Source organism: Microtus oregoni, unplaced genomic scaffold, assembly GCF_018167655.1.
Source record: "Microtus oregoni isolate MIOR12 unplaced genomic scaffold, Mior012 000000F_ref0000247, whole genome shotgun sequence".
In the NCBI taxonomy this organism is placed as follows: Eukaryota; Metazoa; Chordata; class Mammalia; order Rodentia; family Cricetidae; genus Microtus; species Microtus oregoni.
Genome location: NW_024543059.1, coordinates 81,735,469 through 81,875,945, shown reverse-complemented (window position 1 = coordinate 81,875,945; position 140,477 = coordinate 81,735,469). Strand labels below are relative to the sequence as shown.

The 140,477-nt window shown below is 45.5% G+C and overlaps 1 protein-coding gene across 1 annotated transcript; it reads left to right on the top strand.

Annotated features, from left to right (window-relative positions):
- Positions 1-20,986: 20,986 nt before the first annotated feature.
- On the top strand, positions 20,987-91,023 carry Alg14 (ALG14 UDP-N-acetylglucosaminyltransferase subunit). The gene is made up of 4 exons (XM_041660262.1): positions 20,987-21,260; positions 28,253-28,401; positions 46,308-46,439; positions 90,537-91,023. The coding sequence occupies exons 1-4, from the start codon at positions 21,125-21,127 to the stop codon at positions 90,765-90,767; spliced, it is 648 nt and encodes a 215-aa protein (XP_041516196.1). The 5' UTR covers positions 20,987-21,124; the 3' UTR covers positions 90,768-91,023.
- Positions 91,024-140,477: the final 49,454 nt, after the last annotated feature.

Here is a 140,477-nt window from a genome sequence, read left to right as displayed (position 1 = left end):
AAGGGGAAAGATGAGAGGGAGTATGGGGTGCAGTTAGTAATAAAAATGAGTAACTGCTTTAGAATTTTTAGTATATCAAGACTTTTTCTGATAGATATTATGAGTATTTAAAAGTACTTTCAGAGGCTGGAGAGATGGCTCAGCAGTTAAGAGCACTGCCTGCTCTTCCAGAGGTCCTAAGTTCATTTCCGAGCAACCGTATGGTGGCTCACAACCAGCTGTCATGAGGTCTGGCGCCCTCTTCTGGCCTGCAGGCATACAAGCAGACAGAATACTGTATACTAAATAAATAAATAAAGACTTTAAAAATGTACTTTCACGCCTTTAATCCCAGCACTCGGGAGGCAGAGGCAGGCGGATCTCTGTGAGTTCGAGACCAACCTGGTCTACAAGAGCTAGTTCCAGGACAGGCTCCAAAACCACAGAGAAACCCTGTCTCGAAAAACCAAAAAAAAAAAAAAAAATGTACTTTCAACTGTGTTTTAGGAAGAAACTATTTGAAGATATTAAGAAAAGTTATCCCTATGGGGGTGACATTCTGGATAACTTTTGGGTTCTTTTTGCTTACATTATGTGTTTTTCTCCCTGGATACATGTATATTGCTTTTGTTTACAGTTTAATTCTAATAAAATTAATATACATGTATATATGAAAATCTTAAAGCTTCTTAAAGCTTCCAGTAAAAGCCATGGCTGCCCACCTCTCACCGATCTTCAGCCATTCTTCAAACCCTGCTGTGAGTTTCCTATTTTCTAATACTATTCCCCTGCAGCTTCTTGATTTTCAGTTCTAGACATCATCAATTGACATCTCGTCACAGTATTGGAGGATCTAGCACCTTCCCACAAACACCATTGCCACCACATCCCCCAACACCTGCCCTGCCCTTGCTCCTAAATTAGCCTCATCACAATTGATAAACAGTAATTAAGATTTACGTAATCCTGACCTGGTGAAGGGAAGATATTGCCAAATCAAGTAGCGTGCGTGTTAACATGTCTTCAATGCTCCCCCTCTGGAGCCAATAGCTGGCCTTGCTTTTTTTTTTTTTTTTTTTTGCTTTGTAGAACGTACATCTAACTTAAATGCTATCCACATGTTTTAACATTTCCATCAAATACCCATTGGTAATGTCTTCCAAAACCCAAACATGTCACTTTGACTCGACTCTCATTTTGCTGAGGCACTGACTCAGTGGTGTCTTCGAAGGGATACTCGGGAAACAACACAGTCAGAATAACACTGTCTTTTTCCTGTTCTCCCAGGGATGTTGAAACAGCTGGTGCCTCCACAGTTCCTATGCCTCTTTGACTTTTTCTTCCTAGACTTTCCCATTATGCTTGAAAGTCTGAAACATCCCAATAAAGTATTTTATTTACAATGGGTCTTTTTCTCATTGATTACATTGAACAGTAGGGGTTTCCATCTGACCTACAATTTTTCATTTCCTTGAAGTTCTTGGTCGTAGTAGTGAATTCTGGGTAGTAGTTGCATGTCTATTTTATTCCCTAAATGTATTGCTCTCTCATCTGATTCTGAATCCAGCACTCAAAAAGCTGGGTGTGCTGGCACACCTGCAACCTCAGAAATGAGGGGAGGCAGGTGGATCCCAGAGGGCCACTGGCCATCTATTTTAGCAAAATGGCAAGCTCCTGCTTCAGTAAGAGACTGTGTCTCAAAACAAAGTGAGGCAGAGAGCAGTAGAGGAAAGACACCCAGCTTGACCTGACTTCTGATTCCATTTGCATGTGCATAGGTGAGCACACCTACACACAGAGATAGTAAACACATACACACACTCACACACAGTGGTCTACTTGACCCACGTTCAGCTCTTGGACCCCGAGCCCTTGGACTTTTCCTATCAAAATATGGATGGCTCCTAGAAACCAAGACTATCTACACTTTCTTACTTTGATATTTACCTCACAATTTTGCAATCACCCTTTAACTCAGTTCATTTCCTCCTAATCCAGGTGATGACCTAACTCACTGCATCTTTCCTGTTCCCAAGACGTATCTGATATCAACGCCACCGTACAATAGCCATTAAGAATTCTGTTGAGCTTCAGGCCTACATTCCTAGTATGCTGCTGTGTTTTCCCAGATCCACCACGGTAAAATATAAAATACATTGCCTCTCTTCTCCATATTCTTCATTCTTCCACCCACATGCTACTCAGGTCCAACGCTGGTTAACTTCCAGGACCAGATGAGATGGAATGCATTCAGGGTGGCATGGTGGACCAGATGAGACGGGTGCATTCAGGGTGGCATGGTGGACCAGATGAGACAGGGTACATTCAGGGAGGCATGGTAGTACACCATACTATTCATTCTCTAGCTTTCTCTGCCTCTGGTCATCCAACTAACTCAGAAACTTCCACTGTTGGGGGTCCAGGGAGAGAAAGATGGCTGAGTGATTCATGGCACCTGCTGTCAAGCCTGACAACCTCGGTTCGATTCCTGGGACACCCGTGGTAAAAGGAGAGAAATGAGTCCTGCAATTATCCTCTCACTAACGTGTGCTAGTTTCAAATTCACTATATAGTTGAGGATGACCATTAAATTCTGATCTACTTGGCTCCACTACCGAGTGCTGGGATTATAGGCAGGTACAACTATACCTGGTTTATGCGGTGCTGGGGATTGAACTCAGGGCTGGCTTGCATGAAATGCCTCATTCTTGCTCGGACCTTCCTCAACACCATACCCTCCTATTCATCACAGTTCTCAACTCAGCCTACCCAAATCCAACTACCAGTCACTCCAATAAACCTCTGTCTCCATGGCTTCCTTTATGCTCTCTCCTTTAAAAAGGTCAGTAAGTTTACAAGTTGTTTTGCACACACGCATTTTATTTTTAAGAGGAAACTACTATCAGAGAGATATTTTTCAGTCTGTGACAACATAGCTAGGATCTTATGAAAATTGGCCTCTGAGACAATGCCAGTTTTTACATTTCTTACTAGCAAGCAGCGTGACTTTGAGTATGCTATGTTGACATCAGTTACTTTATCTGAAAAATAGTGATAATAGCTTGAATAATTATTAAACTAGATTCCATGAGGCTGAGACCTAACTTGAGTTTACTGTGAGTGGAATCATTTTCGGAAAGGAAGCCAGGTCTGGTAGCGCAGCCTCCCACCTGCTTGGGAGACTAAAACAGATGAATCACAAGGTCCAGGCTGTGCTACAGAATGAGTTCAAGAGCGCTCGGGCCACATCTGGAGATCCACTCTGAAAATAAAAAGCGAGTTTGGGATGTAGCCCAGCTAGAGGGCATTTGCCCAGCGTGTGTGAGATCTTAGGTTCAAGTTCATTACCGTGAAAGAGAAAGTGTAAAAGCAAGCTGTATTCAGTAAATATTGCCAAATCAAAGTAATACTACCGGGTTTGCGATCACTCAGTGTAAGTCCTGTGAGACTCATTGTTTTGTCTGTTCATTAGTTATGCGCCCAGCCAACCAGCCAACGTGTTTTAAATACCAACTTCTACTAGGTTGGGCTAGTTGAGCAATAGTGCCTGCACTCACAGAGTTCCAGGTTAGCAGAGGAGACGAGAACGTAGACAAAATGGCCAACATGGATTAAATGGCCAGAATGTGTACGGAAAAAGAGCCCGGAGAGACGGGGCTGGAGAGATGGCTCAGAGGTTACAAGGCTTGCTGAGCAAGCATAAGGACTTGAGTTTGGATCCCCAGCACCCGTGGAACCGCAAAGATGGGCGTGGCAGACGGCTCTGAAGGCCGAGAGAAGGGATTCCCAGAGCAAGCTGGCTAGTTAGAACTAATCTTATCAACAAACCGAGTGTAATTCCTAAGTTTGCCTCAACGAATAAGGTATACATTGGAGCACTCCGGACACCAACTTCAGGATGACAAACCCACGTCCACAAGTAACCTACCACACACATGAAAAAAACAATAAGGAAAAAAATCACAAAAGAGTTTGTGTTGAACCTGAAAGGATGACCAGAGCATCGCTAAGGGAGAACAGTGTGCTCAAAATTATGATACTAGAATAATGCATGTGACTCTTATCTAATCTCACAGGAACTGAATAGTGACTGTTTATCCTGAGTACCTATACTGAATCAGGCAACACTAAAGCTTCATAGTACCCTATTTTATAAATAAAAAGGTTTTTAAAAAATCATATGACTTACAGAAACCAAGAGTTTCCAGAGACTAAGCAGTGGGTGGGAAAGGCGCTGGTCTTCCTGTGTAACCTTTTCTAGGAAACAGATAGCCAGTTCCAATAGGAGAGACGGGTTGGAACTTGGAATTTTAGCCTAAAGTCCAGGCCGATGTGAAGGAAGGAGTCTCCAGAAAGAGAAGGAACATGTAAATTCAAAGGAGCAGGGAGGGAGCTGGAATGTGCCCCCAAGAACCCCAAGAACCAGAAATATACAATATACACTTACAGAAACAGCAGCAGAAACTGAAGCCACTAAGGCCGTGAAAGATTATGAAAAATAAATTATGCCACACTAAATTATGTAGACTCTGCTTGGGACATGGGGAGACGGGCGGAGGATTTCAAGCAGCAGAATGAGGAGATCAAAGACTGAGAAAAAGGAGGCAATGCAACCTGCTATGAGGCAGAACTTGCGTGACTGAGACAAAGACTGTCAGTCAGACCCATTGACGTGGTCATGGCATTAGGAAAGAGAACCCTTTGGGCTAAAGTCTCCTTATCGGCATGTGACTACAATGTTCAGATCTGTGATAGCGACTGAAGAATTTAGGTCAGCATCTGTGTTGTATTTCAGATCTAGTGGACACTCAAAAAGCAATGGAGGTTATACTAACCTGTTATTGCTATTACTGCTGCGCTATAAATATATTGAAACCCAACTTTGGTCTTCTTGAAGGAAGGACATATTCACTAGACTTACTGGTGTTGTTTTACTGAGGCTGTTTAAAAAGTAAAAAATAAAATAAAAGGGGCTCTTTGATTTGTTCAGACATTGTAGATAAATCTGTATCAAACAACAGAGTTTCAGGACTACAAAGTAGGTATCAGCAATGTCATGATGGTTAGGGTTCAGTTTACCAAACACATCTATCCGATCATATGTCTCACACTGTATTAAAGGCATGAACCACCATGCTTGGCCTCTCGTTTACTAAGTTGGACACCTAAGACCCAAAATACAATACAAATTAATGTGCACAGTTGCCAATAAAACTTTATTTACAATAACAGGTGGCAAGCCTTCTGACCTGCCCTCTGTTTCTCAAATTGTAGTCAGGGAAAGCTATTTCTAAATGTCACTCCTCTGTTTAAATACTAAATGATTTCCCATTAATGCCCTCAGGATAAAGGTCAAATTTCTTAACTGGATTAACAAATTATCTCCATTAGCCTCCTTTCTAACCACTCCTGCGTTCTAACTCATTTTTCATCAATATCTATCTACTTTAAAACCCAACAGTTCCGAGTTTTCTCTTCCTTCTACACAACTGTAAACAATGCTTTGGGAGCCTCAGATTCTGTGCTCAGCAGCCACACTCCCCACGGCTTGCCCTCAGCCCCCAGCTCAGTGGATGCCGCTCACCTATGTTACAGGTCCCACGTTAGACATGGCTTCTCCCAGGAAGCCTTCAGTGACTGCCCTCAAGCTCTCAAAGTGCTGAGGTTGCTGGCTCGTGGGATGAATCTCCTATTAATCAGAATCTCTGGGAGATGACTGTGAACTCCCAAGCACTCAGAAAACAACTGGTGAACACAGAGGTGTGTGTGTGTTTGTTTAACCAAAGAGTAAGGAAGAAAGAGAACAGTGTGACGAAGGTGAAGGTAGAAGGGGTTCCCTAAGTGGTAGACAACAAACTGGGATTTCTAGGTCTTTCTTTTGAAGTCACTGGTAGAGCAGGTTCTGCTTGCTGTCATGGTTCCCACAGAGGCTTAGGACGCATACATCCCAGGGTTTCCCAACACTGCGACCAGTACAAAGCAAATTTGGCCATTTCCCTCTGAGTGACCTTGGCTTGCATTGCTAACCAGCACTCACATTTCATTATCATGTGGTAGGCACAGTCTGTGCTCCAAGGCTTCCTTTAGTCTTCCTTCAACCCTCCCACCAACACCACAGAGACTCTCTTTGTTACTCGCCCTTTGCACTGACAAAGCTAATGTAGGAAGAAGCAACACGCAGAGGAACAGAGCAAGCGGTGGAAGTGGGACGTGAAGGAAGAGAAGCCTGACCGTCCCCAGGGCTCACTGCTACCACTCAGCTCTTTGCAGGAACCAGGACCACGTCCATTTCCACCTCTCTGGATGTAGGTCTTCTATGCCTCTGCTGCAAGTCTCATCCTGAATTTTATGGACAATGCGGTTGCATCCAGCCTAGTGATCACATTTGTTCCACAAAGCATTGGCTAAGTACTGTTCAGGGGTCATAACAGGCAAGTTTCACAGACCTACATTTACCAAAAAAAAAAAAAAAAAAAAAAAAAAGTTATCTCTGCTTTGCAGATGAGGAAATGCAGGCACAAAGAGACAAAGAAGCACAGGGATATTCTCCAATGGTACCCACCTGGAATTGCAGCACTCAAGAAACTGAGGCAGGAGGATCGCAAGTTCGAGGCCTATATATCAAGGCCCTATCTCAGAATCAAAGAAAAATTCATTTAAATGTGACCCAGTCCATACGCGTAGGTACAAAGAATACAGGTGACAGGGAGAAGCAGCCCACAGTCCTCCTCAAACGGGTGGAAGTGTGTTGAAGCTGAACAACTCAGGCTTCAAGAATCCTTGATAGGAGATAAGGGAATACAGACTTATTGCTGCCAAATAAACTATCATAAACTTAGTGACTTCAACATCCATTTATCAGCTAGCAATTCCATGAGTCAGTACTGGCCTGGACTTGGAGATTTCTCCTGGGTTCATATGGACTTAACTCTGTATTGACAGCAGGGAGCTCACTGGGGACTTGACGATCCAAGATGGTCTTTCGGGTGATTGGAACCAGTTCACATTGATGTTCGGAGCCCTTCTCTGGAGAGTCAATGCTTGCTTTTATTATTCTGAATAGATTTGGAACAAAGAATCCACTCTGAACTGGGCAACTTACGCTGCCAGCTCATCTGGTTGCTGCTGCTGGTGTCGGCTGGGCGTCTTTCTCCATGTCCCCTCTCATCCTAGAAAGGCTCACCCAGGTTTCTTTCCATGATGACAGGAGAAGGAGAACGACGTCTCTGAAGGCCTAGCCCAGAATCTCCAGATTATTTTTGCTGCATTGCCCAGCCTCCTGGCAACTTAGATGCAAGGAGGCAGAAACCTGAATTCCACTTTTTGATAGGAAGAAAAACCAGATGAACAACAATGTCAAAAGCAAAGTCTGTTTCTCTGGCCTTCTTCATTTGTAAATAAAGGTAAATTACTAACCCTCTAAAACTGTCCGCTGCCCTTTTCCCAGGAAGAGAATATTTAAAGTGTCACGTTTCTTTTGGAGGAGTGGTTGCCTGAGACTTTGGGGTCCCCAGAGATCACACTCCCCTCCCACCCAACGACCACAGCGGCACAGTGGAGAATCAAGAGGATCCACACAGAGTGTGGAAACCAACAAAGACTAGGCCAGAAATACCTTAATGCCAGGTATAAGGAAAAGCCCTACCCAAGTAGGGATGGTTAACAAGTGGGTGAGTTTGAATAGAGGGAAAGCTACGGTCAGCAACAGTCAATCTTATCAAGGGCAGGCTGGCTCACCTGAACTCGTGGCTACCTGCTATCCAAAATTCCTAACAGAGGACACATTGACTCTAATTCTGAAACTTCATGCAACTTTTTTTCTCAAAGGGCAAAGAAAGGATGGAAAGCCAGGTAAGAATGATGGGTGGCGTTGGGGAGAGCGGGGGAGGGGAGGCATAATCAAAACACTGTGTGTGCAATTCTCAAAGAATGATAAAAAGGGTTAAGGTGGGGCTTTTTGTTTCCTTAGATTCCTTTTGTTTTTACTTTTGGTGTTTTGTTTTTGTTTTGTTTCTGTTTTTGTTGCAAAGAAAGCAGGATCTCTTTTTCTTCTATGAAAAGCCCCAAAGGTCTTTTAAGGAGGGAGAAAAGCTCTCCTCCAGCAGAGCAAAAATGCCCAAAGAAAAGAAGGTCAAGGGAAGGAAGTGGCCCTGGCCCTCAGCGTCATGTAGAAGCGGGAAGCCAAAAGGTGGCGGCTAGTCCTCTCTGAGGAAGGGACTAAGAACTTCTGCATTGGATGGGACATCCAGCTCAAAAGAGACCTCATTTGCTTTATCAGATGGTCCGGCTACTCAGCCTGCGTCACCAAGGCCACCTCTATAAGTGCCTCAAAGTACCTCCTGCCAATAATCACCCAGGCCCTGGACCTGCAATCAGCTACCCAGCTGTTTAACCTTGCCCATGAGGACAGGCTGGAGACAAAGCAGAAGAAGCAGAGGAGGCTGGCAATGGAGACATCCCAACCAAGAGACCACCTGCCCTTCGAGCAGGACAGTCACTACCTTGCTGAAGATCAAGAAGGCTCACCTCTTGGTGCTTGCCCGCGACATAGACCCCACTGAGCAGTGGATGTCCCTGCTTGCTCTGTGTCTCAAGATGACAGTACTTCGCTGCAACATTAAGAGGAAGGCTGGGCTGGGGTGGCTGGTGCATAGGAAGGAATGCACCACCGTGGTCTTCACACAGGTTAACTCAGAAGACAAGGGTTCTCTGGCTAAGTGGATGGAAGCTCTCTGGACCAGTAACAATGACAGATACCAGGAGATCTGCTGCCACTGGGGTGGGGTGGGGGGCACAATGTCCTGAGTCCTAAATCTGTGCCAAGCAGGAATAAAGCAGAGGCCAAAGAACATACTTCTGAACTGGGTTGAGTGTCCACTGTTAAGTTTTCTGTTCATAAAGATAAATAAAAAATTACCCTTAGAAAAGGAAAATATTTTTTTTTTTGTTTTTTTTCGAGACAGGGTTTCTCTGTGGTTTTGGAGCCTGTCCTGGAACTAACTCTTGTAGACCAGGCTGGTCTCGAACTCACAGAGATCCACCTGCTTCTGCCTCAAGTGCTGGGATTAAAGGCGTGCGCCACCACCGCCCGGCCCGAAAAATATTTTTTTTTAAAAACAGGAAAATATATTTTGTAGAGAAATAAGTAGGTTTTGTTTTTACAGAAAGCAAATGCTTCTTATTGCAATGTCTACCTCTGTTATAGGTAGAGCAGGACTGAGCCACCGTTTGGAGATTGGCCTTTTAACCTTATTTATAGGGTTTGGCTGAATGCTCTCTCAGTCTGAGTGATGATGTCGGAAGCAGGATGATATGAAACGCGTTAAAGATGAAACCTTTGGTGGAAAATGGCTGTAGAAAAAAGATGAGTTCCCCACACTGAAAAGTTTAGAAAGAAGAAATAAAAGCCTGGAGAGAAAGCTTACGGGGAAGGACAGGGAATGCCTGTGAGCCCTTCATCGGGAGGGTTTTTCTCTTGAGTGGAGTTATTAGCTCCTTTAGAAAGAACCCTGAGGGCTGGGGAGGGAGGGGTGCCTGCCTATACTCTCATTCCTTATGAGGTTGAGGCAGAGGATGGTGATGTCACCAGACTGGCACACACAGTGAGACACTATATCAATCAATCAACCAGTCCCTGGAGAACTGGATGACTCCATCTGATCCACATCTGATACACAACTCTGTGCTCAGCTTCCATCCCATGACATAGGCTGACTGCATAAAAATAGACTTGGGAGTAGAAAAACACTCTATCCCAGGGAGAAACGCCGTGGGTAAAGACTGCGGTGCCATTTTTAAGTGGTTAGGCTGGTGGAGGTTACAGAAGTCAATGAGCCAGGCTGACTAAGGGAGGGCATTATTGATTTTTGTCTTTATTTTTTAATGAGAGAGATTTGAGAGTGTTCTACTGGGAAAGAGTAAGAAGACAGTTGACAGTCACTGGGTCAAGATGAGGGAGAGGAAGGGAGGACCGCATTGGTGGAGGAAAGAGAATGGCGTCTTCCAAGCTTTTAGTTCAAAGACGGGGTCCATTAGCAGACAGGCGCCAGATATTACAAACTGTTAAACTGCTTTCTGAGGCTCATTTCTCTCAGGTTCAACTTTCTCGAGGTAAACACAGACAGTAAAGAGTCCACCTGAGTCCTGGGGTAGAGGAAGAGACAATCTTCAGGGCAGGAAAATGTGAAGTCATCTAAGTTTTATATATTTTTAAATGTTAGTAAAGCCCGTTTTTATTAAAAATGAGAAGGGATTCAAAATGAACAGAGCATCTGATGTTGATAAATGATGAACAGCATATTTAATATGTCATGGTTACACTAAGAATAACTCTAGAGGATAAGGGGCTGAAAAGTCAAAGACTGGAGTTCAGATCCCAGCACCCATATGTTACAAGTTCCACATGTCTGTAACTCCAGTAAGAGGCAGAGGCAGAGCAGCCCCACAGGGACTTGTTCACTCTCAGCCTGGCCAAAAACTGTGAGCTCCAGGTTCAGGAATAAGGATAAGCAAGATGAAGAGGGTGTCCAGCACCTTCTTCCAGCCTGCACATATGTGCACACACTTGTGCACACCATGCACATACAGACACCACACACACACAATTAAAAAGTAATAAAACCAATTTAGTCATGTTGCTCAGTACATGCATTGATTGCTTATAAAAAAAACTTCCAAGAGAAAATAACACTGACCTTTAAGCAGCACCTCTGAAAATTCTGGTTTTCTGATCCCTTTTGCTTTTCTGTATTAAGTACTGTATTAGTAAGGATTCTCTAGAGTCGCAGAACTTATGGAATGAATCTCTCTCTCTCTCTCTCTCTCTCTCTCTCTCTCTGTGTGTGTGTGTGTGTGTGTGTGTGTGTGTATAAATATTAGATGGATGGATAGATAGAGATAGATAGATAGATAGATAAATGATAGCCTGCTGCCCAGCTAATCCACCAGTTAGCCAAGAATCTGGTAGATGCTCAGTCCCACAAGGATAAGAATAGAAAGCCTAAGAACCCAGTAGTCGCTCAACCCCATGAGACTGGGTGTCTCAGCTAGTCTTCTATGTATCCTGGAATCCCGAGAAGTAGGCTCCAATGCCAGTGAAGGAAGGGATGTGCTAGCTAGGTGAGGGCAAGCAGGCAAAGATGGAAGCTCCCTTCTTCTATGTCCTTCTATAGGTTTCCAAAAGAAGGTATGGCCCAGATTAAAGATCTGTCTTCCTGAATCAAAGGTATGTGTCTCCCTACCTCAAAGGTCTGGACCAGAGGTGGATTTGCCCACCTGAAACCAAACAAAAATAATCTCTCCCAGGTGTGCCCTCCATTTCTGGACTGTAGCTCATTCCAGACACAGTCAAATTGACCACTAAAAAGAACCATCACAAGTACCTTCCCCAGCTATCAGTATACTCTGAAGCCGCTAGATTGCCACAACACAAACACAGGAAATCAAGGTACCACCTGTATGCATCACCATGGTAAAGTCTCCATTTCCTCACTTAGAAAATGGAGTAACAATATGGCTCACATTCATTAGACGGCGGCAGGAGGTCATTGAGGTGCCATGTGGATTGCATACACACAGATTTAACAGGAAGTTTACTGTGCTTTTTCTTTGCATTAAAGTTAAGGGATAATAATTAGTCAAATAGGGTTAAAGACAGAATTTGTATTCCTATCAATGACAAAAAGCTCTGAGGTGCAGAAAGCAATTCTTTAGAAGAAAAAGGGGATGTCACCTGGGCGATGGTGGCACACACCTTTAACCCCAACACTCGGGAGGCAGAGGCAGGTGGATCTCTATGAGTTCAAGGCAAGCATGATCTACAGAGTGAGTTCCAGGATGATCAGGGCTACACAGAGAAACCCTGTCTCAAAAAAACAAAAAAAAGAGGGGGGGATGTTGGGGACAGTATATATAAAAGGGGGAAAAAAGACTCAGGGGAAATGCCAGGAGGGGTTTTGAGGAGAATGGAGGATTGGGAAGGTAAGAAAATTAACAAAGATAAGGGGTGCTTAATGAAGAAAACCTTTTTAACCTTACCGATCAAAACCTATAAAGCCAACGACCTTGAAACTTCAAGTCACTGTGATTATCATTTTAAAAAATGTCATGGTTTATTTCCCAGGAGAGTCTAGGAATGTACTTGTGTGTTGTGTAGTTGTTTTTCTGACCGATGGTGGTGGTGGCGTTTTTAAAGTAGGCTCTTATGTAGTCCAGGGTAGTCTTGAACCCTGATCTTTCTGATTCCACCTGTGTTGAGATTATAGGTTAGTGCCACCATACCTCTGCTGTACGCTTTCATTGTTTTAAGACAGAGTCTCACTCTATAGCACTATAGATTCTCCAACTCAGGATGGTCCTCTTACCTTAGCCTCCTGAGGGCCAGGATACATACGCTACTATATGCCAGGCTTGAGAAAGTAATTCTTTGCTGAAATGTTAAAAGCATGCCTTTTTTTTGTATTTAAAACCTTTTATTAGGGTGAGGATATAGTTCAGTTAATCAAATGGTTACCTAGCATGCACAAGGTCCTGAGCCTGATCCCACCATTCAGCTGTAATCCCAACACTTGGTAGGTGGAGGCAAGAAGGTAAGAAATTCAAGGTCATTCTCAGTTATGTAGTAAGAGTGAGGCCAACCTGGGCTACGTGAGACCCTGTCTCAAAAAACAAAAACAACCTATTCTCTTCCTTTTTCTATCCTATAAGTGAAAAGTCAGGTATCGTATGTTAAAAAAAAAACCATATTTCTATCTTGCTTTGTTTATAGCACAGTAAGTAGCTCATGTAAGTGACAATAGTTTTTCGATTATTTTATGTGTACATTTGTCTGTGTGAGGGTGGTGGATACCCTGGAACTGGAGTTAAAGACAGTTCTAAGCTGCCATGTGGGTGCTGGGAATTGAACCTGGGTCCTTTGGAAGAGCATCCAGGGCTATTAACTGTTGAGCCATCTCTCCAGACCCCAAGTTACAAAAGTTTTAATGATACCATGGGTGACTTTAAAAATAAAGAATAAAGAATTAGACTGATGAGGATTTAATCCAGATTTTATGGACTTTGTAACCCAGAGAAAATGACATGACCTTTCTGTAACTCCATGTCCTCATTTGTAAAAGGGGGGGGGGTCCTAATAGTATCTATCTCATACTATTTTTTACGAGAATTAAATTAGATAATTTATGTTCTGCTCGGCATACAAGAAACACGCACAAACAATGATTATGATACTCATAATAAAGTATTATATAGTTGCTTCGTCGTCAAGGGTTAACCCTCGAGGACTCTTAGAGTGGTGGCTTCACGCAGGTACATAGGAATGATTCAAGCAGATGCTAGTGTGGATAACTAGAAAACGTCTCATCTACAGGAGTCCCTGGATTGCCCTGGGACAGTATTGATCACTAACCTGAAGACCTTTAGTGTAGGATGTACAACCACCAGTCCTGGTGGTCACATGGCCCAGTTCCGTCTCCGGCCCAGCCAGAGGGCATCTCTCTTTATCCTCCTACCTTGTCGTAGAAGGCAAAATGTTGACCAAGGTGGTCTCCGTGGTTCTTACAGGAAATCTTCAGCCTTCTTGCCCATACTCATCAGTCTTTACGAGAACCGATAGATTCTCTGGTGGCAAGGGATCTAGCTGCCCAGGTTTCTACTAGTCTCCACACGCTGGCAGCCCATGGATTGGTGGCTCTTCTCTAGGAGACTCTGCCAAGAGGTTGGTGCTCCACATAATCAGGCTTATTGTTAAGTCACCCCTTGAGTGTCAACTGCTACTGCATTATCCCTATATCCCTAGCGTGTTGCCTTGGGGACACCACATAATAGGGGCTGAGAGATTGGGACTAAAAATGGGAGCCTGCTTATATTCCCAACTACTTCGATTCCAGAAGCCTGTCTTTCGGGGTTCCTGACTCTTCCCCATCATTCACACCCACCTAGGATGTGCCGAAGACACTTCTCTTGCTCCCTTTTCTGTTCCCTAGTAAAACTCTGGTTCCTCTGAAGTTCTTACCACTCTGTTGGATGTATTTTTTATGTATTTATTTATTAAAGATTTCTGTCTCTTCCCCGCCACCGCCTCCCATTTCCCCCCCCTCCCCCAATCAAGTCCCCCTCCCTTGTCAGCTCAAAGAGCAATCAGGGTTCCCTGCCCTGTGGGAAGTCCAAGGACCACCCACCTCCATTCAGGTCTAGTAAGGTGAGCATCCAAACTGCCTAGGCTCCCACAAAGCCAGTACGTGCAGTAGGATCAAAAACCCATTGCCATTGTTCTTGGGTTCTCAGTAGCCCTCATTGTCCGCTATGTTCAGTGAGTCCGGTTTTATCCCAGGCTTTTTCAGATCTGTTGGATGTATTGACAATACATGCCTATTAGATTTATTTAAGCAGACTTTAATAAAAAGACCAAAGCCAGGCAATAGCGGGAAAAAGTCTTTGATCATAGTGCTCAGGAGGCAGAATCAGGCAGATCTCTGAGTTCGAGTCCAGTCTGGTATACAGAGTGAGTTCCAAGACAGCCAGAGCTACACAGAGCCCCTGTCCTGAAACCACAAAGGAAGGAAGGAAGGAAGGAAGGAAGGAAGGAAGGAAGGAAGGCCATTAGTAAAAGCATGAATGGGGTAGGGAAAACCCAAGGAGGAGTGTGTGCAGTATCAAGGGGGATTGACAGTGGACCTGGGCCGAATGGAACAACAGTGGAGAGCTAGAACTTAGAAGAGCTACACACAGGAAAAACCATGAAAAAGAGGAGAGATCTTAAGTTCAAGGACATAGCCTTCCCTCCAGGGGCTAGACTCCAGCAGCTAGGTGCCTATTGGTCACATCCAACCAGTACCAGAGCAAGGAAGCCTGCTGATTCTAGCCCCCAGGTTTCGGATAACAAGACACAAGAGGTCTGGGGATGCAGGAAGAAATTCAGCTTGTACCTAAAGCTCTTCTGAGGCCTTCAACTCTCTTTTCAGATTTGAGCTCCTGGCTGATTTTCCTCTTCTTCACTCAGTGACTTCAGTATGGGGGATGCTACTGATCATTTTCATTCATGCTCACTGTCATACCCTAAACACCCCCAGGAAATACTGCCTCTGCTTTCCACTGTGACTACTACTTGGATACTTCGCGACAAGGCTTACATAGTTCAACCTAATCCTTTCCTTTTTGTTTCTGAGACAGGATCTAATACATCCTGAGCAGGCCTAGTACTTGCTATGTAGTGATTACAGGCATGCACCAAACCCAGTGTTATGTGGCACTAGGGATTAAAGCCAGGGCTTCATGCGGTCATACATCTTGTACAGCAGGTATGTGATAAGAACACAGCCCCAGCCCAACCCTCCAACCTTCTAATCCACTGCTCTTCCCACCCCTTCACTCTGCACCCCCTCCTGCACCTCCGCCCTTCTGTCTTCACTCCCCACTCTGTCCGAAGAAAATCCCCCAGTCTCTGTGGGTTGTGCCCACCTGTCAAAACTGACTCTGCTTAGAGGCAATTAGCCGCCTTTTCCTGTGGGAAGGAAACTATGAAAAATATGTTGACTGTTTTCTCTCATGTTTGTTATCACAGCTTTAACAGGCGTTTTGTTTGTGAGACAAGGTCTTTTAAGCCCTGAGCTGAGCCTCCTGCTTCCTCCTCTCCGCTGCTGTAATCACAGGCCTACCCCACCAGCCCTGGCTTCCACAGCAATTTTAATTGCTTTGGTCCTGGTGAGGGTGCCAGTTACTCAAGATTGCTACCCTGTACCTTCTCTCACTCAGTAACACACACACGCAGCACACACATTTGCAAGGACACACATACACACACGTGCACACACACACGCATGCGCAGCACACACATTTGCAAGCACATACATACACACACGTGCACACACACATGCACAGCACACACACACATGCACAGCACACACATTTGCAAGCACACACATACACACACGTACACACACACGCAGCACACACATTTGCAAGCACACACATACACACACGTGCACACACACACACGCATGCGCAGCACACACATTTGCATGCATGCACACACACATACACATGTGCACCAATGTGCACACACATACACACACGTGCACACACACATGCACAGCACACACTTTTGCAAGCACATACATACACACACGTGCACACACACATGCACAGCACACACATTTGCAAGCACACACATACACACACGTACACACACACACACGCAGCACACACATTTGTAAGCACACACATACACACACGTGCACACACACACATGCACAGCACACACATTTGCATGCATGCACACACACATACACATGTGCACCAATGTGCACACACATACACACACACGGCTTCATGCTCTCATCCACTCATCACCAGGTCGACAAACTTCCACGTACCTGCATCTCCACCCCAGCACTCCAACGGCTTAATGGAGTAAGGCTCACTCTTCTAAAAGCCCACCTTCTTGACTTAAGTTCTAAATTCAAACCCATTTCATCTTCTGCAGAACTACTTCCCTCCTGTTGCCACACTCCTTTCTCTCCTGCACTGAAATACTTTAACAGCAAATATCCCGAATTCTCATTTTAAGACAAATTTCCTCGGGACAAAGGGCGCTGTTCTGGGCTAAGGGCTTACCTAATATTCCCAAGGCCCCATCTTTGATCCTCACAGTGTGTCAACCACAGAGGAAAATTACATTTCCTCAGCTCCAAATTCTCTGTCGTCTTTTATCCAAGATGATCATTTCCCATTAAGGAAAAATTGGAAACGCCTAATGAGAAATCTGATTTCAGCCAGTAGTGGTGGTAGCACACACCTTTAATCCCAGCACTCCGGAGGCAGAGGCAGGTGGATCCCTGTGAGTCCGAGGTCAGCCTGGTCTACAGAGCGAGTTCCAGGACAGCCAAGGCTATTACACAGTGAAAACCTGTCTTGAAAAACCAAGTAAACAAATAAATAAGTAAATAAATGTGTGTGTGTGTGTGTGTGTGTGAGAGAGAGAGAGAGAGAGAGAGAGAGAGAGAGAGAGAGAGATCTGATTTTCTTCATTTTTTTGGTCTCTTTCCTGCTCATTCTCAACTGCTTTCTGGCACATACTATGCTATGGAACAAGGCTATTGTTTAGATTCCCAGTGACTGACCTGTCCCAAGTACTGGACATATTCAGTATATTTGTATATTCAGGCGTATTTCTAGCTAGCTCTTATATCTTAAATTAAGCCATTTCTATTATTTTATATTTTACCACGAGGCTTGTGGTTTGTTACCTCTTGCTTCTTGGATGGCTACATGGCATCTGCCTGACCCTGCCTTCTTTCTCCTTGCATTCAGTTTAGTTTTCCCACCTTCCCTGCCATCGGCCAAGGGAGCTTCTTTATTAACCAACGGTAATAAAACATATTCATATCATCACGCATCCTACATCATGTGTTAGTTACTTGTCCTGCTGCTGAGACAAGACAAAACAATGGAAGAAAGGGTTTGTTCTGGCTCACAGTTTCAGGGGCTCTTCTAGCCCAAATCAGGGAAGCCACAGTGGTGGAAACATGAGGCAACCTCATCTGCGGTCCCACAGCCAAGAGTGATGGACGCTGGCACCCAGATCCTTCTCTCCTTATTCAGTCCAGGATCCCAGCCCATGGAATGGTGTGGCTCACAGTTATGGTGGGTCTTCCTGGTCTAGATTAGGATAGGCATACCCAAGGACTGTCTCCTCGTCATTCTAGACAAGTAATATAAGCTATCTCGCACATCAAACATCGTCTCTATTGATTATCACCATAACTGGTAGCCCCCAAATGCTTCCCTGTCCGTGTCTCCCAGCTACAGCCAAACTGATTTTTTTTTTTCTACAGTTACAGGGATGATAGGAATGAGGGGACAAGAGGGCATGGTAATGGGAAGTATAACTGTATCCTTTCCATAGTAAGTCTTCCTTAACATGGAGCGTGGGGCCTGGAGCCGTGTAACGAGTACATGCCTGACCACAGCAGTGCATCTGTCTGTTCACAAACCCACGTCTTCATAGCAACCCAGACACCACAACTGCTTATGACAACAACCCCTCTCCTTTAGCTTCCAGGTCACACCCACCCTTCATACACCAGACATGAACCATAGCAGGATTTTATGTCCCCCTCCATTCCTAGCTCCAGCAGCTGTGGGAGCTATTTCATTTTATGGATGGGTAATATAAATATGGCTCACCCTAGTGAAAGAAAGCCTCCCGTGAGGGATTCTGGAAAGACATATTTCTCTTAACACAGACCAGATGACAACAGAAGAACTTCTTAAGACTGTGGAAAACTGCCCCGTGTCGAGTGATTTCTGGATCACTAATAGCCCCTTTTTTGTTTGCTTGTCTGAAAGGAGGTCTCTCACTCTGGAGCTCTGGTTGGCCTGGACATCATCACGTTGTTGGGACTGGCTTCACAGAGATCCACCCTCCTCTGCCTCCTGAGCGCTGAGGTTTCAGGCATGCCCCACCATGCCTGGCCACTGATACCTTCTTTTCAATGTGAAGCCAATCTTAGGTTGAAGCCACTTTGGAGAACAGCAGAGAAGGCGGTGGAAGAACACAACACTGTAACACTCTTGAGCCACTCTTTTCTGCGGTGTGTGTTCGCGTGTGTATGTATTTGCGAGTGCCCCTGTGTGAACGTGAGGAGGTCAGAGGTCGACAGGGTCTTCCTCAATTGCTTCTCTGCCTTAGTTTGATGTTTAAGGATCTGTTTTTATGAGTATGGGTGTTTTGCCTGAATTATTTCTGGGCACCATGTGTGTGCCTGCAGAGATTGGAAGAGGGAGTCAGGTCCCCTAAACCAGAGCGGCAGATGCTGATGAGTCACCAATGGGGTGCTGGATGTTGAACCTGGGTCCTCTGACAGAGCAGCCAGTGCTCTTAACCGCTGAGCTATCCCTTCAGTCCCTTTTTTTTTTTTTTTTTTTTTGAGACAGGTTCTTCCACTGACCCTGGAGTTCACTGATTGGTTCAAGTCCACAGATCCTCCACCATGCCTGGCTTTTCTGCACTGGGGATCGAAACTTGGGTCCTCATGATTACTCAGCTTACACTTTACTACTGAGCCATCTCCCAGCACTGAGTGGTGTTGCCCTGCTCACCTGAGGCCCTGCCTCTGGCTCCCTATGACGTCTAAATCTGCAGCCTTCTTACTGCATCCAAATTTGACAGACACCGACCTCTAAGTCAACAGCTATGGATGTTCATCACATAAGCAACTTCAGGCAAATTAACTTTTGTGTAATCTATTTCTCCATCTGTAATGCAAAGAAGAACATCAGCTTAGGACCTGGTTGTAAAGAATGAGGTCAAGAGGGATTGACGAAAGTTTCCACAGGCAGAATGATGTGAGGTCGCCAGTCAAATAAAGCTACAGTTCAGGAACTCTCCAGAGCCTGGCTGCTGATCAGGAACCAACACACCTGATTTTATGAGAGGCTCTCAGGAGCTGTCCTGGAACTCATCATCCAGTATCACTTCCAAAAGCATCCGAGGTGCCAGGCAAAAGAGATCACCAACCAAACCTGAGTTTACCACAGAAGTATATGATGTAGCATTCTTTTGTTTATGTTATGCCATTATTTCACAAAATATAGATAACAATTACAAGTAAAGTCTATTTCTCATAGAATTGCACATAGTATTCTACATGTCAAGATTACAAGGTTACAAGATTACAAGGTTACAAGATTACAAGGTTACCATTCTAGGAGACAGAAGCAGAAACAATCCAACAAAACAATTATACTAAACTCAACACATTTGGTTCCAAAATGTACATTTTATTACAAAAGCAACTTTATTATTTAGAAAATAGGATGTCATATATATTCCTTTGTAGCACTGTAACTAATTTTATTTAAAGCATTAACCTTATATATTTAAAAAAACTCAGTAATTTAAGTAAGAACTTGTTTGATTTTTCTTGTAATTTGCAGTCAGAAATCTTTTTTTTTTTTTTTTTTTTGAGACAGGGTTTCTCTGTATAGCTTTGACTGTCCTGGAACTCCATCTGCAGACCAGGCTGGCCTCCAACTCACAGAGATCCGCCTGCCTTTGCCTCCCGAATGCTGTGATAAAACATGTGCATCACCACCATGAGGCCAGAGCCAGAACTCTAACACATATTGAGTCTAAATGCTATAAGCAAATGACAACAATAGAGATTCTGCATTTAAGTTTTGAATTTTTCTTTTCTTTACAGAGGGGCTCATGCAACTCAGGCTGGTCTCAAACTCATTTATGTAGCTGGGGATGACTTTGAACACTTGATCCTCCTGTCTCTATCTCCCAACTGTAGAATTATGCCTTCCTTCCTCCTCTTGCTCTCTGAAGTCAAGAAAGCTTCCACTCCTCTCAGGAATATGACATAGCTTGAAGAGATCATGACTCTGGTCATAGTTTGAGATCTGTGAAATTGTCTAGAAAAAGTAAAAACATGAACATTGGGAAAGGGTGGATTTGAACGTTCTTCCCCTAAGGGTATATGTCTCTGACAGGCACGCATCTTGAGTTCTGCCCGTCTGTGGAGTCCAAGCGTCTAGTAAGAAGGGAGGAAAAAAACGAAAGAAGTAATGATATATGCCGTGGCAAAAACTGGCAGAGCCAGTTACTAACCCGGACCTTCGTGGTCGTGGCCCTTCTGGTGTACAGGTAGCCTGACCTGGTCACTGGAGGAAATCAAACTTGTCCAGCAATTAACTTCCCATTTTCACACAGGCCCGCACAACTGCAGCAGTCTTTTTTTTTTTCTTCGAAACAGCGTTCTTCTGTGTTGCTTTGGAGCCTGTCCTGGAACTCGATTAGGCTGGACTCGAACTCAAAGATCTGTCTTCCAGTGCCTCTGCGCCACTACCGCCCGGCTTTGCAGCACAGTCTTCCAAGAAGCAAGAGTCTGGCTATGGCGTTTAGCTCCGCCCATCACAGACAAGCCCCGCCCACCGCGACGCCAGCGACACGTGGCTCGGCGTTTTCCAATCAGAACTGCACTTCTGAACTTTGACCGCCCAACTCATCAAACTCTGCCCAGCGCCGACAAGCTCCGCCCACAAAGAGATGTGCTTCGCTTTCGGCGTTTTTATTTTCCGGACGTACTGGCAAATTTTGACCCCCGGCGCCGGAACTACTACGCATGCGTCGTCCCTTTGAATGGTGAGCTTTCTGATTCTCGCTGCCGCCGCGGGAGCAGTGGCAATCTTGCTGGTCGTGAGACTAAGTGTCGTGCTTCAGCCCGGTCATGTCACTCCGCGAGAGTCTGTCGGACTCCTGATAGTTGCTGGATCCGGTAAGTGGCGGGCGGTGGCGGGCGTTCTTGTGTCCGGAACTACAAACCCCAGAGTGCATCGCGAGTCTCTTCGCCCTTCTTAGCGCCTTCACGAGCGCTGCATCCTGAGATTTGTAGTTTTTCTACGTTTCAGGAACCGGTCATCCCAGACAGGGAAAAAGGCTGGGTAGGTGACGCCGCTCAGCCGCCTTGTCATTAAGACAAGTAATTTACACTTGTCTGTAATTAAGCCTCTCTGCAGTGTACAGCTTTCTAACAAATAATTAGCGACAGAGTACGCTGAAGCCTCTTGTTGCTGATATACGTTGCCCTCTTTGCTGCTGTGCGTTATTAATCTAGGTCTTTTGTGTTTAGTTTAAAAAACGTGAACTTTACATGTTAAACGAGGGGGAGTTGTCACACATAAATGTGCTAAGTCCTTGAGGATAAACATGTGGACATTCCATTCGACAATACCTTCAGAGTGAAATTTTTTTATTTTTAAAAATTGAAATTAAATTTAAATTAATCTGAAATTTAAACAGAATTTAAACCTAGAATTTTAGATGAACTGTTTTAACGGGTGTATAGTCAAACATGACTTCACACAGCCAAAGTGATACCCAATCCTATACAACAGTGCTATCTGGACTACATATGGAATAGTCTGTTGCTCCAGGGGCAGGAAAACAAAATTAAATCAAGCCTAATATAAAATGAGACACAGTAAATTCGAGGTGTTTAAGCCTGCCTCTGCAACTGGACTTACAGTTTTACTTTAAACTTTTAAAAATAGAACCCTTTAATAAAAAGTTACATAAACTAGTAATGAAGTTGTATATTATCATTATAAAGTGTCATGTACTGTATATTAATAGTATATGTTGTGCTTTTTTTATATGATAGGCAGCACAGTAAATCTGTTTATATAGCACTACAAACATACATTACCTTGGGCTACTGTGCTATGATGGTTGTCATAGGCAATAAGGATTGTTAAGTTCTCTTTTAATCTCATGTGACCACTGCCAAGTATACTATTATTGACTAAAACATCATTATGCGATGAATAACTCCATACAAAAATAGTATTTAAGGTATAAGCAAATGTACCAAACTTACATACAATTATAATTTCTTACTTATTTACTTAACACATTAGGAGTCGTGGGAAAGACCAGACACTCAACTGAGCTCTGAGATAAATATAATGAAACAAGTAGTAGAATAAAACAAAACAAGTTATCACTTGCCACAGAGTCATGTCTGTGTGCCAGGCACTAGGAGAAGGACAGAGATACAGCAGGGAATGCACTAGAACAGCAAACAGAAGATGAAGCAGAATGAGTAGTTCCCACACAGAAGACAAAAGTCTCTATTAGTTATAGAACAAATACAAGTTATTTCAAGTGAGATGCAAAGCCACTGCGGGGTGGGGGGCATTTGAGCAGAAGTAAAATATTTATCAATTATTTTTCTTAGTAGGAACACATTGAATGTAGTGTTGAAAATAGACTCGAGAAGTAAAGGAAGAGGAAGTGGGGATATGATCTATGTAAAGCTGTATTCATAATTTATGTGAGAGTGGCTTCGAGCGAGATGGAAGCAAAGAAGGTGGTAAGAAGGGATTGGAGGGGCAGGAGAGTGGCTCAGCAGTTAAGAGGACTTGTTCTTGCAGAGGACCAGAGTTTGAGTCCCAGCCCTCCCCCTGCGGTGGCTCACAACCATCTGTAGCTCCAGTTCCCAGGATCTTGTAGGGATTCGGTGAAGTCCTGTGTGAATGTGTATAGTGATGCAGCCCCGCCATACTGTGGTGGTTTGTGTGACTGTATGGTGATGCAGCCCCGCCATACTGTGGTGGTTTGTGTGACTGTGAATTGGTGATGTAGCCATACCATACTGTGGTAGTTTGTGTGAATGTGTATCGTGATGTAGATACGCCATACTGTGGTAGTTTGAAAATGGCTCCATAGGCCCCTAAGGATTGGCACTATTGGGAGATGTGGCCTTGTTGGAACAGGGGTGGGGTTTTTGGAGGAAGTATATCCCTGACAAGCCAGGTTGAGTGGCTCTTCTTGCCTGTGGATCTAGATATAAAATGCTCAGCTACCTCTCCAGTACCATGTCTGCCTGCGTGCCTCTGTGCTCCCACCATGACAATAATGGACTAAACCTCTGAACTATAAACCAGCCCCAATTAAATGGTTTTCTTTATGAGTTGATATGGTCATGGTATCTCTTCACAGCAATAATACCATAACTAACCCCTGTATCAAGGATCTCAGTGTCTCAGCCTCATGGTAGTGGCCAAGCCTAGGTGAGGTTCAGAGCGATTACATAGCCTTTCTCTGGTCCCAGTGGGAATGTTGATAGAGTATGCAGAAAATATCCACTTTAGCGCGCCCCACCCCACCCCCAATGTGTGCAGCCTGAAAACTACTCGGCTTATAGAGACTGCTACTACGGAGCTAATCGTGCCTCCTTGTCTAGCTGTATATGATAAACCTGTCTCCGTCTGTATCACTATGTAATAACCCTTCCTTTCCGTTCAGTGTATAAAGTAAACACTGTGAGCTTCGGGGTCCTGCAGCTTCTTCTTCAGAGAGCCCGACCACCCCATTTTAGCTTTGCTGTTTGTGGAGCTGCACGCCTGTCCTTTCCTCATTCCCTTACTACCCAGTTAGGTCACTCCCAGAAGCTGTGCAGAGCGTGACAGGATCCTGTACTCTCTTCTGACTGCCATGGTCACCAGGTAGTCAGATGATGCAGAGATAAACATGAGAACAAACCTTCATACATATTAAATACATCTCTAAAAGTTAGAAAATGAAGTGATCAGATGCTTGGTACATATTAAAGTATAGATAATAGTATTTCATCAGTTCATATTTGTGAAGTATTTTTCCTTCGGCCTGATAAGCCTCTCTGCCGACGCAATAATCCAAATTAATCCAAATCAGATCTAATTAGGAAAAGCCTAGGTTTAATGGGTGCCAACATTCCCGGGTCGCCCTCCCCCCTCGGGAAAATCCGGAGGCAGGGAAAGGAGAACCAGAACGACCACGTGTTCGTTCTCTGGGGGGCAGTTTAAGTAGCCTATAAAAGTGGTCTTGACTCTCCCTTGGGAGGGGTCACTGTTTAGTGGGCTTTCTTGGAGGTGGAGTTTGGACTGAGGCCACTCGCAGGAAAGGGAGCTTGAAATGGGGCTTTCCACCCAACATTCCAAAATGGGTGCCAGGAGCTGGGATGTAGCCCCTCAACTAAACATGCCAGACTCTTTGGACAAAGGGGTGCCCGGGAGTTGAGGTGACACTTCCAACCAAACAATATTGATCTTTAATATGTATCTTTTTTAGATTTATTTTTATTTATGTTTATATATTTGCATGTTTGTGTAGATGCCCATCTACTAAAAGAATTTTATTCCCCCATTTTAAAACAATACTTATTTTTATTTATGTGCGTGTATGAGTTTGTGTGTGTATGTGTGTGTGTGTGTGTGCGCGCATGTGTATGCTTGCAGAGACCAGAAGAGGTTGTTGGATACCCTGGAGCTGGAGTTATGATATGATTTTGGGCTGCTTAATGTAGGTGCTGGAAATTAAACTGGGGTCCTCTGGAAGAGCAGCAAGTGCTCTTAACCACTGAGTCATCTTTTTGGCCCCCTCTCCTAATATAATAAGAGAGTAACACCCTCAGTAACAAAGTCAGTTTCACTATAAAGTTAATGACTTTATTAAGTAACAGAGCCACTTCACTTGGTAACCAGGTTAAAATTTCCCTGAGCGTTGCCTTTAAGTAACAGAAGGGAGGCTACTCCAGGAAGTCTTCCAAAGCTCCCATTTCATTGTAGATTTTAGGTTTTACCATTAACTGTTCCGTCTGTGGGAAAAAAAAAAAAAAAAAAAAAAAAAAAAACTACCTGGCAAGCCCCAGCACTTTTTCAAGGCCCAAGATGGAAATACTAAAATGAGTATAAAGCAGGCGTGTCAGTCACTGCCCCGGGGCAGAAGACACGCAGCAGGTCATAAAGTTAACATGTGATCCTAATTCCTGATGTGCACACGGCAGCTACACCACACTCCTTTCTAATTCATTTTTCTACAACCGGGAAAACTCAAATTTCCCGATGCGGAAAAACACATATCTTGTGTGCTTATCTTTCTGTGTTTTCGTCTTATTAAAAACTCATTCTTAGAAAAGCAATGGGGATGGGGACAAAGGAGCTTTCTAAGTAAGAGGCGTAGCATAACCAAAGGCAGGGAGGATGTAACAGGATGAGCGTGGCAAATCCTAAAGGGATCGGCATGGCTCAGCGGCAGAGCTTGTGAAGTCAAGCCGGGACAGTTACATCTGATAGGGAATTTGATTGCACAGCTTAAATGGTTTGTGGCAGATGCTCTTCTACTGTAATCATGATAGTTCTTGTGAAAGAAGTTACAGGGGACACTGCCATTGGCTCTCTTTCCCTATCAGTGGGTTTTGTATCCTCAGATCCAAAAGACTTGAAAAAGAATGCATTTATAATGAACATGTGCAAACTTTCCACCATTCCTTCCAAAACACAGTGTACCATTTAGGTAGTGTTTGCATTATATTAAGTAAGTAATCAAGGAATGTTTTTAAATAGATAGGAGAAAATGTATAAGTTAAGTGTATAGGTAAAAATGACAGACTTTATTTGTAAAGAACTTGAGCATTTGAAGATTTGCGGTTCTGTGGGGGACCCAGAATCCTGTGCCCTACAGTTACTGAGGGGATGACTGTCATTGATTTCCTAATAAAAGACTTCTGTTTTTTTTTTAAATTAATGTGTATTTGTGTGTGTGATCAGTGGCCTGGGCGGCTAGAAGAGGGTGTCATATCTCCTCTGGAATTATAGGCAGTTGTGAGTCACTCCGTGTGGTTCCTGGGAGCTGAATTCCAATCTGCTGCAAGAACAGGGAGAACCCTTAACTGCTGAACCATTTCTCCAGCCCACACTGTAATTGATTTTTAAAGTCATGATTTTTGTAAATAAAGTGTCAGTATTTTTTTAGATAGCAGAATTTAAGAAACTGAATATAGACACCGTTGGTGGAAGTGGTCACGGGTTGAAGACCTCAGTGTGCTGAGGCCTCTGCTGGGACCTGAGGTTAGAGGCCAGCAGTGCTCCTCCGGGAACCTTACACCCTATGTCAGAGTATGGAGTCAGCTCTCCACACAGAAGCCTCCTTGTCTTGTCTTGGTCTTGCTTGCCTGACCTGACTCCACCTTTACTCTTCTTCCCAGTGTTCCTGCTGCCCCATGAAAACAGCTCAGATCTTACTCTCTCATGCTGTAATGATTCTGCTCCTGCCTGTCTGTTGTTTCTATGTTTCAAGTCTTCTTAACTTTTTTTCCAGGGTCCTTCTTGTTTTGAGGGAATTGATTTGTTTTATTATTCATAGCCCTTTGTAGCTTTCTTCCTGCCTTGTGTTCTCTTTATGTGTATATATGTGTGTATCTTGCCTTTTTCCTGCCAGCTTTCTTGATTTCCTGAAAACTCAGAAAATTAAGAAAGTGTCTTATATGTGCATACACCATCCTTTTTTTTTTTAAATGATAGTATTAATTTTTTTTTTTTTTTTTGGTTTTTTGAGACAAGGTTTCACTGTAGCTTTGGAGCCTGTCCTGGAACTAGCTCTTGTAGACCAGGCTGGCCTCGAATTCACAGAAATCCACCTGCCTCTGCCTCCCGAGTGCTGGGATTAAAGGTGTGTGCCACCACCATCTGGCTTGTAACATGAGGGCCTGCTAGTTGGGGTTTCTGTCCTGTCCAGTTCCCACAGCCGGTAAGTCCCAAAGAAAATCACACAAGAGAGTCTATATTAATGATAAACTGATTGGCCCATCAGCTCAGACTTCGTATTAGCTCTGATAACTTATATTAACCCATTATTTTTATCTATGTTAGCCACATGGCTTAGTACCTTTTTCAGTGGGGCAGATCGCATCTTGCTTCTGCAGTGTCTGGACGGGACTGCGGGAGAGCTTCCTTCCTCCCAGAATACTCCTGTTCTTATTGCCCCACCTCTACTTCCTGTCTGGTTGTCCCGCCTATACTTCCTGCCTGGCTACTGGCCAATCACCGTTTATTTAAAGCATAATTGACAGAATATAGACAAGTCTCCTGCACCACTGGCTAGATAGTATCAATTTTTAAAATGCATTTATTGTCTTCTGTATAAAAATAGTACTTATTCAAGGGCGTAGATTGTATTTCTATGTTCATGTTCACATGTCCTTTGGGAAAAATGCAGTTACATTAGTTCCACACCCCCGAAAAGCATGACACTGATATAATGTGGTGGAATGTTTCCATGTATCCGTGGTAGGTTCCTTTCTTAAATTAAGATTTATTTTGAATTATGTGAATGTATATGTCTATGTAAGGAGTATGTGCATGTGTGTACAGTGACCATGGAAGCATCAGGTGTCCTGAAGCTGGAGTTGCCCAAAGTGGGTGCTCAGGACTGAACTTGGATCCTCTATAAGAGAAGTACAAGCTCTTACGCACTGAGCCATCTCTCAAACCCATATTACGTTTCTTCTCCCCACTTTTTCCCCTTAGATTTATGAGTGACTTGCCTGTACGTGTGTATGTGTCTGTGTGTGTCTCTGTGTGTGTCTGGTGCCAGTGGAGGGCTGCTGAAGAGGGTGTCAGGTCCCCTGGAACTGGAGTGAGGGATGGGCACGAGACACAAGAGCATCAAGTGCTCTTGACCACTTAGCTTCCTCTCCAATAATCCCTCCCATAGGGCATGTTTTTTTTTTTCTGTTTTGTTTTGTTTTTTTTTTCGAAGACAGGATTTCTCTGTGTAGCTTTGGAGCCTGTCCTGGAACTCACTTTGTAGACCGTAGTGACTAGATCTCTGTGAACTCACAGAGATCTGTCTGCCTCTGCCTCCCGAGTGCTGGGGTTAAAGGCGTGCGCCACTACTGCCTGGCCCTACGGTGTTTCTTAATCTTAGGCCATATTACATTTGTTCTAGGTGGACATACCACTGAGATCCTGAGGCTGGTTGGAAGCTTGTCCAATGCTTACTCCCCCAGGGATTACGTCATTGCCGACTCTGATACCATGAGTGCCCAGAAAATTGATTCTTTTGAAGATGCTCGAAAGAGAGACTCTGCTACTGAGGTGCGTGATTATTTCTATCTATAAGTTGCAAGTTGTCCATCAAGTTCAGTTGTCTCTGGAGAGAATTCCCTGGTATTTCAATGCCCTGCCCACAATAGGCAATAAAATGTGACTGGTGGAGAAATATGTATCCTTTACTACCAAGAGGTAAAAATTTCTTTAAAATAAATATTTTTAAATATTTTTATAGTTTATTTAACTTTTATTTTATGTGTAAAACAAATCTTCAAATTAAAAGTAGCTCTTACTCTCATACACTATTACTTTAGAGTTATTGAATTTCAATTGTGAAAATTATTTTGTTCTATAGTTACATATATAAAGTATTCAGGATTATACTTAACGGGTCTTCATTAAAGTTCTTTATTAATGCGTTATTTTATATCTGTGATCACTTTGTCTTCAAATCACATTGGTATTCACCTTTAGAATCATTTCTCTATCCCCTAGTCGATGATTTTATTTTAGCATTTTAATCAGTGATGCTGAAAAAAAGTGAAGCAAAATGAAAAATAAAGGTGGAATCACATCTTTATCGACGCAAAGGGGTGTAGAGTGGGAAGCTGGGGTCCCAGCAGGTAGGCCAGTTGTCAGCCTTCTTATCTCTTTATAGAAGGGAGACTTTTACGTTGCATTACCATTCTGTCTGAAGCAAATTTAGAGTCAGGTTCTGTAGCATGAATAATAAAAACCCCGAGACAGATATTGGGGTTCAACCTGAAGATCAGAGAAACAAAGCAGCCAGGCCACTAGCAAGCTCTTACCTCCATGAAATCTTCAGACTGAGAAAAAAGTGAGGTCCTGTCTCATCCCGCCTTATACTCCTCTCTAGTGCTGGGATTAAAGGTGTGCACCACCACCATCTGACCTCTGTGGCTAACTGGTGTGGCTGCGGGGATTAAAGGTGTGTGCCACCACTGCCTGGCCTGTACCACTGACTCATGTGGTTGTTTTCTGTTCTTTGGGCAAGCTTTATTTATTAAAATAAAAATGAAATACCACTACAAGGTTCTAACTGGAATCCGGATTTTGATGTGTGGCCTGTGCCTCCCTGCCCTGCCCCTAACTAGTTCATATAAACAACACGTCCTCCCTGGAGGAATTTTCCTCGCCCCTTTTCCTGATAGAACTTTACCAAGCTCAATCTCCTCGTTCTCACGAACACTCCTGTGGCTAGAGGCCTTGGACTCTCTCTTTATAGTTGCATTTTTCAGTCTTAAGTGAGTTGGAAAATGTGTTCCATTTTGACACACCCGCAGTAATTGCACTGTGTGGTTGTGCATGGTTGTGCAGCCTTTCCCATAACCCCACAAGCCCTTCAGTAATCAGAGGGCATCGATTCACAGTCGGTCTGGTGAGAAGCCCAAACCTACCCCCCTAATACAGGCTTGCTCTTGGACAAGTAAAGAACCTCCCAGAAACCCAAAGACACACCACTGCTTTCTGATCCTTAGAATTATCTAAGTTATACTGGAATATTCTCTGGTTTATAACTTATTCTTATGTACAATTTTTATGGTGCTGGACATGGAGAGTCTATAATCCTATCACTTGGGAACTGAGGCAGGTGAATTGCTGTGAGTACAAGGCTAACCTGGTGTATCTAGAAAGTTCAAGCCAACCTGGACTGTTGCAAAGTGAAACCCCGATTCAAAAGAAAAAAAATGAAGAAACTAAATAAATAAAAATTTAAATAATAAAGTTCAGTGAATTTTTAAATGTTTTTGTCAGTTTGTAGAAAAGTCTCATTACCAAGCTAGTTATGATAGTTATGATAGATAAATATGCAGCATACTTTGAGTTTTGACATTTTAAATTATAACTATGAATTAATTGATAGAGGAAACTCCTTCAGGTTTCTCTTTATTCATCTTATTTAGAGTGGAAGAAATAATTATTATTTTTTGTTGTGTGTATGCTTGTGTGTATGGGGATGTGTGTGCCTTAGGAGTTCAGTGCTGGGGACTGAGCCCACTTAGCCACCGAGCCATCTCTCCAATTCCCAGCTATTTTTTTAATTAAATTTTAGATGCTTAGTCTACTGTGTTTATAACACGAAAGTAAAGAGCAGTGGATCTTCCCGGTTTATCGTAAGGCTGGACTAGTCAACTTCAGTTTGGGGCACTTAGTTACCGTTTTGAGAAATGCTTTTCCTTGACCAACAGCAGCCTTGACTAACTGAAGCAGCGAGCTCAGACCCCCTTACCCCCCCAGAAAGGAATGTTTGCTTGTGAGATCATGTGCGTGAAAAAAATGTCCCGCCAGGGGGCGGTGGTGCACACCTTATCCCCACAGTCGGCAGGCGGACCTCTGAGTTCGAGGCCAGTCTGGTCTACAGAGCGAGTTGCGGGACAGCCAGGGCTACACACAGAGGAACCAAAGAGAAAAAAAATGTCCCCAGACTTCTAAAGAACAAGTCGTCCTCTCTGGGTTTAGTTCTGAGGAGTAACTAAAGAGACAGGGAGGGGGAGGGAAATGGGAGGCTGTGGCAGGGAAGAGACAGAAATCTCTAATTAATTAATTAATTAAAAAAAGAGACAGACATCACTAACGACAGTGGGTCGGAGAAGCGGTTCCTGAGACTGCAGGGAGTGATTCCTACTGGAGCCGGTTTCAGCTGGACCATACACACACACACACACACACACACACACACACACACCGCCCCAGCCAAGCCTGGAAGGAAAGAAGGAGGCCCTGGAAGGAAAGGAGGCTCTGGTCCTACCACCGGCTTCAGTTCATCCTTTTATTTCCTCTGAATGGGAACCTTTGTTTTCCTAAGGGCCCCCCTTGACAAGCAGCCTTTCTCCTGGTACCTTCTGTCAGGTCCCGAGTTGGCCCCTTCAGATCATATGACTGAAGGGAAAAGCTCTGTGTCACTGAAACAAAATACTTTTTAAATGCCCACGAAATAGGCAAAGTCCTTGAAAACGGATTTGACAGGCTTAAAAAATGGAGCCAACTTTCTTTACTTTGAGTTTTCCCTCTGGTCCTTGATTAGCCTTTGCGTGTTTTCCCAGGAAAGGGTGGGGTGTTGTGTTTTTTTGGTTCATTCATTTTGAAAATGGTGAGTGCTGATTCTAGACACAAAACTGCAATGAAGAGCGAAGCAATGCTTTATTGACTGGATCCTAGAATCAGCTCTGTCTGTTTCTCTTTGCTCTCCCGGTCTTTGCATATTTTATTCCTTTTTTGTTTGTTCCTTCCTTTGAAATGTTTAGACAGCAAGGGTTGAACGTAAATCTGGGCATTCGTCATCACCATGGCAGCCTGCTCTAGAGGTAGCAGTGGGTACTGGGGTCCTACCAGTGCTGATTTCTTCCTATACGTGTGTGCATGTGACCAAGGATTAACACATATACGTGGAATCACATAGACCATGTTGAGGGCTTTTAGGAGTGGGTGGAGGGCTAGTTTATAAGTCAGAAACTGCGTATTATATTGCTTTTCCCCACTTAACTCTACACATGGCTGGTTTTCCCTGTTGGCACACATATGCTTGTACTTTGTACTGATTGCCTAGTAATCTGTAGTATTGGTGTTCCATTCCCCCAGCTGTGCACGCGCATGCACACGCACACACGCACGCGCACACACAACCGCGCACGCAGGTTCTCTATGTAGCCTTAACTGTCCCGGAACTCTCTCTGTAGACTAGGCTGGCATCAAACATGGAGCTCCATCTGCCTCTGCCTCCCTAGTGCCACCACTGTCTGACTGTAGTGAGCGTTTTAATTGATACATATTCTGCCAGAATTCTTAAGCCTGTCCAAATATTCTGTGCTAATTATAGTGATTAGAAAAAAGCTAAGTCGAACACAGTGGTGGCAAGAAATGGCCTGTGGACCCCTCCCTCCCACTGCCTTCTGTCAGATTGTGGAAACCCCACAGGGATTATGAAAGAGCACGTGGGGGCGGAGGGCAAGGCAGAGGATATTCCAAACGCTGTTGTTCTGTTCTCCGTGAAAACTGTGTCTCTGTTCATGACTTTGGGTAATCTACTTCAGCCGAGATGCAGAGAAAGCTCTGAGGTGCAAATCTCGCCCTTGCTGCGGTTACTCTGGGCTCCAGTCAGCTCCGTATCAAGTTCATGTCTGTGGCTGTCTATACTTAGTTTCCTAAAGCACTTCGTTGCCCCAGTCATTCACTAGCCTAACGTTTTCAGTGGTTTTCTTAGTATAGAAAAGTATAATTGGAACCAAAAGCCGATGTCCATCAGAGGCCCCGTTTAAAAGCAAAAGCAGGGTAAAAATATCTGCCGTTAGTCATACCGCTGTTTGGTTTTGTGCCTTTCACCGAAAATGAAATAATAAGTACCGAGAAGCAAAACAAAACCTTGTATTATATAAATGATTGTATCTAGCAACAACAAAAAGCTACAAAGCTTATCGAGTAGTTCCGGTTTTAAAGGGCTTTAGACGGAGGCTGAACAACACAAGAACTCTGGCTGTTTCACTTGCCGGCTTTAACTGGAGAGAGAAGCAGTGAAAAGAGGCGCTGGGAAGGGGCTTTTAGTAAGAGGAAACAACACAGGCACAAGAGTGAACTCTTATCAAGATATATCAAATATTATATAAACTGATATTTTTAGCTAGACCCTTCCCAATTTAATACAATAGCAGTCAAATTCTTTTGGGGGGGGGTATAGGGGGTTCACGATAGGTTTTCTCTGTGTAACAGTCCTTGCTGTCCTGGAACTCACTTTGCAGACCAGGCTGGCCTTAAACTTACTGACATCTGCCTGCCTCTGCCTCTCAAGTGCTAGGATTAAAGGTGTGTGCCATCACTGCCCGGCTGCTGTCAAAATTCTTGTGGTGTGTGTGTGTGTGTTTTGAGACAAATTCTCTTTATTATGCACCTCTGGCTGTCTTATGACTAGGCTGACCTTGAACTCACAGAGATCCCCCGAGTCTGCCACCTCACCTGGCAAAACTCTTATTTGATAGGTATTGTTATGGTTGGTTCGGATCCATCAGTTATCAGAATCATGCCAAGATCACTCTTGCTGTCATGGAACAGACACAGCTGCTGTTGAGAGGACTGTCATACCAGACTCAGTGGCTAGGAGAACTGTACAGTTCATCAGAAAGTGAACAGCGCAGTGGAGGTTACACCGGGATGCGCAGAAAAATGAGATCAGTTGCTTATTGGGCCTTGAAGATGAGGACTCTGAGGAGAGGAGGGTTTCAGACACAGGGCACATCGAAAAAGCTGTGGGGGGGGGGAGGATTTCTAGATGCCGGTCCAGTGCAGATGGACAGAATAAGTGGAGGGACCCTGGAGGGGAGATGGAAGGTTGTGTAGGGGACAGACAACATTGCAGCCACTTGCTCTGTCAGGAAGATGGGAAGTCTCTGGAAGCTTCTGCTCAGATGTGTGGTAGGGTGCAATGCGTGCATTACAGATTCTCAGTGTTGTCCTGCACAGCACAGGCAAAGCCAGGGGCCGGGAGCCCTTGCAGCCTTCCAGAGAGAACCGCACTGTCTCGCACTAGTCAGGGTTCGAGAGGGGGAAGCAGTTGGACTCCGTATAAGTTCTTGTAAAAATAAGATTTATTTTTTTATGTGTCTGAATGTTTTATAGATGTATGTGTATCTGCACCACATACATGCCTAGTGCCCATGGAGGTCAAAACCTGAACCAGATCCCCTGGAACTGGAGTTCCCAATGCCTGTGAACCACCATGTGGGTGCGGAGCAGTGAACTCAAGTCCTCTGCAAGAGCCTTCTCTCCAGTTCCTGTATCATTTTTCTGGAAGTCAAGTTAAGATAATTTCCTGGCAGCTTTGATAGGAATTTGCGGAGGAGAAAGTCAAGCATGACTTGGGAACTGTTAATCTGGGCAGTTGTAAGAACACTGCCGTTGGCCTGGAGAGAGGATGGCTCAGTGGGTGAGAGGACTGACTGCTTTTGCAGAGGACCCAGATTCAGTTCCCAGCATCCACACGGTGTCTTAAAACTATCTGTTAACTCCCAAGTCCAGGGGATACTTTCCCCACTCTGACCCTTACGGACACTAGGCATGAACATGACCCACATACACAGATTCAGGCAAAACATCAATATACATAAAACAAAATGAGTCATTTGCCGCGCACCGCACCCCCATGCCTGCGCTCTGTGCACTGTTACCGAGTTCACGAGCTTCGGGCAAGGGGCTGGAGGTTAAAATACACAGACACACACAGACAGAGAGACAGCCATACGGGTCATCCTTGAATTCCCCAAGAATGCCCCCTTTATTGTGTTCAGATTATATAGAGATAGCCACGCCCCAGCCAAACCCACCAGAAACCACTCTCCTGCCATCAGGAACTCCTGAAGGTCTTGTGCTCAGAGCAGCTGTAGGCCCTCAGATCAGGGGATTACAAGAAATTCAGGATCTGGGGTCTCACTGCTCCCAACAGTCTTGAAAAAAAAAAACCGTATATATGTCTCTGTGTGTGATGTGTGTGTGCATACATGTGTTGGGTGGGGGGGTGCGTGCGTGTATGTGCATGAGGTGTGTGTGCGGATGCAGATATGTGTGATGCATGCACGAGTGTGCTGTGTGTGCACACATGTGTGTGATGTGGTATGTGTGTGTGTGGGTGTGCATGCGCGCGTGCATAGTGCTGCCTTTTCACCACACTCTGGGAAGTCTAAGAGGAGCTTTCCTGGCTCCCAGCGTCTTTAGAGTGCCACCCAGACTTAGCCAGCAGCCGCCACTGAAGCTGTAAGGCAGGAACACCCTGGACTTCAGAGGTGTTTGCAGGTACTTCTTGCGTTCAGGCAGAGCTTTCCCAAACCCTATACATTTGCTTGCTCTCTCCTTCTTACTCCCCTGGCCTCTGCTCACCTTTTTAACCCCTGTTCTAGTCCATCAACCCATTCGTTCCTTTTGTTTTCCTCTCCAAAAGGTCCTACCCGCTTGAAAACTGGTCCTGGCAGTTTTATTATACGTTTCCTCGGCAGACAAGCCTGCTGTGTTTGATGTCATTCCCCATCAGGCCACCAAGTGGCAGCACACTACAGAACATTGAGCTGTTGACCCTGCACTACCAGGAGACTTTCAGAATAGCCCGAGATACACACAAATTAGACAGGGGAGTCTTCCCCATACTTCCTTTTTAGTGAACATCGTGCACCTCTGTTAGATAGGATTGTCTTTCCTTCCTTTCTAAATTGACCTTTCTTGAGTTAGAAAACACGTTTCATAGCTGCGGAGTCACATTTCCACCTGCAGATGTTTTTATTCCAGAATGTCTTCACGGGATCGGGACCATACATGTTCAGGGGCATTGCTTGTGTAGGATGCACCAGGGCTTGCATTTGGTCCCTAGTAGCGTGGAAAAACCACGCTTTGAACCCAAACATATTGCCTTAGTACTATTACGTTTATTTCAATTTGTTTCAGGTGTTCTTTGTCTGAGGCAGTAGAACAATTCACTTGAAGCTTTACCTTCCCCCACAAAATATTTCTTGTGTGTGTTTGGGGGGATATGCATGCATGGGTGTGTGTGTGTGTGTGTGTAAACTTGTGAGTGAGTCAGTGCAAGAGGGCAGGTGTCCAACTCTGTTGCTGTCTGCCTTATTCTTCTGAGAGCGGTTTTCTCCTTGAACTTGGAGTTCATTTGTTTTTTCCAGCTAAACTTGCAGCCAGCAAGCTCCAGCAATCCTTCTGTCTCCATCTACACCATTGGGTACAGGTGCATGTGTTATCACAACCAGTCCTTACACAGGTTATAGCCAGCACTCTTCTCTCCTCCCCTCCTCTCCTCTCCTTTCCTCCCCTCCCCTCCTCTTCTCTTCTCTCTATTTTATGTATTTCTTTATTTATTGTTTTTTCAAGACAGTGTAACTTTGGAGCATGTCCTGGAACTAGCTCTGTAGACCAGGCTGACCTCACAGAGATCTGCCTGCCTCTGCCTCCCGAGTACTGGGATTAAAGGTGAGCCACCATTACCCGGCTTTTAGGGGGAGGGCTCAGCAGGCTGCCTTAATCACCTCTAACCCCGAAATATGTCCTGAAAACTATAAAGTGGCTGCTGATGGAGCAGGTTTGTGAGGACTGTAAGGAAAGCAGGTGCCTCTGCCGGGGAAACTCTCAGTGCAGTGGGAGAGAAAAGTGTCCCAGTGGAAGCTGCTAATGGGGGTGGGGGTGGCTCTGTCCATAGAGCGCCGCTGTGTAAGGCTTAGGACCTGCATTTGGATCCCCAGCACACGCATGAAAAGCCGGACCGTGCAGCACACACCCGCAATCCTGTGCTAGGTGTGGAGCTCGCTGGTCAGCCGCCTGGTCAAATTGGCGAGCTTCGGGTTCAGTGCACGCACGCACGCACGCATGCGCGCACACGCTAATGAGAGCACCGCTGTGTAGCGGCAGTGCATGAAAGATGATGTCCGTCAGTGGCCCCTGAGACCTGCGCTGCCACACAGCCTGGGTGAGGCCTTCATAGTGAGCAGCTGTGCTCGCAGGCACCCCGAGTTAGCAGGCAGAGGCCGAGCCTTTGTTCTGAGCTGTGAAGGTGTTAGCCTTCATGCTACCCTGACAAATGGAGGGTGGCATGAAATACTACCTTGGAAACAGGCTGCAGAAGAACGAATACCTTCCCTGTCCCTGTCCCCTCATACTTACCACTTAGGTCTCCTTTCTGCACCCATTCCCAGAGAACCCCATTTATATCCTCCAGGTGAGGAATTCAAGATTAATTTTGAAGAAACTGCTTTGCCCCACAGAACGAAACTACAAGTTCTAATAACACATGGGTCCTGTTTGTCTTTTACCCTTCGATGCTCAAAGCGGCCCAGGCAGTGGCTAGTGCCACCTCGTTCATTGGCACAAGCTAGGCATTCCGTCTGCCTCAGCTGTTGACAACAGGGCCACATAAATCTTTGTTATGGGAGAATGATTTGTGTATTACAGAATGCTCACCAGCAACCTTGGCCTTTCCACCAGACACCAGGGAGAGGCACCCCCCAGCCCGCGCACACCCACTAGTGGTGACAGCTCTAATGTCTCCAGTCCTTGTTCAGTGGCCTGAGGAGGGGTCTTCCCTCCATTCTACTCGAAAATCACTGATTTGAGCCGATATCCACCGACTATCAGGCATACAAGGAGTGCCCGTCACGGAAGAACCCAAACCGGCCATCAGCAGAAGGGATTTTGAGAAAAGGAGGGGCTGGGAAGCTTAAGTGGTGTGGCTAAGTTACACTGTAAGTGTAACTGTAGCTATTGTTAGAGAGATGATGGGATACCATGCTGCTGAGAACAAAGTCCAAAGTTTTGAAAACTCAGAAACACTCTGATCAATTAAAATTTTTATTGCAAGCATGGATATTAAATCTACAAAACACGAGGCAGTCATGTTGAAGATTCTGCCATAAACTCTAGTTAACATGGAAAACCAAGGAGTGAGCGCTAGGTGGTTAAAATAGAATACTGAAGGATATTCCCAGAAAAGGCAAGGAAACGGGAGGAAAGTTCCAAACAAAAGGATGGCCTAGGAGAGGTTCCCAGACTTAGAAAGACAGGACCTTCAATGTAAAAGGACTGTAACAAGTCCAGGCAGACCAGAGTCACAGCAAGGTAAGTCATCTGAGGATTCAGAACCAGTGACAAAGAGAGGATTCCAGAGGACAAAACAAGACCAACCGGGAAAGGAGTCAGCACAGATCCGTGTGTGTACACGTGCGTGTGTGCACGTGTGTGTGTGTGTGCGCACGTGTGTACATATGTGTGCTTGGGTATTTTATTAATGACTACATTCTTTCTGTTGCATTCTTTTTTTCTCTGCGTTGTTTGGTCTGGATGTAACTCTGTCGAAGCTTGGTGGTTGCAGGATTCTCAGTGGGTTCCTCTAAAGCAGACTTGGAAGCTTCTGCATACACCACCTCCCCGGTCCACAAGGCGGGGTGCTGCCTTCGTAGATGACTGGGACTGCCCCATCTCCTTGAGCCTTTGACTTTCAGGCATTTGGTGTCTGCTCCCAGCAGTATCCAAGCAGTTCTAAAAAAGAAAATTGTAAACAGTGGGAGTGTAATTATGGGTTTCGCTCCGGGTGTGAGCTTTCCACCGCTGCTGGTTCGGTGCAGTTCTGTTGCTGCTGCCGTCCTCCTCCTCCTCCTCCTCCTCCTCCTCCTCCTCCTCCTCCTCGTCCTCCTCCTCCTTGTCCTCCTCCTCCTCGTCCTCCTCCTTCGGTTTTAGTTTTTTGAGTCAGGGTTTCTCTGTGTAATAACCCTGGCTGTCCTGGAACTCTCTCTGTAGACCAAGCTGGCCTCGAACTCAGAGAGATTTAACTGCTTCTGCCTCTCGACTGTTGAGATTAAAGGTGTGCGCCACCACCGCCCGGCTGCTCTTCTTTTCTTATAGTGTAACTAATGTGTGTACGCACTTCTCCTCATTCTAAAGAGTATTAGCTACATCCAGTTCTATGTAAAAGTAAACTACCTCAACCCAGAAACAGTCAAATGCCTGCACTCAGAGTAAAGTAAGGTGAAATGAGCAAAATATCTGAGCAAGAAACTGTGTGTTTCCTACCAAATGTTATCTACCACCGCGCCCGGCCTTATAATTTCTTTTTTTGTTGCAATAAATCAATATGTAGGTTACTGGGGGACTCCCTGTCTCCTTCCTTTGAACACTTGGATGCTCTTCCCATGGATATAGGCCCAGGAAATGCTTCTGAATCCTGGTAATCACCGCCACATGTGGGATTGCATAATTCTCAGAGCTCCAAGAGCAAAGCTGGGTGGTTATTCGCTTTGGGTTTAGGCAGGACAGACTGGGGAACTGTATGGGTCGGCAGGGAAGCGAGCGCGCAGTGTGTTCCCATGGCCTGCAGGTGCCCGATCAGTGCTCACTCCTCAGTAGCTGACTGTGTAGCTGAGGGAGAAGAGCTTCTTGCCCCAGACTAAGTCCTGCTGATGGCAAGTTCTATCTGCTTGGGCTAATAAACCTCTCTAGGCCTCTGTCTTTTTCCATGATGAGCAGGCCTAGCTAAGATCGGGGATCCTCAGCGAGCCACCAAGAGCCCACAGCAGGCTCTCAGTGAGGCACAGTTGACTCTAAATGAGGCCACCACTCCAGGTGTGCCAGTGTCTGCCCAGATTCCAGGTTCTGAATCTTGACCTTTTCCATCACCAGCTGTTTTACGCCCCCACCTGCTGGTCAGTCCATTGCCCTTGTTCCAGAAACAGAACATTTCAACCTAAAAAGTGAATGTGTTTTGTATTTATTTTATATTGTGTGTGTGTGTGTGTGTGTGTGGATGTGTGGTTGTGTTAGGATGTGTGTGGGTGTGGAAGTCACAGGACAACTTGCAGGAGATGGTTCTCCTTCACTGTGTGGGGCCTAGGGATTAAACTGAGGTCATCAAGCTTGACACACAGTTCCTTTACCTTCTGAGCCGTCTTGGCAGCCCAAAACTACCTATTTTCTAGCACTGATAGAGATTGTGTTTGGAGAATTTCACCGGTTCACAAGATTGTGTTCAAAACCAGACTACAGCTGGCCCTCATGGCAAGGGTCTTGAGTCTCAGCTACTTGGAAAGCTGAGGTAGGCAGGTCAAGCTGTCTGTACAACAGAGCAAGTTCAAGGCCAGCCTGAGCTGTCTATGAGACTCTGTCTCCAAAGAAGTAAAAAGGGGCTGGGGAAATTGTCCGATGGGCACAGCTTCCTGCTCTGCAGGCATTGGGATCTGAACTTGAATCCTCAGCCCCTACTTGAAAAGCTGAGTTTGTAACTCCAGCCCTGGGGGCAGGGGCGGGGCAGGTGCGTCCTGAAAGCTTGCTGGCTGGCCAGGCTAGCCAAAACTGTGAGTGTCTGGTTAGGTTAGAGACTTTCTTAAGGCAATAAAAGCAGAGAGTGATCCTTGAAGGCGCTGTCTGCTCTGGCTTCAGAGTAGGCGTGTACACCCGCGACATGCGCGCGCGCGCGCACACACACACACACACACACACACACACACACACACACGGTTCAGGAAACTGCTGAGGATAAAACTCAATGATGTGGGGGCTGGAGAGATGGCTCAGAGGTTAAGAGCGTTGCCTGCTCTTCCAAAGGTCCTGAGTTCAATTCCCAGCAACCACATGGTGGCTCACAACCATCTGTAATGAGGTCCGGTGCCCTCTTCTGGCCTTCAGACATACACACAGAATATTGTATACATAATAAATAAATAAATATTTAAAAAAAAAAAAGGAAAAACTCAATGATGTGGTCCTTGCCTGGCCTGCATGAAGTTTTCCGTAATAAGTAAACAAGCAGACCAGGGTGAGTACAGGTATGCCCTCAGCTGGTTTTCCTGCCTGCATTCTCTCCTTGGGGGCGTGACAATACCATTGTTCCAGCTAGAAGCCCAAGAGTAGCCCCAGGCTGCCCATGGCCACGCCTCTCCTCACCATTTGCCCTCTGCATTCCTCCCCCTTGACTGACGGCATCATTGCCCTGGTACGTATGGACTGTCTCCTGGCTTTTTCTCCTCTAGTCCTTCCCAGGGCTGTTTTTCCTCCTGGTTGTCAGATGGTATTTGTTGAATGAAGATCTGATCAGAGACCCTTTGAACAACAGCCAGTGTCTCAAGTCTGCACTCACTAACCCGGCTTTAAAAGCCTCACCTCCCTCTAACCCCATGCCTCCTGCCTTCTATCTTGTTCCTTCTGTGTCAAAATAGAGCTCCCACATACTCCACGTTCTCCCAGACCTCTGATGTGAACATGCCCCGACCCTGCATCAAGACCCTTCCTACTTTTCCTACATGTCCTAGATCTGTATCCGTAGTGATTCAAATCGCGTATCTCCTGCAGGAAACCAGAGTTCTGAAACATAGTTAATTGTTCCTTCCTTGGCGACTAACAGGAAAATTATGTCTCACACTGCACTGGTCTTTTGGTTTGCACTTATTTCCGTGCCTTTCCCTTTGGGACTGTCGTGAGTTCCCTCTCAATGTCTTATCTATCCTGGTTCTTTGTCGCCTGGTAGGTGCTTATTGAGTATTCAGTGAATGAGGGAATAAATCTATGCTTGTAATAAGTACAGTTCCCAAGTCCAGGTCATAAACAGTTGCTTCTGTAACAAAGACAATAAGAGGAATTTGTCAACTTACAAAACAGAAAACAAAGCAAAACTGATCTTGCCTCTGGCAGGACTCTGCGCAGCTGCCCAGGGATATCACTAATGATGGACAGTAAAGTCTCTGGGCCCTGTGTTTGGCAGTTGCTCATGCTGCCTGAAGCCTGTTGTTAATGAAGCCAGTACCTGGCTTCGTAGTCTGTACGGTTGTCTGAGGAGAGGGTCGGTCTCTCACAGCCTGTGGACCGAGAGAGGAAACCTCTGTTTCCCAGAAGCCAGGGCTGACATTTGCCCCATGGTCACCCGCTGGGTCATGTTCCTAACCATAGGAGCCAGGAGTGGCCACTCTTTTGTGCGGGAAATTATGGTCGTTTTGATTTGGGGAGGATGGGTTAAACCATCCGACATACATTAGAAATAATACTTGGTGATGCGTAAGCTATTCCAAGTTTAGTGGGGGTTTTGGTTGGAGATAAATGAGATGAGTGAATACCACCAAAACCAGCGGGAAGAGTGAGTTATCCAAAGGAAGACTGGATATTGTCCAAAGAAGGAGCCCGAAAGACAACTGTTCAGCGTAGAAGGCTTCAGAGTCTTTGAGTCATAATCCAGGTTATTTCTGAAAAAATAAATTTTCCCCCTAGACAGGAAGGGGCTTCTTGAGGGAAGGTGGAGCCCTAGCCTCGTTTGTCTCTTTCTATTCAGCCTGGATAGGCTGGGTGTGTTGGTGCCTGAAATCCCAGGGCTTGGATGTATAGGCAGCCCAATCGCTTCAAGTTCAAGGCTCGCCTTGTCTGCCCAGCAAGTGCCAGGCCAGCCAGACTGCATATGTGAACCAATAGTCAGCCCACCTGTGAAGCGAGGTCGTGGAGGCTAGCCGAAGAGCCCCATTGAGAGCCGTGCACTCTTGTGTCGTGGGGAGAGATTTAGGTCTCCACGGACTGGTTTGCTAGACTGGGCAGGGGGCTCCCAACACCACAGCTTTCTCATTTCCGTCTCTGTTGACACATCGTCAGTTCCCACAGATAGACAGCGTCAGGCATTTGAGGGACAAGACCCTCAAAAGTGTTCTGTGGTGAACCATGCTTATCTTCATTTTAAAATGATGGGTTTAGCCGTCATGGGGTGTGTGTGTGTGTGTGTGTGTGTGAGAGAGAGAGAGAGAGAGAGAGAGAGAGAGAGAGAGAGAGGAAGAGAGATTTATATATAGAGAGAGATGAATAAAATTTGGCCATTTTAGTGTTCATCTTGTTTCCAAGATTTTGCAATACTGTGGCATCCATTAAATAATAAGTGTGTTATACGTTTCACTGTGTGGTAACAAGAAGAAATGACCTCATAGCCATGCGGTCTGCTCTGTTGTGGTTTATGATGACATCTGGATTCTTTGGTGGAATTATCTTCCATCTAAATCACTGTAAACTTCTGTTCGGTTTTCACGAATCCGAAGCCAGATCTGTTTGTGGTTTTCAGCAGTGACGTAATCCTGGGACACACTGTGACTCTTAGAAGCTGTCATATACCATCAGGATTTAACTCAGCGTTTCACACAATTTCAGACAGGCTAGAAGCCTGAAACAAAAATCCACTTCTCCATTGGAGATTTTACACCTCAGTGTTTCCTGGCCGCCTTGCCACTCACATTTCCTCCTGTGTCAGGGGAGGCCCTGGAGAGCTCCGCCCCTCAGTCAGGAAGCTCAAATACAATGTTTCCCTGATGTTCGCTTTTTTTCCCCCCTGTGTGATAGAGAAAGAGGGAACGAATCTCCTTGGCCAAGATTGTAAAAGTGAGTGGATTCTATTTCAAAGCGTGTCCATATTTGGGATGTACACAGTGAACTGGACAGAAGAAATGAGGCCACTCCATCTTCCTTTCTCAGGTCCCTTCAGCCCTGTCCACTGCCAGGCAGGAGCACTACTAAAATTCCAGCAGTTTCTTGAAGGAACCGGGGGCCTGAGAGCCACAAAGAAGAAGGAAGATTTCAAGGTCCTATGTCCTCATTCTGCGTTTCCCCCCAAAGCCTTAGGGGTCTGAGAGTGGGACATGCCATACCACCGATGACAGTGGTAGGGGGTGGGTACACTCCACCTGCAGTGCACAGCTGGCACGGAGGACAAAGAGACAGGAAGAGCCTAGTTCTTACAGAGCCGAAGAGAAGGCGGGATTTGTGGGCTCGTGTCAGTATATAAATTTAAAGTGAGTTGAAAAATGATGTCGCCAGTGATGGTGGTGTAGGCTTTTGATCCCAGTACTTGGGAGGCAGAGGCAGGGGATCTCTGAGTTCAAGGTCAGCCTGGTCTACATAGTGAGTTCCAGGATAGCAAGAGCTACACAGAGAAACCCCGTCTCAAAAAGAAAGAGAGAGAGAGAGAGGAGGAGGAGGAGGAAAGAAAGAAAGAGAGAAAGAAAGAAAGAAAGAGAAAAAAGGAAACTGAACAGGACAGGTATTTGTAGTACATTGGAACAACAGGAGGCAGAGAGTAACTGCACATGAAGGTGGTATAGTTTCTAAGGTACTAGGAACGTGTTAAGGCACAGAGATCCAGGAAACACCCATCAAAAGACTGCTACGCACCTATCAGCACACGTGGAAAGCCTGGGTCCAGGTCCTCTCACTGTTGCCTGGGGAAATGTAGATCCCTGTAGTCTGAAGGTGAGGCCTTTGGATTTGTCTCTCTTTAGCCCTAAGATATGAGGAGCCCGAGTCTTTGCCTCACCGTCTTGAGCATAGAGCACAGACTGAACGAACATCTGGCAACCGTAATGATAGCCTTCTGTATATGTTGTCGAATGCTGTCCTCTGGGTACAGCGTGGCCACTGTCCTGAACTGTCAGCGTCGGGATTACCCACAGGAGGTCTGCACAGGACTGGGTCTGTTAGCATCAGGTCCCGGAGGGGAGGAGAGCTTTCGAGGCAGCACACTCTCAGTATGCGGTTCCCCTTCCCCCGGGTCATGGAGGAAGGTGGGGAGAGGGTTTCATCCGTGATGTGTTGCCCATGGCATGGTAGAGAGCCTCTCTCCTGGGCTACTACTGGTTCACCAAACTAAACGTGGGTGGAATAGTTTCTTCAGCCTATCATTGGCACTCTGTCTGGGGCCGAAAACGTCTCCCCAGGAAAAGCTCATGCAATAATGTGGCAAACGTTTGCCAAGTACTTAAACTATAGGAGATACCAGACTAGGCCCTAGCATTACCGCAGTGGAAAAAAGAAAATCCTCTCAAGTTGCATTCTGGTGAGAGAGTCAGAAAACCAAGTGCATAAATCACCAAGTGAAGTTGGGGTACTAATAATTCGTGTGAAGACAATAAACCAGAGTCTTGGGGGGGGGGGGAGGTTACTGTCTGTCCTTTGAACAGATAAGAAAACAGAGCTGAGAGACTGTCTGGGGACAGGGCTGGCGGGGTGATGCGGAGCAGAAAGGGGCTTCCAGAAGGAAGTTTGATCCTGAGAGAGCAGACATTGAGCTAGCAAGGAGGAGTTGGAGACAAACCAGCACCAGATTATATAGGAGCCTGGGAACGACCGCAAGGAGCTTGGACTTTCTCTCACGTGCAGGAAGCCTGTGGATGGTTACAGACAGGAAAAGGAAAGGAAGGGATCTGCTTCGCATTATCAAAGGATGAGTCGTGGTGAGTCTACAGAGAATAAATCATAGCAAGATAAAAGCAGGAAGGAGAACAGCTCAAAGGCAGCTGGCAGTAGCAGCCAAGGTGAGCGATGGCGATGATTGCAGCCGTGGAGTAGCAGAGACGTTTGGAGTCTGCAGATGGCTGCGGGAATACGGAATGAGGTTTCCGGAAACGCACACGGGGCTACCCCCTCCCTCCATGCTTCCCTGCCAATCCCAACATAAATCTTCATTTCTCTGCAGGCAACTCACGATAGGCTCCACTGTTCATGCTTTTTATTTCTGTCCAGAGAAGGAATCTGAGCGCTGGGTTATTACTTGATTTATTATTCGTTTTTCAATTAATAATTCTACCAGTGAGGCAAGGGCACGAGTTCCCTTCTTGGCTTGTTGGCTACTGCCCCTGCGCATGGATTCTGCCTTCTAAGAATGAGGGTCTTATTTAAGAACTGTGTGCACTACTGGGCTCCACACCACCGACCTGCACTGTCGGTGAACTACGTTGGCGGTTTAGTACTGCGGCCTCACCCCCCAGGCCAAAGACAACTGAAGACTTTAAATCTGCTCATGATTTAGAGGTGTGCGCATATGTATGCTTGTGCTTGTGGGCGCCAGAGGGCAACTTTACAATCTTTTCTCTGCTGCACTTTACATGGGTTCTGGGAATGGACTTAGATCACCAAGGCTTGCATTAGCCACCGTCCACTGCCCAAAAGTTGGATCAAGGTATTCACACAGGGAATGTCTATCTGATTCTCTACACCCTCAACAACACTGGGTGCCTATAATTACTGTTTACTAGTACTTGAAGAATTACTCTTTCCCTGTTAACTGCCTCTTCATGTTTGCTGGCTTTGTAGTTCTTCTATTTGAAACTATCTGGCCATCTTCTTTGACTATCTTGATATGCGATTGTTTCACCCATTGATTTATCAGGTCTCTTTATATATATTAATGTGTTACACTCTGCCTGTAATATATTTTATGGAAAATCTCTCCCAACACAGTGCCAAAACTGACTTTGCATTTTAATTGCATTTAGGAACCTCTTTGTCATAATCCAGTAGTGTGAGGTTAGATGAAGCATGAAATAGAGTTTGCAACTCTTACGTCTAAAGCAGTTAAGATGGAAATTAAAAATGAGTAAGAACACAGATGCTCACTCTGTCGACCCGAGTATTAGCTATTTGTTCATCTCGGTCTCTGCTGTCTCCTCTAGTGCACCCCGTACCGCCTTCACCGCATTCCAAGAAGCCGGGAGGTTCGGCAGGCCTGGCTCTCCTCAGTGTTCACCACCTTATACTCCATGTGGTTTTCCTTTCTCCTGGTTTGCCGAATAAAGCCAGATTTGGTATGTAAGCCTGTCCCTCGGGACAGAGAAAGTTTACCTCTCTTACAGCTTGTCCACTGATAATGAGATCGATTGTTTTATTCAACAGCTACTATTTCTAAGTGAGTCAGGGCTTTTTAGCGGTACGTAAAATGTATTGTTTATATGCGCTTCGCTGAAAGACTTGAGAAGTTGCCTTCCTAGCTACAGTTTGAAGTCAGAGTTTGTCCTGTCCTTTCTTTTATAACGGTAAATACCATCAGTGTCTTTAACTAACGCTTGTGGTAGCTCACTGTGGTTCCTAACCATCACCATGTGCGAGTCAGCCACCAAATAGTTGATTCTTTTTCAATAGCCTTCTTGGTATTTGTTAAGACTTTGACCAAATATGGTATGTGGCAGTCAGAATTTCATATATATTCAAGTTTTCACAGGAAAAGAGGACAGGAAATAGAAAGACAAACGCTAAATACATCCCTGGATCACCGCATTCCCTGTGTCTGTAGAAGTCTGGCAGGCTCTTGCAGTCTTTGTGGTAAAGTTGCAGGATTCATTGCAAACATGCAGCGGTAGATAGTACGGACCAAGGGATGTGTATCACAGGCTCTTAAATTATGCTCATCCTGTGGACGGCGGATCCATTAACTGCTGTAGCCGAAAAGGAAACTCTTTACTTCATTCCCAGATATAGGAGTCCTGGAAGGAGAGATTATTCTCAGGAATAATCGAGCCAAAGTGTGTGGTTTAGAAGGTTCTCTATTTGTTACCCTTCATCAGCTAGATTATATTTCAAACCCTCATTGTGGAGGACAGTTTAAAACCTTTTATTTTTTTACATGAATAGTTCTCTATGAGTTTTTTTAAATAGTATTTACATACCATAGAATGCACAGCTCTTAAGTGTATAGTTTAACCACGTCCCTAAAAAGACGTAGAAACTTTTCATGATCTCAGAGTGTTTTTCCCTGACCTCTTTCCAAACCAAGCCCCCAAGAAATCACTGTTTTCTGATTTATACCACCCTTGATTAGTTTTATACACACTTATCGTTTTTTAAAGCTTATTTTTATTTTATGTATATGAATGTTTGCCTGCGTGTATGTTTGTATATCACGTGTATGCCTGGTGCCCTTGGAAGCCACAAGATTCATCAAATTCCAGGAACTGAAGTTACAGAGGATTGTGAGCTGCTGTGTGAATGCTGGGAATTGAACCCAGATCCTCTGGAAGAGCAGCCAGTACCCTTAACCACTGAGCCATCTTCCCAGCCTCCTCAGATTTTTGTCCAAATAAGTTTAATTCACAGTTTACAACTACATTGTTTAGCATGTAGGAGTCAAATATCTTTCTTAAAGATTATCGTTGGCCTCAAATGCTTGATATGATTGAAGAGGGAAAAGTTCATTTTATTTCACTTACGTTGAGATGTATTAAGTGGTCTTTATTTGATATTTACATAAACCACACTACAGTGCTTTTCAGCCAGTTAAAAGCAGCCTTCTCAGATAACAGGGAATTCTAATTAAGTTGGCTTAGTCAAGAACAGTATAGACACCTGCTTCCTTGCCTTTAATCGTTGCCTCTAACAGGCTAGTGGGTAAAATTGAAACGGCGAGTCACGCTTTGTTCTGACAGCAAAGAGAATTTTTCCCATTGTGAAAACATACTCGTATAACCAATTATGTAAATCTAAGTATAAAGCCCATCTTCAGAGCTGGGGAGGTGGTCCTGTGGCTAGAGCACTGCCTGCTTTCCAGAGGACCCGAGTTGTTTCCTCTGCCCACGAGGTGGCTCGCAGCCATCTGTAACGCCAGATCCAGGCATAGGAAGCCGCTCTCCTCGGACTTCTTCAGGCCCCAGCATGCACACAGTGAGTGCACAGGCAAAACACCCGTGTGCATACAATGAAATTAAATTGAGTAGACTTCAAGGTGGCATTCCTTAACTTTGTGAAAAGTTGAACATTACTAATTAGATCCAATCCTATCTTTATTTTATGTGTACGGGTCTTCTGTCTGCACACCAGAAGGGTGCATCCAGATGCCTTGGGACTGCAGTTCCAGCTGGCTGGGAACCACCCAAGTATGTGCTGGGAATTGAACTCAGGACTTCTGGAAGAGTAGCTAGTGCTCTTACCCACTGAGCTATCTCTCCAGCCCTCAGTCATATCTTTAAAAGGGAGGAAATAGTGACAATATTTAGTAAACCGAAATTGCTATTTTTTTTAAAAAAAAAAGATCATATTAGGCTGTGCATGATCCTGCATACCTTTAGTCCCAGCACTTGGAAGAGGCAGGAGGATCTCTGTGAGTTCAAAACCAGCTGGTCTATATATCAAGTTCTAGGACATCCAGGAATATAGAGAGAGACCCTGTTTCAAAAAAACAATAAACAAAAAGATCATATTCACTTTGCTATAATCTAGTTTTACTTAAATCAGGACTGGCTTCCAACAAAAATTTTCTGTTACTTTTCATAATCTGGATTCTGGTTCATGAGTTTGATCCTGGTTCATATTGGAAGCCACGAGACATTTGTTTTATATTAAATAGGGCGTGGCTATCACTGGTTAGCAGTCCCTTTAATATAAACTGTTAAATCTGCCCCTTCTCCCTCTTAGTTCCAGCGAAGATTACTTTTGTTCCAGGGATGTCCTTTTGGGGATTCTCTAATATGTCGCCAGTGTATCCTTTCTTTAGCTGATGCCCGTATCTTTGGCATTTGTGGAAGAAAGTCCTGGTGTGTCTTCCTCCCAAACAGATTGCAGATTTGGTCTGGTCTTCTGCTTGCTCACGTCTTCCACAGCGTGGCACCGAGTGCACTTTGGAACAAAACTCTCCACGCCTTTCTCAGTGTTGCCCACTTATAATTCATTCCTCCATTCCCTGGCCAGTGTGAGCGCAGCGACATCAGAACTCAGAAGGAAATGATAAAAAGATGGGTAATGTCTGCTGTGGATGCAAAAGAGCTCAGCAACTCCCTGGCCTGGGCTTTGTTTGGTATTGCAGAGCTGGGGACCGAGCCCAGCTCCTCAGGAATGTAGGCGTGTGCTGTAGAACCAGCCCTAGGTTTCTGATACTCTAGTGCTATGCCTTGTGAGTGGTAGGACGCTTGGTCCTAGGCCCATTTGCCTCTTTATGGCATTCACTTCCCTTCAAGGCCTTATTCACCTTAAAATAAAAAAAAGGAGTGGGCCAGCTATCCCCTCCACGTCTTTCTCAGTTAGTCTAAAGTTTCACCGTGCTATAAAAATGCTTGTAAAAAGTGTGTGTGAGATATTCTCATGTTTGTGAGGAATAAGAGAGGAAGGGGGTGGAATACATGGAAACGCTTCTTCTATTTTTAAATGACTGAGTTTTAAGAGTCACATCAATTCTGAACGTTGATTGATAGCTACTTTGATCTGGTTAGCTTCACCCGATGAGCCTGCACTTAAGGAAATCCCCCTTTAAAGAGAACAAAGCTAGAGCCCCCCCTCCACTGAAAGAAAAGGACAATACAAAGATCTCGCCTATATTTATCCGCAGGCCACCGAGTGTGTAAGTCTCTCCCCAGTTAGGCATTGGAGTACCCGCAGGACTGACTAGAAATGCCTGGTGTTCCCATGGGACCAAAGTCGAGTTTTATAAAATCCTAGTGACTAGAGAGGAGAGCTAGCTGTACGGTGGCTGTAACGGCACTGCGTCAGATGGTCACTCATTTATTGTGACGCTAGAACCTGCACTAACATCAGGAACCATTAAAGTCACGTTGAGTGTGTCCTGACAGTTCTCAGAACAAAGCCAGCGAGGTCGGTGTAGAGAGATCCTGCCGCCCACACGCTAGCAGAGTGCATTTGCTTACCAAGAGGCTTGCTAAGCTAACAGCTCCACCACCGTGCCTGCATTCCCAGCTACTGATGGCTGCAAACGTCCTAGATTGTCAATACAATAAATTATACTAAACTTGTAATTCTCTGTTATTTAATGCCTGTAGTTAGCAAGTTTTCACGTGGAGTGTGTTGCCAGACCCTAAAGTTAACTGCAAGGCAGACGATTTTCTCTCGCTCTGTGTAGGAATCGGAGTTGAAATGTATACGCTATGTCAGTGAACTGGACATTTTTACAAACTGAGAAGTGGACATCTATGCTATTTCACGGGTGCCTTTGCTCTGTCCTTTGGATTTGACTTCTTAAATTATAGCAAAGATAATGTGTTTGTTGCTACAATTTAAGAACTTCATTTGTAATCAGTTTTGGAAGATTTTCCTAGGTATATATTTTGGAATAGTTTGAACAGTAGCCAGGTGGTCACCAAGTAAACTGTATGGCTTCAGAGGCTGGAAAGATGGCTCAGCAGTTAAGAGCATTGGTTTCTCTTCTCGAGGATGTGAGTTCCATCCCCAGCACCTACATGATGGCTCACGAGCGTCTGTAGCTCCTCCCCTGGCCTCCTCAGACATGCAAGTGGTACACAGAGATCTGCAAGCCAAACACTCAGACACATAAAACCACATTTAAAAAAGTTTTAAATGATATGACTTCAGCAGTGGTCCTCAACCTCCCTAACACTGTGACCCTTTAATGCAGTTCTCCATGTTGCTGTGACCCTTAACCATAAAATTATTTTTGTTGCTGCTTCATAACTGTAGTTTTGATACTGTTATGCATCATGGTGTAAATATCTGTGTTTTCACAGTCTGAGTGACTCCTGTAAAAGGGTCATTCCGCCCTCAAGAGGGTTGAGACCCACGGGTTGAGAATTGTTGGCTTCAGGGAATACTCACTCTTAGAAAGGAGAGCATGACCTGGGTGGTAGTAGAGCACGCCCTTAAGCCCGGTGCTCAGGAGGCAGAGGCAGGTGGATCTCTGTGAGTTCGAGGCCAGCCTGGTCTACAGAGCTAGTCCAGGACAGCCAGGGCTATGCATAGAAACCCTGTCTCGAAGGGGTGGGAGAGAGAGAAGAAAAAAAAAAAAAGGGTGGCCAGAGCCTTTGATTGCTGGAGTTGTTGAGACAGGTGAGTGCTTTTCTGCGTTCCTGGAACTGCACACCTGCGCCCGTACGTCCATCTGCTGGTCCATTCAGCTCTCTGTCTTCACTTCGTCATCTGCAACATAGAAACAGACCGCCGTGCCGGTGCAGAGTAGTGCAGGATAATAGAGCGTTCTAACCGCGTTGAAAGGGCAATTCCCTCTGGGTCATAATCGCTAGCCTGTATTGACCGCGTATATGTGCTCCACCCGAGCACTTTGTATTGCTGCTCAGTGGTGTCGTTGCTAGTTATGTTTGGTGGGTGCAGGAACCCCAAGCTATGAAGTCACATGCCACCAGTTTGCACCATTAAGAAGTTACTGGAACCCAGATCTTTCCGATTCTCACTGAATGTCAGGGCTTACTGATGGAGGGGCTGGGGAACTGCTCAGCTGGTGAAGGGTCTGCTGCAGCCGGGCGAGGACCTGGGCTTGGATCCCCAGAACTCACATAAAAGCCAGGTACAATTGTCTAAAACCCCAGCACTGGATCAGGATAAACGGGGAGGCAGCATTGGGCAGATTGCTTTGACCTCTGACCTCCACATGCACACGTGAGGATGTACACACACACACAAGAGAATTATTACGGAAGGATTATTACAGATTTCTACAAGTGAAAATTGTTTTGGAAAATGAAACAAACTGAAAATTTCCAGTTTCTAATTATAAAAGCAATTCTGAGAGGTACTATTCTAACTCTCTTCTGTACATTTGGGGGAGGAGGATCTGAGACAGGATTTCTCTGTAGCCCTGGTCTCGCTGTCCTGGAACTCGCTCTGTAGACCAGGCTGGTCTCGAACTCACAGAGATCCGCGTGCCTCTGCCTCCCGAGTGCTGGGATTAAAGGTGTGCGCTAGCACTGCCCGGCTCTAAAAACCATTTTTTTACATTAGCATACAAGGTAATGCATTTCAAGGTTACATTTGCATACGTCTATATTGTTCTTCCTTGTCGTATTCACTGCCTTGCTACTCTCATGCATCCTTCCTCCACCTCATAATCCCCTTTCTGCATTCGTATCATATGTATTTAGATTCTGCATGAAAGGAAATGATAGGTTTTCTTTCCCCCATTACATTCTCTTGCTTCTCTCTCCACTCAGGGTCCTTTCTCCCTTCTCATAGGATCTATTCACATTCATGTTTTGTGTGTGTATGTGTGTGTGTATATATGTGCACATATGGATTTAATATATATTCCACATAGCTGCAATTTGTCTTTCTGTGGACTAATTTTGCTTAGTTTGATATTGATCGCTTCCATCAATTTCTTGAAAATGACAATTTCATTATTTTTTTTCTCAGATGGCCCATGGCGTAGGCCAGTCTCAAACCTTCTACATAGTGGGAAATAACCTTGAACTTCTGATCCTTCTGCTTCTGCCTCCTAAATGCTGGGGTTACAAGCATGGCCCCTCCATACATGGCTCCATTTAATTCTTCACCACAGAACAAACTCCATTGTGTCTATATATATATATCACATTTTCCCTATCCACTCATCTGGCGAAGACCACGATTGTCGGTCTTGTGAATAGCGCGGCAGTGAACGTGGATGTGCACATATTTCTGTGGCATTCTGACGTGTATTCCTTTGCACAGACGCCTGGGAGTGGCATTGCTGGATCCTGTGGTAGCTCTGTTTAGTGTCCGAGAACCCTCCAGATTGACTTCTTTTACATTGCCACCTGGTTTCTGCCATGATCGTTCCCTCTGCCGTCTCTCTGATGTCTAGCTCCACTCCGTCGCGGTCATGGAAATTTACTGAGCTTTGCTATAGGATCCAACATATCATCTGCATGCAGAGTCCACGGATGCTTGAAAAGGATGTGTGTCCTGTCTGCTGTTCTATGGGTTGTTCTTGATTGCTGTGTGGTTGATGACGCCATTGAATTTTTCTACTGATTTTCGAACAGTTCTATTTATTACTGAAAGGGCCACACATACTTTGTCCGCCTTCTAAGGAGCCCCGTAGATCTTAGCCTTTTGTAACGCCCTCTTCCTCCTCTAGTGCGATGTACCTACTGATCCCATATTAAAATCTCTGTGAGTTTATTGTTTTGTATCCCAAAGTCCAGAGATTTCTTTTGCTGCTGTATCTTTGGTTTTTTTTTTTTTTCCTGAAAGTAGGAATATCTGAGTCATGTTCTCTGGGAAATATACTCTTGAAGAGAGCTGGTTTGTTTCGAGCCCAGGCATGGAAAGGTCAGTGTGCAAGGTTGCTGGGGACGAGAGGAAAGGGTTGCTTGTGTTAGAGAGGGGGCAAGATCTGGGAGGCTCTTGAGGGCAAAGGGTGAGCGTTTCCAAGTTTCCCATGGTCTCCTCTTAGCAAGGCGCTTTCATACTTGTGGGTGACTTCAAATGAATGAAGGTTGGCTGGTGTGACTCAGTCCCCAAACAAAGACACCCACTCCCGCTGGTGCTCCTCAGGCCTGCTGCAGCTGGCCGTGTTTGGCCGCTGGCTTCCCTCCAGCCTGGCCATTGTCAAATGGAGCACTCAAGGAAAGAATTTTACATACAAAAATGAAACCTAATTTAATTTTTAACCAAGTAAAAGACTATTTTGGATTTTCAGTATGTGACAAATTAGGAAGAAATAGACCATTCGAGCCTAATACTCTACCCCTTTGCCCAGAACTGTCTTTATTTACCGTGATAATCTTAGATGCATGGATTAATCTACACTCACGTTTTGAATGAAAGAACACCATTATTTTACTTAGACATTTTGCCCCTGTTACAAACCCAGCTTGAGCTAAGAAAGTCTAATTCTGTGGCCATAACACATTGCTGACATACACAGAGGGTTATTGTCCATAAATGGATGCTTTGATTTTTTTTTCTTTAAGTTAGGTGCTTTCTGGGGAGAACCACAAGCTAAGTGACACCAAGATTATCACTGTCTGGGTAGCATATAAAAATATTATTGGCCTACTAATGAACACGTGTTTATACATTCTGAGGAATCGATGAACTTTCTTTTTTTTTTTTTTTTTTTTTTTTTCGAGACAGGGTTTCTCTGTGGCTTTGGAGCCTGTCCTGGAACTAGCACTATAGACCAGGCTGGTCTCGAACTCACAGAGATCCTCCTGCCTCTGCCTCCCGAGTGCTGGGATTAAAGGCGTGCGCCACCATCACCCGGCTTAGATGAACTTTCTGCTAAGATGTCAGGACTCGTGGGCGAGCATTGCTTCTCTCCTTGATGATCCAATCCTACTTGTTTAATGGCCTTCGTCTTCCATTATGTTTTAGTGATCACAAACCTTTTCTCATATGCAAAGGTATCTCACCAGACCAGAAAAAGGTCAGACTATCCCAGTGTTAGGAGTGGTCAGGATCTGGACACAGTATCTCCGGGTTCTTGGCCTCTTATCCAAAGAATCGAAAGCAAGACCTTAGAGAGCTTTCCAATGATAGCAAGGCAAACTTTATTCAAAAGCAAATCAGTAGAACTGATTAGAAGGAATTCACTGTCAAGATTGGCAGTGGGCCTCTCGAGCAAAGATACTCAAGGGCCCCAGTTACTGTTTGAAGCTTTTCTTTTATAGGTTCAAAAGGGAGTTTTGGTTACTAAGAACGTAATGAGAGTGGTTCTCTGTTTTGATTGATAGATTAGGTCATATAATCTTTTTTCCACTGCGCACGTCTCTTCCCATAATGCTTCTGATTTTAAGCATGTGTAGAACCCATTGTGTGTAGGCATAAGATGACAAATAGGGGATTCTCCGTCCAAGTCACTGAGAAGCCATTTGCTTCACTGTTCATGCGCTAAAACCTGTTTCTGTTTGCACTGGATCATGCTTTTCATTTTTTGTACTAGATACATTAGAAATGTGTTGGAACAGAAGCTGACAGCTGTTTGGGGAGGATCGTAGGGTAGCAGGATGGAGGTGGCTGCTGTAGGTTGAGCCGTGCCTTGTCTAGACAGGAGTATGTGTGCATAATGTGCAGGTGAAGAGCCAGACTGTTGAATGCCCTATTAGAAGGAGGGGTGTTCATAATCCAAACCAAGTAGAGTCCAAGTTCCTCAGCTATTCCCTTGTCTGCCTCACCCGGTTGCCTGTCTACAAGTGAAGCTAAGAATAAGATTTTCCAAGCCTAATCTAAACACAAACAATTAGATCACACTGCTTTGTGTACAAGACGAATGAGATCATATCTGAGAACTATTTGTTTAGTTTTCTTCCGTTCCTATTCCTCTCCTGCCCAGTTCTCTGTACCACCTTAAGGTAGTAACCGTGTTTCTCTTTCCCTGCTTGCTTCCCTTCATATGTGCACTGTAAGTTCAGCAACCTTCCCACAGACATACATATGTTTCTACAGGTTCCATGATCCGGCTTCCCTGAAAGACGTGGCTGGATATGCAGATCCTCTCAAGTATCTGCTTCCTTGGGACTTACAGACTCAGAGTGCAATCACCGGCTCCTCCCCCGACACTCTGGCCGGGTGACAGTCTGCAGTCACCTCTACCCACATATGAAGTTTTTCATTTAAGCTTACAGCTCAGAACAGAATCTGTGTCAAAGTTGGGCTATTGCCGGCTAATGATTGCTTTGAACTGCTGTTACCCCTCTATTCAGGACTCTGGAGTCTGAAGATAATTTTTCTTCCTAAACTGATCCTTTTTCCACTTGGCAGGCGTTGCATTTTTCCTCTGCAGAATCCAGCGTCGCTGTCTACCATCTCTGCTCCCTCATCTGGCCTTGCTTGCATCACTCTGAGCTGTCGCTGTTCTAGCCCACCAGGCCCACGTTGGATCTGGGCCGGGTGGGGCCTCTGGCTGGCAAGGGGAAAAGCTAGTGTAGTGGTATGGCTGCAGCGGAAATGAAAGTGGAAGAAAACTAACAGTTTTGAAGGGATAAGAAAAGGGGAAGTGTGGGCCAGAGAGCCATCCCAGTGGTTAAGACACTGACTGCCCTCCATACCAGGCAGCTCACAACTGCCCTGAACTGCAGCTCCAGGGGATCCGATGCCCCTTCTGGCCTCCGTAGGCACTGCACACACATGGTGCACATAAACTCACGCAGGTATTGGTGTGCTAGTTCTGTGCACATGCACGTGTACATGTGTATGCATGCACACACACATATAACTATTTTTTAAAGAAGAAAGTGTGGTGGAAATGAAACTACTTTCAAAGAAGGAACGGATATACACTCAGAAACTGTGAGCTTGGGAGAGAGCTGGCCTTGTGGACAGGGAGGTGGGAAATGCCAGTGGCTACCGAGAGCACAGTGTGGCAAAGAGGGAGGGCGTTTCTGAAAATGATCTTAAATACACAAGTAATTCTTAGAACCAGTCCAGGTTCATAGAGTTTCACCTAAAAGGTCCATGTGAGCCCTTAGCTCTGTTCACACATGGTTTAAACTCGGGAAGGTGATTCTTTTCCTAGAATTTTAAACATCTTGCTCTTAGTTAAAGAGAATGGGGAGCATGAATGTGTAACCGATGGCAGATGCAGTAGGGCTTCTGGTAGTGGGGAATGAGGAGGGGGGGTCTTACAGACTACAGCAGGTCTGATATAGAAGTGCAGGGGGGCTGGAGAGATGGCTCAGTGGTTAAGAGGCCTGGTTGCTCTTCCAGAGGTCCTGAGTTCAATTTCCAGCAACCACATGGTGGCTCACAACCATCTATCTGGTACCCTCTTCTGGCCTGCGGGCAAACATGCAGGCAGAACACTGTATACAAAATAAATAAATGAATCTTTTAAAACAGTGAAGGGGAAACTTGTATAGTTCTGACTACAGACCATGGCTCTTTAATAAAGGGCACAACGCTCATCCCGGCTCCCTGAGTACCCACTGAAGTGCTCAGAATTTGTTAGAGTTGGGCAAATACCAGAGGTGCGAAGTTGGATAGGAGGGAGGATAGGACAGGGAAGTCGCCAGACACCTGTACTGCCAGTGGATGGTGGCTACTTACAGTGGTAAGCGGGGCTAGAACAATGGAAAACGGACTTTGTCAGCTTCTCAGCAAACTTTTGCTTGTCCCTGGAGGTCATAATGTGTGATAACACATTTCTGACGTGTTGGATATCCTAATAGTCAGAGCAGTAAAAAGAAAAGACTGGGTGTGGTAGCACTCACCTCTCATCCAATCAGTGGAGGCTGAAGCAGGCGGGTCATGAACTCCAGGTCAGCCTAGGCTACACAGTGAAGTTCTATCTTTTAAAAGACGTTTGAAAATGACATGGTGTTCTCCAGCAGCCCCTGGACATCAAAGACCCCCTTTCTCTGCAGCCTTTGCAACTTCCGGTCTCACTGGGTAGAAGGATGGTTTTCATCTAAAGGTCCACAGGAATCATTAGCTCTGTCCATATGTGCTTTAAAACCAAGAAAGGCGGAAGACTAAATGAGTGGGTAAGAGCCACCTTCTTAGATTAGCGTTTGCCGTCTGATAGCTTGCGACTTGCTGGCTTCTCTTTCTTTTCCTTCTGGACTTTCTTTTCTTTTTCTTTTTCTTTTTTTTTTTTTTTTTTTTTTTTTGGTTTTTTCGAGACAGGGTTTCTCTGTGGTTTGGGAGCCTGTCCTGGAACTAGCTCTTGTAGACCAGGCTGGTCTCGAACTCACAGAGATCCGCCTGCCTCTGCCTCCCGAGTGCTGGGATTAAAGGCATGCACCACCACCGCCTGGCTCCTTCTGGACTTTCAATGTGATTTATTGTCATCTGTAGTGTGAGTGCAATGAAGTTTCGTGGTGTGTGTGTGTGTGTGTGTAAACATATGTGAAATTAAATCTGCTGTGAAAGCGTGCCACTTCTCAGTGTGGATGCAGTTTGACACTACCTTCACCAGGCCAGCATTTTTTTGGAATTGTGAGCCAAGCTGTTTCTTCTTCTTCTTTTTATAATCATTATCATTTGATTGTAGAGTTATTTTATGTATATGAATATATACCTGGGAGCCCGGAAGTGACAGATGGTTGGTTGCAAGCCACCATAGGTGCTAGGAATCGAACCCGCAGGAACAAGCGTTTTTTGTTTGTTTTTTTTTGTTGTTGTTGTTGTTTTGGTTTTTCGAGACAGGGTTTCTCTGTGGCTTTGGAGCCTGTCCTGGAACTCGCTCTGTAGACCAGGCCGGTCTCGAACTCACAGAGATCCACCTGCCTCTGCCTCCCGAGTGCTGGGATTAAAGGCGTGCTGTAGTAATAAGGGCGGTGGGGCTGCGTCCCCAGCACCCCAGCCGCCCGCACGGCTAGCTTATGCCCAAAATAACAACACACAAACTGTATCCATTTAAACAATGCTTGGCCCATTCTCTTCTAGGCTAATTCTCACATATTAATTTAGCCCATTTCTAATCATCTGTGTGTAGCACCCCAAGGTGCGCTTACCGGGAAGATTCTAGCCTATGTCCATCCTGGGTCGGAGCTTCATCCTGGGAGCAGGGCATGGCGTCTCTCTCAGGCGTCGGGAAGATTCTAGCCTACGTCCATCCTGGGTCAGAGCTTCATCGCGTGCATCTTCCCGGGAGCGGGGCATGGCGTCTCTCTGAGGCGTCTGCTCCCGAGAGGAGAGCTGTGGAGTCTGAGCTCACTTCCTCTTCCTCCCAGCGTCCTATTCTGTTTACTCCTCCCAACTATCCTCTAACCAATAAAATGGGCCAAGGCAGTTCCTTTATTAGCCAATGACCTTCCTCCATCAGCGTGCACCACCATCGCCCGGCTAAGAACAAGCATTTTTAACCACTGGGCGATCTCCCCAGCTCCGCCAAGCTGTTTCTGGCTTACCTTTGCGGTGACTGCCTACATGATCCAAAGAGTAATTTGATTTTCTCTAAGACACACGGGCAAATAATTACAGGAACACTCTTCAGAAATGTCTTGCAGTCAGAGCTGAATGAGTGCTTACCATAACTTTGCTTGTAGAGGTAAGTTCACAACATCTGAAACATCATGGCTCACAGGGAGAGATGTGTTAGCCATTGTTGGTTATGGTGTAAAAGGTGAGTACCAGGTCAGAGAGCCGTAGCTGATGGCACACAGTTTTGAGAGCAGGAAGAAGCTCCCTGTGGATCAGACCTTCATAAGAATGTGTTTTGACTGATCACTTTTTAAGAAATGAGAGCACGCGATTTCTGAGCTTGTGTGTCCACAGTCTCAACATCTCCGTTTTCTGTCGCAGATGATGGGATCTTGCAGCGGAATCCTCTGTAGAATTGCAAAGAACAACAACTTCCATTTGTTAACCCAAGGCCATTTTTGCCTCCTTGGTCTTCCCGAATTCACATTTAAGCCCCTTAGACAAGTCTTTGACACAAGCAGTTTTAAAAAGGTGTTTACAGCTGACAGGTTGTGCAAAGAGGCTTAGTTTTTGCATTTGTGGGCTAAATAATCACTTTTCTCCAAAGACAGGTGGGTGCTTTGCGCTTACATAGTTTTGTACACACCTTCGAAGCGCCAGGTGCTGTTTGCACAAAAATTGCTTGCGCTATGTTTTACAGGAAGTTCTCGTTGGTGTGGGGGCTGCCTAGCTTGGGACCTGACGCCTTCCCTTCCCAGGTTCTTTGTCAGCTTACGTGGGGTGGGGACGCTGTTCCTCAGCAGTCACCCTGCTGGAGAACACGAGTGGGGTGGAGGGGGTGAGGGTATGCCCCCCTCAGTGGGGACCGAGGGGACTTCCAGACCTAGAATTCCTTCTCCTCGTGGGCTTTGCTGATCATCCATCCCCGCATTTCCTTACGAGCGGCAGTTTTCCTTCCTCTGATTGACGCTCGTTCCAGTCCACTCTAGTAGAGGAGGGAAACGACATCATGGGGCTCAGGGGGCTTGTCTGGAATGAGTTGTTGGACTTTGGTGCTCTGTCTGACCTCCGCCTTTCCTCCCATCACATGGGAACAAGTTACAGAAGGAGCACAGATGGCAGATGTAGCGGCTCTAAAGCCACTCCGCCTTCTGCCACAATGACGCAATGCCCTCGCACCTTCATATTTCTAAGCTATTGTAGATAACAAACAAGGTTTCTCCAGTGATGGCTAGAGTCGTTCTGAGCATCTTCCTGGTTTACTTAAGGAGCACATTTGAGGGGTCGGTTGTCTTCCTGCCCTGAGCCACACTGGCTCAGTGGTTCTCTCTGCTGCCTCTTCATATGGGGCTGCATTCTCTCCTCATCCTTGCCTAATTCCTGTCTCTATCATCTCTTCCAGTCAGTGCTTACACCTTCTCATTGGAATGCATGATATAGCACCCATGTTCATCTTCTCTCATCTTATTTCTTCACAAAGGCCCAACGGGCTGGCCATTAACATCTCTTTTTCTCCATCTGTCTCTATTACAAGAATGCTTGTTTTCCTTAGGACTTCCAGGAAATCAACTTTTTTCTCCTTCCTTCCTCCCTCCCTCCCTTCCTTCCTGTGTAGTATTAGGAGCAGCGGGGCTGCGTCCCCAGCACCCCGGCCGCCTGGCTAGCTTATACCCCGAAATAATTACACGGACACTGTATTCTTTTAAACATTGCTTGGCCCATTATATCTAGCCTCTTCTCGGCTAACTCTCGCACCTGGACTAGCCCATTTCCAATCATGCGTGTAGCACCCCAAGGTGCGCTTACCGGGAAGATTCTAGCCTACGTCCATCCTGGGTCAGAGCTGAATCGCGTCTGCCTCAGAGAGCAGAGCTATTGCGTCTGCCCGGGAGAGGGGAGCATGGTGTCTCTGAGCTCACTTCTTCTTCCTCCCAGCATTCTGTTCTGTTTACTCCACCCACCTATATTCTAACCTATCAGGCAGGGCAAGCAGTTTCTTTATTTAATTAACCAATGACCTTCCTCCATCATTCCTGTCTTTTGTTTGTTTGTTTGTTTGTTCGTTTTAGACAGGGCCTCACTGTGTAGTCCTGGCTGCCTCTGTCTCCTGTGTGCTGGGGTTAAATGTGTACAGCATCACACTCAGGTTAACTTTCATTTTCACCAGTTCTTATGCTTTTTACCCCTCCTACACACCAAACCCTTTGGAATTATGTTTTGTTTTTATTATTTTCTCCAACGTCAGATTCTCGGTTCCTTAGTAGTGTATGACAGTGTTCTTCTAGACCTTTCTAGGTGTTCCTGTGGGGATCAGGAAGATATTGATGAAACTGTAAACACTGTAGGCTTGAGATGTGTAAGAGCTTGGTTCAAACAGGAGTTAGACGAGGCCTTTCATTGCCTTTTCTTTGTTACAATGAGCCCTTTTTTACTTCCAAAATGAGCACTCATCAGGACTTCTTTCTCTCTTCCTAGCCAGCTCTGAAACAGATGACCTCTGGACTGCAGGATACAGGCCTGTTCTGTCTGGTTCATGTAGCTAGCTAGTATCTGGACCTCACAATTACTCTAGGCCTTTCTCTCTCTCTCTCTCTCTCTCTCTCTCTCCCCCCCCCCTCTCTCTCTCTCTCCCCCCCCCCTCTCTCCTCTCCTTCTCTCTCTCTCTTTCCTCCTTTAAATTTTTTGATTTTTTTCTAGAGGTTTTTCTGTGTGGCCTTGGCTGTTCTGGAACTCTGTAGACTAGGTCGCCTCAAACTCAAAGAGATCTGCCTGCCTCTGCCTCTGGAGTAGTAGGATTAAAAGCGTGTGCTACCACCTCACGAAACTCATCCTTTTCTTAAATTTTATATAGTAGGTGAAAAGTTTCTGTAACCTGATAAGCCTCTCTACCAATGCAGCAATCCAAGTCACCAAATCAAACCGAATTAGAAAAAGCCCAGGTTTAATGGATACAACTCTCCCGGATGATTTTTCCAGCCCCACAGAGAGGAGATGGAAAAGAGAGACTGAAAAACCACACATCTTTTTTTTTGAGGGGGGGGGCAGTTTGAATGCCCTGTGGGAATGGTCTTGAGCATCTCTGGGGGAGGGATCATCACTTGGTGGACTTTGTGAGATACAGCAGGGTTTGGAGAGAGACGGGGAGAAAGCTTGGGGTAGAACTTCCATTAGAACAGTAAGACCAAGAAAAGTTGTGTGCCTTGCCTAGTTAGAGTCTTAGAACTAAGCATAACAGAGATCAAAAATCAGTTTTCTCTCCCACCTCAAAGCTCAGCCCTAGACCATATACAAACAAGTGATGATTGTATCTGCCCTCTGTGAGGGTATCACATATGTCCTCTTTATGTGGAAGAGAAAGGGAATGGACTTGGACCGTATGCACACCAGCATTCAAACCGTTAGGTAGGTCCACCATTCTAATATTTAAACAAGTGTAGGTGAGCTAATCCATATTCATGGAATTCCTTTCCCTTGTTGATAGAACAGGAACCATAATTCTATTTTCTAGTCTTTTATGGTCATAACTATACATTGATGAGAAGCTTCCATGGAAGTTCCTAGGTCCCCTTCTATTTCTTGGTCTTTGTCATTAGTTAGAAATCAAATAAATATATTTAAATTCTTACCAAGGAATGTCTACACAATGCCCAGAAGTGAATTTCATGGCAAAATGAGTCCCTTAGGCATGACAACGAACAAGAATTATTTGCTTCTTTTCTTTCTTTCTTGGCCTTTCTGGTTGTATTTTCCTCACAGAGTCCAACTCTTCCAAATGCATTGGGTCAGAATTTACCCATGAACCTTAGCTCTCTCCTGCTGGGCAACCTTTCAAGGCTGACCTTTTGCACCTGCTTCTTTTGGGACTCATCAGCCTGTGCTTGACCCACGGACTTTAGTTGCACAGTTCAGGTCCTTGTTTTCTTGAGGCGTCTCCTAAAATGTGACTACATCCCAATCTTCCCCTCTTGTGAGCACTTGACTTCACAGCTTAGCAGTTCACCGTTCTCTGATCCCTGCATGTCCACTTGCTGAGGTATTCTGTCTGACTCCATTCCTCCCTGTCTACCCGTACCACCATGGAACTTAGAAAGTCCTTTACTCTTAAGTATTTTTTTGACAGGGGATTTTTGTCTGTTATGGATAATGGTTAGGAGAAAAGTTAAATAAAGGATATTATATTCAGAGTTCTTGTTTTTTGTTTTTTTTTTATAGGAGGATGTGCTGTGGGACAATGGTCTTTTATCCTATTACTTGTATTATTTTTAATAAAATGGTGATTGGCCAGTAGCCAGGCAGGAAGTATAGGCAGGGCAACCAGGCAGGAAGTAGAGGTGGGGCAACGAGAATGCTGGGAAGAGGGAAGCACAGTCTGCAGTTGTGACCAAGCTGCAGAGGAAGCAAGATGTGACTGCCTCACCAAAAAAGGTACCAAGCTATATGGCTAACTCAGACAGAATTATGGGCTAATGTAAGTTATAAGAATTAGTTATAAGAAGCCTGAGCTACTGGGCCAATCAGTTTATGATTAATGTAGACCTCTGTATGATTCTTTGGGACTTAAGGACCCAGCGGGACAGAAAACCTCAGTCAACCCTTGTCTTCTACGTAGATGGGAATTCTGGGTAGACAAGTGAAGCAGAAGCTCTTCAGTGCTGCTCTGTGGCAGCTTTTCTCTCCCTTAGTGCTTGGGAAGAGGCGGCTGAGCAGGCAGGTGGGAGCATCATCTGATGGTGCTCTCTAGTGTAACAGTGTTCCTAGGTCTCCAGAATCAGGACCATTATTAGCTCCATGAGAGTATAGCTCTGGATGGTCCTAGGGAATTCAGAGTTTTTTCAGCCTTCGGTAGCAGCAAGTATTAACAGCTCTTGGCTCAGGGTCCGAGACCCTTGGCCTGGAAGATGTGGCAGGTCTCTCTTACTCTTCTGGCAACTGGGACTGTAGTTTCTCTTCTCCAGCTTCATAAAGCTTTATCTTCCTCCAGTGTCAGCTCTTCCCTTCTGTCACTGCCCCTTCACGACCTACACCCATCTTCCTCGACTGGCCACAGTTGTCCTGTCCAGCTGCTTCTTCTGACAGCTGTCCTTGTCTTTCCACAGCTCTGCCTGTTGACAGCCAAACTGCCATAGGTCACAGCTTCTGCTGCCACCGACTGCCTCTTCTTTCTCCTGTTACCAGCTCAGCCCACAATCTTAAGAGTAGTCCAGAAGTGACCACTGGCTCCTTTGATTGGGCCTGACCATACAGCACCAGGGGGAGCATCATGGGAGGGCGTCTCCCACATGACTCACTAAGTGAACTGAGCCACCCAAGAAAGAAATGTTCGGTCCAATCATAGGCATTTATTCCAGCCAGTCACTGCCCTGCCTCCTAGCAGCAGGCATAGTCATTGAAGTTTGTCAGAGTGAAAATTCTGGTACAAACTGTTTCCAATAGCCCTGGCTGAGGCCCTGCAACCAGAAGCTGAGGTGCTCAGCTGTGATTGAAGTACAGTTTCCTCAAGGTATCCTAGTGCTGTGGAATAACCCTCTGTACACTGTAAAGATTTGTCACTCGAATTGCTTTAATAAAATGCTGATTGGCCAGTAGCAAGGCAGGAAGTATAGATGGAATGACCAAACTAAGGATGATGGGAAGGAGAAAGGGGGAGTCAGAAGTCACCAGGCAGTCACAGAGGGAGCAGGAGATGAATTTGCCATATTGATAAAGGTACCTCCCCATAGCAGAGTGTAAATAAGGAATATGGGTTAACTAAAGATGTAAGAGCTAGTTAATAATAAACTGAGCTATTGGCCAACCATTTACAATTAATAGAAGCCCCAGAGTTTGGAAGCAGCTACAGGACAGGCAAACTACCTTTTACATTCTAGAGTATTGCAGGTGACTGGTGCTGGCATAAAGAGAGTCCCGCTAGCTATTTGATTGGCAGCTCTTTTTCTCAGAGTGACTGGCAGCAAGAGAGTCTAGCAGCTGCCAGCTAAGGAGTCTCCAGCTTCCCTGTTCTCCATCACATTGGCTTATTGCCTTCATTGTTTTTTCTGTTGCTATAATAAAACATCCTGACCAAAGCAACTGGAAAAGGGCTCACAGTTGGAGGTACACAGTCCATTATGGTGATTCAGGCGGCAGGAGGCCACTGAAGAGCAGACCTGTACATAGCTCACTTTCTCTTTTAAGTCAGTTTGGTGTCACTTCAGGGAGCAGTCACACCCACAGCTGGAGGTGTTCCCACCTCAGGAACCTAGTGAAGATCTTTCCCCAAGGCACCACTCCCAGATGACTCTAGAAGGACAGCGACATCAGAGGAGCCTCAAGAATTCATGGCACAGCAGTGATGTAACACCTAACACCCGCTTAGTGCCCTGCAAGAGGTGGGTTCCTCTCCTCAGGCTTAGAACTACAGCGCACATGACTGGTAACCACCCACCCACTCAACCAGTCCCTCCTGATCACAGTTCGGGGCTCTGCAGCAGTCTCTGACTTCCTTTGTCTCCAGGGTCAGTGCAGATGCTGGGTGTTGTTTTAGTTGCTGGCAAAACACTGTAAATATCCAGATTCTGATCATTGTATTTTTATTATGAAAACCAGGAAACTTTTTTTTTAATGGAGGCCTAGATTAAATTGTGGATAAACAATAGCTTTTGGTCAGGTTTAAATATGGCTTGCCATTCACCCTGTCATGGAAAATTAAGACATTCTGTGTTTAGACATATAGAGTAATTCTGATATTTTTAACAACAAGAACGTTCTTGTGGACTTATTTTCTTTACTAACAGCAAATACAAGCAAGGCATGGAAACGGCTCGTTAGATTAGAACTTCTGCTCTTTGACCTTCAATCTTTAAGGCTCTTCCAGCTTTACAAAGTCTTTGATTCATTGATTCTAAAGTAACATGCTAGAAATTTCTACAAAGCTCTCCGATCATGGGGCACACGTGTTTTCAGGGTGGAGCTCCCAAATATGTGCTCAGAACATGTGACCTAGCTGCAGGCTTGCCCGATGAGGGGCCGCGTCCAAACCTGCCTTAATGCTGGCTCAGCCTTTGTGACCATCACAGGTGGCATTTGTGTCTCTCGGGCACAAACAGGAGGAGGTAACTGGTACTTAATGAGCCCCGAAAGTCTTGCCGGGTCCAGTACAGTTGTGATAGCTCGCTTCAGGAAACCAAAATGAAGTGAGTACAAAGGAATCTAGAAAGTTTGGTTCCAGCTGTTTCTCACAGCTGGATGCTATCTGTCGTTTCCCTAAGAGGGACTTCAGGTTACTGTGACGTCCATTCAAAGATCCAAGTTAAAGTCCATGTGACAATTTAATAATTAAATTCAATTAGACTTTGTTTTGTGGTGGTGGGCACCAAACTGGGCCTGTGACCTAGTGAATATTAAAATACCTTCCAACAGAATCAGTTTATAGATGTAAGGAGTAAGAAGGAGCTTAATCTCATTTTATATGGAAAGGCCCAAATCTCTTCAGGCTACGCTAGGATAGTACCATAAACTGGCTGTTTACCAACAAAAATGTACTTCTCAAAGCTGTCAAGGCTAGGGAGTCCAAGGTGACAGCCTTGGCCAGTTTGCTGTCACTCCCTAGTATAGACAATTCTATCAGTTCATGTGGAGGGATGGCCAGGGGATTTCTGGGGCCTCTTTTGTACAGTTCTTAGTCTCATTCCTGGATGAAATCACAGCCCGAAGGCTCTGCTGTGGGGGTGTCTGCAGGAGCTTTCCTAAGCTACTCTGCATCTTTCATCTCTCTTCTTCTATTCTTAACACAGTGTGACTGGGTTGGCACACTATTATAGAGACGTGGTCAGGACAATTCCTTCTGCCCTTATTTGGTGCCTTTGTTTATATAGGGAGAAGCTTTGCTTGTTTATTTCTGCTAGGCACTGTTGGAATTTGATATTTCGCTTCCAAATTTATAAAACTTTTTACTAAATATGGAGCGATATTCTGGTACTTTTTTGTTTTTCCAGCCAAGAACTTTCTCTCTCTCTCTCTCTCTCTCTCTCTCTCTCTCTCTTTTTTTTTTTTTTTGTAGAATTTAAGAATGGCAAAAAGAACTAAGTCATCCCTGTGGTATTTTCCAGAATCACAAACAGCAATCACCCAGCTAATAGAAATACCAGATACAGTAGCTTGTTTCTCTTTTACGTTATATAAAAAGGACATTTATAACCATCGTAGTTGTCCTGAGAACATGTATAGACAATTTCTACAATTTCTTTTTTTTTTATTTTTGAAGCAAAATGGAACTTTATCCTTATACATCATGGCTGTGACTCTCAACAATAAAGTTTACTGAACTTCACCTTCATACCACAGTGAGAAGAGGTTGTGAACTTCATGCTGCAGTGTAGACCAAGATTCTGAGCGGTGGTTAAGTTCAAGTCTGAGCCGAGTTCTATGCCTAAAGGGTCCAGCAGGCCGTTCTCCCTGGACTGGGTGCTGTCTCGGTATCAGTTAGGTTGACTTAGGACATGGTTGGGGCAGAGTCTCTGAAGGGAAGAACGCTTCAGCTAGAAACTGGTGTGGGACACTGGTAGGAATTTCTACTTTCTGCTATCAGAAAATAAGAAAACAAGGAGTGGGAAGGAAACTCTGTGGCTAAATGTACTCGCTGCCCAGTCTAATGAAGCCTAATGATCTGAGTTCCGTTCCCAGAACCCACGTGGTGGGAGAGAAGCCATTGCCAGAGGTTGTTCTCTGACCTCCACACTGTGGAGCCGTGCGTGGCAAGTCTGCACACCTCACACCCCAACACGAATGAATTCATAAATAAGTAGATGTAAAAAGTTGTTATTTCCTAACCAGACCCACGCTTTACAATGTAATCCTTAAAACAAAACATGGGGGAACATTCCTTGGGATCTGCAATCTAGTTCTAAGTATTAAGAATTAAAATGGAGGGCCTGAAAAGTGGCTCAGCGGTCAGGGCATTTGCCACCAAGCCTGACACCCTGACTTCAGTCCTCAGCAAGGATAGAGCTAAGTCCTGGAAGTCATCCTCGGACTCCACATACACACAGTGGCGCATGCTCACCCCTTCCCCCGTACATACTACACAAGCACACTAAGTAAATAAGTGTAATCCATTTTCAAATTCAGCTGGGTAGTGATGGTGCACACCTTTAATCCCAGCACTCTGGAAGCAGAGGCAGGTGATCTCAGGTTTGAGACCAGCCTGGTCTAATGCAAGAATTCTAGGACAGCCAGGGCTATTCAGAGGAACCCTGTTTCCAAATAAATAAATATATATATATATATATATATATATATATATATATAAATAAATAAGAATAAAAAATTAAATTCAAGTGGAATTTGCTTAAACAAAAAGGAAATCTTTCAGTACTGAGATGCAGTGATTAAACAGCTTATCCCCTCTCTCCCTTCTCCTTCCTGCCCTTCTGCTGTCTGTAAAGGAAGAAGGGTTTCCTTTCCCTCTCTCCCTCCTCCTTCCTGCCCTCCTGCTCTCTGTAAAGGAAGAAGGGTTTCCTTTTAAGAGCACTGGGAAATGCAGCTATGCATTTCTGCTCTGGAAACCACATTTGGTTCTGGCACCACACTTTTAAAAGACCATTGACAAACTGGAACTTGTTCAGTAAATCACCCAGATGGCAAAGGAACCTGAAACCAAGTCATATGAGAGACAGTTGGAGGAAGTCAGGAGACTCAGCCTGGAGGAGAGAACCAGAAAGCATCACAGCCATGGTGCTCAGGCCTGGGAGAGACACCAGCCCGGGGATGCATTGTGTTCTGTCCCTTAGGACCTTCCAGAACAAGGGCCTTGGCAGGGAGATGGAGCAAGGTTATCTAAAAGAACCTGAGACAAATCAAGGTCATGCCAAAATGAAGTACATCATGGAGGACATGAGTTGGCCCCTGCGGTGTACTTCCATGGGCCTCCCAAGCTCTTCTGTGGCCAATAACCTTTCTTCCTCGTTAGCCTTCCTAGGGTCTATCACATTTCCTTATGTTGATACAAAAGAAATCATGATTTTAGACCGTATATCACTGTAAATAAAATCAAACATACCTTTTACTAAATGGAGCCATTATAATCAGCTCCCCCATTTTTGGAGTCAGGGTCTCAAATGTGCATCCCTAGTTGGCCAGGAACTCACAGTGTAGACCAGGCTGGCCTCAAACTCAGAGGTCACCTGACTCACCCATGATCAACCTGTTTTTACCAGTGAAAAATTAGTTTGTTTCTTCCTGTGGCATAAAACTCTTGCTTTAGAATTCAACAAGGTCTTGGCAAGAATGTTCTATATCCTGCTGGTTATGGAAGCATTTTCTCTGCAAAAAATTCCCAACATGCTTGAAGAAGCAGTACTCAGTTGGCAAGAGGTCAGGTGAATATGGCGGATCAAGCAAAACTCTGTAGTCCAGGGCCGAGAGGATGCTCAGCCAGCAAAAGCACTCACTGCACAATCCTGAGGACCTGAGTTCTATCCCCAGGACCCATAGTGGGAGAAGACAGCAGACTTCGAAAGTTGACCTCTGACCTCTACATGCACACCCTTGCATATAACCCAAAGCTGCAATGTCCACTCCATTATAAAGAAGAGGGGAAAACAGAAAGTAGATTGTAATCAAAATACATGTGTTGTAGTACACAAATCCCCCAGCAGGACCCCACAAGAATTATGGTCGGGTAGGTAAAGTCCACAATCAGAAGCTCCAGGTCCGACTGACAGCTTACAGACGTCACAGCTTTGATGCTGACTATGGGGCGGTATTAAATAGTGACAGTCCTTAGTAAGGTTCCAACCAGAGCAAAATATAATCCTTGTTTCTGTGAAGGCTCTGGGTGGGACAGGTCAGCTCTGTTTTCCGTTCTGTGTAAAACAGAATCAGGTTTTAGGCTCAGTTTTAGTGGATTATCACCCACACGGATGTCCAGGGGACTTTTAAAGTCAAGAGGAACATAGAAGTGCTTTATCATCTTTGTCTGAAGCATTGCATCATGTTGTATTTCTGGCAACACCCATCAGCCCCTGTAAACCAGAGATGTCACTGTATGGTCCATGTCACCCGAGAACCAGCCTGAGATCTAGTTAGGACCGGTTCTTCCTCCCTTTAACATCCTTACTGCTTGGTACCGGTGCTCACTGCTGACAGGAATGGAGAAGGCAGTCAAGGATGCCCAGGTACTTAAAGTTAGTTTTCCCAAACTGAGCTAAGACCGCAACTTCCTCCTCCCTGCCCCAGTCCCCAGTCTCTTTATCTCTGTAGTTTCTATTCCTGAACTAGATAATTTAGAACCTTCTCAGCGAGTGTAGATTCGCGGACATCACCACTTTCAACAGGTCACCAGACCACTTGATTCATGGCTTAGACACCCTCCCCATCCCGGCCTCGTCCTTGTCCCTGCTCTCACCTCCGTTTTCACCTCTACCTGGGCTGGCTTAATGTCTATATCTCTCGGTTTCCAGGCTCTTTGTTTCTTATACTCACCAAACTGACCATCCAGGGATGTAAACACGCGCAGCTTTGCCTGGATGAGCTGCTGCTTCTTCACCCCAAAGGGGCTTCCCTTCGTCGTGAAGACTCCATCTCTGAGGCTGCCTGGGCCTGAATTATTCAGTGCTTCTGTTCATGTCCTTGTCCCAGCATTTTTGTTTGTTTGTCTCTGTGTGTGCCTGTGATCTCAGTTAGACTTTGAATTTCCTAACCAGAGGTTAATCACCCCAGCTCTGGAGTCAGTGCCTGGAGTTTAAATCCCACATGATTTAATAGTCCTGTGGTTTTAAGTCTTTAATCTCTTCTGAAGTCCCAGTCTTCTTATCTGTAAAATGGGAATAATATTAACCACCTCATAAAGATATTGAAGATTAAACACAAAACTTCAAAGGTTTAAGGCAATGGCTTGAAATGTTATCCAGTGACATTAGCTGTATATGTGCCCAACACCCCACAGTAAGCAGAATAGACAAAGTACTTACTGGCTGCTGAGGACAGAAGGACTGATGGCTGATACTGTCCGGTTTTGAGATCTTATGTCTCTCTCTCTCTCTCTCTCTCTCTCTCTCACACACACACACACACACACAGAGAGAGAGAGAGAGAGAGAGAGAGAGAGAGAGGAATGCATGTGTTCATGTACAAAATGGATGTTATATTTAGAAGCTCTAATTTTGTCATAAATAAATATTTATCTGGAAAAATATGCTTAAAGCGGGAGGGGATCCATTTTCTTCTCTGACTTTTTGTATACATTAAGAAGTGCTCATTCTAGCTGGGCAGTTGGGGCGCACACCATTAATCCCAGCACTAGGGAGGCAGAGGCAGGCAGATCTCTGAGTTCGAGGCCAGCCTGGTCTACAGAGTGAGTTCCAGGACAGACAGAGAGCAACATAGAGAAACCCTGAAACCCTGCCTGAAAAACATACAAGCCAACCCCTTCCAAAAAAAAAAAAAAAAAAAAAAAAAGGTATTGGGGAATGGGGGTGGGCTTGATTCCGCCTCAGGTTGGTATGCCAGACCTTGCTGAGTCCCCAAGGAAGGCCCTACCTGCTTTGAGGGATGAATGGATGGGGAATGCGAAAGGGGTTGGTGGGGGAGCGGGAGAGGGGAACTAGGGTTTGTATATAAAATGAAAAGTAAAAAATTTAATAAAAAATATGAAAAAGTACTCGTTTTTTAAAAATTTTATTTAATTTTATGTATGAGTGAGTGCTCTGCAGGCTAGAAGAGGGCGTCAGATCCTATTACAGATGGTTGTGAGCCACTGTGTGGCCCCGGGAATTAACTCAGGATCTCTGGACGAGCAGCCAGTGCTCTTAACCACTGAGCCACCTCTCCAGCTCCGAAGTATTCATTCTAAAAGAACAATTCAAAACAAAACAAAAAACCTTTAAAGTTGCCCAGTATGGGAAGAACTTCTGTTCCTTGAAGTAGCTGTATTTTGGGTTTTGAATGACACCTAAGTGAAGAGTGGGGAAAGCCACCTCCCTCTAGATGTCAGGGACGAGGGACACCACCCAGCCCATGTGCTGAGCCGACTTCAGAAATAGTCTGTACATCCCTATCCAGCCTGTCCCAATTACTTCCTTGCCTTTAAAGTCTTTCTTTTTGGTTTCTGAAGTGCTGTTTGCAGTAGAAAACGAACCCTCCATTTTTAAAAAACTTCCATAGTTACTGCTCAGCTAAACACTGAAATCCTGACATTTAATCTCTGCGAACTGGACTGCTCTGATTTCACTGTTTTCAGCTGGTAAATGTCACTCGCAACATTGTTGCTTTCACTCACTCTTAAGCGCTTTCAGCTGCGGTGGGCGCAGTGTGTCAGAGAATTCTTTGTGCACCGCTGGGGGGGGGGGGGGGGCGTGTGCAGCTAAGCCCCGCCTTTAAACCAGGCAGAAAAACTGCTTGCGAGGCAAAGACAGCCCTGTTTTTAGATGGTGTTTGTGAATTCCCAACACTGAGTTCTACCAGATACTCTTAAAGCCACTGCTTTAGCTCGGGAAGTACGGATTCTGCTGCGCTCAGAGATGATTGACAGCCGAACAGCCCCTTTTGTGCCAAGCCGGCGGCAGCTGCTAGTGGAGGGGGTACCTTCAGTGTACCGTCAGATTTCCCCTTGTCTGCGGAAGGAATCTTGCCTGTTGGCTCCCCAAATTGTTTTCAGCTAGGTTGTTGGCACCCAGCCCACCCCTAACTCTCCATCTTTTCCGTGTGTTTATTTAGTTTTAATTTTGTTTTGTTTTGCTCTGCCTTTTGAGACAGGAGTCCCCTATGTAGCCCAGGCTAGCCTAGCTCACTCAGCCTCTTAAGTGCTGGGATTAAAACCATAACATCAGACACTTTTTTGGGTTGAGGAGAAGGGTCACTTGTCACCATTTTGTCTTGAAACAGACAGTTTATGGCTGTTTTCCTTACAAACAATTAACTTCTATTCTTGTATCTGGCTCCTCTTTAAATTTTCTCTTTGTGTGTCCGTGTGCATGTGTGCATGTGTGTGTATGCACGTGTGTGCGCAAGTATGTATGTGTGTGTGCGTGTGTATGGACATGTGTGAGAGAGTGTGAGTATGTGTATGTGTGTGCGTACATGTGTGTGTGTGTGCACGCGTGTTTTCTCTCTAGCCTTTCATCTCTTGGGATTTTCATGTTCGTGCTTCCTTCTGTTGCCTCCTCCCCACAGCCCAGCCCTGACCCTTCTGGGCCTCTGCCTCCTCTCCTAGTGCTCATCCCTTTTCTCTCTCATCTTCGCGCTCTGCCGCATCCAGCTCTCCTCTCCTTCTGCTGTGCGCTGCTGCTCAGTCCCCTGACCACTTATCGACAGTTCTGGTCCCTCATTTCCTAGAGAGGTCAGTCAGTATTGGCCATGATGTGGCAGACAGCAGACAGCCATGCACACTCGTCCTTTGCCACTGTCGTGGCTCTGGGTCCTCAGCAGAGGCATGCGTGTGTTAGGCAGTTAATGCTTATGCCAGCCAGTGTTTCCTGTTTCCATTTGAAGCCCAGAAATAAAACTCATCAGAGAACCCCTGAAGTGGGAATTAGAAAACACGGACTTTTCCATCTCACGTGGATCGAGTCCCTCCCTACTCTATTACTTATTAGCCACATGACCTTGGGCAGATTCATTCGTTTATTTAACAAATACTTAGTGAATGTGCATATTTGTGCCTTGTGTTTAGCTCTTCGGGAGGCTGTTAGCCCTCTGACTTCCCCTCCTGTATCCACAAGTTTCAGAAAGAAGATACGTGTTGCTCAGTGGTAGGGCGCTTGCCTGACATATACAAGACCCTGGGTTTGATAGCCAGCACTGAAAAGAAGAAAGAAAGGAGGGAAGGAAGGAGGGAGAGAAGGAAGGAAGGAAGGAAGGAAGGAAAAAAGAAAACCTACAGGAAAAAGATGCAGAAATCAAAGTATTAGCTTTATCAGCCGACACGGAAAGCCTGCGTGGAGGCCCCAGCTTTCACGTGTAGCTGCTCCAGGCTCACTGCTTCCAAATTAGACTGCAGAGCGGTGACTATTCAAGGGGAGAGGATGGAAGGACGGTTGTGTGCTAGGACAGACAGACAAGCTCAGTTTTTAAAAATACCAACACCCTTGTGGGCTGCCTAAGCTAAGCATCCTCCATCTGTTCCGAGCCCACCGATCAGGCAGGCTCCTCCCCCACCCCCATCCCAGCGTGAGGAACAGAATGGGAAGCCCTAAGAAATGGCCCTATTAAATCTTCCCGAGAGCCGCGAGTTCTTTCTGCTCTGCTGAAGCAGGAGCTGAGCTTTACACTTGACCAGTGGTTACCATAGTGAGCAGTGTGAGTGTTGCTTGTCTGTTCCTTCACCTGGAAAATGCAGGAACACGGTCCTCCAGCCGTCAGAGTGAGCACTGTTTACAAGAGCGTGTGTGAGAGAGAGACTGATGTGTCCTTCGATCAGAACCCATCTGAGCTAGCACCTCCTCTCCCTAGGTATAGTGTTTATCTTTATTCTCGTTCAGAATCCCTAATCTGGTCATTTTCTCCTTCTCCTATTTTTGTTTAAACTGGGAGTCCTGATACTAAAGCTTGTGATCTCCAGTAAGTCAGCTTGAATTCATTCATCCTGGCCAAATCATTGCTAATCTCATCTGTGTGTTTGAAAACTCGGTAATTTGTTTGGACAAAGAAGGCACTGGGAACAACTGAGTATACTTTAGAATTATGAAGCTGGTTGTACCTGCAAAGTCAGCAGGTCACCATCTGTATAGTGCACGGCCACAGGCAGACTTCATAGAGGAGATTATATCTTTATTCATCGTGTTCAATGTTCTTACATTACCTGGAACAATACTGTGCGGTGTCTCTACTAAAAGGAAATTATCCAGGTGAGCCTTGAAACTGCAGTCGTTCAGAGCAGTAGGATATAGGTGAGCCTTGAAACTGCAGTCTTGCAGAGCAGTAGGATACTGGTGAGCCTTGAAACTGCAGTCATGCAGAGGAGCGCTCATATATGAGTTTTAGGAAAGGATTTTCATCCAGGGAGTTTAGACAGCCAGAAGGCACTAAACATAAAAGATGACCTGAGCAGATTCGCATTTGAGGTAAACGTGCATCAGAGAAATGAGAGATGGATCAGGACAGCTGATCGGAGACCTGTTGGAGTCAGGGGAGAAGGGAGACAGGCCACATCAGGTAAGTGAGAGGAGGAGACTTGCAGAGTGGACTAAGGAGATTCGGTCTCAAGGGGACAACTATTAAGATACAATTTCAAGCTGGGAAGTGGAGGCGCACGCCTTTGAGCCCAGTGCGCAGGAGGCAGAGGCAGGCGGATCTGTGAGTTCAAGGCCAGCCTGGTCTGCAGAATGAGACCTGCAGAATGTGAGCCAGGGCTACACAGAGAAACAAAACAAAAAAGGATTTAAAATGATTTGGCTGCCCAAGACCCTATTCCTGCAGGGTTGGAGCCACTTTAGAGAATGTAGCCCCGGAGGAACCGTGCAGCTGAAGAGAAAGGGGCCACCAGAAGATGTCCCCACAGGGTGCAGGATGAAGCTGCTCTTGTACCCCACACATGGTGGAGAGTCAGAAGAGGGGGACATAATGAGAACAAGCCATGTATTGGGAGCGCTTGGGGGTGGGGGCACATGCTTTCAAGAATACCAGCATTTAACAAACTCCTGTCTCCTGCATAATAATATCTGAATATTCAAATAGAGTGCATGAAGTCTCATTTAACTTTCTAAAACGTTTAATAAAACCATATACCTCATGGGATGCTCAGCCAGACTTTGTTTATGTTGTGAACTTCCGTCTTTTTTTATTTGTTTTGTTTTAACAACCTCCTTTTGCTTTAAAAGTTGCCTGGGACGGAGGGGATTCAGTCTCTGGAATGGGTTGTCCCGTGGTTTATTTTTATAGGATGTTATTAGATGTTCAAGATTTTGAAAGAGCAGTCTAAAGGCAGTGATGGAGGAGAGGCTAGCGGGTGCTGCTTCTTGCAGGGTGGAAAAAGGAGTCCATTTTATGGCTTTAGGACGGCCAGTACCGTTCCCCCTTCGCTCCCTCCTGTCTGCGCGTGTAAACCATCAGTGCTGTCTGTCCCTCTTAAGCTCTTTCCTGCCTAGTGCTTAAAGGGTTTCTGCATCTGCCTGTCCATCGTGTGCCATGCAGGCTGTCAGGGGTCCTCTCATCCCCGCCTCCTGTTGCCAGTGCTAACTTGGGGGTGTATGCTGCTGCGTTGGCTGTTTGTGGGGGTCTCGGAGATATAAACTCGGGCCCTCGTGCTTGGAAGGCAAGCTTTTCACCAACGGAGCCGTCTCCCCAGCCCCCATTTCATAAAGGGTGTCAGGAACGGGACACAGACTGTTGAACACGTTTGTGAAGTTGCTCACTGTACAAAGCCTTTGCTTTTGCTGAGATCTTGTGATGCTGAGCTGGCGAGTACCCGCAGATGAGTGTGCAGTCTCTCTGCAGGTCCCTTTGAAACCGTGCTGACCTGTTTTGTGCAAATGTGCTGAGATTGAATACATGCATACATACACAACATACCAACCTCATTTCTAGGTTGAGTTCCCTGAACGCTAACTCACCATCCCAAGCCCTAGTACCAGGAGAACTGCCAGATACCACTGTGATGCTGTACACATTTTAATTCATGTAGTCTTCACAACCGTTCTGTGAGTTAATTACCTGCCATTCTTACCCCCTTTTGTAAATTAGAAAGCTGGGGCACAGACAGAGTTTAACTTAGCCCAAGTTTGATGGCGAGGTAGCGGAGTAAGACACAAACCCAGGTAGCCCAAGGTAGCAGCATCCAGATGGTGATCATTCAGCCACCATGAAGGCGTAGAGAGAAGACAACCGAAAGTGATGGTAGTTAGCGTTACAACATGGATTTGATTTAAAGTCTGTGTCTGTCACACACGTGAGTGCCTTGCTTCTGCCGCCTTTCACGTCTTCCCACTGCCATGGCTTCCTGTACCCAGAGGGAGCCTGTTTCTGTTTCAGAACCTCACACCATGGTGGGCCAGCAGGGACGGCTGGATGGGGTTAGACAGTCGTGGAGCAAGAGTCGTGAGCCACCGTGAGCAAGCGGACCGGAGACTGCATGGCACTCACTCTCCCCGAAAGGCTCTGTCACACTCCGGAAGAGTGATTTAATCCCGGATAAGATCATCCCATTTGACCCTTTAATGAACTGTCTAACTCTCGTCCTCTGTCTTACCCTGAGGAATCTGACCAATAAACAGCCCGGTGTAAATTGTTGGCTCTCTTAGCTGAACCGCACAAAAATAGGGGTTTCTTTATTTAATAATTATTATTATCTCTACCTCTCTTTTCCCCTGCAAACTGCTTAAAGAGAACCTGAGAACTCACTGCCCAGTGGAAGCCGCCTGGACTGTGGCCCGGCAGTGCCCTTGGCTGGCCTGGAGGGAGGAGGGAAGACGGATTTAATCAAAAGCGGCCCTGTAGAGCTGCAAAGAACAGCAGCCGTGCGTAGGCCACGGGGCTTCTTTGCACGGGCCAGGCTTCTGGGAATCGCAGTGATGAGAACCTTCAGGCTTTTCCTCACTTAGTCTGCACTGTGACCCAATGGGAGAGGCTCTGCTCGACTCCGTATTTGACACGTGAGAAAACAAGCAGAGGTGAAATAAGGCCCTACGTCACACAGCTGAGAAGTGACCACGCCAGGCACTTAGGAGTGGGCTCCAAAGTGTTCCCAAGCCCTAGCGTATCAGCGCTTCCGATGCTCACTGGGCAGGAGTGTGTTTCACAAAAACAGGGAACTCCATATTTGAACTAGGCCCTCTCAAAATATAGAATTCTCACAGTGGCTGGGAATTCCTTCTTAAAGGAACTTTGGCTTTTGGTCAGGCAAGTTCTTTCCCAAATTTCTTGTTGGATTAATGTAAACCTGCTGCCCATGCCTTTAAAAGTCTGCTGAGACAGGAACCTCATTCTGTTCTGCCGGTAGACTGAGCACCCCGCCTCAGCGAGGCCCTGTCTACCTAGCCATTGCATCCCTAAAGTCCGAGACTGCTTGGGCAGCGAACCATCCCCCACATGCTCTTAGAAGGGATGGGCTAGGACCCCGGAAACTACGGTGAGCTTGGGTAAACCCAGGGCTATGTTATCCTATTAACGTCATCCTTATATCCTGTCTGTCCGTGTTCTCTGAATGTCATCGCCTTTTAAAGAGTATTTTGGGTCACTATGGAGCAAACTTTGAGGCCTTGGGATAACTATCTCCTCCAGGGATTCTTGCTTCCTAAGAGGCAGCTGAATCTAACTGACAGAGGGAGGGTTTCCGACTGTTGAATCTCTATAGCTGTTCAGCTAGGCTGTTTGGCCCCACGGTGGTGTTGATTGAGCAGGAGGAGAGACAGAATGAGTTTAACCAAACCTGTGGTGGTTTGAATGACTGATGTCTGTCTTAGGTTTCTATTGCTGTGAAGAGACACCATGACCACAGCAGTTCTTATAAAGGAAACCATTTCATTGGGGCTGGCTTTCAGAGGCTTGGTGCATTATCATTATGGTGGTGTGCAGGCGGACATGGTCCTAGAGAAGGAGCTGAGAGTTCTACGTCAGGATCCACAGGCAGCAGATGGAACTGGCTTGCTTCTAAGCCCTCAAATCCCAACTCTTAGGGACACACTTCCTTCAACAATGCCACACCCACTCCAACACGCTGCCCCTCCCAATAGCGCCACTCCCTATGGACCAAGCATTCAAACACATGAGTCTCTGGGGCTGTTTCTATTCAGACCACCACACTGTCCCTTGTAGCGTGAAGGCTTGGTTCTCAGTTGGTGGCATTGTTCGGGGAGGCTTAGGAGCGGTGGCTTTTCAAGAGGTAGCATGTTCTTGGGTGCAGGTTTTGGCCTTACATTTTGAGTTAGCTCTCCTGCTTCTCATTTGTGATTCAAGATGCAAACTCTCAGCTGTTCCTACTGTATCTTCCACCTGCTGCCAAGGTTACCTGCCATGGTGGACTCTCTCCCTCTGGGTAAGTTACCTTGGCCATGGTGTCTTACCACAGCACTAGAAACGTGACGAACTCCCCACCTCACCTTCTCTTGTTGCCTTCCCTGTAGCGCACACAGAGCCGCTTTTCAAGTGAGTTCAGGCTCCAGGGCCTTGCCCGACAACCTACAAGCCTGCAGTGTCTCTTTTGGTGGAGTAGAAATTCCAAGAGCGGACACGTACCCAATCCCCGGAGAGTGGCTGAAAGTGCAGACTCCAGAATTCCAATTCAGAAAGACTCTACATTGTAAATAAGAATCCCTGGATGGGTGTAGTTTGGAGAACTCAGAACCACGAGTGTAGAATTGCTCTTCTACTCGGTGGTTTCAGGGAAGCCTTCTCTGAGCGGTGCCGAAATCAGCCGATGAGTTCCTCCTATCCTGCCCGTGCTCCTGCTTCATGTCTGCAGCAGGGAGAAGTCACAGTACAGCCAGGCCGCAGCATCATTCAGACAAACCTGCCGGGTATTAGTGCACCATTGCCGGATGCTGAAAAACGAAAGGGCAACTTTGAGAAGAAAACGACTTTTCAGAACCGGAACACACAGAGCCCAGCATGTGGTCTTAGAGGATTGTAGCAGTTCATTCAAGGTGCAAAGCCTAAACTTGACCCCAGAGAACCGTGTTGTTTAACACAAGGACACAGTGTTGATGCAGCTCAGTTGGTCAGATTCCAACTGAGTTTCTTGGTCTCCAACTCTAACTTCAGTATTTTCTCTCTCTCTCCTCTCCACCCACCCAAACACACATACGTATACAATACACACACACATACACACACGAAAGAGACTCTTGGTGGTAGGATCATTGGTGTTTTTCTGTTTCCTGTTGTCTTGGAATTAAGGCATCAGATAGTCCTCTATAAAAGCACTTATGCCTTCTTTAAAATACAGAATTAGTTTATATGCAATATTTACAGAAAACTGCAGGCTGATTTTCATCCAGCGAGATAGAAACGTAGTGCACAGAAATTCAAGCCGAAGTTGCGGAAGTGCCACTGGAAGCTATCACTTACCTGCTTACGAGAAGCCTCGGCAGGAGCCAGGAGTTGTATAATAACTTTGAATTCAAGCCAGTTCTTCTCATTTTGAAAGGTTATGCCCTTTTCCGTTTTAAAAGTGTTAACCCTTCACTGTTTCCTCTGCAGAAAGGCTTTACTACTTGCCATGGTTGAACTTGTGGTTGAACTTGACTGTCAGCTTGCTTGGATTGGGGACTACCTGGGAGATTGTGTACAGCTAAACACCTCTGTATCTGTCTGTGAGCGTGTCTCCAGAGACCACTAAGAATGAGGACTCTGGGGCTGGAGAGATGGTTCTGCCATTAAAGGCTAGGCTTACAACCAAAAGTACAGGAATGAGGACTCTGAGCCAGGTGGTCGTGGCGGCGCGTGCCTTTAATCCCAGCACTCAGGAGGCAGAAGCAGGTGGATCTCTGTGAGCTCAAGGTCTACAGAGCTAGTTCCAGGACAGCCAGGGCTACACAGAGAAACTCTATCTCAAAAGAAAAAAAAAAAAGAATGAGGCCTCAGGCCTCTGATCGAATGAGTGAATTAATACTCAATAGCTAATAATATGGTGGCTCTATTGGAATTAGTGGAAAGCAGGAGGGGCCATCATTAAAGGAAGTAGGTCATGGAGGAATGTGATGTCCTAACATCGTCTGCTGTTCTCTTTCCTCTGCTGGTAGGAAGTCTTCCCTGCCGTGATGGTGTGGACCCTTTGCAACCGGGCGTAATAAATCCTCCCTCCTTCCAGTTGCTTCTGTCAACTGTGCCTGGTCTGCGCTACTCCAAGAGCCTGCTCCAGGTCACCTCTGCTTTCTCTGCTCAAAATCCAGTGCGTTCATGAGAGTCCCCAGGTTTCCACCTTTAATTAAACTTCCACTGGCACCCTGCCCCAGCACTCCCTTTCCTCCGTCTAGCTAATGCGGGATTGGATTGACAGGCCTAAGGTATGCCAGTGTGAGGAGAGACAAGGCTGGCCTTGGCTTCTGTGTCCGAGTGTGAGTCTCAGCTCACTCACTGATGAGCTATGTGATTGTGCACATATTAATGAATTTCTCGGTCCCTTCGGCTTTGATCTAAAATATGAAAGTAGCCTCACAGGGTTTTGAGACAAGGTTTCTCTGTAACAGCCTTGACTGGCCTGGAACTCACTTTGTAGACCAGGCTGGGCTGGAACTGACAGAGATCCACCTGCCATTGCCTCCTGAGGGCTGGCATTAAAGGCGTGCTCCACTATTTGGCCGACATTGTAGGAATTAAATGAGATTCAATAGCCCCCATCATCCACAGTTTCACTTTTTGCAGTTTCAATTACCCGTGGTAACATGCAATCTGAAAATATTAAATGGAAAACTCTAAAAGTACATAATTTATAGGTTCAAAAATCTGTCTTGAGTAGTGTGAGAAATGCCGGCCTTTTCTCCTGTGCCCTTCCCAGCACGTGACTCTTTCCCTTGTCCACCATTCCCATTCTGTGTATACAACCTCCCTATTAGTCACTGAGAAGATTGTTATCATAGTGACAGTTATGGGATCACTGTGCTTATGGTTAATGGCCCTTATTTTATTCAGGAACGGCCCCAGAGCTCAAGAGTAGTCATGAGGAAGTTCGGATATGGCAAAGCAAGGCTATAAGGTGCTCTCTGTAAGCAAAATGGTAAAAGTTCTTGATTTAAAGAAAGAAAAAAATCATATAAATCATATACTGTGGTTGCTAAAATCTGCAGCATATTTTTATAGTTAGTCTATTTTATTATTAGTTATTGGTAATTCTACATTATACCTTGTTTACAGATTAAGCTTTTTCATGGATATATACAAGGAAAACATTATATAGGATTTGTTATTTATTTGTGCATGAAGCAACTGCTAAGGATATATCGTATCTCACAAGTAAAGAAGAACTACTACATTATGCAAGATGCATAATTACATTAAATGCATATTTATATTAGGCTCTGCCTAGCAAAGAGTGGGTGCTCAATATGGCCCCCTGGATCTCTGACTGGCTGTGCATCAGAAAGTCCTACCTAGTACAAGGTGTGAGAGAACAGAAGGCAGACACTGGACCCCTAGGCTTTAAAGAACTCGTTGAAAACATTTCAGTGGATTGAAAATACAATGAAAAGTAAAAAGGCCAAGAATGCAGGAAGTTGGTCCTTTGGTCCATTTGTGCAGAGAACAGGAAAGCTACAAGATTCTGTTTCCGCAACTGATAGCAGAAGGTAGTCAGGAGGCCCAGGAGCCATGCTCGCCGCTGGGGATGGTGTGGCTGTGTTTGTCTGTCCGTTTGAGTATCTTATTCACTTACTTGGCTTGGCGGTCGAGGGAAATGAGAAGCTGATGGTGTGGCCCTGACAGCCTCTCAGCTCCCTTCCTTCCTTTGTAAGGGATGGAGAAGTAGCCTTCAGCAGTGGGAGATGTCTCAGCGCTGTAGCCTCAGGACTGGTGGCTGGGATCGTCTCTCCAGTCCTGTCTGTGTATCTTTTGATTTCTTGTCTGCTTCCTAGAGTGTAACTTTTGTGGAAACAGGACTTCCATTCACTAATACATGCATACACAACAGACCTGCCGCATTGCCTTTGCTTAATAAAATAAAATATCTTTTGAATGGATGAGTTTTTAAATGGGAAAACTGAGACGTGGAATAGGTAAGAGCACTGTCCCAGGTCACAGTGCCATTCAGCAGCCAAACCAGGTTAGCATGATTGCCAGACTCTAGCCCTAAGCACCATATTATTTATTGTCTTCTTAAAACAATTAGCTATATGATGTTTTTCCTCATTTACATAATCTAATATTGTAATTTGATATACAGTGTATAATGATCGTGCATTATAATTTTCATGTGCTGGAAGAGGATATGTCATCCTCTCCTGTAGTCATTTTGAAATACAGGATTGCCATCACCTGCCATTTTCCTTTTGCGCTGTTTTGCATTAGAAATACCTCCCCCCACTCTGCGCCTGCTTTCTTCCTGGTCTTTAGTGACCTCGAGTCTACTCTACTGCCATGCGATCAACATGACTAAGAACATGCAGCATTTGCCTTTCTCTACCTGGTTTATTTTATTTAACGTGACATCTGCCAGTTTCATCCATGTGGCCACAAATGAGAGGACTTCCTCCTTTATTATGGCTGTCATTCACCCCTTGATGGACGGTGTGGACACTCGGTGAGCAGGGAGTTCCGGCTGAGCAGGAGTAATCAGTGATGGTTTGTCAGTTTAGGAACCTAACAACCGGACAAGATCTCCCAGACCTGAAGTTCCCTGTTCTTTCTAGTAACTCCGTCAAGTGGGAACAGTGCTCTTCAGTTGCCAACAAATGAAAGAAGGGAACTAACGGAGGAGCCAGTACTCTCTTCTTTTTTAAACATAATTCTTGATTGATTCCTTGGGATTTTCACATCATGCCCCCCAATCGCGCTCACCCCCAGCCCCTCTATATCTGTCCCTCACCCCTGCACCATGTCCCTCCCAAAAAATTGATTCAAAACAAACAAACACCTCACTCCTCCGTCTTTCAGCACTCTTCATTCATCCTAGCGGCGTCGAGAGCTTCAGTGTGCCATGCAGTATACCCTCCTGTCCAATCAGCCCCAACCAAAATATGTTCATTGCACTGAGTTATTGTTCTGGTTCAAGGCCTCTGGCACTGGACTGTCATCACTGGACCCTCACCAAAACTCATCTTGGACATCCTGCTATTTCCTGAGTCGTGGAGATCCGTGGTTATCATTCTGCAGCACCAGTCCCTCACATGCTCCAGAAGGTCACAGATGGGGCAGATGTTAGGTGGGGTGGATGCTAGGGTGGACCACCCAAGGCCCAGGATGTGGGTCTGTACGGTAGCTGAGCTCGTCGGTCTGGGCCACTGTGACCATGCCTCTCAGGTGCGGGGCAAAGACAGCTCTCTTATGCCCACGTCATTGGGGCCAGCCGTGTTGGTGTCCAAGGGGCCACACGGCGTCTGGGACCGTACCAATCTGAGTGGCATATACTGCCACCTGGGGCAGTAGTGACATTTAAACCTGGCTCCTGCCGAAGACCATGTCTGGGTCCTACCATGGCTGAGTTCTGTGCCAAAGTCCAAATCCTGTATTGCCACCAAAGGTCACACAAACCCCACAGCCTGAGACATTGGTGGTGTCCAAGGGCTATGCCGCTGCCAGAACCATCCCACTCTGAGTGGCCAGGATGTCATCCAGGCCTAAGCTGCAGCTGAGGGACCATGTCTGGGTCTGTTGTTCAGTTGCAGCTGGGGTCTGTGTTGACATCTATGGCCCGTTTCATCTCGGGGCCATAGGAACCATGTGGGATGAATTCAGAGGTCTATCCTGAGCCGTCCATGCCCTTTGCTGGCCCAGGGCAAGCTGGCCCTTCCTCTTAAAGGCCACTGCAACAAGAGAGCTGGCCCCAACCCTCAGAGGAGAGCTGACCCCTGCTCTCAGGACAGATGGTCCCACCCCTTACCACAGGTGAGGGAGAACAGATGCTGATGGCCTGGACGGAGGGCAGCTGGCTCCACCCCCTCACTCGAGGCAGGTGACCCCAATGGCCAGGAATGACCAGCTCGGCTACCACCCAGGCCCACAGCTGCCCCGTCCTAATAGCCGCCCCATCTAGGACCTGCAGGAGTCAGTGAAGGCCCTGGTCCTGTGGAACAGTACCAGCAGGATCTCCATGACCCAGGGCTGCCTCGGGATATCCCAGAGGAGTTCGGTGAGTACCAGAGCCCAGAGAACTTGAACCAGCCACTCGTGGCAATGCACACTTGCTAGTGAAGCTGATTAGACAGAAAGGGTATTCTGTGTGACACATTGTTCCCAGTGCCACCAGGTGTTGGAGAGGTGGGAAAGAAGGAAAAATGAAGAGGTGGGTTTTTAGGGTTCTTTTGTTTTCCTTTGGGTTTTTTTGTTTGTTTGTTTGTTTTGTTCTTGTTTTGTCTGTTTGTTTGTTTTGTTTTGCTTTAGTATGATTTTTTAATTTCCTCGGGGGTGGCGCTGCAGGGATGAGGGGAAGGATATAGGGGGATGTGAGGTGAGCGGAACTAGGTGCATGATGTAAAATTTCCAAAGAATAAATAAAGAAATTATGTTAAAATATATGTTATTTTTTAAAAAAGAATGGCAGCTTTGCATGACTCCAGTTTTGGATCAACCTAACTGCATGTCTCTGGCCCATAACCCACACAGCACCACGAGTGTCTCAACTCCAGGTTCAGGGCCGAGAGGGGATTACTGCCAAGCCAGGAGTTAAATTCAGACTGATGAAGTTAAACGTGTCTTTTCATGCATGTAGGGATTATATTTCAGCCAGTGGGACTTGCCCTGTTTGACCCAAATGTACAGAACAACAAACCTGTTATGACAGTCCTTGGTCCTCGACTGGAACGTCTCCCCTCATGACCCCATATGTACAGTGGCCTGACCTCTTCTGTTTTCTACATCTCTGGCATGCATTACCTTTAAGTGCATCTCTCGGGCTTCCTGCTTTCACAGTGTGTTTATTGGTTTGGTAATTCATCCAGCAGATACACATTGAACACCTGCTGGTTGGCACTGCCAATAGTCAGGCTAGTTAGAAAGTTAGACAAAATAAAGGATTATGCCAATTGGTATGCTTTTTTTCTTGCCAGTCACGGAAATTTTGATTGACACTGGCATAAGCACAGATAGAACATATCCCCATACACACCTGGCAAGCCTAGTTTTGGGAAGATCTGCTTTCCTTCAGCAGGCACAGCTGGATTCATGGACTTAAACCTGGTCTTCAAAGGGAACCTGGCCTGTCTTCATCTCTCAGCTCCGCTTGCCTTTGCAGTTGGTGGCTTTATTCTCGAGTTCCCCACATGATAAGAAGTTAGATGTCAGGAGTCCCAAGTTCACACACATCTGGCTTCCAGAGCAGTCAAGAAAGCACTGCTCCACCCTGGCATGTACTATAACCTCAGTACGGAACAGGAGGATAACCCATAAATTTGAGGCTACTCTGAGCTATATAATAATTTCCAGGCTAGCCATCTAAAACTATGTAACACTCTGTCTCAGAGAAGAGAAGAAAAGAAAAGAGGTACTTGCACTCAGTGGACCCTTTAGATGGCCCACCCTCTTGTGGTTTCTGCCTGTCTTGTGTGTCCTTCCCTGAACCAGTATCATTTGGCAGAAGAATCCAGGGCTCTGGTCAGACAGGATTTATGTGTCCCTTCCTTATAGCTGGATATAAAGTCATTCAAACACTTAAATCAAGAGCGATGGATATACTGGTTCTCCTGAGGAAAAGGTAATAGATGTTGGCTGTTGACCAACATAAAATGAACTCAGTGGTATTTTTGTAGACTTTTTGCTTTGTTTTGGCTTTTTTTAAAAGAAAATCTTTTGCCTGTTTGTTTTGATTGTGTGTGTGTGTGTTGGAGGGCTTGTTTCTTGCTTTTCCAATTTTTGTTTGTTTGTTATAGAGAGAGAAAGAATACAGTTGGGTAGGTAGGGAGATAGAGAGTATCTTGTTTTGGGGGAAAGGATAAACCTGATCAAAATATACTGTGTAAAAGACAAAGAAAAATCTGTAGATGACCGCCATTATGCTAGCCTGCCACATAAGTTATGGTTAGGTATGGGATGAGCAGCCAAGTAGAAATGGACAATCATCACCAGAAAGGAGCCTTTGACTCCACATGGTCTCTCTTTCCTTACCCCTTGTTCCTGCCTCCTCTCTTCCTTGTAAGCAACTTTGTTCTGTTGCAGGCGTAGATTTCCTCTGAAGTAAGTTAGGCCAGTGCGGAGCTTGCAGGCTTTGGTGAGGAAGAGACGACCATGGCAGTGAATCGGCGCCCATTGAGAATTGGGGTTTTCAGTCGTTACATTTAATACCAGGCTTCTCGGTAGCCTCCTTTCCCCCAGTTCTTGCAGTAAGTCTCTCGGATATGCTTCTTGGAATAATAAAATCATAATCGGCATGTAAATAAAAAAAATCTAGGCTGCTGCAAGTCAGAATTAAAATATGTGGTTAATTAAAAGTGGTTTTCCTTGAGATTAGTTTGCCTTTATTTATTTATTTTTCTCCAATTCCCTTTTACCTCCTTTACCCAGGGCTAGAGGTGAAAGCCAGGACCTTGCACACACTGCATCGATAACCTTATCCCAGCCTATATTATGTTTCCCTCTGGCTTGTTGGTCTATGATTTTGTGGTTTTGCTGTGCCTGGGCCTTTTATATAAGGGGCCTCTGAGTACGGAGCTACAGACTTTGATTTTCACCTTACCCAGCCTCCCCTTTCCATCCATGGTACATTGTTTAGGCATCTCTCACCAGCACCCAATCATTTACGTATGTGTCACTTGTATCCAGAGTCAGCTGGATGTTGAAGTGAACACACATGGACATGTATTTAGAGAAATACATTCAAATGTATTGTGTCACTCAAGTTCCAATAAGCTTTAGTTTTGTAACTTTAGTTTTGTCCCCTGCTGCTTTGAAGATTAATATAAACCCAAGGACCAGGAAGTATTTTAATAGTTGTCGCCTGGCAAGATGTGGCGGTGTTTCAAGTCCTTCCTGGTTGTCTTGACAACAGAGACCAGGGATGCTGCTGACCTCCCCATGATGTGCAGGGCAGGCCCTGCACCTGGGAGGGGGCATTCTAAAGCCTCGAGAGGATTCCGAGTGAGTCTGCAGGTACCAACCAAAGTAGAGGCAGACTGGCATCCTGGGACTGACAAATAGCTTAACCTGGTTTCCTCGTTTTTAAGCTAGGAGGATAACAGAAGGAAAATGTAGCCTGAAGCCACATCACCTCTCCACCTCCTAAACCTGTGATCAAATAGATTGCCTTCTTATCTACCAGAAAAGATAATTTAACCTCTCTCAAATGATTACTGTGAGTAACAATTAAAGCATTTTATGTGCAAAGTGTTTGGTGTGGTCTGTGGCCATAGGGAGCTAATAGTGGTGGTGAGGGCTACTGCTGTTGCCTCAGCCCGTGGACCTCGTCCATCCCACCTTGGTACTGCTTTGAGAGTCTGTGAATCTAAGGGGGATGAAAGGCTAGACTCTGGCCTCGCTTAGTCGCTGCTAACCCAAGAGGCATCCTAAATGAAAATTCTCTGTAAAGCATGGAAACCATTTAAATCATCAGAAAGCTATATATATAGCTTTCCTCCTGAGAACGGGCAGAGAGAGCTCTGTGAATGGTGTCTGGGTGGTCCTGCTGGCGGAAAACATGGAGCAAGATGACCCTTGCAACCCAGAGGCAGGTTGTCCATCCGGGTGAGAGGCCCTGTTTGGCAAGGATGTTCAGGCCTGTGTCTGAAGCCCCATCCCCTGGAAGACTGATGTTTTGTGGATTTGGTTTTGGAAGGCTCACGTGACTCTCCACATGAGCTAATAGGCATGTGGAGACAGCTACAAGCCTCCTGTTTGGTAGCTGCGAAACCGAATGATTTATTAGGTTTTACTAATTCAGTCAATATGGGCATACGAGGAACTCTACAAACCTTTTTCCTCTCAAGCAGTCATAAATTATCTTACTAATAAGTCTACGAAATAAGATTCCTCTCATTTCTTCAAAGACCAATAAAAATTCTTTGTAGTTGTTCTGTAATTAGAATTGTTATTTCTTTTGTTAGATTAAATTTGTTTAAAATGGCTGGCTTTCTGTAGGTATCAGAAGAATTCCAGAGATACTGGAACCGTCTGTGTTACAAGCACAGATTCAGGTTTTTTGAGGAGGAAATGAAAGCTCCATTCATGTGGCAGTCCCCTTCTGAGTGTCCTATCTGTGGGGCTGAAACCCCAAGAGATACTAACTACATCATAGTCATGGAGAACATTTTCTTCTACATTAAAAACACCTTGAAGAGTGGGAGGAGAGAGACTATGGGCAGAGAGCTCAAGACCCTGATGGGTTCACCCACTGAAACAGTCTACCTGAGCTAACTGGAACTCACCAACTCCAGCTGGACAGGGAAGAAACCAGCATAGGACCAAGCTAGACTCTCTGAATGTGGGTGGCTGGGGCAGACTGCGGGGTCACTGGCAGTGGCACCAGGGTTTATCCCTACTGCATGTACTGGCTTTTTGGGACCCATTCTCTTTGAATGGATACCTTGCTCAGCCTAGATAGAGTAGGAGGGCCTTAGACCTTTCCCAAAGCAATGTGCCTTACCCTATCTGAGGAGTGGACAGGGGTGGGAGGTGGGGAGGGAATGGGAACTGAAATTGATATGTAAGATGAAAAAAGATAGCTTGTTTTCTTTTTAAAAATAAATAAATAAATATAAAAGAAAACATGTAAGTAGAAGAAAAAAACCTGAATGGATCATAGTTAGTTGGGTTTTGTATGTTTTTGTTTTCTCTCTATTGTGGGGCACTGACCATTTGTGAGGCTCCAATGACTAAATCCTCCATCCCATGAGTACCTGCCGTGCACTGTGCCCCCCCCCCCCATACGCTACAATACAGTTCGCAAGCTTCAGGCAAGGGGCTGGAGGTTGAAATACACAAACACACAGAGAGACAGACAGACACACGGACGTCTAATCACTGGTAAGAAGCCCTTTATTCAATAGCACCATGGAGGCTTATATACCCAACAGTCAAGTGGGCCAACAGGTGAAAACCTTATCCTCTGATCCTCAAGGCAAGGCACAACTTTTAGTAACTCTAATCAGAAGGCTCTAGCAGGGAAGAGCAGCTGAAGGCCGGGACTCCAAATGGTCCCAACAAGTACCAAGTAATAACCAAGCACTGTGTCCAAGGTCTGAAGTTAAATGATCTATAGGGCGCCAGGGAGATGGCTTGGTAGGTAAAGTACCTGCTATACAGCATGAGCATCTGAGCTCGGACCCCAGCACCTACCCAAAAGCCACGGGATTAATTAATTAATTAATTAATAGCCCTGCATTGGTGGGTGGAGGGGGACAGATGTAAGACTCCAGGCCTAGCCAGTCACTTAACCGAAATGGCAAGCGCCAGATTCAGTGAGAGACCCAGTCTCAAAAACTAAAGTGGAAAGCAATAAAAGGAGACTCCCCAATGTCTGCCTCTGGTCTCTACCTGCACATGAATGAGTCCGTGTACAACACACACACACACACACACGAGAGAGAGAGAGAGAGAGAGAGAGAGAGAGAGAGAGAGAGAGATTGATGAAGTTAAGTGGTTTGACCCAAGTGTCACAGCTGGAAAACAGGTAAGCCAAGACATCAGAGCTCTGCATGACCTCTGAGCGCATTGCCTTCAGTTCACACCGTCACATCCGTGTTCTTTTAAAGGAAGACTTAATTGGATTAATAAATCCACCCCTCCTCCAAGACTAGAGTATTTTTAAATTCAGAATGGTCCACTGAAGACAGGATTCTGTATTTTAGCTTGGTCTCATTTGTTTGTTTGTTTGTTTTAAGGTGCTGTGTAATGGACCGGGAACGTGTGTTCCCATTTGTGTGTCTGCCCTGCTCCTTGGGATACTTGGAATAAAGAAAGTGATCATTGTCTACGTCGAGAGCATCTGCCGAGTGGAAACTTTATCCCTGTCTGGGAAGATCCTCTTTCACCTCTGTGATTGCTTCATCGTTCAGTGGCCGGCTCTTAAGGAGAAGTACCCCAAGTCTGTGTACCTTGGGCGAATTGTTTGACAGGAGGCAACTTAAGAATCTTGAGAATTAATGCAATCACCAATAATATTTACTATATCTATCTATCTCTATTGTAAAGTTCTCCAAAAGCCCAAAGAATAATCAGGGGTGAAGGATTTAAACTATGCAGATAACTCAGTGAAGAAAAACAAATAGCTTTGTCTGCACATCAAAATAGTTTTCCAAATAAAAGTGTATATAACACTACTTGCAGGTTTTATTTTGACTCTTATAGCCTAGCCATGGGGGCTTTTTGTTTTGGGTTTATGTTTTTTTTTTTCTGGGGGGGGGCGTTGGTTTGGTTTTGGTTTGTTTTTCTCAACCTAAATATAGAGTTTGTTGTTTGGTAACATTTCCTGTTTTACAGCTTGAAATAAAATATTATAAAAAGATAGGAAGAGGATAAGCCGGGCTTAGGGATAGGCCTTGTCACTCTAATGTGTGAATGTGCACTCGGGAGGTAGATGGGGGAGGATCAGGAGTTCATGGGTCTCCTTGGCTAGCTAGCAAGTTTGAAGCTAGCCTGGACTCCATAGGAGCTGGACACAGGGGAGGGAGGGAGAGAGAACAAGGTGTTCCTTTGGTTTTGTTCAGACATGTCAGGCTTGAATCCTTCTATGGGAGCAGTAGTGTCCTCAGTGAGCTATCACAGCCTAGAGGAAGCAGTTTGTTAAACTGGCTTCATGACAGTTTACACCCCACATGCTTCCAGATCTCTGGCCATAAGCGATGTCTTTCTTCATTCTTCAGTCTGTCTGTGTTGTTGGCCTGTATCCAGACAGTCTTTCAAAATCGGTGTGGTTCAAATAAATAGTGACCAGTGTTGTAGTAATAAAAGCATGTTCCAGGGCTGGAGAGATGACTCAATGGTTAAGAGCAATGGCTGCTTTTCCTGAAGTCCTGAGTTCAAGTCCCAGCAACCACATGATGACTCACAACCATCTGTAATGAGATCTGGTGCCCCTTTCTGGCCTGCAAGCATATATGCAGGCTGAATACTACATACATAATAAATAAATAAAAATTATTTTTAAAAAAGCATGTTTCTATTGATCAGGAATCTAAATTCTCAAACATTAGAAAGAATTAAATTTATTTCCAATGTCACAGCTGTAATTGTCGCTAGCCTTTTGAGATGCGTAAGCCTGCCTGATAGAAGCTGTATTTATAAACATTTATGTAATGCTTGCTGTATGCCAGGTATTTTAAACACTGTTCCAATAATACCTAATTCCAACCTGGAAGAACTCAGTGAGGTAGAGAATCTTACTGTCCCTGTATTATAGATGGCTCATCCAGTCACATGACTAGGAAATGACAACGCCAGATCCGAGCCTAGGTAGCCCCAGTTGAGAGTGGGACCAACTTCATGAGTATGAGTGTCACACTCAGGAGGGTGCCCACACTCTGCTTTCGATCTTTAATTTTTTTTCATGTTGTATTATTTGTTTCTGCTGCTGCCGCCGCCATTCTCTGGTGCCAGAGATTAAACCAAAGACCTGCCCCCGTGTTAGAGGAGTACTTGGCCTCTCGGCTCCTCCCTCAAACATCTTCCTAATTTTAAACAGGAACTCACATTTGAGACCCCACGAATTATGCAGCGGGTGCTGCTTGAGACCGTGCACGTAACAGCACTGTGTCTGTGACAGACATTCCTGAATGGTCACAAATGTTTGTCACCTGCCTTGTAAGGGCGGCTCCCTTAGCAAAGCCACAAAAAAAAATGCTAAGTCATCCACGTATAGTACATGAATTTATGTTTGTTTTCGATCTTAAAGATTCTGTTGTTTCCGTGTGATGTAAATCTAGTAAAGAAATGGGGGATGGGATAGCGCGATGGTTGAGCAGGTAAAGATGCCTGCCACACAACTTACGTCCAGTCCTCAGGACCCACATAGTAAAAGGAGAGACCTGACTTTTGTGGGTCGTCCCCTGACCTCCATACAAGCACCGTGGCACTTGCAGGCCACACACAAGTAAAGGGAAGATGATACAGATACCTGGTTGGATTAAAAAGAGGCATGACCATCAGGATGATGTGAAATTGATATGTAAGGCAGGCCAGACCTGTTGGTGCAAGCCTGTAATTGAAGCTATTCAGGAAGCTGAGACAGAAGGATGGGAAGTTCCGGGTCTACCCAGACTACAGAGTAAAGCCAAGGCCAGCCTAGGTAACTTAGCTGATTCCTCTTTTCAAAATAAAGAAAACGTGTCTTCCTGATAGAGTGCTTGCCTGGCATAGGTGAGTCCGTGAGCTCAATCCCCGGTACTGAAAAAAATACAGTGCTGTAAACGAGATTGCTTTTTTGCTTCCTGGCTGCCCAGACCTGAATAATCATACAAAACCTACACTGCTTGGCATACAGCTCAGGCATATTCCTAGATAGCTCATATCTTAAATTAACCTATTTCTGTTATTTTGTGTTTTACCACGAGGCTCATAGTTTGTTACCTCTTGCTTCTTGGAAGGCTACATGGTGTCTCTCTGACTCCACCTTTTTTTCTCCTCTATCTCTGCTTGGATTTCCCCGCCTTGCTATATTCTGCCCTGCCATAGGCCAAAGTGGTTTCTTTATTAACCAATGGTAACAAAACATACTGTAGCATACAGAGGGGAATCCTACATCACAATGCTAAGGCTAATGTAAGCTTTCTTATTCTTTTAGCAGACTCCCCCGCCCCCCCCTTAACCAAACAGGAGGCACATCTGTCACGAATATGTTTTCTTTAACTTGGGGCTAGAGACCATTTGGTGGAAGGCACCTCAGACACGTCTGCACTTACTGTCTGCCCTCAGTGGCCTTTGGGCAGGGCATCCAACCGAAGACTGACTTGCTTTGCGTTTAGTCCTTGAATACCAGGCATTAGCTGTTTACACTGCCCTCTTAACCTAGACTATCAGGCAGCAGATCACCGTAGCTTACCCAGGTCGGAGAAGTGAGCTGCTATTTTGCTGGAGAGAAACTACGCATTGGTGGCAGCCGTGTGTACGTCTTATTCATATTAGAATCCTTCTCCCTGTGGCCTTTGGTAAAGTGGCTGTGTTCAGTCCCCTGGATACCTATCAGTGCTGGACAACAGCTCCCCTCTGCCCACAGGTAATCCAATGCAAAAGGTCTCAAGTCAGGGAAAAGTATACAAAAGGTGTCCCCACCTCAGAACTGCACGTCCCGATGTCTGCAGCGCCTACTTACTTAGTGACTAGCCTGCAGCGTCAGAGAAAGAGTCTGTGCAGTGTGCCACTAAAAGCTGAAAATTAGTTTCCCAGGTTTGGTCTGCTGCGCACACTCAGAGCCAGGGAGAGACACTTGCTACCGTGTCTTCCTGCTCAGTTCTAGATTATCCGGTAAACAGGTGCATGTCCTGCTGTGTGTTACTCGCAGATCCAGCTTGTGCTGGCAGAGGCTATGGTAAGAGGCACAGCTTCCTTGCTGTGCCTTTTTAAAAGTGCTGTTCAGAAAGAATGTTCTAGTTTCAACTTGAAATGACGATCAATAGGTAGCTTGTTCCTTTGTGTTTCTCTTGGAACACTCCAGAATGAACCTTTTTAGTATAAGACACCATTTCTGCCAAACGAACTAAATCAACCTTCAGATGAGAGGCAGGGAAACCACACATCCTGCCCACACCTACTTCCCTGGAGATTTTTATCTGCTGTTCGACTATCCTGAAAGGTCTCAGCAGCCTTCCAGGTCAGAAGGTCTGTTTCGGAAAAGATGTCCAGAAGGCATGGCAGGAAGCTCACGCCTGGCACGGAGGGCCCTGGAATCATGTCAACAAGAACACTGTAGAACGTTAAACTGAATAGCAAGAGGTCCTTGCTTACAAAGACCCAAGCTTCCTTTTACAAAAGCAACTTAAATATATCACCTTCCCTTCTGAAGTACCACGGTGAGTTAAACTTGGTAAGCCTGTCCTCTTTCTGTACTGCGTCTCAGATTGAGTCAGTATATTCCTTTATCTAAAGCCCTGTATGCTAAAGGGAGGGATGGTGGCGGTGCCGGGTAGGGGGAGGTAAATCCCCCTGAGGATAAGTGTGGGTGGAGACCAGGGGTTGGCATTGGATTTCTTCTTCAATCAGGTCTCTGCCTTTGTCTTTTGAGACAGGGTTTGTCACTGGACTTAAAGCTCTCCCATCCGGCTAGGCCAGTGAACCCCTGGCTTCTGTCTCCACAGGGATACAGGGACACACTACCATGCCAGGCTTTATGTGTATTCGGGGGACTCTGAGTTCAGGTTCTCAAACTTGCACACAGGCATGTTACCCACTGATCTGCCTCCCTAGCCCCAGCTAAAAGGGGCTTGACGGCATTACAATATTAAGCACCTTTAGTTGCCAGTAGGAACGTCTCTTCAGTATTAAGGATGACATCATAGCGATAGAGCAATTGTCTAGCATGTGAAAGCTTTGAGTAGAGCCAAGAGAAAAGAGAAGAAAATTAGTATTACTGGAACTTTCCCTTATCCTTTCTTCTTTTTTCTTTCTTTGGTAGTGACCTTACTGCTTCTCTCATTTGCTAAATTCATCCATTGATTCTGCCGTGGACACGATACCTACCTTACACTGACCCATTCCTTTCAGACTCATGGTCTCCACACCTACCCCAGGAACTAGGTAAGTGCTCTCTGTCACTGAGTCACCTCCCTGCCCTCCATGGCCACAACTTAAATACAACTCAGCATAAGTTCCTAGTTCGATTGACACATCTTATTAAGGAATCGAAGCACAGAGAGGCTAAATAACTTACTAAATGTAACAGAGCTTGGACTTGACCCAGCTTTCTCTAGCATCTGCCAGACACTGTTTTGCTTCTCCCTCCCAAAACCCTCCCCACTTCAGTGCCGAGGTTTGAATCCAGGGCCATGTGGCTACATTCCCAATCCCAGACTTACCTTCACACAGTACTAGTAAGGAAATAAGCAGGGTACCATTAAGGGCCATGTCCTCGCCTCTCTTGAAAAAGAAAAGCCTCAAAAAAGACATTTTAGGGGGCCAGAGAGATGGCTCAGTGGTTAAAAGCACTGGCTGTCTTCCAGAGAATCTGACTTCAATTCTCAGCACCAACATGGCAGCTCACAACTGTCTACAGCTCCAGTCTCAGGGAACCCAACACCCATGGCAAAATATCAATTACATAAAATAGAAATAGATACATTAAAAAAAAAAGACATTGTAGCTGAGATTTGAAAGGCCATCGCTGAAATATCTGCCCTCTGTCAAGCTTAAATTTCACCTCCACAGTCTTCCTGTTTCCTGGAGCCTAGTTTGGGTTGCATCTCCAAAGAACTCTGTGGCACAGCCATCTGCAAGCAAGCTTACCACAGAGTCTGCTGCCTTTTGAGCATGGCTGGGCCCTGAGCCCAAGAGCACCGGTGGAAGGTGCAGATTATGACGTCATTCACAGTGTTCGTTTTGCTTCAGGGACTATAGGACATTCGCATTTGGTCTCCTTGTTCCACACTTAGCAATACTTACACCATAGTTCTGGACAAAAGATTGATATTAATTAAACATATAAGTTCATATATATCCAGACTTGACCCAGGTCTACTTTGGTGATAGTTCATCTAGACCAGAGGCCCTGGAGCTTTTTAGTCTCACGTATTACACCTTTAGAATTGTCAAAGACCCCAGTGAGATTCTGTGCTTGAGCCTTATTTGTCAGTATCTACCATGCAAGGACATAGCCCATTAACAGCAACGATGGCTTCATATATGGTAGCATCTGGAAACTCTTATTCAATAATAAGATCGCCAACAACCAAGAAAGTGGAGACTCACATTCTACCCATACAGGCCAAGTGCTCAGACCCATGAGTTTATCATCGTCATCGTCATCATCGTCATTGTCATTGCTACCTGTTTTGGTCTGAATGAGATGTCCCCAAAGTCTCGAGACTTTCGGCCACAGTTAGTGCTGTTTGAGGATTGGGAGGCATGACCTAGCCGGAAGATGATTGCCACAGAGGGGAGGCTGTAAGTTTACAAATGACCCAAGATATCTCCAGTTAGTTCTCTGTTTCCTGCTTGTGGCGTGAGATATAAGTTCTCAGTTGTTGCTCCAGCTGCCACGCTTTCCTGCTGTGATGGTGACAGATTCTTCACCCTCTTGGAACCATATGTCCAAAATAAGCCCTTTCTTCTTGCCTTGGTCGTGGTACTTCATCACAGTCCTGGAAAAGTACGTGATACACAAGCTTTCGCCTGACCCCCAAACTCCTGCTTCCATATCCAAGTCCTTTTATTTTAAGATTTATTTTTTGTTGTTGCTTGTATACACCTATCTTATCAGCTCTATTCTTGGAGTGTAAAATTGTTTAATGATTTATTTACTTTGAAGTTTTTATGTGTATAAATGTTTAACTGCATAGGTATATGTGCACACGTACATTCCTGGTGTACTCACAAAAGGGCATGGGATCTCCTGGAGCTGGGGATACAGGCAGGTGCGGGTGACCATGCAGGTGCTGGGTACTGAAGCTGGGTCCTTGGCAAGCGCAGCAAGTACTTGTAACTGCAGAGCTGTCTCTCTCTCTCTCTCTCTCTCTCTCTCTCTCTCTCTCTCTCTGCTTTTAGAACTTGGAATTGTGGAAATGTTCACACCTAGTATAAGAAGGAAAGACGTGATGGCCTTCTGTGGTGATTCCCCGTGTGCTTGTCACTGCCTCCCGACTGTTGCCAGGTGATGGGGCATGGCTATTTCCCCAGCTATTCTCTGATGTGGGAAGTCCTTCTGTATATGTGCTGCTTGATTGATTAATGAATAAAGATGTTTGGACCAATAGTAAAGCCAGGCAGGAAATCCGAACAGAAATATAGAAAGAGAGTAGGCAGAGCCAAAGAGACAGACACCATGTAGACTAAGCCTTCCTGGTAGGCCACAGCCTCGAGGCAATACATAGATGAATAAAAATGGGTTGATTCAAGATGGTTTTTTGTTTTGTTTTGTTTATTTTTGTTTTTCGAGACAGGGTTTCTCTGTAGTTTTGTCAAGATGTAAGAGCTAGCAAGGAATATGGCTAAGCTATTGACCAAATAGTATTGTAATCAATACAGTTTCTGTGTGATTATTCGAGTCTGGGCGGCCAGGAAATGAACAAACAGTCTCGGCTTACCATTTTCTTTTGGTCCCTGTTCTGGTGACAGACCTGGGAGTCAGCCCTTTCATCATTTCATTCAGAGGTACTTGGGTTTCAGTACGATCATGAGGAGAACACTTTAGGCTAGCCTTCCGCCTGGCTTTTATAGGCTCAGCTTGTTTGCCTGGGTTGTCAGTGGACCATGGGATAGGCTCTACATGGTTTTAGGTCCGGAGAATTCTGGGAAAATCAGTTTGAGAATTGAATCTCTTTTAATTCGCCTTCTAGGCTGGAAGTGAATAAGGTCAGGCTTGGACTTCTTTTCCATTCCGCGCCGTCTCCCTGCCAACTCTGTATATGGTATTTCTATTGACGTCTTGTCTTCCCTTCTCTCTGAAGTTTCTGCCTCTCTCTTTTTTTTTTTTTTTATTTTATTTATTTATTTTTTTGCCTCTCTCTTTTTGAAAAGAGACAAGAGCCTGCCATTCCAGGCTCTTCTATCCCTCCTGCTGCTGCCTGGCTTTTCTTCAGTTTTAGTCTAGCCGTAGTTTGAGCTGGTACATTCTGAGGGTTGGCAGCCACACAGGGCCCCTGAAAAGGGGAGAGAGGCCCTCTTGGATATCATAGAAAATGACTGTGATTCAATCACGGGAGCCAAGCTGAAAACTTTTTTAAAAGTTCTCTTTAAACATGAAATCAATATTTTTAAAAGACTAAGGAGGCGAAGAGGGGCAGGAAGGGGTTGAGGGTTCCAAGTGAGACAGAAACGCTACTCGGTCCTTCCCTGCCAGAACGTTGTTCTTGCTTTCAGGCAAATAGCGTGGGTATTAATTAAGGTTTCACACTTCCCAGCTATCTCGTTTTCCACATTCTTGCTGCTAATCGTCATATAAGAGACACATGACTTCTGTTTCAAAGGCTCAAGTTTATTAGAGTGGGAAAAAAAAGACTTCTGCTCTACAGGAAAGGAAAAAAGATTAGGACTCAAGTCCAACAGTTTGCTTATTCGTCTGCATATGGTTAAAGGGTTTCCAAGTATCCACTGGTTTCTGTTTCACTGCGACATGAGGCCCACGTGAGCAAGGGAAAAGAAAAACCCTGTTCCTTTCCTGGTGTAGGAATATATCTTCCTTTTGCCTCGAGGGCAAGAAACTGCTTCCTTTTTTAATAGTAAGCCAAGGTAGCCAAACTTGGGAGAAACTGGCTGCTTTTGATAGTTCATTTTCCAATTAGCTTTTTAATTTTATTGCAGCACCAGGCTGGAAACCATGGCCTCGCACACATTAGGCAAATGTTCTGAGCTGTACTTCCAGCCCTAATTACCTATTGCATTGCATCAATTTACCTTACAAATTGGTAGTGGAAAACAGCCATCATTTAATGAAGCCCACAGACTGGGGATCAGCACCACACAGGGGACAGAAAAAGACTTCTCTCTGCCTCCTGGTGTCTACGCTTCCACGGGGGAAGACTAGACGGGCTAAGAGTGGCTCAGCAGGTTCAGCTGGAAGATGCAAGGCTCAGAGCCCTACCACTCAAGTCTGTACTACAATCTCCCAATGCAGTATCGACTGCACACAGCCTGCCCATTTATCCATGTGTGACTGGGTTTATCCTTCAGAGAGTGAGGATGTCAGGGCTTTGAGTCCAAATGTCACTTCAGCTGTCCTCTAGGTGTTAAGGACTTCAGATGTGAGAAAAGACAGTTCAGAGGGAAGGGAGAAAGGGAGGTGCAGAAGGCCAGTTCGCAAACTGTAAAGCCAAGCATGGCACGTGCCTTTGATCACAGCACAGAGACAGAGGCAGGAGAGCTCCATGAGTTCGAGGCCAGCCAGAACTCACTGTGGTCTAAATAGTGAGTTCCAGGTCAGCCAGAACTACGTTTGTGAAACCGTGTCTCGACAGAAAGAAGAAAGCTATAGTTCACCTCAGTCACAGTGGCTCAGGGGACAGAAGGGGCTATGCTGGGGTGACAAAATGAGGCCACTTTGTCAAGATACAGGAGCAAGCTATTTCATGCTAGCCACAGTGGCCATCACTGCAATATAGTTCACACACCGTAAGATCCACCCAGATGCGATCCAGTGGGTTTTAGCACTTTCACAGTTGTGCAGCCGTCAGTATGAATTTCAGGCCATGTTTCATCTTTCCTAAGAGACACCTCGGGTTTGTAGGAGTTACTCTCCTCAACATCTTTCCACTGCCCCTGGACGCCAACCCAGTTTCTGTCTAGGGATTCATCATTTTATAGACTTGGATTTGTCATTTTATACAAAGGGAATCATCTGCTATTGGTCTTTTGTAACTAGCTTCATTCACCTGGCGTAGTAGTTTCAAGTTTCACCCATATCGTGTGTGTGTGTGTCTGTGTGTGTGTTGTACAGGGTGTGTACACATTCATGTGAGCATGTGCATATAGATATTGAAGTCCTATGTCTTTTTTGGTCACCTTCCAGCTTATATTTGAGACAGGGTTTTCCACTGATTTTGGGGCTCAATGATTCAGCTAGATTGACTGGCCAGTGAACTCTATGGATCAGCTTCTCTCTGCTGCCCCCAACCTTGAACTGTATTATAAGAACACGCTGCCATGCCTGGTTTATCACGTAAGTGCTGGGGGTCTGATCTCCAGTCCTCATGCTTGCAAGCAGATTCGATTGAGTCATCTCCCAAGCCCCTACTTTATTCCTTTTATCAATTAGATACTATCGCATTGTATGGCTCTACCTGGGACATTTCATTTATCCATCTAACATTTGGGTTATTTCTGGATTTGGTGTTATTAGATGTAATGGCTCTGTGAATATTTTTGTACAAGCTTTTTCATGAACTACATTTGCAGTTCTCTGGGGATCTGTAGCCGTGGGTGGAGCTGCCGATGAAGAATGGTTAACCCTCAGGACTGGGGAGACGGCTCAGTGGAATCACCTGTCATGCAAGCTTGAGGATGGGAGTTCAGAACCCCAGGATGCTCTTAAAACGGTGTAGGGTCCTGCCTGCAATCCCAGCCTTAGTGAGATGGAGACAGGGGTTCTCAGAGCTAGCTGGTTAGCTAGACTCGTGAGCCCTGGGTTCAGGGAGACACTCTGTCCCAACAGGTGGAGACTGGTTAAGGAAGACAGCTGATGCCAACATCTGGCTATCGCACGCCCAGGCGTGCTCATGTACCTGCACAAGCACATGTGCTCACGGACACATGAATACCCATAAATGCAGATGCCAGACATCCACACAACCCCCCACATATGTCACAGAAGAAATTTCCAGATTTCCCAAATCAAAGAACATATGATTGTAGGCAAACTAAAAATCCAACTAGGTTTTAAAATAAGGCCAAGAGAGGCCGTTTGAACACTGCTTTTCTTTTACGCTTAACACGAGGGAAAATTTTCAGCCTGCAAACCTGATCCAGGAGCCCGAATCCATTTTTCTAACCTGATATTCTTAGTCAACAGCCTGCTACCAAGCACAAAATGTCACCACGTCCTTTATCACCCAAAGGCCTGTGCCTCTTGCTGCTCGGTAAATATTTGAGGCATTCCAGAGTCAGCCTGACCGGATGTTAGGGAGGATTTTCACTCGCTCTGAAGGCTCCCTTTTCTCTAAGGACACGCTCCCTAACATGGAGCAGAAGATGGTAATAGCTCAGGTCACCTCTATGAGCCAAAAACATCGTAGTTCCCATTGGCCTCAGAGTGTCCCTGCTTTTGTTGCCCTAACAACTGCAGTCTGGAGCAGAGGGAAGGCAGATGGCCTGTGGAGCCCTGTGTGTAGGTGCTGGCTTTCCCACCTACACAGGTTTAACTGTGGCTAATTTACATTTTCCAGTTTGTTTGGGTTTCCTTATCACATAAAGAAGAATTTGAGTGGCATCCATCATCTTTGAGATCCCTCAATGGCAGTAGGTAGTACCCCCTCATCATTTATTGAGCACTAGCAATGGGCCAGGTGGTAGCTCTACTGGGCGAACTTTTTGACTCTTATTTCTCAAAGCCAGGCAACTTAGGCTATATACTTCAGAGATCCCCAGTTGTCTCCACATGGGGACATAGGGCTGTGTCCATATCTCTTGTTAAAGTTGAATTGTTAAAGGGACCCCAGAATCCTGTCTCGTGGTCCAGCCTACTTCTAGGACTTACATGGATCTGTTGTCTATAGAATACAAGTGAGCCATGCCTGGGACTCAGAGATGACAGAGTTGCTCGTAAAGGGGAAATATGGATGGTGTTGGCCCTGTAGGTTAAGGAACAGACACTGCACAAGCAAGTTCTCCCTGCAGGAGCGCAGCCAGGTAGGAAGAGGTAGCTGAGAACAGGAGCACTATTAATGTTCTTGCCTGGCTCTTGCACATACCAGCAGTGGGCTAAATTATGGCTACCACTTCATTGTTTTTGTCATTTTGTTTTTGAGACAGGGTCTCAAGCAACACAGGCTAGCCTCAGATCCACTGTGTAGCTAAGGCTAGCCTTAAACTCCTGATCCTCCTGCTCTACCTCTGAAATGATGGGATTACAGGCATGGGCTACCATGCTTAGCCTACTGCCTCTTCTTGAAAAGTTATAGCAGGAATCTGAAGAACAAAACAAAACAAAAGAAGTTCTTAACTCTGTAAAGGAGAAACTCGAGTCATTTGCTTTGGGTACACAGCTGGCTGTTGGCAGAGCCAGAACTCAGACAGTTCTTACGATTCCACATTCTTTCCCACTGCGCTGCCAAAGGAGAAAACCACACTCCCCGCGGATCTCTGGTACTCCCCAGACCCTCCTGAAAAGCAGCTTCTACCCGGTAAATTGCTTTTTGACTGTGCCCCACCTTGTTGGTGCCAACTGAGCATGTGGCAGACAGACAGCAGTGGTGGTAAAGCCTCCGAATTACCATGGGAGGTTGACTCAACAGAGAAATATTTGGTTCGAGAGTATGACAGTTAATCCTGGGATTTCACTCTTTGTTCTGAACTTCTGACCTGTAGCTGCTGGCCCAACCACAGGCTCTCAAGGTGACTTAACTAGATGTAACATTGCTGAACGGATGTCCAGTCAACCAAATGTGGGCCTCTGTTTCCTCTAAACCCGAATGCTAGGAAGTAACTGCTGATATGCAGAGACCCCCCACTTTCCCTCCAAGGACATCCTGAGGTACAGAAATAAAATCTAGTCAATCACAATGAAGCATTCAGCAAACTATGGGTAATTTGAAAAAGCAAATGTCTGCCCACAAAATTTATTACACTATTTTGAAGGGGCATCATTTGATTTGCTTAATAGCAAGGAGTCAGTTTAATTCTGTTTTGGATACTAACCACAGATACCTACAGTTAGGAATAATGATTGTAGTGAACGGAATTGAGTGCTTACATGACAGGCACAGGTTTTGATCTTTCACAGATACCACATTCACTGGATTCTCTCAATAGCATTAGGAATAGTATTGCTACTTCTTATTAATAGATGAGAAAACTCCCAGAAAGAGTCATCAGTTGGGGAGTAAAGCAGCACAGTAAAGCAACGATCTAAATGCCAGGTATAATAAAAATGAGAAAAAACCAAAAATGGTAAGTACTTAATAAATTATTACATAGCCATATAATAATTATGTCACCATTAACAATTACATTATTGGGTTGCAATAATAATAATAATAATAATAATAATAATAATAATAATAATAATGGCTCTGCTAATAAGGTGCTCGTTACACAAGCATGAGGATGGACTTGAACTTGGATCTCCAGAGCCCATGAGAAAACTGAGCATGGTAGGGCTTGCTGCTAATCCCGACACTGAGGAGCCAGAGGCAGGAGGGTCCATTGGCCGGCACATCGGCCAGCCAGCCTAACCAAACTGACGAGTTCCAGGTTCAGGGAGAGACCTTGTCTCAAAAAGTAAAGTGGTAAAAAAAAAAAAAAAAAAAAAAAAAAAAAAAAAAGTAAAGTGGTGCCGGGTATGGTGGCACACAGCTTTAATCCCAGCACTTGGGAGGCGGAGGCAAGGGGATCATTGTGAGTTTCAGGCCAGCCTGGTCTACAGAGCGAGTTCCAGGACAGCCAGAGCTACATAATAAGACTTTGTCTCAAATTAATTAATTAATTTTTATAAAGGTAAAGTGTCAAGTAATTGAAAAAAAGCATATTAATCTCTGCCCCCCACACATGTATATGTGCATGTGTATCTACATGTACCACCATAGACACACACACACACACACACACACACACATTCTTACAGGGTGTGGTGACCTACAATCCCAGCCATGAGGCAGGAAAACTATAAATTAAAAGTCAGCCTGGCCCATATAGTGAGTACCTTTCCAAAAGAGAAAGAAGGAAGTGTGTATGGTGGTTGGGAGAATAGACAGAAAGAAAAGAGAAAGAAAGTTAGTTCTTATGGGATCGAGGTATAGTTCCGTGGCAAAGTGCTTACCGACTATAGTCAAGATTCTGGGTTCAACTCCCAGCACCAGAGAAGTCATTTTCTTAGCCAGACACCATGCTGCATAGCTATAGTCTCACCACCCCTTGGACAATAGCATCACTTGAGCCCAAGAGCTACAGACAAGACTGGGCACCATGTGGAGATCCTATCTCAAAAACAAAATCATGATGGCACACACCTTTAATCCCAGCACTCGGGAGGCAGACACTGGTGGATCTCTGTGAGTTCGAGGCCAGCATGTCTACAGAGTTAGTTCCAGGATAGCCAGGACTATGTAGAGAGACCCTATCTCAAAGAAAGAAACAAACAGTAAATTACATTTCTGAAGAATATTTATTGCCGTAAAAAATTCTTAAAATTTTACTCTGAGAGCTGGTGTGTGGCTGGAGCAATAGCACGGCAGTTAGGAGTGCCCACTGCTCTTCCTCAGGACCTCTGTTCCCATCACCCATGTCCGGCGGCTCACAACTGCCTGTGATCCCAGCTCGATAGGATCTGACCCTCTTCCGGCCTCCTTGGGCATCCACACATTCTCATACACAGACACATACATCTACACCAAAAATTAAAAATCGAAGAATAAAATAATCATTAAGTCGGTTTGGTGGTACACTCCAGCTACTCAGGATGGCTGAGGCAGGAGGATTAAAGTCTGAGATCAGCCTGGCCAACAAGACCCTGCCTTGAAACAGATTTTATGAAGGGCCAGTGATAGACAGTCCATTGACAGGGTGCTTGCCTAGCATGCACAGGGCCCTGGCTTCCATCCCAAATACTACAACATATGAATGAGTAAGTTTTTTAATTGTTACATTTGTTAAGTACCTCTTTAAGGGACCACGGATACCTCTGTGAAATCAGAGAGTGGGGAGACCTGAGCCCCAGTATTGGTGCTCGTGAACTAGGTCTCTGGGCAGATCCTTTGGCTTCCCTGGGTTCTTGTTTGTTCATCTGGATACAACACAAATGTAATCGGGCTGCTGGAGCCCAGTGCCTGACCTGGAGGTCAGTGGCCTTCATGGTCACCTGCCAAAATCCGCTGTGATTCCGAATACTTTGAATAGCAACGTTGGTGTCTTACTGAGGATCTGCTGGAGGATGGAGATCATCCCCAGAAAACGTCCAGAAAGTCTTTGAGGGACGCCTTCTCTCCCCCCTCTCTCTCTGTCTGCTATCTGCCTGTACCCCGGCTCGTTTGTGTATTTGTCCTGTGTACATATGTCCGTGGGGAATGAGCCCAAGACCTGGCACAGGCGAGGCGAGCAGGCTACCCCTGAGCAAGACCTCCAGTTTAGCTTTTTTTTAATTTGAATCCAAACCAAGGCAGGTTAGGGAGGCACATGGGTGCTCCAATTCCCAATACTTTCTTTTTTGAGACAAGCTCTCACGTGTCCGAGGCGCATCCCAGCTTGCTATACAGGCTAAGACTGGCTTCATCTTCTCATACTCCCGCCACTCTACCCTGACTGCAGGTATTGCCACCACGCCTAATTTATTTGGTGCCGAGTATCCAACCCACAGCCTCCTTCCTGGCAAGCAGGCACGCTACCAAATGAGCTACATCCCCAGACCGTCGCGGTTGTTTTCATTTTTCGAGATAGGGTCTCACTATGTAGCCATAGCTGGCCCAGAACTCACAATGTAGAATGAACAAATCTCCAACCTATGGCAATGATCTTGCTTCCTCCTGAAAATTGATTACAGGCATGAGCCTCCATGAAAATGTTTTGAGTGTTACATGTAAAATGAGAGGTAAGCCTTCCTGCTCACACAAAGCCTCATAGCTATTATTTTCAATTATTCTATGATTTTATAAAATTAAATCCAAAACAGTACATCCTTCCAAAATATTGATAATAGTTACAGCCAGCATATATTGGATCCATAGTGCCCATAACACTGTATGGACTGCTTTGCAGTCAACCTTCATAATATAGTGAGATATGTACTAATGGTATATCTTGTTCCTCAGTGAAGAAACTTCAATCTAGACACTTGGCTTGTCTGGCGCCAAGTAGCCACTGGGTAGCCAGGCAAGACCCACGTGTTCCTGCCTTTAGAAGCTATGCCTTTCAGGTTATCTTCTAAGCACACTATATCCTGTCTCCCTGCATCCATAATGTCGTGTCTCACCACACTTCCTATGGTTCCTGTGAACATTAATACAGCAGGCCACTCTGTTTTCCTGTTCTCGTAATTCTTGCCCTCTGCCAGAGCATCCTCAGATTCGGCCTGAAGTAATCATCCAGCACTTGAACTTCTCCAGTGCCTGTAGAGCCGTGGTCAGGTGCCAGGCCCTAGAGCAATGCTGTGGATTCATAATAGACACTTGTATGGTTTCTATGTCACAATTGTTTTTCCTTCTTTAGTTTTTATTCATACTCATAAACTTAACTTTGCAATCCAGCTAGACTTGAAGGGGAATGGGGAAACTATGGAACCCAAAGAACTTCAGTGAGAGCAGAGATTATAGTATATTGAGAGCAGATGGGGTGGGGGCTCTCTCCTGAGCTACAGGGGGGCATGGTCTGAGTGGGTAGGATGCCCGCAAGTCAAAACAATTAGAGTTATTCACTTAGAAATGGTGATCTTGCTGGTCTTGCTGTTCCCGGACCCAAAGCCTCCATGGCTCCCACGAAGCTCATGTCTTCTTTCACCTTCCCAAAGACCACACATGTTTGCCATTCAGCCACTTGGCAGTGCAGATGAAAAAAAAAAAAGATGCAAAGCATTGGGAACCATTTGTGTTTGGTCCAGCATTTCCCATGGACAAGATGTCAGGTCCTGTAGGCTTCAAGATGAAGTGCTTATCCTCAAATGTCTCTCCATATATGGATCTGCCATCAGTGCCATTATGGTGTGTGACGTCACCACCCTGGCACATGAGTCAGAATAGAATAATTCTGTGAAAGGATAAACCCTTCTATCCAAATCCTTTCTCTTCAGTGCTCGGAGCGTGAAAGTTTTCTGCTGTCCTTGGAACTCTGACTGCAAACAGCTGGAAGGCTCAGCATCAGCTGTGATAGCCAAGAACACGTGGGATTGACTATGGTTTCAGCAAGTGTTGTTGGGAAAGTGGCACCTGCAAAGCCAGTTTCTATGTCAAAATTCATAGGGTTTATCAATGGAAGCCCAACTAAAAACAATTTTAATTCCTAGCAAGAAAGCCTAGGAGTTAATATCCAGTTTGAAGCCTGGGTGGATTGAGGAATTCAGGCCTCGCCTACTTCTGCTCCTTCAGAGACTCTGTTCTTCCCTTCCTGTCTTCATTCTATGTTACCAGAAGTTTTGGGTTATATTCCCCTGATTCAGTAACTTCAAAGGAAGACGTTCTCTCTGTCTCTGTCTCTGTCTGTCTTGCCCTCCCTCCCTCCCTCCTTTCTTCCCTCCCTCCCTCCCTTCCTCCCTCTCTCCCTCCCTCCCTGTGGTTAGCTCTGCCTGAGTTCCATGAGTCCATCATTATGGAGTATGATTTATAATTTCATCAATGTGGTAAGGAGTAGGGGAGAAAGTGCCCACAGAAGTTAGGAGAAGAAAATGGGAATATACATAAACTCATCTGAGACAGCTGTGATTGTCTATCATTATGTCACGGATAATAATGAATTTAGGTGACGGAGCAGAGCATGAAACAATAATACAGAGAAGCTTATACTTGCTCACTGACTGGTGCCCAGAAAAGACAGATCTTGAGTTGAAGATAAGAACCAAAGTGTTTCAGAATATTATTTTAAGATTGCTACATTTGTTTATGCTGTGGAATATTTGTTTAAGGATGCAAAGATGCATTGCATTCTTTTATGTTGCGTTTGCTTAACTCTGTGAAGCTGCATTACTTTGCTTCTAAAACACCTAATTGGTCTAATAAAGAGGTGATTGGCCAATTGCAAGGCAGGAGAAAGGATAGGCACAGCTGTAGGAAAAGAAACTAAGTAGGAGGAGAGAGGTCAAGGAGCAAGAAAGAGAAGGAGAAGAAGACTCCAGGGGCCAGCCACCCAGCCAGATAGCAAGTCACAGAATAAGAAGTAAAGAACGGTATACAGAAATGGAGAAATATTAAAGCCCGGGGGCAAAAGATTGACGGGATAAGTTAAGAAAAGCTGGCTAGAAATAAATGTAAGCCTGAACATTTATAAGTAAGGATAAACTTCCATGTGATTTATTTGGGAGCTAGGCAGTGGGTCTCCTAAAGAGCCAAGAGCAAAAAGCAACCGATTACACCAAGGAATCAGAAATGCAAAAGCAAGAACTTTTTAGCCTACATAGGTCTCCTGGTTTCCTATCCTTCCTGAAAAATTTACGGTGTTCCCAGCCCCAGTGGATACATCTGCAATGCAACTCCTGCAGTTATGCCAGAAAGGTTGTAAGAGCAAGAGGACCAGAAAATCTGTTGTGAGACCGTGTCTCCTAGAAATGACTGCAAGCTTACCTCATGCTATCCCAAGAGTACAGCTGCCTACACAGGACCTGAACAAGGGCATCATTAGGCACGCTAGTGTAGAAGGGAAAAGTCATGTGGTCCCGCCCCTAGCCAAAGAGCTGCAGGCAACTAAGGGATGCTGAGAGCGAGGTAAGTAGAGCTCCCCCAAGAAGGAGCCTCCAAGTTGGTCATCTAATACCAAGGGGTGAGCCCTGAAATCATGTACCTGCAACACTGGATAGAATCAACAGGTTTTATATAAATATAAGTACATTTATATGCATATATGTGTGTATAAATATAAATAGATGATAGATAGATAGATAGATAGATAGATAGATAGATAGATAGATAGATAATGTGTATATGTTTAACAATAACAAGGAGGAAGAAGCCAGGAGTTTGGTTTGGGAGGGAGGGCACTGGGGAGGCAGGATGGCTGGAGTTGAAAAAAATGAAAAGAAATGACGGGAAATGATATCTTTTAATATATGTTAATTTTTACAAAGTTAATCAAAAATAAAACAAATTAATTAATATTTTAGGAAAGCAAGACAGATTCTCAGTCCCACCACAGAAATGCCTTTTTCATTAGTTCAAGCAGAGGAAACAGGAACTGGTTATTGGGCGAAGTGTGCGTGCATGAGACTTAAGAAGGATGAACCAAGAGAAAGAAAGAAAGAAAATTAACTTTAAAGGAAGCTCAAATATCTGTGTTTTGCTGAATATGTTAAGTAAAAACAGAGCCTTTCCTCAATGGAGAAAAAGCTCCACTCATGACCTGGATAGACAAGGAACTTGGGCCTTCTGGCCGGCTGTAGAGCTGCAGGCTTCATAATGTCCCTCAGAGTCCTAGCATGGTTTCTGTTCGCCAGAACCTTCAGAGTGGTCTGCACAGTCCATGTGCCACACTGTTACTACAGCCTCCTGTTAGAAAAGCCGTAAACAAATCTTCCTTGAAGATCGGTCACCTTTATTGAGAACGCCTTAGAGGGACTCTCGAAGAACCAGAATAGGTTTTACATTTTCCCTCCAAAATAGTAAGTGGCCACACATCTGTAGTGAGCTGCCAACACATTCCTGCTCCCAACAAGGCTAGCGTGATCCAGTGGACGGTGGGTGAACGTCCTGACCTGGTATCAAGGGGAACAATTCCCACTAGATTGTTCCTTCTGCGGCCTGACATTTTGTGGATGAACGCTGACATAATTCAAGGATCTGAGGGCTGTTGCAAGAGGCTGGGCTGTATAAGATCTGAAATGAATGGGTGTGAACATAAAGCAGCATTATATAGCAGCTTCCTGGTCTGAAAAGGAAGCAAGTCTGTTCACAATGGAAGGATTTCCTTGCTGCCCCCCTCCTGCTCTGGAGAGGGGTACAAATAGCCTGAAATCAATGTTTATTTAACCAAATGCGCATTCTAAATCCCCCCTCCTTGGCATAAAAGACAAAGATTCCTTTTTGTTTGTTTGTTTGTTTGTTTTTCGAGACATGGTTTTGTAAGTGTGAGATCTTGAATCCACAAGAAACTGAAATAAAGGGAGGTATCAAATATTTGTTGGGGAACACCCATGGACAGCAAGGTAGAGAGCCGCCACAGTCCTCTGCTCTGTGGGTACTGGGAGCTGCAGTCAGATCGCCAACAACCACCCCAGAGAGCTAGAGAGCAAGCCCCTCCTCTCTCTTAAAAGAAATCATGTACGCATTCAAAGACCACGCCCCTAGTACCCCCAAAAGCTATAGGCTGAATGAATTTCTACAACACTTCCCCCTTTCATCTAAATAAAAAGGTTTTCAATCTAGTACAAAACTATATATATAATAAGGACAAATATCAAATATCATTCAGGGGAAAAAAGGGTAATAACATACACAAAATAGAACTACAACCATCAAGCACAAAACACAAACACATACTAAATGTTCAGGCTATCGGTAAATAGGCAACTAAGTGATTAATCCAATAGTTGTCCTATCCTGACAAGTCAAAGTCTTGTACCTAAAATGTCTTAGCTAAGTTATGAAAGGATTTTAGCCATGACTGTCTAGGCTGTTGGTTATAAATGATTGATGGTCATAGTCAATCTCTTTCTAAAGAGAAAAGGGGTATATGATATAGAAATGAATACTTTACGTTGGTATGGTTTATTGATACAAATTTAAGGTCAATTTTTGATATGCTGTGTATATATTTCTACTCTTGTTTAAGGTATTATGCTTATGTAGCTCACCTTATAGTTAAGAAATACAAATTAATAGTAATCTATGATAGTCAAACGTATAGACATGTTAATTAGGTTTTCTAGATATCCAGAAATTTATTTCAGATAGATAGATAGTCTTCCAACACTTCAAAGACCTACAGAATATGGCCTCTAAAATGTTTTAATAACATACACTTCATATTTTTATGACGAGACATGTCTGTTCCTGACAGCACCTATCTACTTCCAAGAAGATGATGGGCATCAAAGAAACTCCACATGGAGTTTACTTTCATTGTGGCAAAAATTAGTCACTGTGCAAGAAAGTGCTCTTGCCTCGACTGCTGACAGTATGCTGTCCAAATGGGATAAGCAGGACCCAAAAGACAGGATAAGACAAAGTTTGCCAAGACAAGGTAGGACAGCCCTTCAGAAAACCCTGCTTCAGAGAAAAGTCTGTCAGATATGCCAAGCCAGTAGGCTGAAGATGGATGTTCCAACATTGCAGACAGACCCCGGGTGACTGTCCAGGAAGCCAGCTGTTTCTGTCATTTCTCACGTTTTTTGGAAGTCTCTTGCTTGCACTTCCTGCTTACTCAGTTAATATCATTTCCTTCTCGGTTCTTTGATGGAGTTGAATATATATAACTATATATGCTGTGTATATATATTTCTACTCTTGCTTAAGGTATTATGTTTATGTAGCTCACTTAATCTATAGTTAAGAAATACAAATTAATAGTCATCTATGATAGTCATAGTTTTCCTTAGTTATGTTAAAAGATAAATTGGATATAAAATTTTATATTCACAAAGATAGGTGATAAAATGTTTTCTTTAATTTTGTCAAATACAAATAGACTAGATATTATAACTGATTATTACTTGGTAACTGTTTTGTTGTATATAATTTTACTGTGCTAAAGCTAAAACCTTCCTTTTGAATTAGAAAGAAAAGGGGAGGTGATGTGGGATGTCCTTCTGTGCACTGTGAATATGTATTCCTCCCATTGGTTAATAAAGAACCTGCTTTGGCCTATGGCAGGATAGAATATAACAAGGAGGGAAATCCAATCAGAGATAGAGAAAGAAGGCAGGGTCGAGAGATGCCAGCCAGTCACTCATTGAACAGGATACCAGAACACCCAAGGTAACACCACAGCCATGTGGCAATATATATACTATGAGAAATGGGTTAATTTACAAGTGAGAGCTAGCCAGTAACAGCCTAAGCCATTGGCCAAGCAATTATATTAATATTAGCCTCTGAGTGGTTGATTATTCTATAAGCGGTTACAGACTGGTGAGTTGGAGAGAAACTGGTCCACTGGGCCCTGGGCAAGACTGAGAAAAGCCTCTGGCTACAGGGTTTCTCTGTGTAGTACCAGATGTCCTGGAACTCGCTCTGTAGACCAGGCTGGCCTCAAACTCAGAGATCAGCCTGCTTCTGCCTCTCAAATTCTGGGATTAAAGGCGTGGACCACCACTGACCAGTGAAGACAAAGATTCTTAAAACTGACCCCACAGAAATGTCTGTACAGTTTTGGGGACTTAATGTATATCTACGAATTTTCCAGAAAGATAAGCCATACTTGTATTAGAGTCTCTCTAAACCTCTCCTGACCCCGCCCCCACAAAGAGATATGAAAGATGCAAAAGGATTTTAAAGAGAATGCCTATTTACTGTAAAATCTTTCTTCATTGCCCCACCCAAATCTGGGGCCTGAAGGGAAAGGAAAACCCGCTTTCTCAAAATTGAATAGTAAATGAATGTTTGTGGTGTAGGAGGGAGGGTGTGCTCTCAACACTGTCCGCATGTGATAGTCTAAGAAAAAAACAGGAAAGAAATAGCAACGAGCTTTAAAGAATCTATTTAAAATAAACAAGCGACAACAAGGAAAACCCAAAGCAAAAGCAGGTGTCTGGGGCTCTTGCAGAGGACCCAGGTTTGGTTCCCAGCATCCACACGGTGTCTACAACTACTGTGACTACAGTTCCAAGGCATGTGACACCCTCTTCTGGCCTCCATTGCCACATGCGTGTAGTACATATAAACTTAGGCAAGAACACACACACACAAATAATAAATAAATCCTTTTTTAAAAAAGTATCTACCAACAGTCGGAGAGCTGGCTGAGAGGATTGGAGCGCCGCCTGCAGAGCCCGAGGTCGCCGGTTCGAGTCCCAGGTAAGGTAAGTCTGTACTGTGTGTCTGTGTGTGTGCTGTTGTGTGAACGTGTCTGTGCTGTATGAGTCTGTGTGCTGTGTCTGTATGCATAATTAATTCAAAAAAAAAAGTATCTACCTTGGAGTCTCTCTCCCCTTCTTTCCTCTCTGCTCCCCTCTCCTCCCCTCCCCTTTCTTCTCCCCTGTCTCTTGACTATTGCTCATTGTTATTTAGTGTTCTTCACTATGATTATTTTTTGTGGGTGGCTGTAAATGACTAGATTTCTTTTAACTAAAAGAGCCGGCAGAGCACATTTGTGCTCTGTTATATATTAAGTGATACGATGACATATGCTTAGTGGTTGGACTGACACACAAAATAAATCAGATGCACTCACTGGACTAGAAGTTTGAGATATAAAATAAACCACTTTGAGGTCGAAACAAAAGGCAGGCCCATCAAAGCAGCACTTTGCCAAAACACAAACAAGCTAATTCTGTTTAGAGTCAGCGAGAGAAAAATCTCAATTGGGTATTTTTTTTTTTTTTTTTTTTTGTCCTCAAAAACAGTACCATGAATAGATGTAACTCAGATGTGAAAACACGGAATTCAGAGCAGGCGCAGTGAGGACAGGGGACCAAAGGCACACCAAACACAGTGTCTGATCACCAGGACACCAGAGCCCCAGTTCACACACTCACTTCCTACTCCCTCCTACCCAAAGCAGTGGCAAGAACTTGCAAATGTTATAGAACGCTATTGAAGAACCCACCCCCATATGCGCGTGTGCGTGCATGTTTGCATGTGTGAGGGTACATGTGTGTGCTAGTGCGTATGTGTATGAAGAGCAGAGGTTGATATTGGATGTCACCTCAATCACTATTTACTGAGGCAGGGTCTCTCACTGAATCCGGAGCCGCCCCAATCCCCAAGTTCAGCTTCGTCTGGCTAGCTAGCTTGCCCTGGTAATTCCCAGGCTCTCCCTCCCCAGCACTGGGTACCGGGATCACAGTCATGCAGACATCCTTACCCTGTTTTCACACGGGTTCTGGAGATCCAAACCCCCTTCCTCACACTCGTATCACGAATGCTTTATCTACGTTATGTTTCCTTTTCTGTCTGTGTGCCTCGCTGTGGAAACCAGAAAGATGATTAAAATAGGACGTATACCTGGAAACCACACCTTAATACACCAGAGGAAGCAGGCTGTGTGAGGCTCAGGGACTTCCAGGCCTACTACAGATAAAAGCAGCAGGGCTTCTGCAAGCCTCAGTCCTTGTGTTTACCCTGCAGCAACCCACCGACTGGAATTCCTGCAGTGGGGCACTCCTGGGCATAGCTCCTGCTCCTGGGCGTGGCTCATCTCATTGGCTTTCTGTACATCCCACTGGGAATTAGCTCGTTCTCATCGCCCTCTAGACATCTTTAGATTAGAGACCCTATCTCAAAAATAAACAAGTGAAAAACAAAAACAAAAAAAAAGTTAGCCTGGACCCCAAAGCGACACCTAAGACTCATCTCTAGCCTGAGGGTGGGAGTGGGGCTGTAGAAGTCAGGCCTGGAGGGGTTCTCGGGGAAGCTCTACCGGACAGAATTATTTTTATTCCCCTTTGTTTTCCAGCTGGATGATGACATGTTGCTACACAGTTTGATTTTTTAGGAAAAACTGAGCACATGACAGATTCAGTAAGAACAAAGCACGCACCCTTTTCAAAATGTTATTTTCGACATTCTTAGATACCTTTTGTTCAGTTCTCGGGGATGCTGGAGCGAGGCCCACAAAACCAACAGAAACTAACACGCAACAAGCCAGAGAACAATCAAGTCCTCTCCAGCCCAGAGACAGTCAACCGAGCGGTAGAACACCTGTGCCCTGGTGCCAGGCTGGCGAGGCTTTAAACCCTGGCTTGCATGTACCCTAGCCAAGCTACTGGGCTGCTCCTCTGCCTCGGCCATTTCATGTGGAAGGTGGGGATTGTGGTTGTAACGCCTTTATAGGGTTGTTTTGTAGAAGATGAAGAGCATTAATAGACACGAAGCACATAGTCACAGACAGTAAACACTCTATAAAAAGCTTTATGAACTTAAATACATTTCTTCAGTCCTTGTTAAACCCGTACCACCTTTTTTGGGGGGGAGGGTGGGGGCCGCCAGGAAGCATTTTCAAAAAGCCCTTAATACCATCTATCCCAAACACCCATCACAGCGCTCTTCCGGAGGTCCCTGGGTGCGGGCTGAGTTGATGGGCACTATTACTATGTCCTGGGCATCTTGCACTACAGGTCAAGGTTTTCCATGCAGCCTCGGGTCCTTGGACATGAAAGCAGGAATTGAAATGACAGAAAACAAAGGGGAAAACAATAGAGCTAGGAAAGGCTTAGCTGTTTCCCATTTCGCTGTGTATAAAAAGAAGATTAAGAGCAAGTGCAAACCTGTGACGTCCAGTGCATATTATTTCAGGGCTGTCCTTTCTGAAGGTCGGTTGAGTTCACAAATATTCATGCAGCAAGCATCTGTTGATTATTTAGTATGGGCTGCCCCGATGCTTTGTGTATATATGTCTGTTGGCCATCTACTCTGGATTTTCTAGAACAATCCTAAATGGTGTGTTTTCGTGGGAATACTTTAGCAAGGCAAGGAGATGAAAGCCTTCCTCAAACCTGTGACCAGAGCTTTGCTCCGTGTTTACTGTCGTCATGCCCTGAGGTTAGGAGCCACCCACTAAAAGATACCTCCAGGTCCTGAAGGGCTGCAGAAGCCAGGACAGAGAGATTACAAGCGGGTCTCCCTGCGCTGCCTCTGCAGGAAGAGTAGAAAAAGAGAAGTATAAAAACTGCACCCACAGTTGTGGTTGTTTCTATGAGGCAGCAGTTCTGGAAAGGAATTATATATTCTCGTAACTTTTGCTCGTTTCACTTTACAATAAGATGTATTACAGTGACGAGAGAAAGAGAATATTTTTCTTTAGCATGGCTTACTGCCACAAATAAAATAGACCAGTCTCTCTAAGCAAGAGTCATAAAGAATGGAAAGAAACTCCACACAGGATGAGGGTGGGAGTCACCTGCATTTCTCCTCCTGGGGTTCCAGAAACATGCTCCAGAAACGTCTATCAAAGGTGTGAACAAAGGCTTTTTACATTTGCCCTAAAACACCTTTACTTTCCCAAATAGATATATTGTAACTCGTGCTAAGCATGCCAGAAGGTAGCTCTGTGTGTGTGTGTGTGTGTGTGTGTGTGTGTGTGTGTGTGTGTGTGTGAATTTATATAGAAACTATGACTCACTTAATGAAGTATTCGTCAGGTTCCCTTGTACAGCACATCTCCAAAGGTTTAAAGGAGGTTTGATTCCCTTCACTTTCTTTATGAGACGATGAGGTAAAGCGCTCTGTGAAACTGAGAGCCCAGGATGTGAGTCCTGCCTCCTCTGCTTCCTCTTGAGTCCTTACTTTTTTTTTTTTTTAAGCTGTGTCTCCGTGATCTCTGTAGTAAAACTAGAGCAATCCGTCTAATTACAGACACCCACTGAATCCCCTGACACAGTGCCAGGAGCACGGACAGAAACGTGAGCTGCTATAAGTGTTGTTTCCTAGCTAGCGCCTTTGGAAAACCTCGGGCATGAATTGGTGTGGTTAGAATGATAACCCCAACTCCCGAAATGCACCGCGCAGCTCAGACCCAGTGAGTATGAAAAAGCAAGCTAGTCACGCTCTGTCCCAGCCAAGGGATTTAAACGCTTAGACTCACATCATTTCATGCTCAGAGTCCCGCGAGCACAGAGGCTTCCTTCGCTTCCTTGTTTATATAACAAGGAAATCCCACCCTCCCCCATTCTAGCCTTTGAAGTTCCGCTAGGGGCGGGGGCGGGGGGGGGGGATTTGGGAGGGAAGACTGCTAAGCTTGCATGTTGGGGTTGCAGCCTAGCCGGAAGAGTCTCTGAAGGTTCAACCCCCCCACACACACAAAAAAAGATCTCAGACTACAGTACAAACTTCCCAGCGTGATAAAGACCGAGAGCTATCCTAGCGTGAGGATGAGAGGTGTTCTCTGGAACTCTTTGAGGTGGGACAGATCCTGCGGGGTGGATGGGCTAGAGGCTCGACTTAGCCGGACTTGGTTCAGACCTCGTAAGCCAGAAAGCTTCAGGAACAGTGGGGCGCCAGAGCACAGCAAACAGCTGTTTCCATTCCATCTCTGGGCTCTGCCTCCAGAAGGTCTAGCTACAGGGCCCCAGCCAAGCCCGGGGCTGCACAGAGTTCCTCCGAGCTTCCCTGTGGTCAGGGAGCACAGGAGCTCCAGCCTCGGCTGAAATTCTTGGCGAGTCAACAAGGCAATGGGCCTCCTCCCCTTGTCATGCCTGGCCTGCCTTCCTCCTGGAGTCTGGGAGAGGTACCTGGGAACAGGACAATGGACACAGGCCACTGACCTGCTGAATGTTCCTGTCTCAACAGCACAAATGAACTCTTATCCTCGCATGTCTGCCACAGATCCCCTCCTGAGTAATTATATAATTGTATTGCAATTTAAAGGAAAGGTGGGTGTCTGGGGTTATTTTAATTTTTTTTTTTTTTTAAGAGTCAGAGGCTGCGTGGCCTTCAAGACTGAAGATCTTGCCTGGTAAGGTGGTGCGTGCTTGTAATCTCAGCATTTTGGATGCAGAGGCAGGGAGATTGCTGCAAGTCCAGGCCTGTCTGAGCTATCCGGTATCAGCGATACATAACAAGACCGTGAGCTGGGTCAGCTTCACCTAATCAGTTGAAAATCTGAAAACAGTAGTCCTCCCAAGCCCTGGGCCATGGGGAATTCCACCAGTCCTGCAGTATTTTGCTACAGGAAAGAGGGCAAGAAGATATTCTCTTAAAAGATATTCACTTTCTTGTGCTGATTTTTTTCAGAAAGCTTACTCCATTTGCCCCTGATTCCATCTTTGTGGGTGCTGGAGCAGAACCCCGGATCCTCTGGAAGAGCAAGCAGTGCTCTTAACCACCGAGCCATCTTTCCAGTCTTGAGGCTGGACTCTCAAAAAAGAAGTATTAGGTTATGTGGGGGTCTGTCTCCACAGATGGGCTTTGCTCATCATTGCAGAGATGGTTTGTGGTTGCTTCAGGACATGCAGGAAGACCTTCTCCAGATGTCAGTACCAGCAGGGCAGGACAATCTCTTTCATACCCCTACCCCCACCCCAAAGCCATGCAGGAAGACTCTCTCCAGATGTCAGTACCACGCTCACAGCCTCCACATCTCCAGAACTATGAGTAAATAAATTCCTTTATTTTTTTCCTTTTCGTGATACTGGGGGTTGAGCCCAGAGGCTTGTGCATGTTAGTCAAGTGTTCCACCTCTGAGCCACACATCCCTACTTTTTATTTTATTTTAGAGACAATATTCTCACAAAATTGCCCAGGCTAGCCTTCAGTTTGTGGGCCTCCTGCCTCAGCCTCCTGAGTAGCTGAGACATTAGGCATGCGCCACCACACCCAACTTAATTTGTTTTCTCAGTAAGTTACTTAGCCTGGGATATTGCTATAGCAACAGGTATGTGTTAAAGCAAAGAAATACAGACTAATGCCTTCAGAGCCTGGTTTCCCATCATTAAACTTTCATAGACTTAAATGTTGGCAAGGATAGCAAAGTTAACAGAAAAAAATTAAGTAATTACAGATGTCAACGTGTTCTTACATGTGAAAAAAAAAAACCTCAGGATGTGTGGTCTAGTATCAAAGTATTCAGAAAGAAAAGATCTCTGGAGTTGGTTTTTAGAAAACATTTATGGAAGTGTATGTGAATCGGGACTGTAAGCATGAGTGGGATTTCAGGGGGAATGAGGTGGGAAGCCATTTCAAGGTGGGCAGAGAAGAAGAACGAGCAGGAAAACAGAGAGTAACATTTATGGTTCAGTTAACAAACCAGCATAACTAGAGGGGACACAAGGAAAACAGTTTTTTGTTTTTGGGTTTTTTTAAGGAAGAATAAATGGGTTTCATCCTAATCGGATTAAAATGCTATGTAAATAACAGAAGTCCTTAGAAGCTTTTCATATGACAAGAGACGTGTTTGGAAGAATTCATAGTGGTGTATTGTGGGGGTGACTACAAGGGACACGGAAAGCAAGTGGCTCGGATCTTCAGAACCTGCCATTTGGTTTAGTCTCATGGTTGATCTTGATTCATGAAAACTTTTCAAGGGACACGGGAAGGAAACTCAACTGAAACTAAAGCAAAAAGACAATTCCTAGCTGGTCATGGTGGGGCTTGTCTGAGACTCCAGCACTCAGCGGCAGAGACAGAAGGATCACCCACAATCCAAGGGCTACGTAGCAAGTTGGAGGCCAGCACGGGTTACACAGACAGATGCTGCCCTGCTTCACAAAATAAAGTCCTTGGTTTGTGCAAGAGGAAATCTGGGACTCATTCATTTTAGTACTGGCTGGATACAGGAACATACCTCTACGGAATGTCACCTTCCTGACAGCCTGCATTCTCTTAGGATGCGTTGGGCAGTGTGACAGGGGCACACAGGGCTCACAGGGGCACACAGGGGCACACAGAGCTCACAGGGGCACACAGGGCTCACAGGGGCACACAGGGCACACAGGGGCTCACAGGGGAATACAGGGGCTCACAGGGCACACAGGAGCACACAGGGGCTCACAGGGCACACAGGGGCACACAGGGGCACACAGAGCTCACAGGGGCACACAGGGCTCACAGGGGCACACAGGGCTCACAGGGGCACACAGAGCTCACAGGGGCACACAGGGCACACACGGGCTCACAGGGCACACGGGCACACAGAGCTCACAGGGCACACAGGGGCTCACAGGGGCACACAGGGGCTCACAGGGCACACAGGGGCTCACAGGGGCTCACAGGGGCTCACAGGGGCTCACAGGGGCTCACAGGGGCACACGGGCTCACAGGGGCACACAGGGGCTCACAGGGGCTCACAGGGCACACAGGGGCTCAAGGGGCACACAGGGCACACAGGGGCTCATAGGGCACACAGGGACACACAGGGCTCACAGGGGCACACAGGGCACACAGGGGCTCACAGGGGAATACAGGGGCACACAGGGGCTCACAGGGGCACATAGGGGCTCACAGGGGCACACAGGGTTCACAGGGGCACACAGGGCTCACAGGGGCACACAGGGCACACAGGAGCTCACAGGGGAACACAGGGGCACACAGGGGCTCACAGGGGCACACAGGGGCACACAGGGCACATAGGCAGCTCCAGTGTCACGACCCCATTAGCTTTCAAGCCCAGAAGAAAAAGACTGGCTTCCTAGACAGTGTCTAAAAGAACATGCTGGGGCAGACATCCATGGGCAGGTGTGTGTGTGTGTGTGTGAGCACATAAGTGTGAGCATGTGTGTGTGCATGTGAGCATGCATGCATGTGAGTGTGCGTGCCTGAAGGGGAGTGTAGGGGTAGGAGGGTGTGTGTGTTTGTGTGCATGCACGTGTGAACATGCACACAGCTCTGAACTCAGAAACTTCAGGAACATCTTGTGTTTATCCTTTCTCCAAAACCCCACACCTCTTCCCTGCTCCGCGCCCTCTTGCCTGGCCTTCTCAAGCAAACGCCTCACTAGGCTGCCCACCTGTAAATTGGCCTAACTTCTTATTATGCCACACTGCCAGAGTTCTAACCCTAAAAACAAAGCAGAGTCCTCAGATTGTGGCAGGCCTTGACAGAGAACAAAATCCATAGTCCCAGTTCCAATATGGCAAAGTGACAATTGTCTTAATGCCAACAAACCCCTCCAGTCCCCATTTGTCTGTATGATATGCCTGCGTCTTTGCCAAGTGACCTTACTGCTTTGCCATTATACCATGGTGATGGAGGAAGGTCATTGGCTAATAAAGTCACTGCCCTGGCCCATTTTATTGGTTAGAGGATAGGTGGGAGGAGTAAACAGAACAAAATGCTGGGAGGAAGAGGAAGTGAGCTCAGAGACTCGACCGCTTTCCTCTCGGGAGCAGACGCCTGAGAGAGACGCCATGCTCCTGGCTCCTGGGCAGACGCACGCTAAAAAGCTCCGACCCAGGATGGACATAGGCTAGAATCTTCCTGGTAAGCGCACCTTGGGGTGCCATACACAGATGATTAGAAATGGGCTAAATTAATATGTGAGAATTAGCCTAGAAGAGAATGGGCCAAGCAGTGTTTAAATGAATACAGTTTGTGTGTTGTTATTTCGGGCATAAGCTAGCCGAGCAGGCGGCTGGGGTGCTGGGAATGCAGCCCCGCCTCTCCAATTACTACACCATGGAGTCAGTTTTCCTACATCTTTAAGCCTATACTGATCTTGTAGTTTAGCTTGACAGAGAAACCGAAGCTATGACCGGGCATGTAGTTCTGTTGCTACAGTGTTTGCTTAGCATGAACAGAGTCTTAATATGGTCCTCGAGGTGTATAAACCACACGTGGTTGCACCAAGCTTTATCCCAGCACTTGGGAGGAAGAAGCAGGAGAATCAGAAGTTCAGGATCATCCTCAGCTACATAGCAAATTCGAGGCTACCCTGGGATAAATACGTTTAATTAATTAAATAAATAAAAATAAATTGTAGTAGGTGTTACCTATGAGAACTGAAGCTGAGATTAAACAAGCCTGGCAACTCCGGCCTTTGATGATCTGGAAAGATGCCCTGAACATTCGGTGCAAAGCAGCCAGTCTGGCCTACAGAAGGATGAGCCTCCACAGGGAGAACTGGGGCTCTCTGTGTTCACCCTGTGTCAGAGGCCAGGCAGATGAGTGAAGCCATCTGGGCATCCCAACCCCATGGCAGCCTTGCTTGTTCAGGCACATGAACGAGCCCGGAAAAAAACTGATAAATGGATGCTCAGCCAACGTAGAATCGTAAGAATGAGTTATTGGGGGTGGTTCCTTACCCAGCAATGGAAAACTGCAACACGTAGCTCAACCAGATCTATTGGAGAGAGAAAATAGGCACGGTGCTCCAGGCCTGTAATCCCAGGAAGATGGGGAGTTCAAGCTAGACTGGGCCACATAGTGAGTTCCTGACCAGCCTGGGTTATGTAGGAAAACGGTCTCAACAAAAACAGGGGATGGGGAAGTGAAGGAGATGTGTATGATGATTCCCACCCATTGAGGGTGACAGGAATTGATAAGTTCAGATAAGAATTGAGCTCAGATAGGAATGTGCTAGACAATTGGAGCCTTTGTGTGTGGGGGGGAGCGTTCTTGTAGAGGTGCCCATTGGGTAGAGAAATACGTGCATTTGAGCCTGTCCAGATGGGGTCATACATTTGACCAGTTGAGGAGGGACTGACTTGTCCAGGACCACCCATGGAGTAAGAGAATGCAAAAGCCAAAGTTCAGAGGACGACAACCAGGGAAACCTTAACGTTTAAGGATGGGCAGAGGAAGGAAAAGCAGCAGAAGAGACTACATTTTGCAACACATATAAAAAGGGATATGAATTAATACCTGGGATGGTAGGTAATATGGGGAAATTGCATGGACCGAGTCTACTCATCCATCTCACAAGATAGCTTAGAAACTCTAAGAGGCCAAGGTGAGATGCTGAACTCATACTCCCAGGCCCTGGGCAAGCTCAGCTAAGAAGCATTACAAACCTTGTAGGGAGGCTGGAGAGATGGCTCAGAGGTTAAGAGCATTGCCTGCTCTTCCAAAGGTCCTGAGTTCAATTCCCAGCAACTACATGGTGGCTCACAACCATCTGTAATGAGGTATGGTGCCCTCTTCTGGCCTGCACCACAGACAGAATATTGTATACATAATAAATAAATATTTTTTTTTTTTTAAAAAAAACAAACCTTGTAGGGAAAGCAGCCACCCCACACTGCTCCCACACCCCTGTTTCCAAGATGACAATCTGGAGAAAACCCAAACAAATTCAGAGCTCAAAGAACAAAACAGTTGCTCTGATCAGTGCCAGAGGGCATAGCAAGGAATTCAGTTACATCAAAACACAAAGAACCTAGACATCAGCTAGGAAGACTATGGTGATCCGTGAGCAAGTATGTGTGGGGCTGTGCTACCCCTTCTACAGACTCGTCTCTCTCGGTACCAGCACTGTGGCTTTCTAGAACATTCCTGTGAGGAGGAATCTTGATTGCTCCTTCTGCGTTCCAGGACCAAAGCATGCAATCGCATACTTAAGGCAGCCAGACGCCAAGCATCCAGAAGCAATGGCAGCTTAAACGAACAGACCTGCTGGCGCTGTTTACAATACAGCGTGAGGTTGCGTGCATGCGTGTGCGCGCGTGTTAATCCCAGTTTATCCCACATCAAAGCTCTGCTATCTTGGATCTATATTCTCCTTGTTTGATGATAATGTTTTGCCTGTTTCTGACAATAAGCCTGCTGCACTGCTTCCAACCCTGCCTAACTAAAGACTTAGTTTTACAGACACATGCTGAGCACCCGTACCAGGCAAGGCTCTGCAGAGCACACACAGATGACAGACAGGTCTACTCTGGCAAATGACGCGTCAGGAAAAGATAGGGCCTGATTTATAGCGTTTACCCATTTTGGGGGTGTACATGCTTCTTCCACAGCTGATTCCAAGCTGCTGGTGGTTTAACAACTGGCTAATAAAAATCTTTGGGACAGGGTCTAGGGAATTGACTCGTGTAAGAACACTGCCTGTGCCATCATGATGACCTGAGTTCGAATCTCCAGCACTCACACAAAAACCTGAATGTGGCTGCATGGGAAACCCAGAGCTGGTGGAGGGGGAGACAGGAAGACTGCTAGAGCTTGCTGGCCACTTGCTTAGCTCAAAGTTCAGCAAGAGGCTGTTGGACAATCTTGATGTATCAAGACACCCAGTTTCTTCCTCTGATGTCTGTGCAAGCATGTGCTTGTACACACACACACACACACACATACATGCACACTCCGCAGTGAAAAGTTTCTACACCCCAATAAGCAGCAATCCAAATCAGACCAAATCAAACCAAACTAGAATATGCCCAAGTTTAATGGATAAAAAGACTCCCGGATGATTTTCCAGCCCCCCAGGGAGGAGACAGGAGAGGAAGACCAGAAAACCATGTGCCTGTTTTCTGGGGGCAGTTTGAATCCCCTGTGGGAGTGGTCTTGAGCATCTCTGAGGGAAGGGTCATCATTTGGTGGACTTTCTGAGATACAGCAGGGTTTGGAGAGAGATGGGGAGGGGGTTTGGGATGAAGCTTCCATCAGAACATCTGGCTACTTCAAAGGGACAAGAGTTTGGAGAGATGGCTCAGTGGTTAAGAGGGAATACATGGGGGGAAATCAACCAAAGAAATGTCCCAAGAAAATCAAGGAAACAAGATTAACCTGTCTGAAGGCACTAAGTTTTGGGGGGTAGTTTGTTATGTAGCAATCAACGGATGCACTCCTAGTAGCCAGGAAGCAAGAGCCCTTCAGCCCCACCCCCTTTGTTGTAGTTCAGTCCTGTCCACAGCTATCTGGGCACTTCTGCACCAAGATTTCTGCATCCCCGGAGCCAGCAATAAGCAGTGATAGCTTCTGTACTTTTGTTCTGTGGGTACGTCAGTGATCAGACTGGGGGATGCACAAAATAGAGACTCCATTGGGCAGACAGGTATAAGGAAACATTTTATTGAAAACTAAAGCTGTGAATTTTATCAAATAAAGGGATTTAGAACCATTGTAAACCAAGCCACTCAAAAGTAGGCAACAACGGGTTGGGATGTAGCTCAGTTGATAGAGTGCTTGCCTAGCACTCAAAAAGTCCTGAGTTCTGTCTCCGGTACCAAATAAGCCAGAATCAGAAGGTAGAGGCAGGAGAATTAGGAGCTTAATGTCATCATTGCTTACACAGCAAGTTGTGAGCTAGCCTGGGACACATGAGACTAAGAGCAGGCAACATTTAGTAGTACCTTCCTCTTCTACTTTAGTGTGTCCTTTGGATACACAGATAAATTCTTCTTTCTTTCTTTCCTTCCTTCCTCCCTCCCTTCCTCCCTCCCTTCGTTCCTCTAAAGTTTATAAATGTTTTGTCTGCATATGCATGCAAAGCCAAGAGAGAGACAAGAGTGTTGGATCCCCTGGAACTGAAGTTACAGATAATGTGAACCGTGAGGTTGCTGGGAACCCAAGCCAGGTCCTTTGTGAGAGGAGCCAGGGCTCTTAACTGCTGAGTTATCTTTCCAGCCACTGGATTACAGACATTCTTATGTGTCCCCCATCAGAAACAGACTTTGGACCACTGTAACCGGTTTGTTAAATATTGACAGAGCGCAGGATCCACGAGGACCCATTTCTTCCAGAACACCTCACTTTACAGTTAGTGCCTTGCGGGGGTGATACCCTCCTTTTCTAAGTATGGTGGTTAAGGCCTAGCTGGATATCACTAAAGTGTATTGTCTTCTCCCAAGGATTTCAAAAGAAATGTTCCCTCCTTCTGGATAGTGTACTTTGACCATGAGTGGAATATCATCAAAGTATGGGAATGGGCTAAGAGCAAAATCGCCTTGAAAAATCAGTTTCCTAGAGCAAGAAAATAATTATCAGAGATGCCAAGACGGTGTTTTTTCCAGGGAGGAAAGAGTTAATGATTAAAGAGAGAACAAAGGGGGATTTTAACTCTTGCCTAGTTAATAGGATAAGATGTTTTTGAGTCTACCATACGTTTTTAAGTATCCATACTATTCTTCTTTATCATTGTGTGTGTGTGTGTGTGTGTGTGTGTGTGTGTGTGTGCGTGCCTGTTCATATGGATGAGTACAGGTAGGAGCAAGTCAAGGCACGTGCCCAAAGGTCAGAGGACAGCCATGAGTGCTGGTCCTCCCACCTTGTTTGGGACTTGATCTCTCGCTGTCTGCCACTGCAAATGCCAGGCTAGCTGGCTTATAAACTTCTGAGAATTCTCCCATCTATACCTCCCACTCACTACAGGAGCACTGTGGTTACAGATGCGGGGTACCACCGTGCGTAGCTTTACATGGGTGCTGGGGATCTGAATGCAGGTCTTCACACTTTGGTGGCAAACACTTTTTCCATTGAGTCTTCTCTCCAGTCCCAATGCAGTTGTCTGAGACAGGGGCGTCTTACTGTGTAGCTCAGGATGGCCTGAACTTTTTTCATAGACCTGCTTGGCCTTAATCTCACAGAGACCCATTTGTCTCTGCCTCCCATTAAAGGCCTGTGTGACCATATCCTGCCATCCCCAGCCCCAGTGCAGTTTTTCCTTTACGTTTTTTTTTTTTTTTTTAATGTCCATCGGTGTTTATCCTGATGTACGTCTGTGTAAGGGTGTCAGATCCCCCCTGGAACTGGAGTTACAGACAACTGTGAGCTGCCGTGTGGGTGCTGGGAATTGAACCTAGATCCTCTGTGGAAGAGCAGCCAGTGCTCTTAACTGTTGAGACATCTCTCTGATTCCTCTCCCACCCCATGCAGTGTTTAATGCTCTTTGTAACTGTAGGGTTTGAAGTGGGTTTTGTTGTTTTGCTTTGCTTAGTGTCTTGTACTGGGCATTGAACACAAGCCTTTTTCCATGCCAGGAAGCTCTTCATTGAAGGGTTGTGGGAGGGAGCTCCAGCTTGGATGAAGAGTTTGCCTAGTCACTTTCAATGTAAAGAGGCTCCTCAACTTACAATGGGCTATGCTCTGATGGCCTATTAAAAGTTACAAAATGAAAATTCATTTAATACAGCTATGGTGCTTTGAATAAGAAATGTCCCCCAAAAGGCTCAGGTGTTTAAACATTGGTCCCTAGTTGTTTCAGGATGTTTAGGAAGTGTTGCCTTCTGAAGGAAGTATGTCACCGCGGGTGGGCTTTGAGGGTGTAAGGCCTCACCTGCTTCCAGTTCTGCCAGTTCTTCTTCCTGCTTGTGGTTGGGATGTGATCTCTCCTCTTCCTATTCCTGCTGCCAGGCCTGCCACTTGCTGCCACTCCTCCAGCTCTTCCCTGCCAGGAGGGACTCTTTTTCTTTTGGAAACTTAAGCCGAAATCAACTGTTCCTTCCATAAGTCAGGGCGTTATATTACAGCAACCAAAAAGTAACTGATACATTACCTTACCTACCAAACATCAGCACTTAGCCTTGCCTGCCTTAAACATCCTGGGAACAAAATACCTAGATTAGCCAGTTGGGCAAACTCATCTAAATAAACGTATTACACTATATAGCATATTTCATTTAAGACCTTACATGTTTCAACAAAAGTCAACGATACTTATGTGTGCTCCACATCATCATAAAGTCAAAGGAGCAGGTCCAACCCTGGGAGGCAGGGACTGTCTATAACACATCTGCATTCAGTTTTCCTATCATATCACCCAGGCACTTGTTAGAAATGAAGCCTGGCTCCACTCTAGAGCTACTCCACCTGCTGATCCTAAAGATGGTTTGTCTGTACACTGAAGACTGTGAAGCATCATCCAAGACCAAAAGAGCACAAGCCACTGGTCCTGAGATAAAAGAAAGTTACCTTATCTGGTACTTCCGGTTCTATCTACAAAGTAGCCATAATCACACACATCTGTCTTCTCTCCCAAGTTGTCTGTGAAGACAGTGTAAATTGATATAAACGTGTGTGTGTGTGTGAAAACATTTGCACAGATGAGTCATCATCATCATCATCATTCCAGGATAGGCCCTAGAGACAGTCAGTTACAAAGAAGAAACTATTCTCCGCATCCCATTAAATTCCATACTTACCTTCAACTCCAATTTCCTGAAAGCGGCTGGCTTCTTGATTCTGCTCTGCCAAAACTCCTTTCTTCTCCCCCTTCCCAACCAGATGAGGGCTTCTCTGTGCCCACCACAAGGTCTCTGAGGCAGATTATGTTCTTCAGATGGCACTGGCATCTCCAGCCTACCTATCTGGTAGATAGAACCCATCTGTCTAGCTGTGCCTGCCTTATGACAACACTGTCTAGGCTTGACTACGGAAGAAGTTGGGCTTCAGAAGGATGAGAGAAATCCAGGCAGACAGGGCTCAGACACATTCAATTACTCATGGCTCTTTTGCTTCTCTCTCTCTCTCTCTCTCTCTCTCTCTCTCTCTTGCTTTTTAAACTATATATTTTTTTTAATCACAAAGAGCTAGAATGGTTTTGTTTGCTGAATTGCTGGTATGACATTGGTCTTGACTATCAACTTGACTGCACTGAGAGATACATAGGACTCCTGCAATGCATACCTTTGGGTGTACCTATGAGGGCATTTTCATAAAGGAGTGGTATCCAATGGACTGGAAACCCAGTTGGGATAAATGTGGAAGGAGATGAGGCCAGCCAGTATATGCACACTCCATTCTTAGCTAGTGTGTCTGTTATGGCTGCCATTGCCCTGGATGTCAGACTTCAGCTTCTTCATCCTTTTGGTATAGACTCACACCAACAACTCTCCAGGAAGCTTCTGGACCTTCAACTGTGGATTGAACCACATCATTGTGCTCCCTGGTTCTGAGGCTTGTAGCTTCTCGAGACTGTACAGCCACCAAGCTGTCTATCTCGCTACCCTGCAGGTGGCCACTGTGGGACTACTCAGTCCCCTATCACATAAGGCAATCCAATAAAGCCAATATCTTTCCGGCTTAGTTCTAAGGTATGGGAACCCTCGTTAGTGCCAATGGCATGGTTAATCCAGGTTCTCAGTCCAACTCAAGAAAGTCCATTTCAGCACAGTTGTCAAAGCCAGCACCATGGTCAGAAGTTTGAGGGTGGCACCAACAGAGCTGCTGGTGACACATCCCTTACAAGAAAGCAGTATGGGATCATGTTCAAGGCGTCACCCTGGGCCCCCAGAGTCCCCGACATATAGTTGTCACCTCCTTGTTCAGCCCCAAGCACTGCCAATTAGTTGTGCGTTGTTTTTTTTAAGATTCAATTTTATTATTGGTGTGCACGAGTGGTTTGCATGTTTATATGTGCACCATGTATGGATCTGGTGCTGGAAGAGGCAAAGGAAAGCGTGGGATCCCCTAGGATTGGAGTTCTAGACAATTGTGGGCTGTTATCTGAGTATCAAGAACCAAATTCCAGTTCTCTGCAAGAGCAATCAATGATCTTTACCACTGAGTCATCTCTCCAGGCTCTAGCTGTGAGGTTAGGGTTTTGTTTTTGTATATTTGTTTGTTTGGGTTTGGTATGGCTTTTTTTTTTTTTTTTGAGACAGGGTTTCTCTGTGTAACAGTCCTGGCTGGCTTGTAACTCGCTTTAAAGACCAAGCTGGTCTTGAATTCACTGGGCTCTATCTGCTTCTACCTCCCAAGAAATGGGATTAAAGGCATGTGCCACCACATCCAGCTTCTAGTTGTGAAATTTTAAACCAGTTTCCTTAACACTGCTAGCTGGGTCTAAATATTCTAACCTATAAAATGAGGAAAAGGACATAGGATTTGTTTTTTTGTTTTTTTTTTTGGTTTATTGTCAAATTTAAATGATTTAAACAGTATCCTGGCTTGGTAAAGGTTCCGTAAGTATTACTTACAATATAAGTAAAAAAGGTCCAGAGGGGGGAAAACAAAAACATCAAAAGGTGACTGAAAACATAGCTCGATGATAGAGCGCTTGCCTACTCTGCCCAAATACCAACTAAAAGAAAAATCCTTCACGTTCGCTACTATTATTCTCGTGATTACCTCTACTGATAGCATGCATGCAGAAAGAAATTAGGAAAGTGAACCTGAACTCCTCCACATGGCAGGCCTGCTTGCAAGGTTGCCTCGGCTGGTGCCTGGGAACCTGGATTTTGCTAAGGTTCCTTCCCGCATTTGGCGATAAGAGGCTGGCCTTGCCTAAACTATGCAAACAATATGGTTTATACTGAACACCTGCTTTCCTCCAGGGAGTCTCAAATTGGCGCCTGTGCCAAGAAGAGGCTTGCTTGTGTGACTGGCCCCCTCCATAAAACCTTGGATGTTGAGTCTCTAATGAGTTCCCTGAGTGATAACATTTCAACCAGTTCTCACGTGGAGAAACCCTTGCTTGAGGTTTCATGTGTGTCTGACTCTCTTGGGACAGCAGCCCCCCCCCCCAACCTGTGCCTGGCTTGGCCCAGAGTGCATTCTCTATTCTCTTTCTTATTGCTGAGTGTCGCAGACATTTGTTTCCTTGTTGTGAGTCCTCATCCTGACTAGGGTTGCATGGGTTTCCTCTTAGGAAGTTCCCAAACCTGGGAGTGTTTCAGGGGGCCCTCTCAATGCAGTGCTGAATCAGTTACCTCTAAAAGAATGTTTGAGGGTAGACAGCACATTATCCAACTCAAGGTAGATAAATGAACTCAAAAACATAGGGTCTGAAGACAAACGTTCTTTCAGGTGGGAGGGTTGCTGGGGATCAGGGAATCAACCCCACACCCCTCCCCACCTCTGCCACCTTATGCATGCTAGGCAAGCATTCAGTCATCCCCAACTCTTGGAAGAACTAGCCCTGAATGAATAAAGGACACTGTTTGGGTGGAAGTTCCACGATTTGGTCTGATTTGGATTATTGCGGTGGCAGAGAAGTTTATCAGGGTGCAGAAACTTTCCAGACACAGCCGCCATCCAGCAGTGTTTTGTCATCGGCGGCCTTTCTCTAAATGATAAACACATCATGAGCCTCCGGGACTTTAGAATCTAACTGCCTAACACACACTGAAACAGAAAGCAGGATTATCATTAAATTGTTTAGGTTATTATATACTAAAAGCTTTCTGGTCCTGCCCCACCCATGTGTGACTCTTTTTTCCCCTCCTCGATAGACTCCTGTTTGAGACAGGGTCTCACAGTGTAGCCCTGCCTGGCCTGGACGTCCTGTGTAGATCACACTGGCTTCACATTCATAGGTAAGCACCTGAGTTCCGGGCTTAGGGTTGTGCACCACCACACCTGGTGGAAAAGGGTTGTGCACCACCACACCTGGTGGAAACAACCAACTTGTGTGCATTTTGTCTTTTATTCAGTTTTGCTCTGTTAGGGATTGAACCTAGGGCATCAACCTAGCCGAGGGTTTGTACCACTGGCCTCGACCCCCGGCTCCACCGCGGGTAGACTTGGATGGCTTTTCTCCACGCGTGAAGGGAAACGGCATATTTAATCACAAATCCTGTATGTTGTGGGAGTTCCGTGTCAATGTGCTGGATTCGGAATGTTCTATTGTTTTCTGCGTCTGTTGAAAGTGTACTCATTCAACAAGAATTACTTGAATACCTCCTTCGTGCCAAGCAGACTTGTGAACTTCTTTGATTGAACATGAACGCCGCGGCTTAGAAACATCCTCATCAGGGAAAGCCTCTGGGAAATTCCGTTCTCCTCTGTGGAAGAGAATCAACGAACCACGTGGTTGGGGAATGTTGCGTTAGGCTTCCTATCCAGTGTGATAGATACAGGTCTTGTTTTCTATCTCGTTGATAGAACGCAGCTTTCCTGAGGGGGAGGTGGCAGGGAAATCAACCTTCCCTTTTTACAAAGGTTAATAAAATGCTACTTGTTTGAGAACTCACTATGGAGCTCAGACGTCCTGCACCAGCCTGGGGATTACAGCCATGAGCTACCATGCCCAAAATGGTACTTCTCTCCAGCTGGTTAAATTTAAAACACTGGAAAAAATAAAATAAACAGTTTTGTGCAAGGCCCTTCAAATCCGGGCATGAGCATATTCTTCTGAGGGTGAGCTGATCATATTGGTATGTCACTCACAGGTCTGCGAGCATGTGTCTACCCTGGAGGGAACTGAGCCCTCCAGCCCTCCGTAGCCCTTCTGGTTCTCATAACAGTGTGGTTTGCATTACTGCTGCTGCTGCTGGCCCCTTCTCTCTGAGTGCTGACAGGTTTCAAGGAAGGGCTGGGCCAAAACTGTTACTATTTTCTTCTTCAAGTCCTGAACTGAGACATTCCCTGACATCCTGGTGACTGGTTTTCTGAGGCAATTTGAAGGCTCCCTTATACAGTTGGCAGAAACGACGGAGACAGATAATGAGTGCATACAGCTGCAACAGGAAGCAACAGATTAAGTCAAACCGGTATTTCCCTGTGAGCAGGGGTGCTGCTGCCTAGCCTACACCTGCTGTCCGGTTTGAAAGAGGCATGCGCAGCCTCAGCCACCAGGAGCACTCCCCTGCCCCTAGTTCTTTGACCTCAAGGGACTGGGTTGGCTTTGGTGGGGTTACTGTAATCTGGGGAGGAAAGCTGCTGGGTCTCCATGACGACCTGAAGCTTAGAGCCTGGTGCCAGCAGGAGGCCGCTTGAGGCTGTGCTTGTCAGGAGGCTGCTTCTTCTCTGCTTGCTGATCACTCCTTGCTGACACATGGACTCAGCCTGGGGCTAGTTGAGTCTGCCATGCCTGTGACATCACTTCTGCCGTCTTATAGAAGAGAGTTTCTGCGAGATATAGAGATATACGACCACACGGCTAGTAAACACACTTCTGATGAAGTTCTGACCTGTGCAGTGTGGGCAGATATGGACAACCTCTGGGTCACGCTCTTGGTGCTTTCTGTTTGTTTGTTGTAAAGACAGATTCAATGGGAAGCAGCCGGGTCTCAGCCTTGGGATGCTCTCACCTCCACCTTCTGAGCGCTTAGATTACAGCCTGCTTCTATTAGTCTTTTAAACAGACACAGGTAAACTCTTCTCTCCCGTTCTCTCCTTGGTCTTGGTGTGGCTGAGATGCAGCAGTTGAAGTCACTACCTTTGACCTAGAGAGACGGGAGAGGAAGGTTGACTATGGCAGCAGCAGCACAGACGTCTGGGCCTCGACTACACAGACCCGAGATGATTACTAACCCTGCTTAGACTGTTGGACTTCATTCACACCTTCCTATAAAAAGGAAACTTTTGTGCAAGATTAGTTAAAGATGTGTTACACTTGTTTATGCCGTGGAACATTTGCTTAATGATGCAAAGATGTGTTATATCCTTTTACGTTGCATGGTTTAACTCTGTAAAGCTGTGTTACCTTGCCTGTCTAAAACACCTGATGAAGAGCCGAACAGCCAATAACGAGGCAGAAGAAAGGATGGGCAGGGCTGGCAGGCAGAGAGAATAAATGGGAGAAATCTAGAGCAAGGAACAAGGAGCAAGAAAAGAGAAAAGGATGCTTGGGGCCAGCCCCCCAGCCCCCCAGCCCCCCAGCCCCCAGCCCCCCAGCCCCCCAGCCCCCCAAGCCCCCAGACCCCCAGACCCCCAGACCCCCAGACCCCCATGGAGTAAACAGGAAAGCAAGATATGTAGAGTAAAGAAAGGCAAACCACAGTTAAGGAGAAATGGGATAATTTAAGTTAGAAAAGCTGGCTGGAAACTGAAAAGTTTCTGTACCCCATAAGCCTCTCTGCTGATGAGATCATCCGAATCAGACTGAATTAGAAAAAGCCTAGGTTTAATGGTTACAAACGCTCCCAGAAGGCTTTCCAGCACCCCCCAAAGTGGAGACGGGAAAGGAAGACCAGAAAACCACGTGTTTATTCTCTGGGGGACAGTTTAGATATCCTATGGGAGTGGTCTTGAGTATCTCTGGGGAGGGGTCATTATTTGGTGGACTTTCTTGGGGGCAGAGTCTGGATTGAGGCAACTCCATGGGAGGAGGCTTGGGGTGGAGCCTCCACCCAAACATGCCAGACTCTGGGTATATGGATGCCGGGTGGAGTGAAGCTTCCACCCAAACAGAAACAAGTCAAGCTAGGCTGGGCATTCAGAAGAAAGAATAAGTTTCTGTGTATTTATTTGAGAGCTGGGTGGCAAATTAAAAAAAAAAAAAAAAAAACCAACCAACGACAGGAAAGTTTCTGTCTTATTTGAGCTATTGTTATATTGAGCCTTTAAGAGAGTCTAAAACCTGGCGGGATGGTTCAGTTATCTTCACGCTCTCTGAACAAAATGGCTAGATTCTCCCTTCATGAAAGGGAGACAGGGAAAAGGAAGAGATGACAGGTTCCAAGCAAGCCCCATATCTAACAGAATAAGCATGCCACATGCAGAAAGCTGAAGAATGACCTCTTCAGATGCCGCCGTCTGCCCTTTCTTCTCTGCTAGGACAGTGGTCCTGCCACTGTCACCAACTGGGGTACTATTCCAGTCGTCCAGATGGACCGGAAGCACAGGTTTTCAATCACAGCCTTCGAGCCTTTGAACTTAGGGTTTTAATAAGCAGTGCTCGAACCCCACGACTCCGAGAAAAGCACATTTTTACCTTCCAGTAGCTCTACAATCTCATCAATAATAATCATAATTTTTAAAAACGTCACAAAATTAGCTGGGCAATGGTGGGGCAGGTATTTAATTCCAGTCCTCAGGAGGCAAAAAACAGTTGGATCTCTGTGAGTTCAAGGCCAGCCTGATCTACAGAGCTTCCAGGACAGGCTCCAAAGCTATAGAGAAATTCTGCCTCAAAAGAAAAAAACAAACAAATCAATCAATCAACAAAAAGGCCACAAAATTGACTTCTTCCTCTTCCTTCTCCTTTTATTTGGTTTCTGAGACCAGGTCTTGCTAAGTAGTTCTTGTTGATCTAGAACTCATTTGGTAGACCGGGCCCACCTCAAAGGTGCAACAATTTTCTTGCCTCTGCCTCACAGGTTCTGGGATCAGAAATGTGGACTGCCATATCTGTCTTGAGACAGGGCTTACTATGTAACCTAGGATGACTTTGAACTAACGATCTCCTTACCTCAGCCTCCCAAGTGCTAGGACTACAGGAATTAACTACCGTGACCAGCATGGCGAGCGTGCCTTACTCTGCTCCTCCTCCCCCCTCCCTCCCCACTGGTGTCATTCTGTTCAGTGCACAGCTGACCCTTACAACACCAATGTCCTTCTGGAACCTGGGCTGTGTCAGCTGGCCACACACCGAGAGAATGACCTCTTCGGAGCTTTCTCAATTTTTCACAGGGCGGGTAGGGTGAGAATTTTCTAAATCTTTTACATTCTAGTTCCCTTTGCTTAACAATTCTGACTTCTTCAAGGAAGTTCTTTCTTCTCACGTTTTACTCCAGGACCCGAGCTCCTTCTCAACACTTGGCTTAGAAATCTATCCGGGTAAATGGCCAATTTCCCCTCTTCTCCACCTCTCCCCCCAAAACGCTAGAGCATAAACGTGGGTTCTCTGCTCAGCAAGAACTATCTTTTCCTACCCTGTCTGCTGGATGGAGTCACCGTTTACCAGCCGGACTGGTTAACTCTCTAAGACACAGTTTTCTTCTTTCCCTTCAGAGTTCCCAGGAGACCTGATTTTAAAGTCCCTGCTGAGCCAGTCTCCTCTAGGCCAATTCCAAAGCTCCTTCGGCATCACCACGTGCATACACAGAACCACCGCACTTCTCAGCACCAAGCAACATCTTCACACACACACACACACACACACACGCACGCACGCACGCACGCGCAAGAGCAAAATAACCGTATGCTGGGAAGTTCTCACAAAGCTACGAAGGTGCCAGCTCAGTGTCAGCTAAGGGTTCTCCCGTTTCTAGAGCGCCAACCTCATAGCACAGAGAGAGCAAGCTGTACCATGCCAGGGTAGGTGCCAGAAGGAATCAAAGGGAGCGAACAATAGAGATGGCTGCACACCCGTGTTTATTGCGGCACCATTCACGGCAGCCGAGATAGGAGTCAGCCACACATGCAGTTTTATCCCACCATAAAGACGAACGAAAACATGCCGTTTCAGGAAAATGAATGAACCGGAAAACAAAAACAAGCCAGACTCAGAAAGACAAAATTACATGTTTTCTCTCATGAGTGATTTAGATTCAGCAACAACAAAAAGACATGTAAATAGAAGGGGAGGCAGTCTTAGGAGGAGAAGGAAGCCAGTTAGATGGGCATGGGAGGCAAACATAATCAAACCATTATATGTGTATGAAATTGTTATAATGAAACATGGTATTCTGTAAAATTAATATAAACCCATGTTGGAACACAGCCCAAGAATGAAGTTGTGTGAGAATTTTGTTTTGTTGTTGTTTTTCTGTTTTTCAAGACAGGGTCTCTCTGTGTAGCTTTGGTTCCTGTCCTGGAACTAGCTCTTGTAGACCAGGCTGGCCTTGAACTCACAGAGATCCACCTGCCTCTGCCTCCTGAGTGCTGGGATTAAAGGTGTGCGCCACCACCACCGCAGCTGTTGTGTGAGAATTCTGAGTGCTTGTGAGAAAACTCCAAGAAAACAAGACAAGAGTCTTGGGCACCGCACGCCTTTCATTCCAGCACTCGGGAGACAGAGGCAGGCAGATCTTCTGTGAGTTCGAGACCAGCCTGGCCTACAGAGTGAGTTCCAGGACAGCCAGGGCTACACAGAGAAACCATGTCTTGAAAAGCAAAACAAAACAAAACAAAACCAAAAAACAAAAACCAAACAACAACAAAAAGAGTCAAAACACAGAATTGAGGTTGGAACGTGTTTTCATGCTTCTCCCCAGGTATCAGAAAGGAGTGAGCTTATTTCAGCTGTTGTTACTCACACGACTCTATAGAAAAACCTGCTTTATCCATCTGTGGCTTGTCCTTGTGATTGTACTCCTTACTCAGGTGACTCAACCCACAGAGTATAAAGTGTGACGCACTGAATGAAGCTGGCTATTGCACGAGACTTTAGTTTGTCTCATTTTTAGGCCCTGCCCTCCCCGGTTCATTTGGCCAAGCAGAACAGTAAACACCCGTGTATATGTGTACACACACACACACACACACACACACACACACACACACACAGAGGTGGGGAGGGAGAGGCAGAGACAGGGAGAAAGAACAAACCAGCACTCCAACGTCATACAAGGACACTAATCCTATTCAAGAGCTCTGCCTTTCTGACCATTCACCTCCCAAAGGTGCCATCGGCCCCACCATGTTGTGGTTGTGATTCCAACATAAATGTGGGGAACACTAGCAATCAGTCCGTAACAGACAGACTATAATAAACTGCAGAGGGGCATGCTGGGGACTCTCCAGTCACAGTGTAACTGGAGAAAACAGTGGTGAACCCTTTAGTGAATGAGGGCAGGGGTTTCTCTGGGCTCATCACTCTCCGGCTCCCAGCAACCAAGCAGGATTTGGAAATGAATGGACTCTGGAGCCCCCTTCCCAACAGTGACCCCATAGGTCACCCTCTCAGGGTCGCCCTTTCTTCACTTTCATATATTGAAAGAATAGAACCACAGGGTTAAATTAGAATTCAGAAAACAAAATGGAAACAGTAAGCGCTGTGCACCAGCTTTCACTAAAGTTAAGCTCTAGAGTTGGGTGTGCGAGCTCATACTGTATTCCCATCACCTGAGGAGGCTGAGGCAGGAGGATCGTTGCAAATTTGAGGCTAGCCTGAGCTACAGAGCAAGACTGTCTTTAAAAAGCAAACAAAAAATTAAAACACTAATAATAATTATTATTATTCTTTCAAGGACACATGCCTATTAAGCCCTTGCTTACTGCCAGGAATAAAGGACCCTCTGAGTCAAATAATTTAGCGGTCCCACAACTAATCATTCTCCTGGGCACAACTCTAAAAATCAGATACTGGGGAAAATTATCTTCTTTCTCCCATTCTCTCTCACTCTCCCCCTCCCCGTGTGTGTGTGTGTGTGTGTGTGTGTGTGTGTATGTGTGTGTGTGTGTGTATGTGTGTGTGTATGTGTGTGTATGTGTGTGTGTGTATGTGTGTGTGTGTATACACACGTGCAAGCACATGTCCATGGAAACAGAAGATAACTTACAGGAGTCGGTTCTCTCCAGGGATCAAACCCAACTGTCAGTCTTGGGGCATGCATCTTTACCTGCTAAGCCATCTCCCCAGCCCCTAAGGATAATTCTTATCAAGAACACATCCTCCTTTCCTCTTCCTCCAGCACCTCCTACTTCTTTTATTTAGTACGGTTACCACAAATGAAAACACACTAATCTCTATATTTAAGCTCATAGTCTGGTGACAAGAAGTGACTAGTCAATTATTATGCGCTGGGTTCTAGGACTTGTTTAAACCAAGTCACGAAGCCAGGTGTGGTGGTGAGCATCTTTGAGCCCAGCACTTGGGAGACAGAGGCAAGCGGATCTCTGTGAGTTCTAGGCCAGCATGGTTGGTCTACAGAGCAAGTTCCAGAACAGCCAGGGCTATGTAGAGAGACCCTGTCTCAAACAAACAAAAAAACCAAGTCATGGGAAACTAGCAGCAGCTACTGAACCAACATGAGCAGATGGGGACAGGAAAGGCTTCCTGGAGAAGATGACAGAGGAGACGGGGCTGGTGAGTTAAAGTCACATAGTGAACAGGAGAACATGGAAGAGGCCCCCAGACACAGGTGTGTTGCGTGGTGACCGACAGCAGGTGAGGAACATGGCCACTACAAAGCTCATTTATTCCAGGTGGCCAATGAGATGGCCCAGGAAAGGAGGTCTTTGTAGACTTGTCCGTAATGGGACCCACTGGGAATGCCAGCACTTGGGACCAAAGGTCAGAGGGGGCTGTGAATTTGAGGCCAGTCGTAGCTACATAATAAGATCCTGTCTCCAAAACAAAGAGGGTGTTTTTAACTCTAAGATGTCTGGAGCTGTCCTCCATGCACAGTTGAGTCCCCCACTGGAGGGACGGGGTTGGTTACGCAGCTGTCCTTGGGCGCATGCAGATTTGGTTAAATACAAGATGTAAAAATTATAGCTGGAGGTGTAGCTCAGTTGGTGAAGTATTTGCCGAGCATACACAAAACCTTAGTCAGAACATGGAGGCAGTATGATAAGTTCAGGTCTATCCTTGGCTACATAGCAAGGTGGAGGTCAGCCTCGAGTACACAGGACCCTATCTCAAAGAAAGAAAGAAACCTCTTGAGTTTTCCTAAATAGAAGTTTGGATGATAAATCCCCAAAGGATTTCAAGGCATGGATTATGTCTTGTTTGTAGTTTACTTCTCAGAGTCCAGGACAGATCCTGACACACAGGGAACACTCGACGGTCATTTGTTAAGTGAGGGAGCTAGCAGAAAAGAAGCGTATATTCTAAGCATGCTGTTCGCCGACCTTTGTCCATCCCTTTTGGGTTGGCCCTGATTGCAACAGCATTTTTGGCTCACGTCTGAAGCAGAAAACAAGTTTTTTTTTTAAGTTGTATATTAACCAGGTTTTTCAATGGTTATGTAAATGAAAAAGCAGCCTTCAACAGGTAACACTGAAACTTTAATTGCAAAAGAATATCTGAACAAAATTATTAGTTTTCTTGTTAGCCTTTAATTACTCTGACAAAATACTGGAGGAAAATCAATTTTGAAAGAGTGAACTAAACAAACCTTTATTTCAATTTTCAGAGATTTAAACCTGTCACGGTCAGTTAGCCCACTGCCTTTGAGTCTGCGGCAAGCAGATACTTCAGGGCAAGAAGCACGTGGTGGAGCTGAGCCAAAACTGGTCCCTTCCTCGTGGCCAAGAAGCCAAGGAGAGAGAGAATGAGGCTAAGGCCCCAGGAGCGCCAGTGGCCTTACTTCCTTCGTCTAGGTCATCCTCAAAGTTCCACTCCTGTAGTACCCCAGGCCTTGGGGATGTCTAACTGGGAATAATGGGACTGTTTGATTTTCTCACATCTGCCTCACCTTACAAACCAGAGACAACTTGCAAAGGTCAGATGCCTTGTCTGCAGAACACCCCACTGCTACACATCTTCCACTCCAGGCTGCTCTCTTAACATCTGCCCGGTGATTCTCACTGTATTTAAAAAGGCTTATATTTTTGGAATTGGCTCCAAAAACACTGATGTCAAGGGAAAACAAATCATTTGAATAAAAAAATAATTTTCTAAAAATAATAAAATTTAGTCCTTTCTTCTTTTCAAAGGGTTTTGTTATGTTGCCTAGGCTGGTCTTGCTTGGATCCCTGAACTCAAATGATCCTCCTGCCTCAGTCTCCCAAGGTAGCAGAAACTATGTACTACCAAGGCCAACCAGTAGCTACGTTTCTTAAACTCCCCCTGCTCTGCCTCTCCATCTGTCTGTGCAGTCATGACAATGATTTCTTACTGTCCTGGAGGCTGAGAAGCTTGCGGGCTCCATGACTGCTCAGGGCAGCTGTGTGTTCTCATGCTGACCCTCACGCTGCAAGAAACAGAGTAGGGGCCAGTGTCTCTGAAGCCTCCTTTATAAGATCCTTAATCTCATCCCAAGGGGAGGCCCTCAAGACCTGGTGATTCCCTGCCGGTCCGATCTCTTTACACTAACACATTGCAGAGTAAGTTAGTAGACACAGTGAGATCATTGCAGAAAAGCTAGGGGACACAGTCAGACCATTGCAGACTAAGTTAGTAGACACAGTCAGATCATTGCTGACTAAGTAGACACAGTCAGACCATTGCAGACTAAGTTAGTGGGCAGTCAGACCATTTCAGAAAAGCTAGGGGACACAGTCAGACCATTGCACCATTCGTGAGATAGCAAAACCAGGCAATCAGAAGTGCATTTCAGCAGCTGAAATTGATATTTTTTGGTAGGGGTGGAGGCTGGCAGGGAG

Coding starts and splice junctions, on each gene's coding strand:
- Alg14 (XM_041660262.1), top strand. CDS start 21,125: ATGGTGAGCTTTCTGATTCTCGCTGCCGCCGCGGGAGCAGTGGCAATC. Junction 28,402..46,307: donor AGAGAGACTCTGCTACTGAG/GTGCGTGATTAT, acceptor TGTCTCCTCTAG/TGCACCCCGTACCGCCTTCA. Junction 46,440..90,536: donor GCCGAATAAAGCCAGATTTG/GTATGTAAGCCT, acceptor GTTTGTTTTAAG/GTGCTGTGTAATGGACCGGG.